At 34.9% G+C, this 144179-nt stretch overlaps 4 protein-coding genes across 9 annotated transcripts; all 4 read right to left on the reverse strand.

The window, feature by feature from the left end:
• Window positions 1–13004: 13004 nt before the first annotated feature.
• LOC131157469 (putative clathrin assembly protein At5g35200) lies at window positions 13005–21874 on the reverse strand. Of its 5 annotated transcripts, none has more exons than XM_058111654.1 (16): window positions 21490–21874; window positions 20687–20798; window positions 20535–20604; window positions 20209–20306; window positions 17887–18028; window positions 17680–17780; window positions 16592–16675; window positions 16375–16425; window positions 16209–16274; window positions 16065–16130; window positions 15873–15953; window positions 15695–15772; window positions 14773–14922; window positions 14573–14648; window positions 14031–14143; window positions 13005–13774 (listed from the first exon to the last, which is right to left on the reverse strand). In XM_058111654.1, the coding sequence occupies exons 2-16, from the start codon at window positions 20774–20776 to the stop codon at window positions 13409–13411; spliced, it is 1632 nt and encodes a 543-aa protein (XP_057967637.1). In that variant the 5' UTR covers window positions 20777–20798; window positions 21490–21874; the 3' UTR covers window positions 13005–13408. The 5 variants fall into 5 exon arrangements, with proteins under 5 accessions (XP_057967637.1, XP_057967638.1, XP_057967636.1 ...); XM_058111655.1 differs by having other exon boundaries at window positions 21439–21874; XM_058111653.1 differs by having other exon boundaries at window positions 21588–21829.
• Window positions 21875–31084: 9210 nt separating this feature from the next.
• On the reverse strand, window positions 31085–77580 carry LOC131158213 (uncharacterized). 2 transcript variants are annotated; one of them, XM_058112917.1, is made up of 16 exons: window positions 77231–77580; window positions 74533–74600; window positions 73203–73358; window positions 72956–73123; window positions 72241–72391; window positions 69387–69466; window positions 41902–42174; window positions 41680–41823; window positions 40602–40736; window positions 40184–40282; window positions 35075–35131; window positions 32639–32837; window positions 32345–32463; window positions 32159–32227; window positions 31684–31782; window positions 31085–31602 (listed from the first exon to the last, which is right to left on the reverse strand). In XM_058112917.1, the coding sequence occupies exons 1-16, from the start codon at window positions 77352–77354 to the stop codon at window positions 31363–31365; spliced, it is 2181 nt and encodes a 726-aa protein (XP_057968900.1). In that variant the 5' UTR covers window positions 77355–77580; the 3' UTR covers window positions 31085–31362. The 2 variants fall into 2 exon arrangements, with proteins under 2 accessions (XP_057968900.1, XP_057968901.1); XM_058112918.1 differs by lacking the exon at window positions 40184–40282 and having other exon boundaries at window positions 77231–77528.
• Window positions 77581–102529: 24949 nt separating this feature from the next.
• LOC131157858 (probable glycosyltransferase At5g20260) lies at window positions 102530–105473 on the reverse strand. The gene is made up of 4 exons (XM_058112269.1): window positions 105451–105473; window positions 104768–104917; window positions 103308–103662; window positions 102530–103192 (listed from the first exon to the last, which is right to left on the reverse strand). The coding sequence occupies exons 2-4, from the start codon at window positions 104845–104847 to the stop codon at window positions 102530–102532; spliced, it is 1098 nt and encodes a 365-aa protein (XP_057968252.1). The 5' UTR covers window positions 104848–104917; window positions 105451–105473.
• Window positions 105474–125311: 19838 nt separating this feature from the next.
• LOC131158318 (heptahelical transmembrane protein 1) lies at window positions 125312–131469 on the reverse strand. Its single transcript, XM_058113097.1, has 4 exons — window positions 130941–131469; window positions 130720–130809; window positions 127318–127375; window positions 125312–126383 (listed from the first exon to the last, which is right to left on the reverse strand). Exons 1-4 carry the CDS (start codon window positions 131255–131257, stop codon window positions 125691–125693), a joined length of 1158 nt encoding a protein of 385 aa, XP_057969080.1. The 5' UTR covers window positions 131258–131469; the 3' UTR covers window positions 125312–125690.
• Between the last annotated feature and the right edge of the window lie 12710 nt (window positions 131470–144179).

Below are 144179 nucleotides of genomic sequence, written 5' to 3' on the forward strand. Positions count from 1 at the left end.
ACTCGAAACGAATTACAAAGTTATTATGAGAGTTTTGAAGTGCCTTTTATACATTTGATCTGACAGTCTGGTCTGAGATGTCCCAGCAGGTATGGTCCTTGATGAGTATGAGTTAGCATTGCAAGTTCCCTGTTTAAAGATGAGGCTAACCATTGGTGGTTGTCTATTTATCATATACCTAGTTGATTGTTTTCAAAAGAAAGTAGTACTCCTAGATCCAAATGAAGTGATGATTTCCTTCCAACTAACAAGCTCTCATATTTGACATCTTGAGAGCTTGTGAAAAGATAGAATTTGGGCACATGTCTGGGGTTGTAACAATAATGAAAGGAATATACAAGTTAACGAATTCCAAAATTCTTTACTCATAGGTGATGAATTTTTAGATATTCTTCCCAGATGATTTATCGGGGTTACCTTCAAAAGGAGATTGAATTTAATATTGATTTGGTGCTAGAAATGGAGCTTACGTCAACTGCTTCATATAGAATGACATTAACTAGACTAAGGCAACATAGGGTGCAACTAGAAGATTTTCTCAACAAAGAATTTGTTTGACTTAGTATATTATCATAGGTTGCACTTGTGTTATTTACTAAGAAACATAATGGGGCCTTGAGGTTATGCATTAATCATTGGAAGTTGAATCACATTACATTGAGAATTGGTATCGACTTCCAAGGATTGGTGGATTATTTGATTAATTGGTAAAATCTCAAAATTTTTTAAGATTGATTTGTAATTAAATTATCACTAATTAAGATTTGGGAATTACATATCCCAAAGACAGAATTGAGTACATAGTAAGATCGCTCTAAGTTTTTGGTGTTACCAATTGGGGTTACCAATGCTCCTTGCATTTTCATGGATATGATGAATCAAATTATTCAACCATACTTGGATCTATTTAATATAATTTTTATAAGTGATCATGAAAGGATAGTGATCTATTGATTCTTTTAAGGTTATGTTGGTGTTAGATCTTTGGAAGATTGGAGATGAAAATTGGAGTTGTTGTGTGTTGGTGCTGAAGCAAGGTGTATTAGGACAAGGTGTATAATCCATTGATTTATGTTAGTTACCAATTCTAATAGAATGGTTTAAAAGATTAACTCAAAACTTGTTAGATTAACGATAGATTTTACTTGGGGTGGTATTTAAAAAATTTCAAGGATCAAATTCTTATAAGGATGGGAGAATGAAACACCCCAAAAAACTAATATGCATGGAAGTGTAAATATATATATATATATATATTAATAATTATTAATTAATTAATTAAATTATAATTATTATTAAATAAATACTATAATATAATATATTAATATAATATAATATAATATAATATTATAATATTATATATATATATAATATATGTTAAGTTATCTGAAGGATCAAAAGGATCCTTGAGATGGAAGCAATTGATCCTTCAGATGGAAGCAATCCAAAGAGTTCTCTCTCGCATGCCCTCTCTCTCCTCTGTCCCTCCTTCTCTCTCTCCTTGATTTCCTCGACCCAACGAACATCGATTGAAAAATAGAAAATACCACTGGGTTCCATTCTCCACCACCGACATTTTAATCAAAGTAGATTTGTCGTAGGAGTGACATGGGTACCATTTCTGGGGTAAGATAACCTCTGTCTCTCTCTCCTCAATTTCTTCTTAAATCTCTAGTCAAATTGACGATCGGACACCACCACAGGATCCTAGGTTCAATCCTCGTCATGTTAGCCAGAGCAGATTTTTAATTTGGGTTTCCAAGGCACCACTCCAAGGTTAGGGTAGGATAATGGGATTATATCGGTTAATTATTTTTAAAGTTTAATTAGCTATTGGGAGTGTGTAGACTTAGGAAATGTTAAAATAATTGTAATTCTGAGATGTAGTTGATTGAATTGAGGAAATGTGAATTTCATGGTTTTGAACTTTGAACGCCATGGGCATGGGATTGGGTATTTTAGCTGGTCTCTCAGTAAGCCAAGTAAGGGTAATAAACAATTATTTTTGAAAATTTCTGGTTGAGTAAATAATTGAAAATGAGAATATGATATTTTGCCTGAGATTATTATTATATGAATATAAAATAGAATTGCATGGCATATGATTTATACTGAAAATGTGTTGAAACTGGGTTATGTGATTTGCATTGAAAATAAAGAGACTGTGATAGATTTATATTGAAACTTTTTATGCAAAAATGATGATAATGGAAACCGGTTATGTTTATATACTGAATTGTGATTATATGAGATTTGAAATATGAAAAATGTTGAAAAGTGGAATACAGAATTATTTTATTGAGAACGATAAAGTGAGATATACCAATGTGTATATATATATGAATATAAATGTTTTCTTATGATAAACGAGGAAATAAGAAATTTCGATATGCTTTATTAAGAAATGTTGAAATACGTGAAATGAAATACATACTGAAATGTGAATACCACAATGTGAATATTGCAATGTGAATACTGAGTTGTGAACTGAAATATGAACACTGAAATGTGAATATTGCAACGTGAATACTACAATGTGAATAATGGAATGTGATTACTGAATTGTGAAAATGGAAATATGGAAATGAGAACCTTGATGGACTAAAGTATTTCTGAAAGCACGGTAGTGTTATTAGTGGGATGATAAGTGCAACCACACGGTCTCATGGAGAGTGTGGCACGAGAGTCGATTAAGCCAGTGAGAAGGGTAGTTTTGCCCCTAGGTCCGGACCAAGGATAGGCAAGTCAATCGTACTACAGACGAAATGATGAATTTCTGATTTTGATCTAACTGGGTAGGGCAACCGTGGTTTGGATCCAGCCTTCAGGGCGGACAACCCTGACCATGGGAGGAAACATGGCGTGGAGAATATCCTCAGGGCAGCTATGAATTACAGACGACACATGGATGGGTTACAGTGGACACTCATGAGCTAGATTGTGAAATGAAAATGAGAAATGAAAGAGTGTGAGTTTAATTACATAAATAATTAGGCCAAAGTAAAACACTTCGCCTAAGGGCTTACTGAGTAAGGTGAGTGTCCTAATAAGTATTAGTTGTAGTCATACCCGAACTATTCGGGCAAGATTACAAACGATATCAGAGCAGAGGGGAGCTACATGTATGAGCGTGTAATCTCCCCTATCCTCTGGAACTTTCGCTAATAAATATGGGTTGCATGTGCATGAATTTGAGAAATGGAATAAAGCTTATGAAAGATTGTGTTTTATATCTATATGATTATGAATACGAATTTGTATATTTTCTTAGATGGTATTATCACCGAAATGAGTATATTGTGATATAACAAAACTTATACTACCACACACTGTAAATAATTTATTTTGTCTTACTGAGATGTGTCTTACCCAAATATCTAATATTTTAGGAAATCATGAAAGACTAAGTGATAGAGCTTCGTGATAGAGGGGAGCTAGTACCCTGGTAGACAGGGTAAGAGTTTTGTGTTGGGGATGTGTTTGTGTAATCCCCTAGAGTATATTATGGTTTTGTTTGGGATGTTTATGGTGTATAACACTCTAGTTGTTTGTATTCTGGATAGTATGTAAATATTGAATTCCATTGTTAGGAATGTGTGTATATGATGAACTGATTACCCGGTACCCTATTTCGGGTTGGGTTATGTTGATATGGTATCAGAGGTTTTGACATAACAGGTGTTTGATTAATATTTATTATTTATTGAAGGGAGAAAATAGTATGAAAATCAGGGCATCACATGGAAGCTCTGTTCGCATTCATCTGTCCACTCATATTTTATATTCTTCCTAGTCAACCTTGTCAAAGGGTCTGACAACTTGGAGAAACCCTCAACGAATTGGTGGTAATACCCTGCCAACCCCAAGAAACTCCTGACCTCGTGGACACTCTTCGGTCTTGCCCAGTTCACCACTACCTCATTCTTGCTCAGGTCTATAGAAATACCACCCCTGGATATCACATGCCCGAGGACACAACTTGCTCTAACCAGAACTCACACTTTTGGAATTTAGCTTACAACCTCTTTTCCCTTAATACTTGAAGCACTATCCTCAAATGCTCTTCGTGTTCTTCGAGACTCTTAGAATAAAACAGTTTGTCATAAATAAACACCACCACGAACTGGTCTAAGTACTAGCGGAAGACCCTATTTATTAAATCCATGAATGCAGCAGGTGCATTTATCAATCCAAAGGGCATAACCAAAAATTCATAATGGCCATATCGGATTCGGAGCACAGTCTTAGGTACATCCACTGCCTTAACTCTCACTTGATGGTACCCAAATCTGATATCGATCTTCGAGAAAATATGTGAATCTTGAAGCTGGTCAAATGGGTCATTAATACGTGGTAGCGGGTACTTTTTCTTTATCGTCACTTTATTCTATTCCCGGTAGTCAATGCACATTCTCATCAACCCGTCTTTCTTTTTAACGAACAATATCAATGCACCCCACGGTGATATGCTTGGCCGGATGAATCCCTTGTCCAAAAGCTCCTGTAATTGTTCTTTTAATTATTTCAACTCTATTGGAGCCACTCTGTATGGAGCCTTATCGATCGGCGCTATCCCTAGAGATAGATCGATAGCAAACTCTACCTCACGCTTAAGAGGTAATCCCAGCAAATCCTCCAGAAACACGTCAGGAAAATCCCTTACTATTGGGATATCCTCTAGTTTAACTCCCCCCTCTAGTGCTTCCTTCACCCAAGCTAGGTTCCCTTGGAACCCATCCAAAATTAACCTTCTAGCTTGCATAGCTGATAGAATCGGTGGCAAGGTGCGCATGCACGACCCCACGAATTTGTTCTCTTGCTCCTTGGGAGGCCTGAACACCACTTCCTTCTTATAACAATCAATAATGGCACAGCTAGATGCTAGCCAGTCCATTCCCAGAATGATGTCAAAACCGTGTATGTAAAAAACCACTAAATCTGTCGACAGTGTTCTCCCCTGTATACTGATTGGGTAGCCTTTAAGAATTCTTCTACACACTATCACGGTCCCTGTCGGTGTAGCCACCGATAAATCAACATCCAGAAGTTGAGTTTCCTTCCCACAAACTCTAATAAACTCCCGTGCTATAAAGGAATGTGTCGCTCCTGAATCAAAAAAAACAACATCTTTGTTTGAAAAAAATGAAACATTAACTGTCACCATGTCATTTGCCTTTTCTGCCTCTCCCAGCATCAGAGAATAGACTCGTGCCGGGGCGGTGTTCCTCTATTGTCTACCTCGGGGTGCCTGACCATCTCCTTAATACTAGCTAATAGGGGTAGCATTGAGCGGCGGTGCCCGACATTCCCACGCAAGGTGACCAGGTCTGCCGCACTGAAAGCAAGTCCTCATATCCCCATGACATCTCCCTTTATGCGTCCTATTACACCTGAGGCATAGAGGTCGTGACAGATCACCTGATCCCACTCGATTCCCCGATGCTAATCTCTGGCCTTTACTGTTGTGGTTCTTCCCCCATGGACCCTGACTCGGACCAGCCTGAAAACTTGGAGGCATAGGCCTCTTCCTCTAATTTGCTATCCCCACACTCCTTTGCAAACTGGTCTCCACAATTGTGGTTTTATCCACCAGTTCGGAGAAAACCTGAACCTGGAATGCAGCGACCTGCTCGTAAATTCCCAGCCTCAGACCCTTCTCGAACCTCCAAGCCTTCTTTGGCTCATCCGGGACTATCTAGGGGCCAAAGTGAGACAATTCTATGAACTTGGCCGCGTACTGCTGTACAGTCAAGTGCTGTTATGTCAGATGCAAGAACTCCTCCACCTTAGCTTCCCTAGTGGAAGTCGGAAAGTACCTGCCAAAGAAAATCTCCCTAAAACGACTCCATGGTCATCGCTGCAGGCCCTGGCCTTTGCTCTTCAATCAGCTTTGCGGCTCACCACCAACGCTTAGCCTCTCCGACTAGCTTAAAAGTGGCGTATTGCACCCTATGTTCCTCTATGCAGCGCAAGACACCCAGTGTCTTCTCCATCTCCTGCACCCAGTCCTCTGCAACAATCGAGTCGGCTCCGCCTGCAAACGTCGAGGGATTCATCTAGATAAATAGCTTAATTGAGTAGCTCTATTTTGCAGGTGGCCCATCCTGACCTCTAAAGTCCCATCTCATCTCTGCCCTAACTTGACGAGTTATACCCCATGACAACGTAGAGGTATCAATGTCATCATCGCTGGAAGCCCCAAAGTCATTATCCCTTCTAACATCCATGTTCTTATCTCAGTGATCCATTCCCTGAAAAATAGAACAATAATTACTCTTCTTAGAACCCAACTGCCGAAACACAACCCATACCATTAATTCACTAAAATCATAAAAATCACTACACTCTCATACTAAAATATATAGACCCCCTTCTCTCTAGAAACTAGTAACCCTCCAAATTCCTATTCTCAGGTTTCAATCTTACAGCACTGAAACATAATCGTTAATGGTATGCCATAATTTTCCTAAAACTGTCGCCTCAAGAAAAGTACAGAAAAATGTCACAAAATTCATGCCCCTAGGCGGTAAGACAAAACCCCAATACCCTTTTTCATATCCTTCCCTTAACTCATACCTATACTCTGGTAGTATACTCTACTATAGTCTACAGAACCTAGCAATCTAGGCTCTGATACCACAATTGTTGCGCCTTGAACCCAGTGGGGCTCGGAGTGTTAATATACCATAAATAACCCTATAATGCTCTGATACCTTACACATAAAATGCATAAAATTTCCATATTAAATCCACATTATTCATTATCATGTGCCCTGATACCACATTTGTAAATTTTCAAGAACCCAGTGGGATCCGAAACACTACTGTCCATCCTAGGCATACACAAATCCCAAAATGGCCATAACTACCCTATCTTCTAGAGTACTAACCCATCCTGGGCATATACAAATCCCAAAATGACCAAAAATCTAACATAAACCAAAATGACATCCTACCCACACTCACCCTCTCGTCTAAGTCCTGCCCTGGAGCTCCTAGGCTTGACTCCCTCAAGGCCCTGAAAAGTTAATATGTTTGATGGGGTGAGACATTTCTCAGTAAAAAGGAATACATTATTATCAGTGTGTGGCAGATGAGTTTTATTATACAATGGTTATATACATTTCTTATAATAATCCTAAATAAACACGACATATATATAAAGGTCACGTTCATGGAATTTCTAACACATATATCTTGCAGTTTATTAAAAACCTACTAACGCGCATTTTACGGCATGCCACGGATAATGTAATGCAGTTCAAGTAATATCGCAAGTAATATAAAGCAGTTCAGAATAAAGTGTTGACCTGATAGGTCACACTCAATTTTGATCATGACAAATACTTTTAGTATTGATGGTTGTACTAAGGTTTGCATGCAGGTTCACCTTGCGCACATACTCGAACTGAAAGACATATCATAATGGCGTGCAGTGTTCGTGTCGATGAATGAAGAAGTTTTGTGTTATATTTGTATTTTCTATTCATCTTCTTCATTCTGGGATGTAATACTATTATGGACTGTACACTCCTATGGTTTGTAATAATTTATATCATGCATGATAGGTAGGTATGCTCAAATCAACCCTAGTTGGACTTTAGGTACCTACATAGACCTTAGAAAGACCTTAGGGATGGTCGACCGACATCGAATTTTTCTGGTAGGATAGAAAGTCCTTAGGTCCCTAAAAAAATGCACAAAAAGTCCCCAACATCACTTATTATATCAAGGGAATCAATTCATGCAAAAATGGACTTAAATTGAAAATATTAAGAAGGTTCAGGCAACCAAACCCAAGCCGTGTAAAACGGCTCGAGCGACCGAACAAATCAACATGTTGACTTCATCTTTCAGGCACTCGAACCTATATTGAGCGTATCTTCCTCGGGCATCCGAACCTATGTTAGGTTCCTTTTCAACTACTTGGGCGCCCGAACGATCACGTTCAAAATGGGCTTGGGCGATCGAATTGATCAGTTCGGTTAAACGAACTTGGAACCGGGCACCCGAACCTACGAACATTTTGCTACTGACTTTAGTTCAACTAACCGGTCCTCAATTCGGGCACCCGAACCATTAAAAAATGGTTTTGTGACTAAGTCTATTCGGGCACCTGAACCTCAAGCCGAGCACCTGAACCTTTTGGGTTAAAATATTTTTTACTGATTTTTTTAAAGGGGTAAATAGGGTTAATTTTTGTAAACTTGTTTTAAACTTTTCTAATTATTCCCATTTAGTCCCCAATGGTCAAAAAATCCTTCTTGCCTATAAATATCTGTTCATTTTTCATAATTAGCAAGGATTAGCATTTTGGTTAAAGGCAAAATTCTCTCAATTTCAAAAGTCTCCTTTTAGCCTATACTACTCCCAAACACTCATACACTCCATTCTTCTTAATCCTTCAAGTGTTGTGAGTATTTCTAAAGTGCTTGTGTCTAATCTAGCCTACTCATACTCTCATTAGATTATATTGATTGTTTGATTATATTGAGAGTAAAAGCATCAATTTCTTCCACTGATTTAACTTGATAAATCTTGTGTGGGAAAACTTGGAAGGTTGTAATTCTTGCATTGTCATTGCAAGACACCTAAACTTATATTTTTTGTATGCAAAATCATTTTCAAAAACTTGTATTCAAACATTCCTTGTGCTTAGTTCATTGATAATATCTTGTTGAGTTTGTTTGAATCAACTAGCTAGCATATTTGAAACTTTGATATGATATTGTGATATTCAAATATAGTGTTTCAAATCTTGCTTAGATATACACTCTAGATCTTGATTGATTATCATACTTGATTGAGTATTTAGCACACATTAGAGCACTGAGCATATTTACATATCATACGTGCTTGCATTATTGCTTAAGCTATACTGGTCTACATATTTGCTTGTGAAGACGCGCATTTCCGTGTGCAAAAATTTTATACCATTTGTTGTATTCCAGGTATGGGCCTGAAGAGGGAGACTAGCCCTATTGAATAGTCCCGGACTGGCTTAGACCCGGTTAGGAAAGTTAGGTGTGCCATCCTGGTAAAGCGTGCTGGTTGAGGTCAACCCCGTGAATTGACCTGGTTGTAACCAGTGCCGCTCCACCCTTTAAGTGAGCATTGGTGGAATCCTTGTGCTGGTGTAGCCAAGGCAGGGACGTAGGTAGTATTGGCCGAACCCCAATAACATATTGTGTGCCTATTTATATTTTCACACTTTATATTTACCGCACGTGTATATTATATTGTGAATGCTGCACATGACTTAGTTTCTGCATATCATTATCTACGCAATTGGTGAATGATTAAAAAAACCCTAGGTTGTGTTATACAACTATCTTGTTTAACCTAGGAGATAAATTTTAAAATTCCAATTCACCCCCACTCTTGGGAATACACCAAAGCTAACATAAATTTTACTAACGTAGGTTTTACAATAGATTAGAGATAAACTAATTCACACTTTTATAGCACTTCAAATTTTTCCTATACTAAGCATACCACCCCCATCGACATCAGTACAGGCGCCACACAAGACATTTGCCTCAATTTATATGCCACACGGACTATTTATATGTCATACAGGCTATGCCACACAAGCTAGTTATATACCATACAGGCTATGCCACACAGGTTAGTTATGCACCACACAAGCTAGTTATACGCCACACAGGCCTTCTACGTAGTTATATAATCAATTACTCCATACTACCCCAGTTCATACAACAGAATTAACATTGTCATGCCCACATAATCATATCAGACCTGTCATTTATGATTTCACAGAAATCCCACTATATATACATATTTCCATAAATCAGCCTAGCCACACATGCTTGCAATACCATACCATAAAAATTTAAATAGAATCATTTAAAGCATTTTATTAAGTTATCCTTATGCCACACTATTTTTAATTATAAATTTGAAATACGACCAATTACCTAGGAAAATCCGTTTTTTGCCAAAAACCATATTTGATCGTTATTACTGTTTTATTTAACCAAAAATATATTTTTAGCAAACAAAGATGATCAACCTACATACCATAGGTTTTTCCCAAATATGTATAATATTAAAAAACTACGGTATTACATGCCTGAATCGTTTAGAAATTCATATACGGTGTATACATAACATATTCTCGAGTTTAATCGGTTCAAAATCTAGAAAATAGTTGACATAACCTATTCCCTTTACCTTTCTATGAATAAAATGCCTATCACGCTCCCTAGAACGAACCCTAGGTTTTTAACATGGTGATGAGAGAGCCGCCGGTAAGCCAAGGAAGACGAAAGGGACGCTCGGAGAGCTTGCCAAAGTCCTGTGAGGCCGTGGGAGCTAAAGGGACGCGCGGGAGAGCGAGAGTTGGCCGAGGGAGTGAAACCCTAGAGAGAGACGGAGAGAGAGATGAGAGGAGAGAAAATTTTAAAACAAAAAAAAATGACTTACATCTATTTATAGGCGTCTCATTCCCGGACGAAACCGTCGACAGTTTGGCTTAAATCAAGCCAAAAATCTTTGCGTCTCATCTCAGTGGCCTTTCGGTAGTTCTAACCGTCGATGGTTTTCTGAGACCGCTCAAAACCGTTGATGGTTTGGTGATTTACCAAACTGGGTTCTTACAGTTAGAGTGTATATTCCTTGTCTTTGAATAAAAGAAAAGGTTGTGAGGTGTCGCTCATGTAAATATTATTGCTATACACTCTCATGATTTAATTAACGAATTTTTGTGTGTGTGTGTGTGTGTGTGTGTGTGTGTGTGATCTCAGTATCGAGTTGTGTGTTGTGAACTTAGACCCTATAACACTATAATGAACAATGCAAGCTAATATATTCCTAAAATGATACTTGACAACCATACAAACCTGCAAAAAAACTAACAAATCAATGAACTTGAGTTCTCATGAAGACAAACATGATGCTTGAAAAGTCCATAACTTGATGAATATGAATTGCTCATAACACATGGTCATAAAAAAACAAATTAGGACAAAAATGAATTGATGAAGCTAACCTACTACACCTACATAGATTTGCCTTTAAAGGCTTCACACATGGAGATTAAAGCCACTCAGTGCCCTAGATAATTTGAGATACGCAAACATATAATGTTAGAAAGGTCAATTACTTATCAAACAAATATGACTCCAAGTAAATTGAAAAGGAGCTCTATTTGTATCTTGTCCTAAACTAACCCAAAAAAATGGATAATTTAGATTGAAAGACAACTTTTAAAGGCCCAAGACACAAAGCTTAACAAGAAGGAAAGATCACCCCTAGCCCCCATTGGATATAAATGAATCTTGGGTGTTTCAATGGCCATTACAACCTAACTCCAAGTTCACGAAAGGAAATATCAAACTCTTATCCAACAAAAGAAGTCGTCATCGAAGCAAGTGGTGTTCAATTTGAAGACGATATATAGATATATACTTGGTCAAGCATATGTTGAAGATGTGAAAGAAAGCTTTAGTCTATGCATTAAAACCCAAACTACATACCGGCTAAATTGAGCATTTTGGCTTGTTAAAATTAGACTGGTGTATGTTCAAAGAGATTTTTGGATTTGAATTTATATTAAATTTGGATTAGATATAATATAAAATTATATTAAATTTTATTTAAAATTCAAGGTCCAAAATTCATACTCTGAAACGCTCGGTGAATGGATAATTAATCTCTCAATTTACAATTCAATAAAAGTGAGGAGAGAAGGAAGAAAAAGCTACTTCCTTTATCCAAAGCAAAAGGTTTATCTTAGCCCTGCAAGTGGAAGGGCTCCTATCGCCAGTAATTATATCCCTTCTATTACATTATGACACTTGGCACACAATTAGAGGACTTCCATGCAGGGGATTCTAAAATCTCATACATACTCACCTCCCTAAGGGACACTCTTCTGCAATACAAAACCTCAAAAGCATTGAAGAGAGCTCCTTTTAGAGACCACAAGCCTACTAAGTGCTTTCTTCTTCTTGATTGCAACTAATGATCATCTTTTGACATCAATAATTCTCACTCTGTTTATTTCCAAGCATTATTATTATTATTATTATTTTATATAGTGTGTAAAATAAGAATCAAGAATGAGTCACCGACTGTCCTTTTCCTGCAAATTGTAAATTTTGAGACATGATTTGCTTACCATGGCATGATTCGTATACTTCACCCAAAAATCCTTAAAATTCAAACCAGATGAGTGGCTCCTATTATAGCGGAACTTGATGAATGGAACAATAATATATGTATATATATATATATAAACCATGCCCATTTTACTTTGTTTCAGATGCAACTCATACAATAAATTAATTGATCATGCAATCTTAAGCATTCTTTGGACGCTGGTGGCCTTAGCTATGACAACTACTTCACACGGATTCACAATGTCGAGCGAGGGAGGTATAGAAAATTGTTGGCAAGTAGCTCGCTCTTGATACCTGTGTGCGCGGGTATATGTGTTCACGCCACTAGTTTCATATGAAGCGGAGAAACATGTATTCCACAGATAGAAGCAGACCTTGATGGGAGTCTTGCAAATTGACAATAATCTTCATCTTGTTCCAAAGATGACATTTCCAAATATGCCTAATATGTTGTAGTTCCCAATCAATGTATGATTTTATTGATGATAAGTGGTGGATTGGGTGTGCAAGAGCCCCTCTGTGTGTGTGTGTCTGTGTGTGTGTGTGTCTCTGTGTGTGTGTGTGTGTGAGAGAGAGAGAGAGAGAGAGAGAGAGAAAGTGGAGATGTTGAGTTGTGACAATTGAAAACATGGTCTCTCCAATTAATAGACCAAAACCATGAAACAAATAGTGTCTCAACCACAACTAAAATAACAATCAAGAGTTTACATATTTTTCCTATCATTCAGATGCAACTCTTGACTAGGACACGATACTTCTGCTTAAACATCAAGTGTTTTAAGTAGGTTAAATTATTTCAGTCACAAAACTATTATTGAGAGAGAGAGAGAGAGAGAGAGAGAGAGATGTCGACAACGACAATTGAAACCATGGTCTCTTGAGGCCACTTATATAGACAAGAATCATTAATCAAACAGTGTCTCCACACAATTAACCAAAAAACAATCAAGAGATTACAAATCATTGCTATCATTTAAATCCAACTCTTGACTAAGGTATGACTACCCTGCTTAAACACTGAGCCTCAAGCAGGTTAAAAAATTTCCCAGTCACAAAAATATTATTTCCACCATTCATCAACATAAATAATCAATAATACAAAGCCCTTCCCTGACTAATTATTGGTAAACAAATCTCTTTCTACTACTGCACAGACACAACATATGGTACATGCACTACCTATACTTCCTTTCATGACTCCTCACTCCCGAAAGCCAAAACTGACAACTCTACCATGGTGTTTCCATTGTGCAGACTCTGAGGGTCTAAATAAAGCCCCTGTAAGGATTGTAGGATGGTACAGGCATACCTGAGCCATAAGGATGGGCAGTGGCTCCATATGAGTTGCCAAAAGGATTTAGAGGCTGCTGTTGTTGTGGGCCAATCACCATCATCTGCTGCTGCTGTTGCCACATGAAGGCCTGCTGCTGGTTTGCCATTGCCGCCATCTGCACAGACGGTGGAGCAGCCACTGTGTTGGAGGGAAAGAACGGGTCGTGTGCTGTTTGTTGCATCACGGGACCAGCCACTGAGACTGCTGGTTCCCAAGGGTTGTAGCTCGTGTTTTGGTTGTTTCTTCTAATTGCATCATCGTATAGGCTATCTAGTGTAAGCTTGTCCAAGCCTCCCCCCTTGTTATTTCGCATGAGATTAAAACCATCAGCATACACATACAATTAAATTTCCTAAACAGAAAGAAAAGGTGCGTGGGTGAGGGATATTTTGCACCAAGTGCGGTGACTGTGCAAGTGAGGAGAGGGAGATCCCTTCTGATTGTGATTCCTAATGTGTTGGGTAATATTCTGGTCAGCAGGTGACATCCCTAACTTTCAATGTAATGGATGGATGATGGAAAAGATTAAAATCAAGAACATCTAGAGGAATCACCAGTTTACTAACAGCAGTGGAATTCTCATTTGAGCTTGGAGCAGTAACAAGTGCCAATTCCCAACCTGTAGCTCCATTCGCTGGAGTTGGAGCAGTCGAAGTTGGTTGGTCAGCTGCAACATCAGCAATTATAAACATTACAGCAGTTTCCACACAGTAAAAACAACTCCTGAATTCACGTAAGAGCTTAGTTTGTGTTTGGAAGCAAAGCTTTCGGGACCCAAAATTTGAATTAGTGCAGACTTCATTCACAACAACTTTGTACATGAACATTTCATTCATATGTAGATAAATGCATATCTAAGGTCTGAACTCCAACTTTACAAACACATGGGTTAGTGCATTTGGGCAAAACCACATTCCGCACAAATTCCTGAAGTTGAGAAGTTCATTCATTAGGAGGATAAAGCTTTGCGCTTAAGACTTAGAAGTTATAGGCAGATTTTATTAGGCTGCCGCTTTTTAAAATTAAAATGAGTTCTCAACCTTTTGAATCATGGTTAAAAGCTTTATATATCTTCAGGTTCTCAAATAAAACTTACCAACAGGAACAATGGCCAAAGCCAGGGCATTCTTCGCATCCAAGTCTGAAGCTTCTGGAATAGGATCGTTCAGTCCCTGGCAACAAACAAAGAAGGATGCCTTAGGAAGGGTCAAGATGAATCAGGTGTGGTTTGAAGATTGCAAAATGAATATGCTCAATAATCGACGCAAAGAGCAAAGAAAGAGCTTGAAAATTTACCAATAAATCAGGTGGTTCAGCAACAGGTGTTTCAACTTTAACTGGTTCAGGGGGAGGAGGGGATGGTGGACTGGCCTCCTTTCTCTCCGGGGTCTTTTGGTACTCTATGGCTAATATTACTTTGGGACCAGCAATTTTATCATCAACCACCTGTTTGGTTGATGATAAATGATTAGTAACTGTGACCAGACTCCATTAAATTTAAACAAAATTTAAACAAACCTAAGCAATGGAAAAAGTCATGAATATTACACCAATAGAAGACACAGAAAGTTACAAATACAACCAAAAAAAAATTCGGTGGAAATGGCCAGAAAATTTGATCGACATCAAAATGGCAAATATTTAAAAAAACAAAAAACCACAAAATATTGTTTACTTATATATGTGACCCAAACAAAAAACCACAAGGAAAATATTGTTTACTTTTATATGTTATCCTATTTCTTTCTTTCTTTATTTTTTCTAGGAAACCACCAGGAAGAAATATCACTTCAGATTTCACAAATATTATTCCATTTGTGCAAGTGGATGCATCAACTATCTTTCAAATAAACATTAGAAAGAAAATGCCACTCTTACTCCATTTCTTTTCTATGCGAGAGCACGATGGTCAATTTTTTAGTGAAATGATGAGCGATAAAATAAATGAATACGCAAGAGAAGAAAAGAACTGATAGAAGATTACATTATCCAAATTCCAAATCATGGTGCGAGAAAATGGAGTTAAAATAATCCAGTTTGTTTAATATTACTTTTCAGAATGCCAACTGATTTTCCTAGGGTGCCAACTGCTCAGTATGTTTGAGTGTTGTGAATTCAAGCGAAATATCTTGAACATGAGTTATTCATGTCTCTGGGAAGAGCTAAGAAAAACACCAAAAAAGGGGGGGTGTAGAGGGGAGGGAAGGAACTCTCATACCTGATCCTTGCGTGCTGTTGAAGATCGAGGAGCATCTCTTACATACTCTTCCATAGCTTGTATAAAAGATGCAGGTGGCTTCATCATTAACAAATGTCTCAATAAAAAATATAAGTAACCTTGAATAGAAAAGAAGATCAAATCCATTCCAGAAGGCATCCAAAGAGAAATCTCAAACCTGCTCAATCTTTAAAAACCTTTCTCCGCGGCCAACATCGAGGCTTTTGCATATTTCGTAAAATTCTGACAGTCTCTCTGCCTGAAAAAGAAAATAAATTAAAAAATATAGCGATATGGAAAAAATCCTCTCCTCACAGAGTTTATAACTGTCTAAATGTTTATTAGAATAGTAATTTCCAGATGACAGCACCTGCTGGCCTGCTCTCCTGTATATATCCAGCGCCCTTAGAGCATCATGACGTTGCATCTCAAAGAACTGCCATAAAAATACATGTAATGCACTGATTCCCTGATAGAAAAGATCTCATTTAAGAAGCTAAAAAATATAGGATACCTTGTCGACCATATTAACTGTACCATCACTTATGGCATTATGAATTTTAATGCTTTCTGAAGCAACCTGTTTAAAATGACATAAGACCATCAGGGCATAGAATTCTTCTTCAATTCACTTTAGTGAAGGCTATTAAATAAAATATATGCTTACACACTTGACTCACCATTGAAAGTGCTAACTGAATCACAAAATTATGAACTGCTGCTCCTTGTGGCTGCATAAAATTTCATGAATATTGACCATGAAAAATCAAGAGCTGTTAAAAACATTTGTCATGTATAAATTGGCGATGTGATAGGCATAACAATATGTAATTAAACCAAAGTGAATTATATCCAATACTACCCACTGATAATGAACCAAGTAAACCACACAATTACCTGGCAACCAAGAACACGATGAAGAAGCTGTTGCAAAGCTGGTAAGTGCTCAAGCAATTCACCTGTATCAAGATCTTTGGTTCTCTGCACCACAATTTGAATCATGAGTTGCATAAATCATCATGCATTAAACCAAACTAGACAGTTAGACTTTGAATTTGTGAATAACAGCTTAAGCATTTCAATTGACAAGGCAAGGCAATATTGTTCAGGTATAGACTATGGTTAATCTGGAATCAAGTTACAGACAGACAAACTGCAAGGAGCAAAAGTCCATAACAACCAGGAGAGAAGGATTTAATAAGCCAAGAAGAAGGCATAAATTAATTCCCAAGATCCTCCAGATAAACTTAATCTGGAATCAAGTTTTTGCATCCAGCTAAACAAAAAATGTCTATGGAGATGCACTTTGTGTAAAAAAATTGGGCAAATGCTGGGACATAAAGTTTTGATACATCAAGAAGCTGGTGGGCCTTCAAAACCCTTCGTCACTATACCTTTTAGCTATGACTAGACCTAAATCCATAGCATGAAACCGGTTCATACCACCAGTGTTCCAAATAACCAACCTGTTAAGGCTTGTATGCATCACTGGCCCACAACCAAACAGCTTAAGCTTTTAGATAAAGTGATAGTCCGACATGGTATCAGGGCAATGGTTGCCAGGAGGTCCAGGGTTCTAGTCTTATTGCCCATGTTTATTGCAAGTTCGTTAAAAAATTATCTTGTTCCCAACAATAGATGTCATTCATTGTTCGTTTATCTCTCCATATGCAATTGGGCTGCACGTATGGGGGAGTATTGAGGCTTGATATACATTGTTGGTTCACAACTTTAAGGTAAAGTGATAATCTAACACAACCACCCAAATAATTCTCTAACCAAACCCTATTGGACATCAAGCATGACTCTTGACAATAAAGTACAGACATTTATGCTTTCTTTTGTTTGGACTGCAGCATAAAAAAATTGTACTGCTACTTGAACTCAGCATTGTCATAGAATTTGTATTTAATACAAAGTAGCAACTGACTCTTTGAATAGAAAAAATGGCATGAATAAAATGTGAAAATGAGTAAGTTTCTTACAGGGCGATCTGTCTCAATGTCATACTTCAACACACGGAAACATTCCAGTCTCTCTTCCAAAAATAAAGCATATGAGCGAACCCAGGCAGAATAATCCCATGCTGCGCAATAATGAAAATTTTCAGGAATAATAAACTTGTGTTGTAAAGTTAACTGGTTCCACATTTGAAATACACACACACACACACACACATATATATAGCATACCATTTGTACTGGAATCATCTTTGAAATGAGCCAAGTTTAGAATATGGCTTCTGCTCCTGCCATAATTAATGAGTTCTTCATGGAATGTGGGATCAACTTCCCTCAAAGCACGATGAATAACAATTAATGTTTTCAATGCAACCTAATCACCAACCAATGGTCAGTCACCTGATCCAAACTACAAAATTTACCCAATCAAAATGTTCAAGCTGTCTAAACTAAAACATAAAAATGTGCAAGTAAATAAAGTTAAATAAAATATAAAATTTTCAATAACAATTACAAATTTCCCCACAACAATACATGAGAAACTATAAACCAACAGAAATGACTAATGCAAACCTTGATCCAATGAAAAAGGTTTTGTCAACAAGTGCATGTAAAGTTAAAATATTGCTCATAATCTCATCTAGGAATTTGTCGTAGTTCTGTAGAGGCATCTCAGCTGAGTCAGCCCATCAAAATCACGTCCAAAATTCTGCTCATGTAGTTTTAACAGCAGATGTGACTAAGTTTTAAGAATTAGAGTAGTTCTTGTCATGCTAACAATGAAAAAAAAAAAAAAGCATGCATTTAAGGCCATGCATCCACGCAGCAACTACATGATTCAGTTTTGTGAACAAGGCTTACACTAGGTGACAAAAGCATACTTCGAATTTATATTTTCCTAATGCCTATAAACACTCACAAAAACTATTGAGGACTTTAAAGTACAAAAGTTAGTGAGCATTAATATAACATACATTAATGATAATTATGATGCATCTCAATCTCATATACATACAAAATAATAGGACATAAAAGTATATTGTATAAAAGACATAATAAAGAATTGAATACTTAACAAACAGTTCAGAAAACTCCAAGAGAACTTCAAACTTCACCATTAATTATGATCACACAGATTCCAAAAATAAACAAGTTAAACCCACCCACCTAGGACTTAATTCAACTACGTACGCAACAATTGATGCAGCTAAGTAAACCCCAAGAAAAACTGAGATGTTGTGGCGATACAGTAAAAAGGTTGAGTGGAGTACTCTTGAGGCATTAGATGCAGTATTATTATAGTCATTTGACCCTACAAACATACAATAAGCTAAGATTGCTATCTTCAATAGGAAAAGGGGAGGAAAATTTTTACATAAGAATCGCCTACTAAAAGGATGGCACTACAACTAGCCTACTAAAATTAGTAGCCTTAAGAAAATGAAAATTAGTAAACATCATGAATAAGTATAGGAAAACTACAGAACAGTAAAAATAATAAGAAAATATGCAACACATGTACTTAATCCCATAGAAATTGGGAGACGAGCACTAGGAAAAGTTCAATCCTAAATATTGCACTTTGGTTGAACAACAATCAGCAATCCACAATACAGTAACAACAACAACAGCAAAATTTGAAGTTCCACTGTGGGAGAATCCTTCTTCTGCCAGTCTGATCAATCTATCAAAAAATCTTCTAAAAGTTGGAAGACCATCAAATTCTTCCTTACTACCTCAATCCAAGTTTTTCTAGGTCTACGGTCTTCCATCTCCTAGTCCCTCTAATGTCAATTGAATTACTCTCTCTCTCACTTGTGTGCAACTCAATTTCTGCAGCAAGACTGTAAAATAAAGAACAATTACTAACACATGCTTCATGGTGGTCCTGGTTAACAATTAGATGTGTGCTATAAAAATAAAAAGAAGCATACAACAAAACCAAGCCTTAAGTCCCACTAGGTGGGATCGGTTATATGAATCATTTTCCACCAACTTATGCGATTATGGACCATTTCTTTTGAAAGATTCAAGGATATTAAATCCCTATTCAATATCTCTTTTCAAAAAATGGTGTCTCTGTATAACTTTTAGCCATATCATTACCTACAAAAATTTGTTGAATATGCTGCAGACTCCAATGGCAGCAGTAACTAGTAAAAATTTTTAAAGTATTAGCCAAAAAGGCCTCATGAAGTCATCAATCCAGTGTACCATGACTCCCTCATACACCTTACTTCAAAAGATGGCTCGTCATTCAATGGAATCTACTTTAGCTGCACTCATACTCTAAAGGGGGTAAACTGAAGATATGTATGGCATCAACATCTCTATACTTTATGTAACTTTTTCGTACATTTCAAATGAAGGCAGAAATGCTGATAAATAATACAATACGCCAAATAATCTCATCAACAACATCTACTTCACTACTTAAAACAGAAAATTCTTGTGAATCATGCAGCAACAGCAGCTTTAGTTTGCAGTATATCATTTTGTACCCCATATGCTCCATTGCATCATTAAAAACCTAAATTTTGCAGATATACGTACTGCCCAATTATGTGTTTTTGATAACCGTCTAGCAAGAGCATGTATGCAGTATGCAACATCAGCCCGGGGCCTTGTAGCTGAAATGGCAGCAAAAATAGCTGAACAGGAAAAAAAAATACATCAGGTTACCATCAATCATTTCCTTCTTCTAGAGGTCAAAAGGGGAAAATGGAATGAAGGAGATCATTCCCATGATACAGCATATCATGTCCCAAATTCCAATCTTGGAACATTTTGACCTCTCAAAAAAGGCTGTAAGGATGTATGTTTGCAAACTTGTGTATAGAGGAGAGCAGCAAGGGGAGAGGGAGAGAGGGAGTACCCACCTCTTATATGTTTTTCCTTTGCTGGGCGTTCAACATGATTTGTGGTCTTCACAATAGCAATATCCAATTCCTGCAAAACTCAATACCCAACTAAATCAGAAACTTCCCTGATTGCAAGAATCTTCATGAAACGTACCAACCATTTGTTATACCTTATAATCACTATTTACTTTAGCCAATCCAACAGTTGTTGTGTCCTTAATGGCTCCGAGTGCTTTCCTCAAGCTCTTCCCTCCCGACATTCTCCCACTCAATCACAAAATTCTACACAAACAAACCAAATAAATGATTTTGGATCTTCATCACCACAAACAAAAATCACTCATCAAAGTCAAACTAAACTATTCTGCAAACACAAATACGTCAATGTTCCTATTGAACCAGCAAAACCATGAAATTCAGACATATAATTCCAGTTTATATTGCCCTGTTTCAGATCCAACCACTACATACACGTTCAACACCACGAAATCAAGAAATCTAGATTTCAGACGCTGAACCAGAATCACAACATCGATCACCAGTTCAACAGCTAATATGAAACTACCATTAAAAATTTTCTCGGAAAACTCCTAAGATATTAATAATCAACCCAATATTTCCAAATTCGAACAATATCACTCGTCCGTACAACAATCTAGCTGAACGCAAGCAGACGTAATAATTGCAGAACAGAAGCATTCATTCAGGGCGAATTAAATGACAAACAAAAAAAAAAAATCTGCCAAAACAAGAACAGTGACCACACAGCCACCTACCTCAGCCTCAAAAATAAGCTAAACATCGAGGCTGAAACAAACAACAAGCACCATCCACTCATTACACAAGATCTAAACAACACCACAACAATAAGCAAAACAAGCACACTCACGCGCAAACACAAATTCGCGAATCCAATACATACAGAACACAGAGACACAGAAAATCGAAGCGAGATCAGAGAATCACAAATCACCAGGACCGAGCCCTAAATCGCGAATATAGAAGTAAAGCCGCAGGAAAGATTGAGTTGCGGAGGAGGAGAGAAGAGCAGGAGCTATGGTAGAGACTGGCCTGTGACCACGAAAAGTCGCCGAAGATGAATTCGGTTTGGTTGGGTCGTCGGCGTCTCGAACATTATTAATTTTATACATAAAATGATAAAAACACACCCTTCCACTTTCTCTCTCTTCGGCTCTTGGGGTGTCAGAATACGGATTGTAAGATTATGTACTGACCACGTACGTCGAATGGGGACCGTCGGATCGGGGGGCGGCGAGGACTGGGACGAATCGGAGGGCTAAGGGAGAGAGGTGCCTGTGGGTGCGCCGCATATTATGAAAACTCCGATTTTAAATAATGACTTTAAAAGCACTCCAGGGATAAACCTTGTCTGGGGATGACAAGCGGTAGCATGGAAACACCGTGCACCGGCACCAGCTTGGCGTTCGAGGACGCCTTTTTCGAATTTCATGAGAAAAATGACCCTAGATTTTTAGTCTATTACGAGAATGGGACTGGGTAAATTGTAATTTATGGGATTTATGGGGATAAAAGTATTGGGTCCGACCTTTATCCTCATTTCATGATTGTTGCCAACCAGCTAAAATTTGAAATTTGACCCAACTTTGCTTTGGGATTAAATCTCGTGGGTCCCACCCGCCAAATAAATAAATAAATAAAATAAGATTTTCAAGATTTTATTTTTTTTATTTGATTGCAAAATAAGTGTGGGGAGGAGAGTTTTTTTTTAAACAAAAAAAAAAAAGACAAATTCTTTTTTATTAATTGGGAGTTTTATTAGGCCAAATTGTCTCGATATAATCTAATATTAATATCAAGAATTAAAATGTAAAATGATTTGGGAGAATCGAACTGGTATTATAGATTTTATAATTTTTAAATTTAATCTTTTCACCTTGAAATTAAAAGTTTACATAAAATAAATTATTTAAAATTTGAGTACTATTAGGATCTATGATATTTTTTCTTTTCCGTAAATTTAATTTTTAAACACTCACTCTTTACTTTTTTATATTTAATTTTATAACTTAATCATTTTGTCTCCATTTTAGCTATGTTTCTAAAATAAACACTGAAATAATTATAACTAACTATGAATCAATTTTGAGATAGTTATATATGGATATTTAAGTTTCATATAACTTTATCACAAATAATGTTTTTTTTACATTATTATTATTAACTAAGGGTGTAAGTAAGTCAAGCTTACTCGCGAGCTGTTCAAACTCAATTCGTCCCCTAACTCGCCTCTACTCGAGTTCAAGTTGAGTTCAAATTATTCGAGTATTTTAACGAGTCGTGTTCCAACTCAATAATAATACTAGAATCGAATTTCAAGCAAAAACTATTTTTTTAATTTTATTTTTTTTGTCACATAAAATAAAATAAATAAATGCAGCTCGGTGCACAAAACTCCCTCGTATGTGAGGTCTAGGGAAGGGACAGATTACAATGGGTGTATAGTATATATCCTTATCTTATATTTTTGTAAGAGACTGTTTCCACATCTCGAATATATATTTTATAAATATATTTAATATTATATGTACATTATATATATTTTTATATATGTATTTAATATATTAATTTATAATTGAGTCTAGTTCAAATTTTATAAACTTATCTCTGAGTTAAGCAATTATGAAATCGATCGACTTTGAATCGAGTTTCAAATTTAAAATTTTTGAGTCGAATTGAGTTTAAGTATTTTACTGTATTAAGTCGATTCAACTCGAATACACACCTATTACTAATGTCAGATCACATACTTGTGTCTTTGTGACTTCCCTTCCCCTAAAAAAGTGAAATTTATGTAAATAGATTGACCATAATAGAATAGTCATAAAAAATCAACTTTTAAAATTTAAAAAAAAAAAAAAAAAAGACTTCTGAATTACTTATATTGCTAAAATTAAATCTTAATATTTTCTATTTTAAACTAGCTAGGTCTTATGCCTTTTGCAAAAAAATTCTGAAGTTTATTTGGGGAATACTTTCGAAAAATGGTGAATAAAGGATTCAATTTAACAAAATTATTTTTATTATTTAAATAAAATAAATAATAAAAAAAAATTTTCTATACGAAGTATGAATAATTTAATTATTTTGTGGCCAAAAGTATCTTTATCTTTTAAAAGCAATAATAAACACCCCTAAAGAAATAAATTTTATAACTTATATAGAAATATAAATTGCAAAAATTATTGTGTAGACAAAAATATTCTTATTGTTTCAAAGTCAAACTAAGTAATCATAAAATAAAGTAATTAATTCAACCAAAATTTAAGAAAAAATATTTAATTTTTTTTTATAAATTGTTGCTTGAACATAAAAAAAAATTATTTGATTTAAAAATAAAATAAACAAATAGTATATATACATATCAATATGATGGAATCTCGATATTACTAGATAATAAAAGTAGGAATAAAATAAATTATTTTAAAAAAAAATATCCCTATATTTTAAGGGTAAGATAAAATATTTCTAAAAGAAAATAAACTCAGTTAAAATTAAATAAAAATAAATTTATGAAATATATTTTCCGTAAATTAAATGTTTGGGCTTGAAAGAGAAACATTATTGGGTTAAAAAGTAAAAGACATCGGCAAAATTTTTAAATATCATATATAAAATTTGATGGGGATCAAGATGTCGTATGTATCCCTTTTACTAATATGATGACATAGGATGACCTCCCGATGTCCACTCTTTTGCTGATGTGGTGACATATGAACAACCTCCAGATGTCCACTATTGTTTATATATGTTTTAGAAGAACACATGAGATCAACTAAAGATCTTCTATTTCTTTGATAGAAGACTTTTTTTTATGTGAAGACTTTATTATCATATTGACTTTATATTTTGCTTAGATATGTTATTTCAAGATTATTAAGTATTTGAAGACCATATTTGAAGACTCAAATGAAGTGTTGAATCAAAGTCAAACTCAACACCCATGTGGGCCCCAAATGGCTTATGAGCCCGACATGGCTCTAATGGGCCCCACACGATTTTGACCTTCTTTCTGAAATATGTTTAAATTTCAAATTCGAATTATAATAATACAAGATAATTAAACTTGACTTGTGTGCTTATGAGTTGAAGTTTCTTATTTTTTAGTAAGTATTAATTGTGTTAGGTTAATAGTTGTTAAAAGTTGTTGAGTGTTTAATGCTTTGTCTCCCAAACTATGTTTATAAATAGTCTTCTTATTGTAAGAATAAGAGATGAAGTTGAAGTTGAATATTAAAGAAATATTTTTTTTGCTTGAACTTATAAAGCTTGTTCATCTCCTTTGTGAGTGAGTAGTGTGAGGTTATGACGTTTTCTCCGGAGATCAAGTGGTGAGAGACCACTAAACTATCCAACGAGTCCTTCAACCCCTCCTCCATCTGATACTCTAATGACTCTCATCAACACTACATAGCCAGCACCTCCATACATCCGCACGACGATCATCATCTACACTTTATTGCTGCGTTCATCTTGTGATTCAAAACTTGTATGAAGGACCTATGGTGTGACCTAACTATGTGTGGAACAACGTCAAATCATCCAAATCAATCCCTTGATAACTTCAGTACTTGTGTTTGAATCTTTTGTTATATCTTTGAATAACTCATTTGATCCATAGATTGCAATATTGGTACTTACTAGTTAAAATCAATTGTATGAATATTAGTTTGTTAACATAGAACTTTTATTCTTGAATCTTTGAAATAACAACTTTTCAGCGTATAACTTGATTCTTTTGTAAAAGAACCAATTGAAACTTAATTGCTGAACAAGTCATACACCTTTTCAAAATTCTTGAATATGTGAAATAAAGCATGATTTATTGTGTATATATTCGAATAATTTAATTCTTAAGTTAAAGTGTTTAAGTGTATGTGCTTGTGTGAGGGTTGAATCATAGGACATAGGTCGACCATTCCCGTCCTACATCAAAATTACAAATAAAATAAATTATTTTGTAGACAAAAAATCTTTTAAAAGAAAAACAAAGTATTACTAAAAAAAAATTAAATTCAATAAAATTAGATTAATGTACATTTAAAATTTTTATTTTAAATAAATTAATATTTGATATCTGAAAATAAAATTATTAAAGAGAAAATGAATATAATAGTATTTATAATACTAAACAATAGGTATGTCTCAAAATAAAATAGGTAAATTTCTCTAACATCTTCTAAACATGTGGAGAATGGTTTTGCATTACTTAGATGAGTAATAATATAACTTTTAAAAAAGAAATTTCAGAATTAAAATTATTGACCTATAATTATTCCAAACAAAAAAATTTAGAATAGGGTTGATGTCTTGAGGAGTTAATTTTACGATACTTAATTTAGTTATAATTTTATTATCTTATTTTATTTTTAAATTTTACGAGCTAGTTAAACTTGAAAGCTCCGTTTGGATCAAGGATTTTTTTTTTTTATGAAATGAAAGGAAAGAAAATTAAGAAAGAAATATATTTTTCATTATATTTTCTCCCTACATCAATTAGTATTAAAAATAATGACGTATTCTAATACAATTAAGAATTGTGAGAAATTAAATACTAATCAAGTGTAAAATCAAAATTTTATTTATTTTTTATTAATATTTTATTTGTCAAACTCACTTTCTTCAATAACTAAGCATAAAAAAAGTAAATTCTTTTATAAATGTATCTAAAAGTCTAGTAAAAAGTCTCGTAAGAACATTGATCATTCGTACAACTTTATTTCGTTTTTATTTACTAAAAAGAGTTTATTTTCCTTTTATTTCTATTTGTTTGAACCTTAAAATTCATCAAGGATAGAATTAAGCGACGTTGATAGTTTAAATACTATGCGTATATGTGTGTTAATCGACGTTGGTAGCTTAGACTCAGTGTGAACGCAATTACAAAAAAGAGGGAGAAAAAAAATCGAAGAGAGAAATTAGCATGTATGATTAGTGTTAAATCAAACATTAAAAGGGGGTGCCAGTTGGTAGTCTTCCACTCTCTCTTCATTGAATTTTCTCCTCTCTCTCTCTCTAGAAATTTCATATCTCGGTCAACTCAAAAGTTTCCTGCTTTGGAAAGTTCTTGGCTGTCATTATGGAAGAAGAAAGCTGTAGGTCAAAATTTGAGAGGGCTACACAGCCGACTTTCTAGAAGAATACTTGCAAAGTTACAAACCCACTTCTGCGCATCCATCTGTAAAAACTTTATAGATTATTTTTTTTTTTATTACATAGAAACTTCAGCTATTAATGAGTCATTTTGGGCCACCTGTGCAGTACCAAACTTATGAATTAGCGTCCTCCACTCTCAAGTCTCGCTGATTAGGATAAAGTTCAGAACACAGACACAACTTCTGTGCATTAGTTGGATGTTCAGCCAACCCGACTCTCAAGACATATCTTCATTATCATCCACGGTCCTTACTGACTCACTGAATGAACTCTCAACTTTATAGATTAATTTGAACTAGGATGTGATAAATGAATATTATTCCTCATAATATGATATAAATTAAGATTAATTTGTTATATGTTTGATATTTAAATAACAGGTATAGAGACATATGGAGAGGTGAATTTTTATATAATTTTTCGTTGGGGCGTGCAAACAATCTATAGACACCAAATTTAATTGTGCATATAGTGAATATTTGATGAGTTTGAAATTCAAATGTTAAAATTTTAAATTTTGCGTGGATTTGAATAAGATTTACCGTATAATTATACTAAATTTTATTTAGATTTATGCAAATTTAAATTTAAGACCTTAAATTTGTGCTTCCAAACATAACCCAAAAGTAGATAAGGATATAAAATTTTAACTCACCTTTAGTTTGTGGGATGGAATGTGAGAGGAATGGACCGTAATGAAAATTTGAATGGTTAGACAATGTTAACAAAAGAAATCAAATGATGACTTTCATTTCATTTCATTGAAATTCTTTTTACATTCATATGTATCAAACGTATGGTTAGGGTTTACGTTAGAATTTGCTATAAATAGTAATTACGAGTGTTTTGGTGTAAAATGTTTACTTTGATTCCTTTTGCCTTATAAAAAGAATTTTTTTTTTTTCAAAAAGAACATATTAAGAGGACCTAAGTAATTTGGGTCGTTGTCAAAATATTATTTAGTCTTCCTTCTAAAGAAGACGATGTTATAACTTAGAAAAAAAAGATGGTTCTCGGCTAAAATAGTTAGAAATGTATTTAAAACTGTTTAAAATAATAAAAGTAGGTGTCTTTTCAGAAAATGTAATAATAATTTTGTAATTTTCAGAAAAAAAAAAATCCTTAATGCATCATAGAATATAATAGTTTGTCGCTAACTTTTAGGTTTTAAAAATAAATAGCTATTTTTTTTTTTTAAAGTTAATCTAAAAAGGAATGCCAATAGTCCAAGTTGGCTAGGTACAATTTGCAGAGTGACACAAGAAACATTGTTGTGTTTTAAAAGCGAGCCTAGAGTTAATATGTGTGAAAAAGAAAATTTAAAAGGAGCGGAGGCAATGGCTTATCAAGGCGATGATCAGTAGTTGGTCCGAGAGGATGATCACCCCACGTTGGGACTAAGACACGGCCTAGACTCTTACAGGGGGCAGCAGTGGGAAATTTTTTGCAATGGGCAAAAGTTTGACGGACCAATGCCGCATGGAGGTTGAAGGCCCACGGGTAGTGAACTTCTTTTCCCGGAGAAGAATCAGTGACGGTATTTGGGGAATAAGCATTGGCTAACTTCCGTTGTGAAAATAAATTTCATTTTGTAATTTTAGCTTGTAAATAATTACAAAAAAAAGTACCTTATTTTGTGATTCTTCAATATCTATACAAAGATTTTAGAAAACAATAAAAAGTCATTTTTCATTTATAATTAATTAATAATTGACAATTCTATATTAATTGAATTTATACAAAATATATAATATATAAAGACAGTGGGATCCACAGATGGTTCACAGAAAGACATCTCAGCACAGCATGCCAGCATGGCATGGTGTGCCACTTGGAAGAGATGGTTGAGAGGGATAATCCAACTAATAAATCATTATTGAGGAGGCCACATGCACCATTCATTTCAAGCTGTTCTGTGCCCAAAACACAACTAGACTTCTTTATATTAAAGTATGATGATAATTAAATGCACACCCAAATCCCCATTGGTGGTGGTTGTCATTTATTTTATTTATATATAGGTGCTTGTCTTTTCCAAGGTTTTTACTTCTGAACATGTTATGGTGCAGATGATGAATGGCTCCCCCTTGGTGTGGTCACCCAAGATGGAGACAGGGAATTAAGAATGGTACAAAATTACAAATGCATATTATGGATGCTTTCCGAAAATTGGTTGGGAATCCACCGGCATTATGGCAGAAGGCTATGCTAGAAGCAGATATTGTGCTTAAATATCCCGATACAATTATCAAGAGTAAAGAGATTAGTTATCCAAATTCAATAATTCTGAAATTTATCTCACTCATAGGCCAATGGTTCCTTTTTTAAAAAAAATAAATAAATTATTATGCATACTTTTTTGTTAATGTTTGTTTGTGCTCTTGTTGGTTATTATTTTATTCATTCTTCATAAAGTTTAGTGAGTTTAAATTATGCAAAACAGTGAAAACTAGGATGAGTTAAATTGACGATTATGTTGGCATATCATGTTTTGGGGTACTTTTGATCTTAGGTTTAAAAAAATAATTTGATATTTGTTGGTGTGAACAATAGTTTAGATATATCTACAATCAATCTAAAGGGTAATAAGTTTTAAGGTTAATACGAGGCACCTTTCTTAATAGTTTGGTACGTGCACATAGTAAAACACATGGTAAATGAAACAGCTGTTCGAGAAAACCCTAACACTTTTTAAGTTATAGAAAAAAGCAGAGAGCATTGATATTTGAGTCTCGGTGTTATTGCTTTATTGTATTAGAGGGAGTAAATTTGTCTCTTTCTTGGAAAGCTCATAACTCACGCTCGCATAATAGAGTGAAGTGTTATTATGCTTATTCCTCAAATTCGTGCAATCCCCATCTTGGTAACTCGGGGTTGTTGCCTAACATAGATTTTTATTCTAATTAAAGGATATACGACCATCGAAAGTGTAAGTTGTAAGTGGGATATGTGTACCTAAGATTTTATTTATTCACCATAAAATTTTTAATTTAAAATATTGTGAAAATTAACATTACTAAAATTAAGAATTGTATTGGCAGGCATATCACGTACTAGAGTGATTGGACAACTAACTAGTACTTCTAATCCTAGGGCAAAAATGTTTGGTGCAACCTCGAACTTCTTCTGTTTGATGGATATGTGAAATAAAAACAAGGTTTCAAAAAAAATTTAAAATTTTCTTTATTTCTAATTTTTAAATCATGCAAAAAATGCTACATTCTTTTTCAATTTTTCAATATCTGTAAAAAAAAAAAAATCTCGAAAAAAATTAAAATACATTTCTTTAATTTTTTTTTTACAAATAACAAAAAAAATATATACAAAAGTAACATTTTATTAATCATTTAAAATGAAATATTAAAAAAATAATAATAATGGATAGAAGCTGTTGTCATTTAGGTGGAGCCTCGTCATTTTCCTCAGGCAGGAGCAGCACTTGCACTGTGTTTAATCAGGAAATGTGAAATGACCACTCCTCCCGGTACTGTTTTTAGGCCAACTGTGTCCACCGTCCAGCTTTCTGCTTTCCCAAACTCAGCTCTGCCCCAAAGTTAGGTTACCTCCACGCTGAATTCTCATCTTAGGAATCAAACAAGGTGAGTACCAAAAAAAATGCTTGCAGCAAACACTCCGCTTGCATATTAATGAAAATTATTACTGTAAAATAAAATTGGTACGTTGTAAATTTTATGTCGACCAGTAATTTCCTGTTTCACACAAGTTTCTCTATGTGGCCCCATTTCCTCAAATTATGTAATAACCATTTCTATACCCTCGTTCGGGCGAGTAACACCTCATCGTGTGAGTTTCTATTGGTGTGGCATCAGCTCGGTTGTACTATAAAATTAACAATTTAATTTATGCTACTAAGAAAAAGGAAGATTTTTTCGAATAATATGTGTGGCATGTGATGTGCACCACTTGTTAGCATAATAGAGGATGTGAACTCTGATTCTCAACAGCCACTGGTTGGTCGGGGGAGGGTGAGGCCACCAACCATCCATGCAAAGCCAACCACAACAGAAGGGTTGAGACATCAACATCTCAAGCCCAACCCAAATTAGAAAAATAGGCATTCTGCCTCAGACGGTTCCATCAAGATCTATTCCTTCTGAGCTACCCTAAAAGAGTTAACAATACATTCCAATCTGTGACCCTAGGGCTCTTCTAAGAGATACTTTCAAAGTCAGGTTATGCTTAGGTTACGGGGTCCTTCAGAATTCCCACTTTTATGTTCTATTGGGCCAAAATAACATGGTGATATCACACTGAGAATTTTATCACGCAAACCAAACAACAGTAGCTTCTAAACATCTTTTCTCCAAAACAAGATTTTAGTGTATGTCATTGCAGGGGGATGTGAGATTCTGTAAACCAAACAAAATTTTTTGCAACATTTCCATTAATTGTCTTGCGCATTCTGTATAATACATGCCCAACAAGAATACTGATTACATTATAAAAACAATGTTATGTTTATTAGTTTATTCATTTTCTCACAGCAAGCTACATATTCATTCAATAATGAAATAAAAAAATAAACAAACAAAAATTTACATGTTACAAGTGCTATGCTGAATGACTGAAAATGGTTCAGAAACTTAGAGTGCCCCAAAATTGGTGGAGGTGATCACTCAAAAGAATGCCTTCAAGATCTCTTAACTACAGCAATAGCAAAGTAGGGATGGTAACTGAACTCAAACGTAACCTTGAGTGATGGGTCTAGGGCTCCTACCCGGCCAATGACATTAAGGGCAATGCCGTTGTGCTCTGCAACCTGCTCTATCTGACGAAGTTCAGCCATTCGGTCCGGGTCATTGGAAAAGCTACTTCTGAGCTCCTTTGCAATCCTCTGAGCATCTTTGAAGTAATTGTACACAAGCAACGTCTGGGCACAGTAAATGGAGAAGTTGGTTAACATTCAGTGACAAAGTGAACCATGAAAACAAATTTTAAAAAATGTACTCACCGAAAAGCGAGCATGGGAAGTAGACTCCTTGAATGGGATGTATGAAACGTGCTCAGGGATGCAAGCTTTTTGAAGAAGCTCAAAATGCTGAATGAATGTCTAGGAATACAGAAAGAGGGTAATAAACTGATTAGGAACGCTGAAGATAAGTGGTTATAGAAGCACATGACAAGCAAGTTCCCATGGTTGCATAAGTAAAGCAAGTAAAACAATTGATTTTCTGCTTGGATTAGAAAAAAATAATAGCCAACTCTTTAGATTGGCATTGACTAATGTCAGCAAAAGAATTCTCAAGTACCACAACTCTAAGATAAATCATGCAAGAAACCAGACTGTTTTCCAGTTTTAGCGGAAGTCAATAACAAGTGGCCAGGAAAAATAAAAGGAAATAAACTGGCAACAGCCAGCAGAAATTAATCTGACTGCCATGTTTCCTAAAGCTAAAGCTAACAAGTACAAAATTTTCTAGTCCTACCTCATGCTCAGTATTAAAAGGGCTTGGATTTTGGAAAAGCTTATTTTCATTCCTCAGGGCAGCAAGCATCTGCAAGGGATACAATTTATCAAGTATTGAAACAGATTGATAATGGTGAAGGAACAGTCATACCAAATTAACAAGACCTGTTCTAAACTCCTCCAAAGCTAAAACAAGCAAATTTACCAGGGTGAGACCTTCAGCGAGGCATATGTGGCACTGAAGAAACAGGACCGCAGGTGGGATGTGATAATCCCTAGCTACATCCTTCGGAGAATCCCTTTTCTTCTTCCCCCTTCGTTTAGCTGACCAGTAGAGGCACATGGAGACGTCATTACAAGGGTGCATATTGCCAACAGAGAGAAAAACACCAAAGGTGGACAAACCCATTTGCATCTCCACACACTCAAAACTTTAAACTGGTAGATCCTCTATGTTTATCCACAAACCAACATAAAATAAGTACAAGAGTTAACATACCAGCATCATTGCTTGTCACTGTCTTAATATGTGTCTTCTCAGCAAGCTTAATAAGAGCAGCATAAATATACCAGTATACCATGCAATATTCACTGGGAGAGTACAGCTCCAGCTCAAAACCCAAAAAAAGAAAACGAGAAGCAATCCAGTATGTTTGCTCCTCCACCCAAATAAGAATGCGTTTGGATATATATGCATTCTGCAAAACCAGACAACTCAAATGAAACATCATCATGGAGAAAGAAATATAATGATTTAGTAAATTTAACACTAAAACAACTGCCCGCCACTCTCCTAAAAAGCCTCCTGCCACTCAAATTGGGAAACTGTCAATTCCAATAATATGCAACTAGATCTAGTATGAGTTGGCATTCAGTAGATGGATGGAAGTTAAAAAAAGGTTCTCAAAATATAAGTAATTTCAGCTAAACATTTATCCTTTTATTGACTTATTTATTTGAAAGCTAATGAAGATTCTTATTCATTCACAATCCTGGGTAATTCCATATCTTTATTTTCATATCAGCAAATAGTTTTTTCCCACAAGAAATAATAATTTCTTTCTATGGGTTTGCAAGTCTCTTTATTCATTCCTATTTTGGGTGCACATTGTCATGGAATGTAGAGAGTGGTCAAGGTCAACTTAAGTCAGGATTTCCTGGAAAAAATCACTGCATCTTCTTCTGGTTCCTAACAAAAGACATTCAGTCCATTAGAATAGAAGCTAAAGAGTGCATCTATGCTCACTTTCCTTTATACATGAGTGTAAGCCCCAAGGCCTCCTACCGATTTTGGCGACAACAAAACATCATAGGGGTACTAAAGTTTGTCCTTTAGTGTGGTAATTAGGGGTGATATTGCCAACACACAGACAACTAGATGTTGATCCTTCTCTTACACATTTGAGTTCTTCTAATTTGACAAAGTATTGAACACGGTTAGAGTTGAGAAAGGCCATTGATATTGCATCCTCAAAGAGCTGCTTTAGAGAGAAATGTAGGCACCGAGTTTTAGCCGAACAACTACAATTGACTCTCTCATCCCTAATTCTTTATTTTTTAAAGCATTATTCAAATAGTGCCCAATAGTTTTTCCATCTGAGATTTAACTGATTTAATCTGGATTTTGAATCATTTTAAGCATCTACCCAATTCACCCCTTCTTGGGTTGCTAAATGGGGCAACAATATGGAAATCAGATGCTCTATTTGTTTATTTATTTATTTTGAGTGCCACTCCCCCCCCCCCCCCAGGTGGGGTGTGAGAATTTGACTCCTCATTAAATTAAACCAGAAAATGTTGAATTGGTTAATTACCTTTCTGTATATCAATTGAATTGAGATTTAGAGAAACATATAAACTTCAATGGAAAAGCCCAGAGCCAGTTGGGATGAGTAACATTCATGGCTTCCTCTTTTACCAAGAACTTCAACAGAAAATGGATAATACATTTGTTAAAAACTCATTATCAAAAGATATTGGTTTTTTTTTTTTAATCTTAATAAGTGAATTTGCAGAAAAGTCAATGCCAGAGTTCCATTTTGAAAGAAATTATCATCCAGGTTTCAATTTGGGCAGATAGCATTTTACACCTACCACTTTTATCTAATTACAATAATGCCTTTTGCAATTGTTTCAATGTGCCTGGATCATTCAATGTTGTTGAAAACAATAACTTAGCCAGAATATATAAAATTGAAGGATTATGATTGAAGCATAATGCACAGATTTTTTCAGGGAAAATTGAATGGGCAGCTGGTTTCCAAAAAGATTCATTACTTGGCGTCTTTATGGTGCATTGGCTTTGGATGCTTTATGGGAGCTAGCTTTTTGGAAATTCAGTGAGAATGGAGGAATTTTTTGCACTGATATTTCATAGTATTTATTTGCTTTTTTAGTTTCAATATTTTTCTGGATTTTTCCCAGAATTTTGATAGGAGATGTCTGATTCTCCTCTTTGTAAATTCTTCTCTTATCAAAATCTCTTATTTTGCTATCACAAAAAAAAAAAAAAAAAAAAAAGGTTAGCATTGTTGTTTATTTTTCAATGTTAATGGGGTGGATTGATAGGAGCACACTGAAAGTAGTCTGAAACTATAGGGGTGTGTCAAGTGACAACACGCAAAACCACAGACTATGGAGAGCAAGTGTAATTCAGCCTAATAAAAATAATAATAAAAAATGCAGAACTTCTTGCTAAACTGGGCTGCAGAAAGGGAAGCATGCGCAAAGACCAACTAGCATTAAATAATAACAAACAAGAATTTATCAAACTGTAGTACACTTCTGACACATGTAAGAGATAATACCAACTCTAATTGCTTATAGATCTGGACCAAGTTTGATAATACCACTGAACATAAAATGATCTGTCAAAATGGGAATTTTTTTTCAAAAAAATATTGAATAAACCAAATTACTGACATGAGCAGCATACCTCGTCATTTGCTAGGCTTGACATTTCTCCAAAGTCTTTATTAAAAGCCAGTTCTAGCTGTGAACAACACAAATTACAAGAATAAACAAACATAATTAGTTCCGCTTCTGTTCACTGAGAACATGTTTTTCATCCATCAGTTGTCATTAATGTTGTAAAAGCAGATAAGTAGTGTCAATGTGGCGAAGTATAGCATCCCATATACAGAAAATTAGAAAATTCAGTTCATGTAAAAAAAAAAAATTCCAAGATGAATCATTTTATGGCACCAAATAAATACAGGTGTCCGTGTGTTGCTAGATCAGAATTTTGATGGATGAAATAAGATTGGAACATTGAAAATAAGTTTTGAGGGTTAGATGCAAAATTAATCATCTTAAACTTTAGGTCTTTGATAACTTACAACATAAGTTTTGTCGAAGTTCAACAATTACATATTTCATTGTTGTAGAACAAATGCAATAAGACCTCTGCCTGCACAAGTGCACCCACAGAAATGGCTTTTTCATTTTTAGCAAATTTCTATTAATATTTAGATAGGCTAAAAACAATCAAAACAACAACAGTCGTAACCAAGGGCAGAAATACACTCATGCTTAAGTCTTTTCACCCTTTTCTTGGTTTTATAGGTGGATGGGGGCCTTCTTGGAGAAATATAAACAGCACCTTTGTAATTTATTGAAATTTGTAAAAATATTTTATAGTGCGGACACCCAAACTATCAACAATACATCTCTGCCCCTATAATTTATTACAATTTGAAAACGGTTTATATTTTGCTCCCCCAACTATCCCCATATTCTTTGATCACCAGTAAACCAATACCTAATTACTTTGAACTTTTCCAGTTTAGTTCCCCCACTATTAAATTCCTAAATCCAACCCAAACAGCCACAAGAATCAATTAATGCATTTGTTTTACATTCAACCTTTTTATCCATTTGGTGTTTTTCTAAAATTTTTTAAGCTAGATATTTCAGCTATTTCTAAGATTTTGAAACTTGGTGTGGAAGCAATTTCTTTAATAATTATCTTCATATGCCAAGTCAGGCAAGATGTCAGACCTCATAAGAGATTGAACACAGGAGATTAAAAAAAGTGGGGGGGGGGAGGGGGAGGCAGAATCATAAAGTTTTGCCAATTGCTACCTTCAGTGCACATTTCTAAAATGAACCCAAGTCCTTGGAAAAGGGGGAGAAAAAGGGGAGGGGTGTGGCAATATGAATCCAACTCTGCTGGACAAGACCTCTCAACAGAAAACTTGAAACTATTCCCTCCAGATAACCCCAAAACTGCTGGTGGGATCATCAGCTATATAACTCAAGACCTTCTAGGAGCCAAGGCAAGAAACTGGACCTCTTCAGAGGGAAAGATCTGATCATCCACTTGATACACAATCCAACGAAACCACACACATACACGCGCGCGCGCGCACACACACAAAAACACTGAAGAAGAAAGAGGCAAAGGAACACTGGACCAAGAGATAATTGATAATTTCTTCACATGGTATGCCAACTGGTAAGCAATGAAACATCCAGCCTCACAAATATTAACTTGAACAGAGAATTATTTTTTTCCCAGGTTAACATCCAAAACAAAAACAAGCCCCCTAAGCAAGGACAGAGAAGAGGCAGATTATGTGAGTCCTGAAGCTACTCTTTACCAATTAAAGTAATGTAACTGCAAGAACTTTATAATCGAGCTCTGCAACTATAGGTGTGCTAAAGCAGCCAGTCTTGGATAATATAGGAAACAGCAACCCTTGAACAGTCTGCACTATAAGCCCAAAGAGAAGCTACGTACCTAATCCTATCCCAAAGAATCTCACTCATAATATCTTGCCAGAAAAAAATTCCAGCTTTTCTTTCCAGCCAAATTCTGTATGACACAACACAAAGAGCACACTTCCACAACCTTTTAACATCCTTGCGTTTTGCAAAATCAGCAAAAGAAATAGTTAAAAGATCATCCACCAACTTTGTACACACCCGTATTTCTCCAGACTCCCAGCATCCCATAAGAGTATTCCACAAGTTCCTTGCAAAAGAACAATGAATAAACAAATGAGATCCATTGAACAATTTCCACACATGATACATATATCCGGTGACAAAGTTTTAGAAGCCCCCCCTACTATACAGCAGATTGTTGGTGTAAACTCTATTAAGGGCCACAAGCAAAACAAACACCTTTATCTTTGTAAGAATTTTAGCCTCCCAAAAACCCCAACAAATAGGAAAAACCTCATCAATCTTAGTAAGATAAGAGACAGGATTACACAAATAATCTTCCGAACAATCCAAAGATAAACTGAACCACCACTTCTACTGGTTATAATGGCAACTCTTCAGCCCTCCACTTCTCTATCATTCAAAACCCTCCTAAAATGAAAATCTCAGGAAAAGGAATACCTTTCAAGAATAAGAAGTGAAGAAATCACAGCGTTATAAAAGGAAGGAAGAAGATACAAATGAGCAAAGGACGAAGATAATGCTCCCCCCACCCCCGCAAAAAAACCAAAACATCTTCCCAAAACCTAATAAGATTACATATATCCAAATTAAGTTTTGTATGAGTAAGAAAAGAAGGATAAACCTGGGAAATGAATCTCAAATGACTCTCAGAAGAGCTTTTAACCCCCAAATTAGCATCCCACCTATTATTTTGTAAGCCATATTTACTTTATATTACTACGTGCAAGAGAGAAGTCACCTCCCAAGGGAAACTGCCACAACCATTTAGCCAACAAGGCTGTGTTTTTAGACACCAAATTACTAAGACCCAACCCACTTCCTTCCTCCAACCTACACACCACCTCCCAGCTAGCCACATGTTCTCCCCTCTCTCCCACATCTGACCAAAGAAAATCCCTCATAGTCCTCTCAAGTTTTTGAACTATCCCTCCTAGAATGCTAAAAAGAGATTTTATATATATAGTGGAATAGTAGAAAGGGTAGTCTGAATAAGAGTTATTCTACCACCTAAAGAAAACAAAAAATCTTTCCAACCATCCAACCAAGCTAACTTAGACACCATCAGATACAAAAAGGCTAATGAATGAGGCTTATCCACTCAAAGGAACTCTTATATAGATCAAATGCCAATCTAGAACACTATAGACAGCTAGGGAGGTCAGCTCCAAAACCATCTGAAGACTAACATTAACTGGTCAAGTGCACTCTTTCACAAATTAATTCCAAGGCTAGAGATCCTCTCAAAAATTTGCAAAATAGAGAGAATGTTAACAAAAAAGTCAACATGGTCATCTATGAAAATAATGGTGTCATATATGACCAAGAGAAGCTTGGGAATTACTTGAGTCGTCTGGCTACTAATTCAACACTATCATGGCAAATCCAAGGTAGAGAAACTAAAGATGAAGTGCAGTGGTTCATGAATATTCTGCCAGGACCGCCAACCAACCGTCAAAATAGATCTTAATCCTCTAAAATAAAGGAAGAGAGAGTTTGACGAGCTAACCGACAGCAAGCAAGAAATTCTTAAGGAGATAACTTCAATTCCATTCCTTTGGATTCTTCCAGAAAAAATTTTTTGTTTTGTTTTTCTTTCCATATTTAGGTCTGTTCAGTCTCCAAAGAATCTGAAGCATGTTCAGAATCAAAGCATGTGTTCACACATTTCAAACTGAATGTGTTGCTGAATGTATTCTGTGTGACCAATTTCCAAGTAGAAAAAGAAACAGAACAGCATATTTCCACATAAGGCTTTGAGTGAAAGGAATCAAAATTTCAAAGAACATAAAACTGGTCCATATGCAAGAGTTAATTTCAGTAGCCGCCCATGCAGATTCAATGCTACATACTTTGCCTCAAGAACTGAACAATCCCCATACCCATGCAAATCATATCCATAACACAGTTCTCAGGCATTCTACAACATTTTGACACCTACTGATTCAGCTTCAGCTATTACCAGCTGGTAACACTTGGCCCAACATTGGAATTCAGAACATTTGTTTTTAATCAAAAAAAGAGATTTCATTAAGGAGAACAGTACAATGAGCAGCAAAAGAGATCTTCTTAGAAAAAGGAAATGTTAGAACATTTTATCCTAGGAGAATATTACAATCGCTACACACTTAAAAATAACTGTGCCCTACAGCCAAATAGTTGCTAAAATAATAAATTTCCAAAGCACTCCCATCTAATCATGCCAATGCTTTTATTTTGGTTTGTGATTGGTAAAAAAAAATACAGAGCAGTTGAGGATAAAAGGAATCTTCAGAAAGGGATCATTTTTGAAAGGGAAAGGAAGCACGACTTGAGGGAAAATTTACCATTAATAATTAAATTCCAGCACCAAAAAACCTAAATATGAAGTGGGTAATCCAGCTTCATAGAACGACTGAATGAGAGATGATAATCTAATAACAAGCAATTCACTAAGACAGGACAAAAAGTAGGAATTCAAACAAATACGACTGAGTGAAGGACTGCATTATTCAGAAATGAATGCAATCCCCAGACTCAACAGGACAGGCAAGCAAGGGAAGAATAATGAACAGGTATAACAGGTGGTAAGAATTAAGGAGCATGCACTACCATTATGAAGGGCAACAATGACTCTTTTAAGTAAAAATCGTACACTCCCCACATTTATAAAAAGACTATGAGATGCAACAGTGATTTCTAATATTTAAACGCATTTTATTTTTTAATTCCGTGGTCAGCAAACTCCTAGATTCTTCAAAACTTACTATGGACATATTATCCTTAAAATAAATCCAATATTTTAGGACTATAAGCCTAAATCCTAAGTTTTGGACTCTCCCATAGGTTAAATGGAAGTGTGAAACTCTGTTTATCCTCTTATTTTTCTAGCCAAATTGGATGACCAGCCTGCAAGCTTGAGCTCATGGGACTGATATAAGGTGGTAAGAAGAATGTTCCATTGATCAATCAATTTGATGAGAAAAATTAAATCGATTCACTTATAGTCAGAAAAGGAAAGCATTCCATGTCATTGATCCACTGACAGAAGGAAATATGCCTCAGCAAAACCAAAGAGGTTAAAAGCATGAGACAGTTAAATGTGAATCAGTGAAGTCAATTAAATAACTCACATTTCATAATATGTAGGACAAACCTGCATATATATGACACGCCAATCTTGCAGAATTTTCCCAAGCTTACGCCGTTGCCATGCAGCATTTGTACAAAGAATTTTAAGTAAATTGATCACTAACTGCGATAATATAACCACATTGCAAAATATTAGTTTTGAATGACTACTGCAAGAAACTAAGCATGCAAAGCTGTCCAGGCCTGACATAAGATGCATTTTAAAGTTGAAACTTATCAGGGCTAACAGCTAACTAAGCTTCATAAAAATAAAAAACTGATAAAAAAGAGTTTATCTGTACCATCCCACAGACTTTAAAATCAATATGCAGCATACAATATTCAAAAGTTGAAAAGATCTAGATTCATGCCACGACAAAGAGTCTAGAAATGGAGAAATTAAGGAACATAATCAAATTATAGGAGAAGATGAAGGTCATCACCTGCCCTAGTTGTACAACAGATTCATTATTTTGAATATTATAGTTCTTTACGACTTCAGGTAATGATGCAGCTCTAGAAATTACAGCAAACATTGGATCCCAACCATAGAGTTTCCCATCTTGAACAAGTAGAAGCTGTGCATAAGTTGCAGGGAAGAAGATAATCCAAAATTTTGATCATGAGAAAGTACTAATTAATCACTGGTAAAAGATAGCAAATAAAATGGATCAAAAAAATTAACATGAGTAAACTTCAAAACACCAAACATTAGCAACATAGACAATTATCGTAAAAATGGATAATGCATCAATTGCGAGAGAATTGCCAGCACTAAGTACTTTTCACCAACAGTTTATTAATGAATTTATAATATTAAGAGGAAAAAGCAATGATAAAGAGCTATTTGGTGAAGAAATTTAATTTTTATCAGCTACAATACACAGAAGATTAGCATGTACAAATATTCCTATAGCCAACCCTGACCCTCACCTTAGATCAAGTAAATGCTTCTTACCAAAAAACTCCTATACTGGCTGTGCTATTCAACAATTCAAAGAAACATGATCCAACTTTTTTCAGAAGACTTACAGCAGGATTGGCTGGCTCTGCTTCACTGAATTGATTTCTGTTTTTCTGTGATCTTTTAGCTGGTTTCTTGCAAAAGGAGGATTTTTTATTCTACTTGTTTTATTTTTTCCATTTCTCTTTTTGTTGTATTCTGATTTCTCTCCTCTTCTAATACAATTCTTTGTTTATCAAAAAAGAAAAGAGCTTTTGAAGTTACATACTGTGATATCCACCATAAAATAACCATGTCTCGATATCACAAAGTTAAAAGCATAAATATGATATGAATAAAAATTACACAAAGAATCAGAGCCAATTTTTACAGTATAACTAGAATGGAAATCCTAAAGTCTAACTAAAGAAATCGAAACACTGTTAAAAAAGGCAGTGACAAGTCAAGTAAAAATAAGCAACAGAAAGGGAAAATAGAAGAAATAAAATATGAAAACCGTAAAAAAAAAAAAGAGGAGGGGAAAGGGTGGGACCGCAACAGCAATGGTAGAAACGAACCTGGAGATGAGCTCTTGCAACCAAATCAGGTTGAGACTTCTGAAATTGGACCACAAAGCCCAAAACACCTTCTAACAATGTATCCATAGAATGGGAACATACAATGTCTAGATCATGGAGAAGTTTCTTAAAATATTCAACAGCCTGGCAGATAAGAAGCAAAAAATGTTTTCTTAACAAAGCATTAAGTGATAAATTAAAATTAATTCTATGAAATCTCACCCTTTTCCAACTGAGGATTTGAATTGCGCGGGGCGGAGTTGGGGCAGATAATCTACAATTTAAACTAGCATCAAAACCAACGGGTTCACTGCAAGAAGCCGTCGTTCTATAATCAACACCATCTTCACGAGTTCCACATGAACTAGATCTAAGGAATTCTGCCGATTTAACAATGCATTCTAGCTCTGCTAAACAGAAGGCTATATGTTTTCTCGCCAAATCCAAACCTCTTCCTTGAGGCCGTCTCATACACACAAGAACATGGTAAAAATGCTGAACAGAAAAAGAGTAAAAGTTACTATGAAAACAAAATAGATAAAAACAAAATATTGCTCAAGTCATTGTTGCACACTTGTACCAAATAATCTGAAACTTCATAAAAATGCAAAAAACCCAAACTTCCAAAGCACACAAAAAATGCACAAGATAGTACCAATTGTTAGCAGCAGCAAGCAAATTTAAAAAAAAAAAAAAAACAAGAGGAGTGTCTCAATGTGTAACTAAGACAAAAATTTAGAAAATTTATAAGAATAAACAGGAAACAAATACAGAATAAATAGTTAGACTTGCCACAGTACAAGCTGTTGGTTTGACTTCTTGTCAACATCTATATGCATGGGTCATGCCTTTTTTTTTTTTTTTTTGGGATAAGAAAACAAGGTACAACAAAAGGAATGCAAGACACCCTCCAAAGAGAAAAGAGAAAAAAAAAAAACGAAAAAGTACAAGGGCTGTCCTCCTTAGAAGAACGAGCAGCAAAACAAGAGAATACTGTCTTTTAAGTTTGCTCCAAGAGGGAGATAGACCTAGGTAATTAATGGAGAATGTTCCCATCTACAACCCACAAAGCCAGGAAGGGAAGGCCCCCCTTTGCTTTCACCAACTGGAATAAGCTCACTTTTTCCAAGATTCACTTTCAAGACTGAGACAGCCTCAAACCCTACCAAAATGCATTGAAGATTGAGGATGTGGAGGTGGTCACTTTTGCAAAAAATGATGGTATCACTCATGAAGAGAAGATGTGACACTTTCATGGACCTCTCATTCTTGCCCACTCTTAAGACCTTTAAGAAGCCCTCTTTTGGTAGCTTTCTTCACCATAAGGCTCGGCACCTCCATCACCAAGACAAACAAAACGAAGAGGCAGGATTCCCTTGTCTCAAGCCTCTAAGAGTAGTGAAAGAAATCAGATGGACAGCCATTTATGAGCACTAAGAAGCTTGGAGTATCGATGCATTGAGTAATCCAGCTACACCAAAGCTGAATGGACAAAAATCCTTGATATTTGCAGCCCCAACTTTCTAAGAATCATGGTTACAAAAGAGACATTAGTACTGCTCACAAATCTAACTGATCGCAAGAACTCCTCAAAGGTGTTGAGAATATCCTGCTTGAAAGTGCCCAAGTTTGTTTGAAAGAATGCTGTAGAGAAACCAACCAGGCCAGGTGCTTTGTCCCCACTGCAATCTCTAATGGCTTGAAGGATTTCGGCTTCTTCAAATAGTCTCTCTTGCCATTCCACAGTGGAAGAGCTAAGAGATCGGAAATTGATTTCATCCACCACTAATCCCCACACTTAAGATTCAAAATAGAGAACTTCATAAAAATCAGAAATGCCCTTTCAAATTTCCTCTCTCCTGTCAAAGCGTTCTCCCCAACGGATAAGGTGTTCAGTTTGCAGTGAGTATGCACAGCCCAGTGAAAGAATCTAGAGTTCTGATCACCCTCCTCGAGCCATAAGGCTCTAGATTTCTATCTCCAGAAAATCTCTTCAAGGCAGATAACCTCTGTAAATTCCTTCTTGAGTGACACTCTTAAGGCCCTCCGAACAGCACTAAGGGACATTTGGAACCACTTATGGAGAAGCACTTTTTTTAAAGTGTTGAATTGGAAAAGTGCTGATGATAATAAGTGCTGAAAGTAAAAAGTTTTGTTTAGTTGTATGTAAAATAAGTGCTAATTATAAGTGTTGATAAATAAGTGGTGTTTGGATACTCATTTTGTTACAAGTGCTGTACGAATTTTAATGATATGTCAGATCAATAATTAATATGTTTATAACACATAATAAAATAATTTATTATTACTTTGTAAATAATATTTTTAATTTAAATTATTAATATTTTCTAATCAAATTTTAATTAATATTTTTAATTAACATTTAAATATTCTCTATTAAGTAAAACAACATAAGATTATTATTTAACTTACACTAATCTTGTTATTGATGTGTATTTATAACATATGACTATCATATTAATTTATATTAAATTATTCATTATTATAAATTTCATACAACATAAATTTCAGATGTTCTGCCTCTAACTTCATAACATTCGATCATTCCCCACCCCCCCCCCCCCCCGGGCGCTGCCCCCCTCCTCCTCCCCCTCCCAAAAAAAAAAGAAGTTTGTTTCCCAATTAAAACAAAGGGCAGCCCAGTGCACAAAGCTCCGACGTATACAGAGTCCAGGGAAGGGGCTGACCCAATGGGTCTATAGTACACAGCCTTACCTTGCATTTTTGCAAGAGGCTATTTCCACTCCTCGAACCCGTGATCTCAAAGTCACACGGCAATAACCTTACCATTGCGCCTAAGCTCCCCTTCCCTATTTAGAAATTTAACCCCTAAGAAAAAAGTTCACAGAGGAAGGACTTCTCCACAATCTCACCGGCACTGAGAGCAGCAAGTTGGGAATCATAAGCTTGATGGCCTCTTGTGTTTCTCCAAATCGGCCATTGTCTCCTGCAGGTCTGTCTCCACCTCTGGCCTCCCCTCCACCTTTTGATGGAGCTCCACTTGCGTCTCTGCATTAGCACCGCCATATCTCTGTCCCCACTTTCCGCATCACTGTCACAGCCTACTCCAGCTGCTTCACCTCGTTTGAAATGTCCACACTATTCAGATTCACTTTGCTCACAAAGGAGGAGAGAGTGGCAGTGGCAGTGCTGGCAGCATTCAATAAGATTTGGAAACCACCAGTCCACAGCTGGTGCAAACCAGTCCCAATGATGTTGGTCGCTGCGATCTAGGTAGGGCACAAGGAAGGTGGGAGGAAGGGAGGGAGAGAGGGAAAGAGACAACTAAAGGGCAGAGGCAAGCTGTACAAAGAGAGGGAGAAAGAGAGTGGAAAGGAAAACTTTTATATATTACAAATTTGCCACTGAATTCATTTATAATTACAAAATGCCACCACCTCCGTATAGTGCCCACTTTTAAGTGGGCAAAAAGAAATATGGGATAGCTTCCCCAAATTCACTTAAAAACTACTTTAAAAGTGGTTGTACAATACCATTTTTTTTGCAATAAGCACTTCTTGCAATGCAAGCCAAACACCATTTTTTTGTTTAAGTACTTATTTTAAGTGATAAGTGTAACAAGCACTTTTCCAAGTGCTCCCAAACAGGGGCTAAGCCCTTGACCTAGCTCCTGCTCAACAAACTCCTCAATGCAATTAAGAACAGCGCTTTCTTTTTTTTTGTGTGTGAATATTTCAAAAGGAGCTTCTATTCCACATTTTTTTAGCTTTTCTTCTGACCCCATCACTTTCAAGGCTAGCACAAAGCTACCTTTCCCCTCAATGTGAAGCATAGACCACCAAAGTTTAACTAGGTCCTCAAAACCATCGTACTTGAGCCGCATGTTTTCAGAGTGAAGAAAAGATGGCCTTCATTTAACTCTTCCTGTGTCAATGAGAATCGGAAAGTGATCCAAGATGAACCAAGTGATCTAAGGATCTGAGTAACTTTGAGGAAGCTAGTTTCCCAATCTACCAAAATTAAGAACTTGTTAATCCTCGAGAAAGAAGGCGGCCCTTTAGAGTTGGGCCAATTGAAAGTGCCACAAAATAGCAGAAGATCGATGACGACATTCTCATTGATAAAGTCCAGAAACTCCCTAATGCAACTATTTTCTGCGCTACTCCCACTTCTTTTAGGAGGATAAACCACTATATTGAAATCTCTTAAAATGATCCAAGGAGCAACCACTGGCTTCTAATCTTCAAGAGCTCATTTCAGATGTCTAAAGGGCCCTTCAACTGGGCCATAAATAAAAAGTAATTGTCCAGATTCTTAAACAAACAAGAAATGGAGTAGGAATTAAAGGAGTGATCCAGCAACTCCACTACAATAAGATTCCACAAGACCAGAATACCCCCTGCACTACCCTTAGCTCCAAGGGAAACCCAACTGCATGCCTCCTAGCCCTAAATATCTTTGACTAGGAACTGGTCCATCATCTCCACTTCAGTTTCCTGCAAGCAAACAATATCGCCTCTTCAATACTTGAGAAAGGACTTGATTAGACTCCTTTTAAATCTGTCCTTGAGCCCCTCATGTTCCAAGATATGAGTTTCCTTAGCATGATTTAACAATATGAACCCAGCTGCTGCTCGACTCCACCATATCTGAGAATCTTTCTAATTTTTTTTTCGTAATTTAAAGAACATTCCGAACTTTTTAAGTCCCTGTGAGTGTCCAACTTTCTGTAACTGCCCAAAGGTTTTTTATTACTAGTTCACACCTCTTAAATCCTCTTTTTCCCAATCTCTTTGAATATAAGGAACCCAGCAGGGTCTTCTGAGCTGCAACAAACAATGAGTCAATCTCTTCAGATATCTCAGTGGTCTTGGAAGGGATATAAATGATCTAAGAGGTTATGGAGGTGTGCAGCCTTCTCTGTGATGTGGTGTTGATAGTTATAGGGATGCTTGGATTTGTAAGGAATTAGGATCAATTTTTTTCACTCTGAATTTACCTAGGGGGAGGAATGGCTTTCTTGCTTTCTCACGGACTCATGCCTCCACTGTTTTTGGGAGTTTTGTTTAACAGATCTTTAGCATGATTGGAAAGCTTAAGAGTGATGCCCTTTTTATCTTTTTCTTACTTCAGCTTTCATCTTGGTTTCTAGTTATTCTGCTTCTTAGTAATAGTACGATGTCTTATCCTCCTTCCTAGGATCCTTTTTCTCTCTTTGATGTAACTCTCTTTCTATCAAAACAATGTGCAAATCACAGCAGATACTTGCAATGTTACAGCTTCCCAGTTAAATTGAGTGTTCCAAAAATAAAAAACTAGAATAAATTCACACTGCATCAGAACAATTTTGTGGATGGTTAGAACACTGAGCATAACAAAAAAAGAACAAAAAAATTGGCTAGCACCTAAGCGAAATAATCAATTCCAATGGATAAAATCTACAAAATTCATGACTCTCAAAATGCTCCAATTATTTTGGAGGGAATTTGGTAGAAGGGGGGATTGAAAACAGAATGATTTGAAATCATCATATCATTGTAATAGTAAGCATAGACGAGCTCCCATATCTTCAGAGGCCAACTGATCATGTCCTTTTTTTATAAAATAGAATTTTTTTACCAAAACAGAAGAAAAGTACAACAAATGAGAACAGTGTGCCCTCTTACGATAAGAAAAGAGAAAACTAGAGTCAAATGCTAGTGTAACAAAGCCCTTCAATCTCTTTGTGCTTCAACCAGCCACCATCCTTTAAACAAACAATTGCAAAGCACCAAAAGCAAGCCAAAAAGGAGAATTCTACTACAAACCAAATCAAAACACTTCACCTGCCCTGTTGAAGATTCTAGAGTTCTGCTCCAACAAAAAACACCACCTGGAAAAAAAAATAGCACATCTGCAAGTATTTTTCCCTCCTCTCCACTATCTAAATCCTTAAAACTTCCAAAGAAAAAAACTTTCCACTTAAGTACGCACCCAATGCTCCCCAAAGCACCAAAAAGCCCTTCTCCAAATGTGCAAGGAAAAAAAAACAACACAAAAATAAATGTGCATTCGACTCGCCACTCTAGAATCCAAAGCCCAGACCCTGCTATCTTGTTTGTGCACCCCTAGCAACTGGCTGGAAAAGATCGGTAGTTTTTCTCCTTAGTCCCTTCAAGGCTTCAACAATAGTAGTTACAATTAAAAAGTTCCAAGAGACCATTACCCCACCCCCGACACAAAATATCCTTTGAAAAAAAAACAAAGTTAGTCTATAAATATGAGCATTATGACAGATCAAAAGGTGATAGAACTGAGGGTAAGCAAAATAGAACAGAGAATCCCAAGTCCACTGCTCCTCCACAGGAACAAACTCTCTCCCCATTACTAATGCAAAATCTCAACCAAAGAAGAGCAAGATGGGAAATGTGAGAACTAAATTCCCATTGCACTAAATATTGATTTTAATGATTCCATATATTCTCTCAAGAACTATAGAGACCAGTTAGTTATGAAAAATTTTTCATTTTCTGTTTTTAGTTTTCAAAATAATTATAAAAATGCCAGTTTATTTTTAAGTTTTCCTAGATTTGTATTGAAAAATAGAGAATAAAGGATTAGTTTACTTGCAGAAAACAGTTTTCATTTTCCATTTCTAGATTTCCAAATAATTAGAAAATCAAACCTTGTTTTCCAATTTTCCAAAACTTATATAAGACATCAAAAATCTAGAAAGCAATAAAAAGATATTTTCCAACTTTCCTATACAAATTTAGAAAATGGGAAAACAAGGTGCCTTTTTGGTAATTACTGAAAATTTGAAATTGTAAACTATTATCCACAAGCCAATAGTGGCCAAACTTTTTATTGTTTTCCAGTTTGTATATAAACGTTGCAGAACTGAAACTTAAGGCTGGATTCTTTGTAATTCTTTGGAAAACTAACAATGGAATTTTCCATGACTAAACAGCCCCATAGATTTTCTGACAATATTTCACCATGTTTAAAGGCTCATTATCAGTGAGGCAATTATCTATTGTTGATGACAAAACTATGTGTTATTGCCATTTTCATATAACTATTTTGCCTGACTCTAGACCATAGTATACCATTGTATGAAACTTATGCAGTTGTAGCATTGCACTTTTGTCTAATACGCAGCAAAGTACCAATGCTGATAAAATTAGTCTTGGAAAATTAACTTCCAAGAGAAAAACCAAAGAAGTGGGCCCGAAACAAGGCCAAGTACGCAGCCCTATCCCACAACGAAAGGAGAGAGTTCAATCCTTGAAAATGTTCATATTCCTCTCTAGCAATGGGGCCCACGTCATGGTTTTAAAACTCAGACCAGTGACCGAGCCGAGAAAGCCACCAAGTTGGTTAAACCGATAGGTCAAGCCGATGATGTCCACATGATATTACAATATTTTATTTATTTATATGTATTTAACTATTTACATAATCTTTATTAGAAAAGTAATATCACACCAATCCCATATATTAAATTATAAGAACATCAATTAAAGTTACCACTTAGCTAATTAAAACAAAAAGCAATTGAAAACAACCATCCAAATAAGGTTCATATATACTTTTTTCTTATTTTTCTGAGATATTCTTAGAACTTTTATTATTTATTATAATTGCTATTATATAACTATAATATTTTTATTATTACATATTTATGTTTGAATGATGTTTTTGTGTATATATTTTTAGTTTTGTATATAATTATATATATTATTAACCCATTAATAGACAAAACATTTCAATCAGCATGGTGGCAAGGGACGAACATATTCAGGGAGGAAGTCCTCGGTTCAAGTCTAGTTGAACCAACCGCTCCACTCTGGGTCCGAAAACCATGGTCCACATAATAGCAAAAATTGGTTGCACCAAAGAACTTGACCCTTCCTACTTGTGCCTAATCCCAATATCTAACCAAAAGGAAATCGTCCACCACCCCCAATGAAATCCAAGCTTCACAAAACTTTAAAACAAAGCACTCAAAAGATGTGAAGCCACCTTGCAATCGAGGAAGAGGTAAGCATCACTAGATTCAAGACACATCACACACATGTCAGTGTTAAGGGCCTTGAAGGACCTTCTTGTCTGTAACAAATTGTATATCTTAATCATGTTTAGCACCACCATCCAGATGAAAGTCCGGACCTTGAAAGGAACCTTGGGCAGCCAAATGATTTAACTAAAACAAACGATGCTTGGGGAATGAGACTGAAGGAGATGAAGGAAAAGGATTTAGCAAAAAAGAGACTTCAAGAATCACCCTCCAAAACCCTCTGATCTTAAATATTGTTCAAAACAGAGCCTAGCACTAGTAGGTGCATTGTGAAGGGTGGAAAGTCAACACAAGTGAGGTACCTTTAGCTCTAAAAGATTCTTGCCTACCCACACATTCTCCTAGAATTCAAACCTTGTTACCAATCCCAACTCCAGAACAAGTAAGGGGAAAGAAAAGACAAGCAACCCAAAACACAAACTTCTATGGCCTTGCAGCCACTTCGTATAGAGTCTGACCCACTCTGATGAGCCCTATTATTCCCATTATTTAGAACTTGGGTTGTAAGTGCCCTTCTCTTAATTGGGCCCTAATTTCTACCCCACAATCGTCCTTGTCTAAACCTAGGCACCCATATCTTTGGAAGCCCTCCTCTTCCACAATTCCTATAACCACCACCACCCCCCAACACACACCAAAACTGAAATTTCCCCACATTCTCCGCAAGATTTCTGAAATTCAAAATCTTCCCTTCTCTGCTCATCAAAATCGGAGCTCCTCCTCCTCTAGCTAGACTAAGCTCCACTTGACACCAAGGCTGGTTGCATGCACTATCTTACATTCGAAGAGCTGCAATCAACGCACTGCTTGAACAACTTGTCCACCTTCCTATCCTCAATCGTCCAAGACGACTCCAAGTTCCTCCCTCCTTCCCTTTCGAAGTGCAAATGGATTGTATGGCGCCACTATTTGGAATCTTCTCCAGAGATAAGAACCTCACAAGTAGTTTGCCCTCATTCTAAACAAAAGGAAGTTTTTGGGAAGGCCTTGAACCAAGGGTTGTTAGTCTTTCAAAAGAGGAAGTCCCTAAGTTCTTTAAGGATCCATCTTCTTTTCTACGAAGATGAACACAATCGAAAAACACATCTTGTGCTCTTCTCGATAATCTTGAAAGAAAATGCATCATCAATGAGAAAAAATCCTACTACCAATGACCAAAGAAGACTCCCCATGATCAAAACAAATCTAAGGTTTCAAACGGAAGGAATGAAAGACCCTATTATGGATTAAAAATTTTAAGAAAAAAAATTAGAGGTGATGGGAAAAAGTGAAGAATGAGGTTTTGGGTTTTGACAGGAAGAAACAAAAGGAGCTCTGTATGGATTTGGATTTTAGGTTTACTATGATTAAACAAAAAGGCAATGGGAAAAAAACAGAATACAATTTTGCTCATAAAGATTTAGATTAGGAAACAACATGGTCATCACGAGGCCGGTAACAAGTGATGAGAGAAAAATTCATTAGGATATAGAAATTTAAATTACCAACACTGTGAAGCCAAGAAAAGGACTTTGGCAAGAAAAGAAAATCAAGATTGAGGGAACTGGCAGAAGTTAACTATTTTTCTATTTAGAGCAGTAAAAATCCAAAAAAAAAAAAAATATTGAGAACTAGAAAATACAAAAGAGATTTTTTAGGTTTGTTCTTAGAATTATTATTGTTATTAGTATAATTATCATTATAATATTATCAATATTTTCATTCAAATCATTTATTATTAGTGGTAGGTTATATTAAGTTTTCATTTCTATTTAAAGTATTGGAAAGTACCCAAAGAAAAAAGAGTAAAATTGAAAGCATAAAAATGGAGTTTTTTGTAGTCGTAGGGTGTTATTATAGTTAGCATTATTAATATTATTATTTGTAATTTACCATTAAAAATCTAAAAAATTTTAAAAAGGTGAATTAGTTGGCTCTAGGGTTTATTTCTCTAGCTTTGCTTTTTTGGGTTTATAATTGTTAAAGAACATCAAGAGATGAAAAATTGGGAAAATGAAGATAGTTTCTTTTTGTACATGATTTTTTTTTTTTTTTTTTGAGAGTTGGAGTTCTTTTGTCTTTATATTTTTCATTTAACAGTTTTTAGGGTCTAGGGTTTTGGTAATTAAATGAAGTTTCCAATTTTGAAATAAGAAAATTAGAATGAAAATATTTGATTGCTCTTGTGCATTTCATCCTTGACTTAGCTGCCTTATTTTGAGTTCGTTATTGCACTTAACTTGTTGAATATGATCCTTTTTCAACAAATGATGCTGAATCTATCCAACAAGAGACACCAAGGGTATACTAGTGCTCCCCTAGGGTTTCTTGAGATGAAAAATCCTTACATCATTGACCGAGCTACAGCAACGACCGCAAAAAAGTGACTCAATAAAAGAAAAATAATGAGTGCTAATGTAAGGGCAATTGTTTTGATTTGGTGATCATACATGATTAAGTATGTATTGTCCATGAAACTAAGTTAAGGAAACTAACACCTTCTCCGAGAATAATCGTACTCCCAAACTCAATGCTAGCTAGCACACCAAACCCTACTAATTTTGTGATTTAATTTTGGCTTTGGGTATTTAAATCTATAGTTAATTAGGTTACGTAACTACACCCATGATCAGTGTTCTAAAAGGCGTTTTTGAGGCACGTCTTGATGCGTTTTGGGCCTAAAACGCCCTAAGGCGTTAGTTAAAATGTGCAAGTCCTAAAAGGCGTATGCCTTAGGGGAGAAGGCGTACGCCTCAGGTGAAAAATCTTGCCTTTTACGCCTCAAATTCCAAGCGTACGCCTTTCGGGATTCTTGATTTATAACATAAATTAACAAGGTAGAACCCAGAATGCATCGAAAGCCCTATCCTACCTCTCTCGCACGAAGCTTCCTCTATTCTGCTCCCTGACGAAGCCTCGACGAAGCCTCCAGTGAATCTTCTCCTTGACGAAGCCTCCAGTGAGTCTTCTCCTCGACGATAGCCTCTGCTCTCTCTCCGACGATTCCTCCAGTACCTCCTCTATCTCCAAAGACTTGACGGATGCTTCCAACAATTCCTCCAAGCTTCTCGCCTCTCTCCGATGAGTCGACGTTCCCTTCCAAAGTATGAACTGCCTCCGACGACTCCTTCTAACATAGTTTTTCCCTTCGACGAACCCTTCGGAGCTGTCGTCTCTCTGCAGCAACACTCTGCAGTCCCTCGCCTCTCTCCGCGACCCTCTCACCCTCTCGTACTCTTTGCTAGTGTGTTGGCTACAGCTGGCTTTGAAATTAGTATCTTGACATTTTTAATTTGGCTTGGTTTATTTTTTAATATATTGAGAAATTCTTAATTTGGCTTGGCTCATGCTTATTCTTTTAATATATATTATTTATGTTTGTTAGTTAATACTTAAAATTGACTATATGATATTTAAAAATTATGTTTTTATATTTTTTTTATTATTTTAAATTTTTTTATATTTGTTTACTATATATAAATTGATTTTATTTATTAATTATTTAAAAAAATATAATCCCAAAAGGCTTACGCCTCACCTCGCGGAGGGTAAAACGCCTCGCTTTACGCCTTCGCCTTTTAAAACACTGCCCATGATAAATGAAAAGTTAGTGATGACCCCATTGAATTTAAAGGGATATGTAAATCCTATTCCACACTTATTTGTGGCACCATCTATTGGGCAAAGTATTTTTGAACCCGCATGGTTATTTCGAATTAACTCTATAATGTCCCCATTACAATAACCAAGTTGTTAACAGATGTAGAGCTGAAGATCTAATGATTGACAGATAATGAGATAATGAAATAAAATAAGTGTGAACATAGAGTTTACTAATCTTTTTAAGTTCAATTGAGTCACCACTAACCTTTTATTTGACCTACGTGTGTCTAGGTCATCAAATTAACTATTCATTTACGAAACCCTAAGCCAAATATAGGTCATTAAACTGTATTATTTAGACTGCGAGCTAGCATTGAGTTCAGGGGTACGGTAATTAGAAAAGAAGGTATTAGCGCCTCCAGCAGAGCAGTTCCACAAGCAATACCTACTTAACCAGTTACAACCACCAAATCAAATCAATTGCCCTTCATGGTTTTAAATAACAGCGGTTACGTAGCGTAAGAGCCATTACATAACAGGATTTTGAGCTACCAAAACTGTTAAGACTGATGCTGCAGTGAGGACAAAATTCATAGTTGTTACGCATCCGCAACAGTTCATAAAAGCCGTCACAATCCCATTACGGGCCATAACGTTCCGTTACGCCCCTCCACGCTGCCAAGAGTGGGTCTTGGATCATATATGTCCAATTCCCGCATGTTTCTCATGGTTCCCTTCCTTATGCCTCTCCCAACCACTCGTCTATGTTAGATCTACCAGTCCAAAACTTCAAAACAAAGAACTTTACCTTTGATTTGCTGTTTGAAGAGGAAGATACGAACTGACGAAGAACCCTTCGGTATCCAGACTTCCCCCCTCTGGTTTCCCCAATTTCCCCCCGCAAATCTCCAGCCATCACTTCTAATTTTGGGAAGAAATTGAGTTACAAGGCTTCGATCTTGCAAGTCACACACTGAAGCCCTCATTCAAACATACTTGGCTGTGTAGCAGTGCAGCAAGCAGCAGCTCCCTAGCCCCTATGGTTTGGTTACGTAAGTATGTTTCTTTCCTTTTGACGAGACGAGTCCTTGGCTCCTTCCTCCTTCAGTTATGTAAGTATTTTTCTTTCCTTTTTTTTCTTTTTATTGTTTAGTGTTTATTTATAATATTTTAGGAACTTAGGCTGAACACTGATTGCTGAACTGCTGAACTTGAAATACATAAATAAATAATTAACATTTTGTTTTATGACTTATTTTTATTAATAGATGAAAGATCTAATATTTTAATTTTTAATTATTCAATGATTTTGAATCTTTTCTTTTATTTAAGCAAGTTAAAAATATTAAATATTCAAATACGATGACCAAGTAGTATTCTAGTTGTAAATTATTTATTCTCTTAACCAAAATTTATATAACAATATTTTATATATTATGTCTAGTTGTAAATTATTTATTCTCTTTAAAAAAAAATTATATAATTATATTTTATATCTTATTCAAAAATTATTTAAAATTACAAGGTATTTAAAAATTTTATCTATTTTTTTATTTAGTTATTAAGTTGCTTTATTTTATCTAAGCAAGTTAAAAAATACTAGTAATTGAGTACTATTCTATTTAAGTTACAAATATTAAAAATTTAAATACCAATTAGTATTGTTGTTCTAACTTCTAACTATTTCTTCTCTCTTTAACCAAAGATTATATTTTATATCTTCTTTAAAAAATATTTAAAATAATAAGGTATTTAATTTTATCTATTTATTTAGTTAGTAAGATGCTTTATTTTATTTAATCAAGTTGAAATATACTATGAGTAATTGAGTACTATTAGACTATTATTATTTTTAACCATAGATTATATTTATTTATGTTAAAAAAGAATTAAATTATAATGACTATTTAGTAATTACTAATTATGTTATATCTTCGTTTTGCCACAAGGAGCATAACTTGGTATTTTTTTTATGTGTTTTGTGTAGAGATTATCAAATCAAGTCTATCAAGATGCCACATTAGAAGAGAGGAATTGAGGAGGTACTTAAGTGAGGGCATTGGTTGCCATTTTGCTACTCCAGTAGAGGGTAATAGACATGTAAATACACGTGTATGCTGTGTGGGAAGACAATTAAAGGAGGTATTACATGCTTTAAACAGCACTTGGCACCAAGGTCTTAAATTTCGATTTCGACTCAAATTTCGAAGCTCCAAAAGTATGGAAATTTCGATTTCGGTGTCGATTTCGATTTTGATTTGAAAAAATAACGGAAACTAGTAGTAAAGCATGAAATTCTTTGTGAAACTTTAGAAATGGTTAACAAACATAAAAATATAAGTTTTAAGACTAATATATTACAAATTAAATACATCTATGTTTTGTATGAGGTGGAAAAGTTGTAAAATAGTAAAATAGTATGTGTATCAACCATGTTTGTAAGATAATGTACATTAAACATATTCAGTTAATGCAAATGAAATTCATAAATCATTTAAATATTATTTATTATACAAATATTGATAATCTAGACATGAATGGTTAAATAAAATATTACTATAAGTTTATTTTTTTCATATAATTTCAAAAGCACTTGTGATAATCTTTTGTTTCAATAAAATAAATTAAAAGAGAAATTTCACTTCACTCTCAAGGTTTCGATAAATTTCGCTAAAATTTCGAGGTATCGATAAATTTCGGATGATTCATTGAGATTTCGACGAAAATTATGCAAGACGGAAATTGACTACCATTTCAATTTCGAAGGTGACGGAAATTGGAAATTTCAAAGGAAATTTCGACAGCTTCGTGGAAATTTAAGACCATGCTTGACACATAAAAAGGGTCAAGTAGTTGGATGTCCAAATGTAACCACACAAGTAAGAAAACAGATGACGAAACACCTGAAACAAAATGCTGAGAAGAAGATAGACAAAAAAGGCAAGAAGAAGCGGAAATTCAAATTTGAGGAGACTTTGAGAATTTGAGCAATGAAGAAGACTTGAAAAAGAAAGAATGACATTTGTCCGACAAATAAGCATAGAGTCACAACAACCAAAAAAAAATAAAGACTGATTTCAAGCAACAACTACTGGATCAAGTAATATTTATGAAGAGGGGATGGCTCTAACAGTGGTGGTGCCAGTGGTTTCAATAGGGTTTGGTCATATAATGTCTAAGAAGCTAGAGGTAGTGGACAATAATGGATCAATCTCGATGCCCCTGAAGCTAGACTAAAGGCAATGGATCCTATTTTAGAAAGAAGCAAGAGTGCAAAGCAACCACAAATAAACAGTAAACTATTGAAAGGTTTAAGTAAATTAGGAAAAGCAGTTGAAAAATTCCTAATTTATAACAACATTCCAGAAAATTTAGCTAACTCTCCATTTATGCAGCTTATGATTGATGTTACTGTAGAAGTTGGAAAGGGAGTGAAGGGCCCATCACCCTATGAGGTCTCTAAAGTTTATTTGGAGCAAGAGTATAGGGAAAAGAAAGACTACATATCTTCTTTTGTTGGCATTTGGAAGGAGAGAAAAGTAACCATTATGTGTGATGGTTGGTCAGGACCAACAACAAAATACATAATAAACTTTTTAGTTTACTAGAATAGAGGCCCCGAGTTCCATAAGTCAATTGATGCCTATACTATGTCAAGTCGAACAATTGAATATTGATTCTCTATGTAAATAGTTTTATAGATTTTTATATTTTTAATTAGGTAGTAGTAACAATAATTATTACATTTATAATTTCAGTTTCAAATTAATGGGCAAGGTTGTTGAAGAGATTGAAGAGGAAAATTGTTGTCCAAGTAGTGGTTGATAATGAGGTTGCAATGAAAGTAGGAGGGAAATTATTAATGCAAAAAAGGCCTAACCTCTATTGGACAGCATATGCAGCTCATTGTATAGACCTTATTCTTGAAAACATTAGTAAGAAAAGTAATGTGACATGTCTTAAAAGATACAAAAACAATAACCTCGTTTATTTACAATCACACATGGATAGTGAATTTCATTAAGAAATTCAAAAATAATAGAGAATTGCTTCGTCCCACCATTACTCCATTTGCCACCAACTTTATTGCCTTGGAGACCATTTAGGGATAAACAAGCATTGAGGGAAATGTTCACATATGATGCATGGAAAAAGTCAAGGTTTGGACAGACAAAATAAAGCTCCACTTATGATGCAAAGAAGATTATCTTAGGGAAAGAGTTTTGGAAATTGGCCTCCAAGATAATTAAAGTGTAGGAACCCGTGGTGAAAGTTTGTAAATTGATTAATGGCAATGAAAAACCAACCATAGGTTTCATATATGAGACAATTGATAGGGTGAAGTTGGTCATTCAGAAAGATAGACGATTCTACAAAGATTGTTGGAAAATAATTAATCACTGGTGAAGTTTTCAATTGCGTCAAGACTTGCATGCAACTAGTAAGTGTAAATAAAATGCACTTTCTTATCATTTTAACTTTTAAATTATACAAAATAATATATTGTTACGTTCTTGCATTAAAACACTATTATTGATCAATATGTTTATGAATTTCATTTTAGGATTTTTTATGAACCCCGATTTCTTTATGGTGCCCCACCCTCTCCTGAAGTTGTTAGAGAAGCCATGGATGGGGTTAAAAAAGTAATAACCAAGTTAAAACCCGATACAGATACTTAAATTCAAGCTATTATTCAAGTTAAGTATTGGTTCCATTGAATAACAAATTATTTGAATATTTCATAATAATATCTATAGTATATATCTAATTAATTAATTATACTTCACAATCATCCCTTTCTAGTTATTGCTATATCAGGATAGGTCGGAGACATTTGGAACCCTATTGGCTCAAAGGGCAGTCAAAAAAACAAATCCTAGTAAATGTAGCTAAAAAGTGGATGATGGATCTATTCTATCATTTTTATGTTTAATTTTGACTTTTGGTGTATTGACATATGTTTTTCTCCAATTATTCATTCTAGCCAACTGGTGGATATACTATGACATGTGTGCTCCAAAACTCCAAAGAATAGCAATCAAAGTTCTTAGCCAAACTACATCAGTTTTGAAACTATGTGCGTAATTGGAACACCTTTAGCCTCATCCACACGAAAACAAGGAATAGATTGAAGTGCATGAGACTACAAAAAACTTGTTTTCATTAATTACAACATCAGGCTAAAGTTAAGAGACACAATGAGAAAAAGCCAAAAAAAATATTGAAAATAGCTTCAACCCCATCAATTTGGACTATATTTTCAAAGAAGAGGATCCTTTGATTTATGGTTATAGGAGAGAGAGGCACCATTATTCGATAGTAGGACAATTCAAATTGGTTAGATGAAGAGGTTAGTGGTATTGTAGAAGGAGGTGATCAGCCACTAATAAATGTGCACGATTCAAGTTTAAGTCCTAAACATACACACATTGATGATAACCTTGGTTTGACCCCACCAAGTGCTGATGGGGGCGATGGTGGTGGTGGCATAAATACTAGGGGTGATACTGGTGATGGTGGAGGTGCAAAATATGATTATGAGTATAACATGGGGACTTTTAGGGGCCACATCCTTCTGGTAGTTATAGATTACATGATATTCCTGAAAATTATAATATGGGTATTCCTTATGCTTCTTATTTATTCTTCTCCTCTTCCTCCTTAGTTTCTCTTCTCTCGTCCCTTTTTCAATTCTCTTTATTTTTTGTAATTGCCCTTTAAATATGCCTGTAATGTTCTCCCACATAACCATACAGAAACCAGTGCACTTATTGCAAATTTGCAACTCCTCAAAAAATTACAGTCGTGCCCCTTGAAATTCTTTCTCTCCCTCTCTATTGCTTCTTCCTCCTCCTCCTCCTCCCATATTCTTTCTTCTTCTTGCCTTCTTCCTTCTCTATTTCTCTTCATTTTCTCTCTCTGGCTCTTCTCTATGCAGAAATTTTAGTGAAAAAAGAAAATCAGTTCTGAACAATTATCAGTTCTCTGCTATTTCCAATTTTTTCCCCTAAAGTTGTGATCAAGAAAATTCTTCAGATTTTTCACACTTCCAAGATCTTCACGTGATTGTCAAGGTGGGGAGTTTCAACATGCATGCATGCATGCATGCAGCACTAGGAATAGATTCCCAAATTTCATCCCTCCTACAATTTCTGTGACTTTGTGAGGGCCCATGCGCCACCTGAAGATTTCCAGCTGTCGACCCCTGTAGTTTCCCACCTTGCTGGAGTTGTTTTGACACACTGCCACCAATAGACTCACCAGCAGGAATACCATCCCCGGAGGCCCCTCGCAGGCAGTGCATGCAACCCACATGTCGACCATGTGCCTGTGAAGAACATCCAGAATCTCCTGCAGCTTCCAGGTTTTATAATTTTCATTTCTGAGATTTTGAATTTTGAAAGTCATTCAAAAATAAATAAATTCCTCACCGACCAAATTCCTCTTCTTTTTCTTTCTTCTACTTCTATTTCTAGGAGTTTCTTTTCTTTTTCTTTTCTTTCATTTTCCTTTATTCTATTCTCTCTTTTTGGTTTTGTTTCTCATTAACCAAACAGATACCCTCTTTGAACTACTTTTCTTCCCTTTTTTTTTCCTTTCTTTTCTCCAAAAGACCCAAACAAATCCAAGGATTCTTGTTTCCTCAGTCCTAAAATCATGAAGTAGCAAAAAAGATTTCATGAGTTGAAGAATCTTGTTTCTTTAATATTCATGGATTTTGAATCTTGAATTTAGATTTGAAGAATTCTTGCAAACCCTTGTTGCTTAAATATCCTTCGATTGATTTTTTGTTAGCAAGATCAAATTTCTTGGGTCAAAGGTACTTAGGGTAGTATTTATCAAGCAGCTGTTGTTATCTTTTCAGTTTCAATCACCATGAGATTTTTACCTCCCTTGTTATTTCATTTCTTATTATTATTATTAATAATTTTTCCAATAGTTGGCTAGTGATGGAGATTTTGTGTTTATGATTTGTAGGCTTCGTATATTCATTTTTGTGTTTTTCATTTGCAAGTTTTAGAACATACAAAAATTTTCAATAAGTACTATTGCATGGTTTTTTGTTTTAATTTTAGCCTAGCTTGGATTCACACCCAAAATTGCATGCTTTAAAATTTTTTCTAAATGCATTGTATTGTGTGTGTGGTTTCTACTAGTTGTAGGGTGTGACTTAGAACATTGTCTTTGTGAAATAAGTTTTCTAAAAAAAAAAAAATCAAACGTGTACTTCGCCTGTGTAACACAAATTCTTTGTACACACAGCCGGTCCCAAGTGCGGATAAAGGAGCATGGTTGTGTTAGGTAGGTAACAGCCAACATAAAACTTTGTCAAATCTTATTATCATGAATTCTTACCAAAATCACAAAGATCAAGGGAATAGATAGAGTCAGTATAAAAGGGAGAGGGTTAATAAGTCAACACAGGAAACTAAGATAAGATTAGCAACTTGGAATATAGGGACCCTTACGGGAAAAAATTATGGAAATAGTGGAAATAATGCTTAGAAGGAAAATCAACATAATTTGCCTTCAAGAGACGAAATGGGTAGGAGAGAAAGCTAGAGAAATTGAAAAATCAGGATTTAAACTTGGGTACACTAATAAAGAGAAACATAAAAACGGAGTGGGTATTGTTGTAGATAAAGACATCAAAGATAATGTAGTAGATGCTAAAAAATAGGGGATAGAGCCATTAAAATTAGGATAGCTTTAGGCCTGAAGATAGTGAACGTCATTAGTGTGTACACTACCCAAATAGGCTTAGCAGAAAAGTGGAAAATCTATAAGACCAGATAAAATAGCAATTGAAGTTTGGAAATGTTTAGGGGGTAAAGGAATTATTTGGTTAACTAATCTATTCAACACTATTATAAAAATCAATAAAATGCCAAAAGAATGGAGGAAAAGTATGTTAGTACCTTTGTACATAAACAAAGGCAATATTCAAAATTGTAATAACTATCGTGGAATTAAGATTATGAGTCATACGATGAAATTATGGGAAAGGGTAATTGAACATAGAATAAGATTAGAAACGAAGATTTCAGAAAATTAATTTGGTTTTATGCCTGAGAGATCAACAACAGAAGCTATTTATCTTTTATGAAGTTTAATGGAAAAGTTTAGGGAAAAGAAAAAGGGCTTGCATATGGTTTTTATTGACCTAGAGAAAGATTATGATAGAGTACCAAGGGAAGTTCTTGGGTGGGTATTAGAAAACAAGGGAGTTTGCAGTAGATATATAGAGGTCATTAAGGATATGTATGATAGAGCAGTGACTAGCGTTAGGACTATAAGAGGAGATTCTAGAGAGTTTTTAATCACAATAGGTGTACATCAAGGGTCTACTTTGAGCCCTTATCATTTTACTTTAGTAATTGATGAATTAACTAGGAATATCCAAAATGAGATCCCTTGGTATATGTTGTTTGCAGATGATGGAGTGTTGATTGATGATAGTAGAAGCGGAGTGGAATCTAAGCTAGAACTTTGGAGAACCACATTAGAGTCTAAAGGGTTTATGATAAGTACAAATAAGATAGAATATATGAAATGTAATTTCAGTAATGTAAAGAGTAGCAACAGAGAGAAGATTAAACTGGATAATCAAGAGATTAATAGAATTGAAGATGTAGTACATAGAATTAAAATAGGTTGTATAAAATGGAGGAGTGCGTCAAGTTTGGTGTGTGATCGTAGAATACCCTTAAATTTAAAAGAAAAGTTTTAAAAGATGGCTAAGGCCAGTTATGCTTTATGGTTCAGAATATTGGGCAATTAAGAAACAACATGTACAAATAATGAAAATTGTTGAAATGTGTAAGTTAAGGTGGACGAGTGGTTTAACATTAAAAGATAAAGTAAGAAATGAGCATATCTGCAATAATTTAGGCACAACACCAATTGAAAAAAAGATAAGGGAGAGGCAGCTTAGATGGTTAGGACATTTGAAACGCAGGTCTAGTAGAACACCTATGAGCAGGAGTGAGTTATTTATTGTTTCTGGCATGAAAAGGGGTAAAGATGGGCCTAAAATAACTTGGAATGAGGTAGTGAGGAAGGATGTAATAGCCCTTAATCTAATAAAGGAAAACACTCTGGATTGGATGAATTGGTGGAAAAGGATTCATGCAGCCGACCCCACCTAGTGGGGCTTAAGGCTTGTTGTTGTTATTGTTATTGTATTCCTCTTGAGCATCAATCTTCAAACCCAAGGGTAAGAATGCGACTAATGATGGCCCTAGTAAGAGTCATGGAGCAGATACCAAAAGAAGTCACATGCACCAAGATCATGACTCTGCTGGAAATTCATATGGTGTGGTTCGTAATTTTGGAGACTTTGGTTTAAATGATTCACCATCTGTTCAAATGAATCTTGTGATAGTAGTTATCATCCAGTGATTCCACCACCTCAGCACTATGATCCATATCACGGGTATCATCCTTATCCTTGTGAGTCAGGGTCTAGTGAGTCTTCTTCCTACTGATTACCTAGCCCCAGCCCTAGCCCCAGCCCCAGCACCAGCTCCAGCCCCAGCCCAACTTATGAATATGAATATGGATATGATTGAAGATCAGAATATGGTAAAGGCAGAGATTAAGCACCTCTTATATCAATTGGATTTTCGTCACTAGTAAAATTTCAGGAATAACAAAATGATCTAAACATGGGTTTATTCAGCTATGTATTTCCAAAAGGGTAAGGAGATGATTCCCAATCTCAAAATAGAGATGGAGACTATGAAGAACCTCCACGTCATTCTTGTCAATGGTGACATGTGGCATTGTGGTTGTGTTGTAATTTTGTATCCATGTATTAAACTACTGATACTAATCATTTTTCAAATTCATGTATATGTAATATTGACCCATTTAGTCATTTTATGTTTCTAATTAAATGATTCTCAATTTCAATTACTTTTCTAAATTTTTCACCCACTAAAGCAGAGCAAACTATAAATATATATATATATATATATGACTTTTTCCATAAACAGCACACTAAAATTAATATAAAAAACATGTTGCCTACTAAGAAGTATTTGTATGTTGAATAAAAGCAGTCAAAATTAATTTAAAATCATGTATTTAAGGATTCTATGTTTATTCTTCAATTTTGGCATAGTTGTGCATGCATGAAAAAAATTCAGTCATTGCGCCCAATTCCCATAACACCTGCATTTCCCATGTCCCACGGCACCCGCAACCGCAATTTAAAACCATGTTGCCCTAAATTAGCATTCATTACCTTTTCTTCAAATATTGAGTCGCCTTGCATTTTTCAAGGCACTCTTTTTTAGAGATGCAAGCACTCTCTCACCCCCAAGAAACCCTAGAAGAATGCTAGCCATAGGGTGTGTGTCATCAAATTAGTTTGGCATCGTTTGTTAAAAAACGATCATATTCAATAAGACAAGTGCAATAACTAACTCAAAATAAGGCAGTTAAATCAAGAAACAATTGTTATTCTACAAAAGAGCAAAATGAATCATTCACATTCTAATTTTCCAATCAAAATTGGAAACGTGATTAAATGCTATTAGAAGAAAAACTCAGCATAAAATAAGTCCAATTTTCAAATTAAAAAATATGTGTGTGTGTGTGTGTGTGTTCATATATATATATATATATATATGATGAAGGAGTGAGCGCTTTAGACAAACTAAGGGTTTCTTTTTTTTTTTCTTTTTTTTTTTTTTAGAAAGGAGAGAATCATGCTTCATTTGAGGGAAGAGAGCACTCACGCTTGACTCTCTTACCCTCTTCCTCCATCACAAGGTGCCAAACCTTCACCCTCTTTCCTCAAATTTTGATCTAGAATTTTTTTTGTATGAGGTAACAATCAAGCTTCTTCAGATTTTGTTTGTGTTGGAACATTGATCCTGCATCTTGATATTTTGTACATATGTTAAAACTTTGATCATACGATCTTTGATTTTTGTTTATGGGTTAAAACTTTCTTCATGGATCTTGAGATATATTTTGTTCAAAACTTCATCTTTTCTTTTCTTTTTTTTTTTATAATCCAGGAATGTGCATGCTAGAGTTTTTTTTTTCTCTAGGTCAAAGACATGGCCAAACCTTACCTTGCTATTTTTTTATTTTTATTTTTTTATTTCTTTATTCTAGTTGATTGACGAGGGGTTTGCACGATGCTCCCAAACGAGAAAACCGAGTAAAAAGGAAGATCAACTAAAACAAACACAAAAACTTAAAAACAGGGTCGTCATCTTTTTAAAAAAAAAATAGAGGGAAAATGAAGAAAACCATAAAGATCTATGACACAAAGAATGGGTTCAGGAGTGCAATTGTGCATAGAGAAGGTAGTTGACCTACCACCCTAAGGGAAATCACTCAACCAAAACCCTTATTCGCACCCGTTCCGAGAATGGTTGCTGCTGTGTACTGTGTTTGTGCACCTTAAACAAGAAGAATGAAAGATTGAAACAAGGTCCCGTTCGATCATCTGATGGCATCATCACCATCAAAGAGTTTGCAAGATTTATCAAGAAACTCAAGAAATATTCAAAAAAGAGTGACTTCTAAAAACCCTAATTTTTGACATTGGAAAAGAGATGTACTGTATGATTTGTTTGAAATCAACAAGTTAGAAGAAAATTGGATTCGATAACCGATATGGATAAAGACACGTTTGTAATGACATGTTTGGGAAAGGTGAATGTTGAAAGGAAATGTTGGATTTGCATGTAGACTTGAAATCGATTGAAAAAGATAGGGATTTGAATGGAAGTGTTTAAAAGAAGGAAGGTTTTTGAGAAGATCTAAGGTATCATCACTGGACAAATAAAGCAAGAAAATCCTAAAATTATTTGTCTTGAAAGATTTTCAAAAATCAATTTTGAAAAACTTGAGGATTTTATGCTAACCCCTCATAGCTCATTCTCATTGATGAGAATACTTACTTCCTTCAAGCATCCGGTCTTAAAGAAAAGACATCCTCATTGTGCTTGGAGAGAAGTGAGAGGAAGCACCATCCAATTTTATTCTCTCAACGGTCCCATCATCAGCCGAGATGAAACCACAAAGAGCAACCATGGAGTAACACTTAAATTACAAAGATACCACGAAGAAGGGATGCTCAAATTTCTAAAATAAAACAAAGTCAACTAAGAATGAGAAGTAAAACACAACTATGCTATGTAACTAAACATGCATATAATCAAAAGCTAAATGAGGCTTCAATAGGATTTTCTTTCAACTCAAAGTTATTCCTATTATTTTTTTAACTTTCAAGGATTTTCTTTTTTTTTTTTTTATTTGGATTTTTTTAGGGAATTCCTGATTTTACTTAGATTTTAATGTATTTATTTGAATATTTGGAAATTTTATACCATAATAAAAATTGAATAATAAAAACCTAACTTACTAAACTATACTATGAACAATATATAAAAGATACTAGCAAAAATAATCATAAAAATAATAAGAAGAATGGTAGGAGAACAATTATATAGACATAAATACTAATAAATTATCTTTTCCAAAAAATGGAATTTTTATTGCCTTTTTTTATTTCGAATTATTTGGATTTTAAAAAAAAATTATTGATTTTTTTTATTATTCATAGTTTAGTTAAATAAGTTAGATTTTCTTTTTTCTTTCTTCTTTTTTTTCTTTTATAATATTGTAGAAATTGCCAAAAGAAAATTCAAAAAACATTGAATAAATACATAAAAATTTAAAGAATTTCCAAAAAATGAGAAAACCCGAGAAAAGTGAAAAATTGCTAGAAAAGGCTTTGAATTTTTTTATTAAAAAAAATATCCCTATTCAAGCCTCTTTTAGCCTTGATTATATCCATGTATGGACATTGCCTAGTTGTGTTTCACTTCTCATTCTTTATGGGCTTTCTTTGTTTTATTTTAGAAATTTGTGTGTCCCTTGTTCATGTTATCTTAGTAATTTAAGTGTCTCTCCGTGATTGCTCTTCATGGTTTAATCTTGGCTAATGATGGGAAGATTGAAAGAATCCTAACAGATGATGCTTCCTCTTAACTCTACCTAGGCACAATTAGGATACCTCTTCTCTAAGACCAGATGCTCGAGGGAAGCAAGTATTCTTATCAATGAGAATTAGCCTTGAGGGGTTAGCATGAAATCCTCCTTTGTCCTCCAAACTTGAAAAATCTTTCAAAATAAATGATTGCAAGATTTTTTTCAATTTATTTGACCGATCATCATACATTAGATCTTCTCAAAAAGCTTCAATATTTTAAACAATTCCATTAAAATTCCTATACTCTTTAATTGATTTCAAATTTACATTCAAATCCAACATTCCTTTTTAGTATTCACCTTGTCCATGTCTTCATTCACATCTGTTTCAAATCTGATTTTCTTCAAACTACTCGATTTCAAACAAATCATACATTTTTCCACTAATTCAATTTTAAAAAATACGGTTTTCTAAGGTCACCCCTTTTTAAATAGTAGTAATTTGGTTTCTTGGGAACCCTATCTTGCAAACTCTTGACAATAACGGAGAATCGAAAGGGGCTTGTTTCTATCTTTTATTCTTCCTGTTTAAAGCACCCACACTTAATATACAGTGGTAACCGATCCTGGAAAAGAGTGTCAAAAGGGGTGTTGGTTGACTAATTCCCCTTCAGATGGCCAATCAAGTGATCAACAACCTTCTCTAGGCACAACTGTACTCCGGAACCCATTCTTTGCTTCGTAGATCTTAGGGTTTTTCTTTGCTTTCCCTTCCTTTTAAAAGGGGTTGGGGCTGCTGTGATGGGGATGTGATGCTTAAGTATACTGCATAGTATCATGATCAGGCTATGTACTTAAGAAGAAAAATAAGAGAGACTATCTTTTGGGTTCTATGGCCATTGAGGTTTATAGGTGCATGTATATTGTAGGGATCTTGTGCGTGTTTGGGAGCAAGAGATGATGATAATCTCGAGTATCCCATGATGGTCAGATGGTGTTGTATTATAATGGCAAAGATCCAGGGAGGGAAAGAGGATATCTGCTAGATGATCATGAACTCCAAAGAAAACCTATACATGTTTCATGGGGAAAAAAGCCCTTACCTCCTATTAGGCCTCTTGCTCCTCCCAAGACAGTTTTTCTTCTTTATCTACAGAACCTAACGTGGGTTTTTCTCAAAGGTGAACCACCTCCTCTCAAGCTCCCCCTAGCCGCTTTATAAAGAGCAAGTGTTAGGACCTTGTGCCCTAACACTCCTTTTTTCCCCAAAGCAACCCCTCAAGATCTAGAATTTGGAGTTCAAAGTTAGGCTAGATAAAACTATGTCCTCAAAATTTCTCTATTGCATTATTTAGTTCAATTATTTTATTTTTGAGAAACTATTATTTGTTTACCAACCGAACTCAAGCACCCAGCCTAGCATCACAAGCACTCTATAGAGTCCAACATTTACTATAAATCATCTTATCGTAAAGGAACTCAAGGTCCTGAAGGAAATTGCCATGGCCATTTATCCTTTAAAGCAATGCTCTTAGACATTGATTTTTTCTAGGCACTAACCACGCTCACTTTTAAGATTACAAACCTTACCCCAACTGATCCCTCTTAATCTTCACCTAGCCGAGACCACATATCTCATCTTCTTCTTCAATTGATGAGCAATATCTGCAATATTTTTATAAGAGAGGCCAAAGAAAGCAAGGGGTGGGAGAGGATAAACAAGCCTGAATCCAAATAATATGCCCCATAGAGCTAAAACAGCCCCCTCAATGCATCCAATATCATGGCTACTTTCTCAAAAACCAAATTTCAAGAGGGAAAAAAAAAGAGACAATGAGACTCTGGGCTCCTATACAAGCAGTATCCAAAATCAGATGGAACCCATGAAAGAACTCCAAGAATAACCTACTAAGAAAAATTATAACATTTTCACCAAGTTTGTAGGCCAAAATCCCACACCTTAATAATCTATCCTTCTTAGGCACCAAAAACTAGTCACCAACCTAAAGGTCATGTCCCCTTTCATGGAACTATGCCACATTGCCATGCGTGAAATTGAGCAAAGCAAGTCCCGGATTGCCGTTCTAAGGCTCAGTGAGAGCAAGATTTACAATTTAAAATTGTTAAAACTTGGGTTCGTAGTTAACACAAGCTTTGTTCAGCATAAATATAAAATTTAATGCAAGTGCAAAACAAATGAATAAATTTGAATTGTATGAGACAAGAGGTTATAAAGTTCTCTGCTGGTTCATTCTGAAAGCTGAATTAAGGGTCATTTCCTCATTCAACTTAAAAGTAGTTAAATCCTTCCTCCCAACCTCATTCCTCGTTATTTTAGGTCTAACCCTACCTCTTATAGTACCATTAATAATAACTAGCTCGATCCTCTTCAATGGTCCACCATTTGGCCTTCATTTTAAATGTTCAAACCATCTAAGCTGCCCCTGCCTTGTATTATCTTCACCAATTTTATTCTTAACTTGTAGCGAATATGTTCATTCTTTAATTTATCCTTCTATTTTTTACCACTCACCCTACTTAGCATTCTCATGTCAGCCACTTCTACTTTTTGAATATGTTATTTCTTAGTTGCCCAACATTCTCATCCATATAACATGGTCAGCATGTGAATATTATATTATAGAGGCATTATTGTCCAAAAGTCAAAATAGTTACTACAATTTGGTCAAAGTAAAATTCCCATGAAACTTATCCATAGAGAAGGTAGGAACAGGATGCACATGTTTCATGGGAATCCTTTCATCCCAGGAAAGTGAACATTCCAGCCACATCAGATTCCCAAGCTCAAACAAATGTGGAATTGAGATGCCAATCATGCCATTCCAGGAATCTTGAAAGATGCTACGAACCAAACGCCCCCTAAGAAGCATAATAATAGAAATACAGCAACAACAGCAGCAAAACAACAAACGCACACACACACACACAAACATGCATATGTATATATAATTATGGGTGTCTATGTACATGCTTGTGCATATTTATTAACATAAAAGTTCACACACTACAATGCATGCATTTTTTTGCTTGCAGTAAAGTGCAATAAGAGCAAATAATATCTACATTTCACAATATTAAGAATAAAGTAAACACAGGCTAAGACCTTACGAAAACGTAGGCGGCATAGCAAAGCTTTGCAATAGCCTTCTTCCAAATCAGGATTACATTGTAATGGCTCTATATCTGCACTACAATAGTTTGTACAACTGTCAGGAAATATATTCTGAAACATCTTAGCTTCCACGCATCCAAAAGATAGCACTAGCATTTAGCAATATAAGCCAAAAGAATTAAGAAATATTAAAATATAGCATTCATTCTTAGAGAGTATACCAAAGAAGCACTTTATCTCTTACATTCTGGAGATTGTTCACCAAGTTAAGAATATGCATACCGTTGACAATCAAGAAGGATAATATTGCAAGTCAATTAAATTGACAGAAGAGTTCAGCCCTGTAGATTATTCCGTAACCAAACAACATCAGAAAATTCATAACCTTTATCCCCTAGGTTCTTGATTTGGCTGGAGAAATGTGGAGATAAGAGAAAAGAAACGTATAGTTGAGAAAAGGAGAATAGAAACGAAATTAGCTTCTCCACACTGTTTTAATAAGGGGTGAGAGTAGAGAGGAACGTGGGAAAAGAAAAGAAAAGTCAATTGTCATTTACAACAGTACCCCATGTCATGCTACTTTTTAAAGTATGCCTTAAAAACGTTTGCCTATTTGCACGGGTTCTCTCTTTTTCTCTATGGGGGGATTACTCTACTTCTCTCTACTTATTTTCACTTCTCTTCATCTTTTCTTTAGATAGAAAAGAAGAGTTATTAAAGAAGAAAGAATATACAAACAGAAGGAAGGAATCCTCCTAGGAAGATGAAATGTCAAAAAAGAAAAGATTGCACCCAGCCAACACAGCCAACCAATCATGCTGTAAATCTGCAAAGCACATCCCTTTGAAACAGCCTGCTGCAAAAGCACAAAAAGGAGCCATAATTAAATCTTATCCCATAGCAAATACCATGGAATCTTCTCCCCCTTAAAATGTGAGCATTCCATTCCAACCAAATACCCCAAAAAACAACAAATAACCCACACCTCCACAAGGATGACCAATCATTTCTCCAACTAAACGCCATAAATAAAAATAGCCAGCAGATCCCCCACCTAGTTCAGCAAACCCAATTTTCTTCCAAAAATATCTGACAACTTGCCCTGTATCCTCCATGAGAAATAACAATGAAAGATCAAACGAAAGGCAAATTTAGAACTAACAAAGCAAAGAATACACGTATCCAAAATAAAGCCTTAGGATGCCTCTCATTCTCCAACAGAAATTGTTGTTAACTCTATTAAAGACAGCCAACTACATAAAAGCCTTAATTTTAGAGGGACCTTTAGCCTTCCAAGTTCCAAATACCATGATGAAATAAAAAAGCCATGTCCTTACAAATCAAATACTTAAAGAAAGATACGCATAAATAATACCACAAAGAATCCAGAACCAACATCTGAACATCCTTAATATTGGAAGGACAGCAGCCCTCTAACAAACAGAACAACAACGAGTTCCTCCACCTCCCTATTATTAAGGGACCTATATAACTAGACATCCGAAGCCATTCAAGAATAAGAAAGAAGAAATAACCCCATCATGCAACAAGGAAGGACAACATGAGGAAAAGAAATGAGAAGTGCAGAGTCACACCAAAATGTCTTCCTATAAGAGAAAGCAAAAGCCCATTACCCACAACAAATTTGGTACAACGGATAAAAAGTAAATAGAGCTGCGTATACACCTCCAAGGACTCTCAAAAGAACATCTCATCCCACATTTGCATTCCAGCCAGCAAAAACTCATTACCCACAACAAATTTGATACAAGGGAATCAAGGGATAAAAAGTGAATAGAGCTGCATATACACCTTCAAGGACTCTCAAAAGAACATATTATCCCACATCTGCAATCCAGCCATTCACCTACATGCCAAATTTTATTTTAATCACTTTGTACCAGAGGGAATCCTCCTCTAAGGGTTTCTCCTCTCTTCAACTTAAATGAACCAAACAAGAGAAGTTGAGAGAAACCGATTTCTTTTCTCCTTCTCTCCATTCCTCTCCAAATGACCCTAGTGAAAAACCAATTAACTGCATAATCTATCTATACACACACGCATGCACACACATATATATATGCAGAACAAAGAGCCTTCCTTGGCCTCCACAGTACCAATCCAAATCTTTGGTCATTCGAATTTTAAAAATTAGAAAATTTTTTATAAAAAAAAAATATGAAAATTACAACCATTCAAAACTCTTTTGTAGAATTAAAAATATATATAATAAAAAATATATTTATTATTATGTGCACACAATCTAAGATACACATTTATTGGGCTCATTTCCTGTGCATCACATGGGTCTCCACCAGGTGCTCTAAATTTCAAGCATTAAGTAGAGACATAAGAGAATTTTTTTTAAAACAAACAAGAAGAATTGTGTTAATAAAGAACGTATAAAGAAGGAGAACAACTAACCCTTAAAAAGAAAATAACATCCCCATTTCCTTCATTTAGTATGTTTGATGAAAAGTGAGCTAGCTACATTAGCTGAAAAACACTTTCACCTTGGGCGCTTTTACTTTTGCTTTTCCACTTCATCAACACACAAAATTGGCAAAAATAACTAAGCCCACCCTCAAGTTTCTATATGATTCTTCTTTTTCTTTTCTTTTTCACTTCTCTTCTTTCTTCAAGGGATGAAACAAAATACTGGTGAAGGTTAATTGAACTTTTATACATCTCATATAATAAATCTAAACCAAACTCCACCCTTCAACAGCATCTCTATGAATTCACTAGAATCCCATTTAATCTCTATATATGATGTTTTAGTACCAACCAACAATAAATATAATTGAAATTGAACAAAAAAAAAAAAAAGGTGGCTGCAAATCACCTTCTAATACTCTTTTTTTATATGATGGAGCCTTGCAAGCACGAAGTTGGCGAGAAATTGTTTCTTCTACAGCATTTAGCATTGACAAGCATTTTTCATCTCGATCTAATTTCAAGGGTAGACCATGTGCCATTGTAAAAAGATCCTCTTCCTACCAAAGAAAAGAATGTGATCATAAGTGAATCAAACAACATCTAAATCATTATTGCAAGCAATCAATAAACAAATTAAACTTGAAAGGAAAAAACAATGTAGCGCGTAGACTGCGCACACACAAAACTCTTTTTGTCATGACAATGCAAAAGGATATTTCATATGTAACACACAGTGCACTAGGCCCCCAAGCCACATCAGAGTCTGGAAATGCTCCCATCAGGCCCACCCAGTGCCCAAAATGATGTCAGATCAAGAATAAAAATAATGTTAAAGTACCCAAAGTAAACCTTCTTTTGCCATGTTTCTATCGTCCCTTTCCCTATTAAACCATTGACGAAGCCACAGAAAAATATGATAATAATAAATTGCTTTTATTTCAGAAAGCTGCCTCCATAATGTCTGAACTAGAAAATTCTTTGCTCAATAGAATTCAAATGACCTAATTTACATATCTGTTCATCTTCAAAGAAAAAGTACGCACAAAAATGGGAAAAACCATAAAATGATAATTTTCTGATAAAGTTAATTAAAGCCAGGAGAGCTGTAAAAAATACTTTACTTCATGCGTACGTGCATCTGAAACAACAGATATAACTGCATTGCAGGTTGCACGTATGATTCTGCAATAAGAATCCAATAAGGCATGTGATGATGTTCGCTCAGGCCTCAGAAGATAGATGCAAGAATAGACAGTTTGTGCCAGCGAATGACCCTTATGCCATGTTGCCTGCCACATATATTAAAATTTAGATTGAAAGGCCTAAGTGCCACTGAAGAATAATCATGAAACATAATATTAGTAGTACCTCGCATGCTAGAAGATGATCCATGAGGTCAATTGTGCATTGAACGTCAATAGTTTTATTGAAGCTAAATGGAACTGGAGCAGCACCATTCTCAATGGCTTCATCAACAGAGTAATATCTACAAACAATACCTGAATCCATCTTTGGGTCCATTATCTAATAAAAATAACGGACACAACTTATAAGTCTATGTCCAGCTGATGTTAACTTTGAATTCGAGAATCAAATTATACATTAATGCACACAAGTTCATTGTGAAGTGTACTGATTATGCAAATAGCTACCTCAAGATCCTATGCATGAACAAAACCCAGCAGCAACTCGAGAAAAGACAAACAAAAAGAATCCTAAACATATTTTAAGAATACATTTAAAAATTGTACAATTAAGACTTACAGGATCAATATAATGCAGGTCAAATCTACTCAACAGGAAGCATCAGGCATTTCTTTAGCATAGCATCACACCATGCACATATAGGTTTGCACCGCACAAGAGAATAAAGGAGCCATAAATCTATTGACCCCTTTCCTGAGATGCCAAAAACCAGCTTCCAAGACATTTTTTTTGGGATGAAATGATTGCATGGGATTACAGAACTTAATCCACCCTTGGAACTGGAAACATACTTGGATGAAAAAAAAAATCTGCAGCGACCACCGTCTGCAATATTGTAATAAATTTATATTTTGCATTTTGTTTCAATTTCATGAAGATTGATCAAGGTATATTAACTTGATTTTCTAAGAGAAAGCCCGTTTCTTTTCACTTGTAAACAGATATAGGTATGTTGCAGTCCACTAATTCATTAAACTATTCAGGAGTACAATCAATTCAAAATCCCTTCCATTCTCAAATACTTTCGGATATTCAACTTTCTAACAGACATAATTTCATTCCACAGACAACACAGATTCAAATAATTATTGGTTCCGGACCTTATTTATTTAATAATATAAGCAGTTACAAAGTGCCAAGCCAACTTTAGCCAAGACATCCGTACTACAGTGAAAAAACTATTTTCCACAGCTTGCAACATAGTCCAGCATTACTGAACATCTAACTCCTATCACCTATGGATTGCTGATGTTCCTGATCTAAAATATCTCAAGCCATGGACATTTAAAAGTTCATACAAGATCACTTATTCGAAAAACATGTAATTTTTTGGTGGTAACAACTAACAAGCATCCTCCACCTAGTCCTTGGGACTCCCCATTCTACTCAATCTCATTACTATGGCTCTATCATCAGTTACAATGACAGTAACACAGTGTGTAGTGGAAGAACATCATATATAACGCTAAGAAAAAGCAAGATGTTGTAATACCTCCAAAGCAGACATGGCTGCAAAAAGATTAAAATTATCACCATGAATGAGCTCACCATCTTGAAGATCTGTAGCCAAACAATAAAAAAGAAAGTAAATCAGGCCAATGTGAGCAAGGAACTAGAAGGTATTTACCTATTAGTTTTCTATGTATAAACGCGAATGAGTAATGTACATATCAGTGTGTCAAATCAGTAAACAAGAAATACAATTGAAGCAAAAATTAGAAGTTAGAAACAATAAAACATCACCCCAGACCAAGGGTGTACAGATATTACCAAACAACCAAAAAACAGAACCAGAAATAAAATTTTAACCTCACTTTATCTCCCTCTCTCTTCCCATAACCTGAGATAGACACTACCAAAAACCCTTCACTTTATTTCTTGAGGTTCCAATTTTTAATTCAGCAATGGGATCCACTGTCCTCCCCAGAGAAACACAGCCAAAGGAGTACAAAATAATGGGTCAGCTTCCCTTTCCCAACCCCCAACCCGCCTTCTATCTCCACAAGCGCCTTCTTCTGCCCTTCCTCCTTAGAATCTTTGCCTACATGGCAGCTCGTATCTTCAGCGATACTCCACCATCTCCAACCCGCAAGAACTCCACCATCCAAAACATCTTTACACACTTCCAAACCAATCGCCACTGATTTCTTCTCATCTTTAGATTCTAGGAAGTAAGAAGACTCGCCTTCATCAATCAAGAGAATTTGGTTGCCCATCATCTATGACCTCCATGTCACTCACTTCCATGTCTCTCTCCAAGTCCATTGACTCTTTGACAAGCTCTTCCCACTCTCATTTGTAGCTGTGTCCCAAATGGAATTATTGGGCCAATTTGATTTCATTACAAGTCTCAGCTATAATTAGGCTGTGATTTCTCCTTGAGACTTGGGCTTAGCGAAGCCCTCCAACTTCCCTGTCCAAAGGAGTGAAACAATTTGGGTGTTGAACTCCCTCTTTAGAACAATCCAGGCTCCACCAAGCCCATAAATTCTTGAGCTTAATGCCCTTCTTAGTCTTGTCACCTCTGAATTTGAGGTTCAATTTTCAACTTGAAAAAATGCTCCCATTCTAGTTGTGTTTTTGGCCTCCTCCTTTACCCAATCCACACAAAACTCCACCGTCACCTCTTGTTCCTCTACAACTCCAAATCATGTATGGTTTGTAAAATGGAGTAAGAATAGAATGGAATGAAAATTTGAAACATGAGCATGGTGAAATCAAGTGATGAATTTGATTATGTTCCACTTCATTCCATTTCATTCCTATGTATTAAACATGTAGCAATAGTTGGTGTTGTTTCCATCCAAACCGCATTCTCTACCACCCAAGAGCCTACTCGGACAGCCGACAGGCACACGATAAGATGGTATCTCACAAGAATCCTGGCCCAATAATATGAACTCCATTCTTTGCATCTCCATGATCCCCAAGGTAGCAACTACAATAGTGGCGAAATTTCCAATCCCCAGCCCACCCTGTATGTCAAGTCGCAGGCACATAGAGAGGGGGAGAGGGAGAGAGAAGATGAAGACGAGGTCACGTGAATAGGATTACCATAATAAGGGTTAAAATGTCAAAAAATATTTAGTATGTTCCACTCTTAATGCACTCAGCGAATGTCACTGGATTTTCAAATGTGTGAGGAGATTCCTCTAATAATAACAAAACTAAGGTACATCGGTGTAATTTGTTACAAAAAGGAACACTGCAGAGCAAAAGCACATAACTTCAAGCAGATAGGAGGAAACCACTTTCCAGACTGTTTTATTAATAATACAACTCAAAACACTTTTGCTTGAGTTACTTAAAAAGTTATAGATGATAAATTCAATACTGCGCCGTAAATATCTAAGAAATATTACAAAATAGCAAAATATTAAATAATACTACCACAATGTTTTCAACTTCTGCATCAATAAGAACTTGATTGATGTCTTCAACTAAAACCAAACCACGTTACACTAAAAATGGAAAATATATGATCAGCTTATTTAGAAATCTGTGGTTGACATAAAATTTAATAGGGTATCAATTGGTAACATATTGAAGAAACAATTTTTTAAAAAATAAAAATAAAAAGTCCGTCTAATTATTAACATAATATAGACATAATTTGCACCTCAAGATACAGGAAGATTACTCATCCCAATGAAGAAATGTCATCTGGTATAAAATCTTCCAATCATGGAAAATCATGTGTGTGTAATCTGCGCTATATATATGTGTGTGTGTGTGTGCGTGTGTGTGTGTGTTCGATTTGCGCCCTGCGCAAGCACAAGAGGGGAGAGAAATTAAAGAGACAGAAACTAAAAACACGTTCCTCTTCACCTTGAGCTAAATGAACGGCAGCTACCAATAAATTAAACGCAGAAAGAAGAGCGTCCAGAATCTGACCAATTAAAATGTTGACATGTGGAGAACTAAAATGCGGAAAACCGCACATTCTAAACTTCGACCATTCTGTAAACGCAAAACGAAATCTTCCCGTTTCATCCAAGCAGTATCACAACACATGCACTTGCGGACTTACAGTCCGCTTGGTTACTTACGAAGGTAAAGGGATGCATGAAATCAAAATCTCAAATGTTCAATTTTTTTAACTTTTAACTTCCTTGATTTTCAACGGCGCGATAACACCAGAAAAAAAGGAAAGAAGCATAGAGAAGTAAGTTAGGGCAAGTAGGATCAACCTTTCGTTGCGGCCTCGAGGAGAGGGGAAGCGTCGGCCCAAACCGTGTGGTCGCCTGAAGGAATGGAAGCAGTGGGAACCGCGCGAGCATCTCTAGCTCCATCTTCTGCAACCTTCTCTGCCATTTATGAAGCCTGCTTTTCCTCTCCGGCCGGCGCCTCGCCTGGCTCTTGCTTTGTGGAGAAGGGTCTCCGCCTACTGCTGGAGACTGGAGTATCTGCTTCCGTGAGAAGACTCCTCCACTGTCTTGTTTCCTTTTGGCCCGTGCAGCAGATAGAGAGAGAGAGAGAGAGAGAGAGAGTGGGTCAAATGGCGAACAAGAAAGCAATGGGTTGGTGAGCCCATCAAGAAGAACTAGGTTGGGCCCAGGTTTAGGCCTTTAACAAAATTCATTTTTATGATAATTCATTTTATATATATTTTTCAATTTGTAAATTTGGATTAATGGGATCCAATTTTGGAGAGTTGGCTTGTTCTTTTCATTTTTTGGGCTCGCATGATTTAGAGTGACTTTGATCTTTTTCGTGCAACAATTTTTTTTTCTTTTTAAAAGTAAAAATTAAGTGCCAATTGATTAATTTTTTCAACATTTAAAAATTAGTTTAATATTTTTTAGGAACTTTTAAAAGTAACAAATCTAAAACTTTTAAAATTTTAATTTTAATTTTTTTATAAAATATTTTATTTTATTCTTATTTTTACAACGTTGCATTTGAGAGTGCAGATTTTAGACCTTAAATTTGGATTTTAATTGATTTAAACAAATTTTAATAAAATTTTGTATCATATTTTATCCAAATTCAATACAAATTCAAATCTAAGGTCTATCTAAATATAGGGTAATTGCATTTTCTACATATATATATTTATTTTAATCATTTCAAATAAATTTAAACACCTTTCAACTTTTTTACCAAAGGCTTAAAGTAAACTTTTCTTTCTAATGGCTCTTTTTTTTTTATGAGGTTAAACTATTTTTACAACAATCTCAATCAACTTCTTTTTATTAGCTCCTTTTTCGAAAGTCACATAGGTAGCAAACTAAGTTTTAATTATACAACATTTTGTTATCCGTGGCCCCTTTGGGGAATTCGATACCTCAAATTTTGGAGTTCTAAAAGATGTTGGGCATAAATGGGTTTCAAATACAGGTGATGGATTGAAAATGGAGGCACATAGATGTTGTTTTGCATTTGTTTTGTTCAGATATCACTATTCTTTTAAAGTTTTGGAGGTTTAATTGATGATGGAAAGGAGGAGTCCGGTTTGCTCAATTGCAATGAAAACGAGTTCTATGGCTAGTTTGGGGGAGCAAAATATGGGTCGATTCCATATTATTGAAATTGAGTAATGAGTGTGAATAGAAGTGTTCGGTATTGCTTAGTTTATTGTCATTGTGAGTAGAACTCTTTCAATGGATTTATCTATAATTTGGTAACATTGCGAGTTGACATGTGCATCTTCTTCTTCTACCTTTCCCTCTCTCTTTTGCATGCCTAATTGTGTGCACTAGAAGGAGGACCTAGTCTACATTTTTTTTTGCTCCCTTCGTTTTTATTTTTATTTTTATTTTTGGTTTTTAAATTTCAGTTCTTAACTATGCTGCTTTGTACCTTTTCGAACAAGTTCATTTTTATTTTTTCTTTTTTCTTTTTTGCCACTAGTCGCTTCTTACCTCTTAGACCTCTTAAGCCCTCCAATGTCTTCATGTGGTTTCTGTCTTCTCTCTCTCTCTCTCTCTCTCTCTCTCTCTCTCTCTCTAGCCTCAATCTCTCTATTTTTCTTTTTATTTTCCTTATTTTTAGAGATGGAAGCAAGGTGAAGAGACGATGATGGTTGGATGACAATGGTGGCCAAACGGCGACGGTGGAAGTGATGATTTCAAGCAGCATGGCAATGCAAGGGAATCACAATCTTTTTTTTGTTGTTAGTGAGTGATGATGCTTCTTTCTAAGTGTAAAAACTCATAATTTTCACATTAGGATTTTTTTGTGTGTCCGCGTGTGTACGTGCATGTCTTGGTGTAGATTTTAAGATATCTTTTTCTTTGTTTTAGATTTATGAATTGTGATATAATTTTTGTTTGATATATTTTATCTATGCATCTATGAATATGAAATTTTGACTCAAATTCAAATATGTGTGAATTTGAATAAAGCATAATATAAATTTTAATTGAATTTATTTAAATTCATATAAATTTAAGTACGAAACTGCAAATCTATGTTTAGCATGAGAAAGAGAATAAAATAATTAAATTGAAGTTCTTCAAGTAGAGGATCATATTCAACAACACATACATCTCATCATGATCTTCGCTAGAAATTGGAGATTTGTATGAAAAAAAGCATTAGGTGTTTGAAGATTTGTGTCTATTAGAAGTTGGTTTGGTTTGGTGACTAAAGATCTCTCATAATTTAGCTTTTGAGATTTGATGTTCTTCAACTACAGGTCATTGTTCAACACGCACCCTTCTCGTAAATTATGCTTGAAAATTGAAAGTTAAACCAAAAATGAGCATTAGGTGCCTAAAAGATTTGTGTTTATTAGAAGTATATTTTAGTATGGAGGCTAAAGATTTACCTTAGAGGATAACTAGGGACTGGCATGCTTAATCATGTGTTGGAACTAGAAAGTTTAGGTCAGTTGCTATAAGTACTATGATACCATTTATCATCATAATCCATAATTAATTAACAATGCAAATGGGTTGCATTTCGGGTTGTTTACGTTAATAAGTATCAAAGAAGACAATTACATCTTTGTCAAGAAATTGAGATGCTTGTAACTTCATTAAATGGAATTAATACACTCAGGTAAAATGTCAAAATATCTCATCTATTGCAACACTCAAAATTAGAATTTATCAAAGTTAATCAAGTTGTTACTAAATGTCATAGTCAAACTTTTATACTTACATATTAGGAATGTCATCATATTGTATCCAATCAAGCTTAGTGTGTTTACTATATAGTACATACTCTTCATCTTTCCACATATTATTTAGCTATTATACTTCTTAATTATCCCAACCAAATATATACTTGATTTTTTTTAATTATTATACATTTTAAGTACATCGCTAGTGTAACGCAGGCATTCTAAAGGGAGGGGGACTACAAACATCCATCCCATGAAGCGCAAGGGAACCATTCATTCCTCCCTGGTTTATATGCATGCCTAGGTAAGTCGAGGTCTTTAAGCAATAGGGCTTATTTTCCCATAAAAAAAAAAAAAAAATCCAAATTCTCACCCACTTTGTCTATTTTATGAAATAAAGAGAAAATGGGTCACTTTAAGCCTTCTAGGGGCCTATGCCAATGTGACCCTCTTTGTCACTATCATTTTGTTCTTTACATGGAAATATTATCTTTTTGTGTCATGAAAAAACTCAACTCCAAAGAATGGAACCATATTAAGATCTCCCACAGAGGTCCTATTATTTATCACCTCTAATTTGTAGATGATGTTATCCTTTTTTACGAGACTTATATCACTCGAGCTCAACAATTAGTGCCACTATGCTTGAATTTTGTATTTTTTTTTGGCATTTTAGTTAATACAAATAAGTATAAAACCTATGTTCCCCTTAGAAAGTTTATAAGAAATCAAGATTAACTCTATTTGTCTTGGATATAAGCATGGCAATAACCTAGGAAGTATAATAGCATTAACCTAATCACTGGAAGAAGTTAAAAGAAAAGTGTAAGCACAATATTAAGAAGATCAAAAGCAAGATGTTGACCTAGAAGGCTAAACTTCTTAATTTTGTAGGTGTTTGACTCTCATTCAATATATTGTCACTACCATTCCTTTATATTTGATGTGAACAACATAACCACATTAACAAACTTGTGAAAGACTTTATTTGGGGATGTAGTCTGAACAGCGAGGGCATTCATTTAATTGGTTGGGATTAAGTTACACAACCTAAAAGGGTTGGTGGTTTAAGGATAAGAATAATTTATGAAAATATTACTGCAATGGTTAAGAAGTTAAGTTGGAAAATTATAACTAGTTGAAATTAGACATGGGTTCATCTTTTAAGATCTAAATATCTCCATTATGGTAATCTCTTTAACCATGATGTGCCTAGGTTTCAATCATATCAAGAATGGTTTTAGATAGACTATAGGTAGTGATAGGGAAATCTGGATGAATAGATGGCTTGAAAAGGAAACACTCGATGATATTATTGTCGATATTCACCATGTAGATATGAAACTCAAAATATCATATGTTCTTAAAGAGAATGATTCTTGGAATTTTGACAAATTTCATACCCATATTCTTGGATGAGAATAGATTGCCGTGATTTTCTGAACCCTCGATTGATCTAGCAAAACACAGAAGCTTGTCAAAGAATTTCTGTCTCCAGGTATACAAAGCTAACTCGAAGATCTTATTCTCATCCTATACTTTGGTAAAGTCTAGTCTACAGAACCTAACAACCTAAGCTCTGAATATTTCCATAACCCGGCAGTGTGAATCACATCACACTTCCGACTGGTTAAGGCTCTGATACCAACTCATAACGCCCCGGCCCTTTATACAGCCCCAGAGTGCTACTACACCTGTATAATACACCTATCTCTGATAAATATACATACACAATCCACCCTTAAAGGGGCATATGGGTGTTTTATACTAATCTATATTCTCATGCACAATGGAAAACATGAACATTCATACGGAATCTAATAGACAAACCAGAGTTTCTAATTGTATCCTTACATACATACAATCGTACTTAAAACATAACTTGTTCTTAAAATCCCCAAAAGGACATTATGAACTAAGTCTATTACATATACAAAACACTTACGTAAACTACACAAAATCCTATGCTCCAAGTCCCTCTAGCAACTAAGACATGTGCCCTGCAGGACCTGAAACAAAGGTTATATGTTGGGGTGAGACACTTCTTAGTAAGGTGGAAGATATTACATCAGTGTGTGACAACATGTGTTTAAACCAGTAGAAAGCAGTTATATACTTATAGCATTCTCAATCCTATAATATAGGAGATATATAGACATAATTCCTACAATAGATAGTTTAGCATCATTACAAGCGAGAGTTCCTGAGGTTAGGGTAGGATACAGGCCCACACACTGTACAATCCCTCCGCCCGATACTCAAACCTGAGACTCTGCCATTTTAGTTTTCAAATCATGTATATGCATATTTAGAACATCGTCCAGTTTAGAAACAATCATAACTAATGCCAATATTGTAACGACCCGAAAAATAATGGCATTTAAATAATAAAGAGAGAGGGAAATGGAAACAGTATCAGAAAGAGGCAGTCGACTTCGTCGACGAACGCGAACCTGAAAGATTTTCCATAGGGCCTCGTCGACGAATCCCGCAGTATAAATGGTGCTTAAACTCAGTTTTACGTAGAAAATCAACACCGCTCTCTTCTCTCTCTCTCTCTCTCTCTCTCTCTCTGTCTCCTACGGCCTCTCCCTTCTCTTGTTTCAATTTCGGCCCCATCAGTTGCCGGATCGATGATCTGATGCCACCACGACGCTCCTGACAGAGTTCTCTACAAGTCTGCCAGAGCGGATCGTCGGTGGGACGAAGTTGGAATTCATCCCAAATCTAGGGTAAGGTATTTTATTTAGTTTTTGACCTTCTAGCAGTTGTAGGAAATGATGTAGGCCAAGAAATATAGATATTCTATTATGAGATTTATGATTTTCGGGGTGTTTAGTGGAGAACCCTGCGGGTGTAGGACCCGTCTCAATAGGGGAATTTTAGTAGGAATCAGGTAAAGGAAATATGTTATGCTAGGCAACTTTACTATGTTTCAACATAAACTATACGTTTTTATCAGATGATTATTCACGATAAAAATTTATACAATTTATCATTCATGTATAATATGTTTAAAATTAATGTGTGACTTGAGAATATGGGTATAGTAAAAAAACATGCTTTACAGTATTTTCAGGATATAATTTACAGAATATACAGCCAGTGGTTATGTTTTATAGTAATTATATAATACCATGATTATACAATTTTCAGTACCATGATTATACAGTTTACAGTACCATGATTATACAGTTTTCAGTATCATAACTTACAAATTACAGTTCAGTTTAGAAATACAGATGATACAGTTACAATTTATTACAGTGTCATGGTTAATACAGTTATTACAGAATCATGGTAAAACAGTTAGTTGTATATAGAAATATATTATATAGTATCAAACCCTGTTGGACCATACAGCAGAGCATGGTACCGTAACTGCATACAATTTACAAAGTGTAACCACCTATTCAGATAATATGTGATAGTAGGTCGATCGTATAGTACCCTGATGTAGAAAGGCTCCCCATCAGATATGGGTTGAGGAGGGTAGATCAAACCGAGGGAGTATAGTGGTTTACCCTGGTCAGCCAGTTAGGGTAGATCCCGCCTATGGGCCGCACAACCCTGTCATGAGGGGTTAAATCATGACACACAGTTATCCACAGGGAAAGTTTTCAGTTACTATTACGTATATACAAATTTACAAAGACAGAGAATATACTTATGTACATTAGAAGTATTTTGAGTAGAAACCTAAAATACAGATATGTTAAGCAATATGGAAATGGTGGAGGTTTTTATTGCTTGTACTGTATTTACAGATCCAATTATACATGATTATATAGAAACATATTTTCATAGTATTGTAACTCATTTGCCACACACTAGTAATAGCATATTTCGTCTTACTGAGCGTTGGCTCATTCCAATTACTTTAACATTTTTCAGGTGATCCAGATAGGTGAGCAGATCAAGCTCGCAGATAGAGGAGCCTCAGTATTGCCCTGATATTAGAGTGAGTATTTTAGGGAGTACTTTTGTATAGCCCTAGCCAGTTGAGGATATTTCTGGGGAACAGTTATGTATGTATATTTTGGGAAACAATTTAGCACTCTGGTATTGTATATAGTTACATATGGTTATGTTTATTTGATTTATGCTTCTCGCTGCTTAGGTTGATGTTTAACCCAGTGTGGTATCAGAACATTTTAAATGTTATATATAAACTCAATTAAATATCAGGTTGTTATAGTTTGGTATCAGAGCCTAGGTTGCTAGGTTCTGTAGACTATAGAGTGCAGTAGAAGCAATACCAGAGTATAGGAAAAGGATTTTAGGTTTGTTCTGTGTTTGGGAACAGGATTACCATGGTGGTTTTTGTTTTTTTCCTAGGGTGACGATTTCAAGAAAACCATAGTAAACTATTGTCGGGTTGTGTGTCTAGGTGACAGAACTGGATATTAAGTTAAAGTTAGGGAAGGTAATTAATTTTGAGTTGGTACAGGATAGGTCCGTATAGGAGATAAAGTGCTTAAGTGTGTTCTTGTTTTCAGGATGGATCCAGGAAGTAGTGGCACGAATGCTGGGGAGGATAAGCCAAGACCTTCTAGTATAGGTGGAGGAGATACAGATGTTGTACTGCGTAGTGTCACTCAGCAGGTGATAGTTGAGATGGCCAGGAGTTCTGGGGAGCGTGGCTGTTCGATTAAGCAGTTTATACGGATGAAGCCCCCATCCTTCGCTGGAGGAGATAATCTGATTGTAGCTGAGAATTGGGTCCAGGACATTGAAGATGTAATGACCTGCTCCTTTTTAGCATATATTTTTTTTTATATATAAATAAATTATCATCACATCATACATTCCAGCTCAGCAGGTCACAATCCACCTGGGCCCGTGGGCACTAGGGATATAACAAAACATACAGCAGAAGCCTACGCAGCAGAAAGTACAAAATCATATACATCTCGTCATAATGTGCATAACACATACCAGAGTCACTACAATTACTATCTCACAGTATATACATCTCAAAAATGAAATCTAGGGACAATCCCCACAAAACCTAACTGTCCCTACCAAAAACTTACCCTTCCAAAGAGGGCAAACAACTGATCTAGATCAGCGGGGCTTTTCCCGCTCTCCTATTAGGGGCTCCTGAAAAATGTATAAGATTTAGGGATGAGACACCTCTCAGTAAGGGAAATAAACTAATACCAATGTGTGGCAACATGAGTATTATGTGTTCTACATATACCATACATAACATATTTAATACTGTTTATCAAATATGGGAAAATATATGCATATCAACACATAGCAGAATATACTGCATTTTCATAAATATATCTCATCTCATACACTAATAATAACATAAAACAATCCTGGTAGGTTAGCTGGCTGTTGTCATGTATTACCCCCACATGACTGGGTTGTGTGACCCGAAGGCGGGACCTGACAATGGTTGGCCGACCACTGCTAAGTCAAACAGTAGTCTGTAGGTCCGATGGGTCTACCCAGACTGGTCCGTACACCAGGGGCGATAACAGCACACTTCTTGAAAATAACCACATCGACCATCCAATCTCACACCACTCCGTACAGCGGCGTTAACACAGATATCATGATCACGAGGACCATGGACACATAGCAACGGTACCGTGCAAGTGCTAGCCTAGACCAAGCCAACCAGGTTCTGATATCATATACATATACTAAAACCGTGATACATAAATATCTCATATCATTTATTTTCACATCAATCATATCATTTCACATATATACGTGTATCATGAAAATCATCGGCTCGTACGCCGGTATTACACATTTTAACATAGCACGGCCCGTACGCCGGCAAATCACATAGCACAGCCCATACGCTGGCAAACCACATAGCACGGCCCGTACGCTGGCAAATCACATAGCACAGCCCGTATGCTGGCAAATCACATAGCACGGCCCATACGCGGGCAAATCTCATCCACATGGCACGGCCCATACGCCAGAAAATCACATATACATATAAAAATATCTCGACCCGTACGCCGGTTTTCCATCATAGAAATCCATATCGTCCTCATTCCCAAAAAAAACAGTATTTCACAACATTTTTATACTCATGCCACACTAAACAAATTTTCTACATATTCAACATATCATCATTTAAACAGTATTTTCCAAATATAAATCATATATATAAATATATTTATTTTTCCTGAAACCAGATGCTATATATATATACATACATTTTCTCAAAACAAAACTAGCTTAGTTTATCCCCTTACCTGATTCCTGAAAAGCCCCTAAGAAAATCTTTCCCGTACCCACAAGGTTCTCAATTCAATACCCTGAAAATGAAAACTCGCAGAATTAAAGTTTAGTATTTTCGTACGTACAATATTTTCTATAACTACCACTAAGTCAAATTCGACTTAAAAAGTCTTACCTCAACTTAAGGATGATTCCCAACGTTCCCAATCAATACCCTGGAACTGAAAATTTCCAGTATTAAAGTTCAGTATTTTTACAAGTATATTACTTTCTTCAACTTTCAAAAATCCAAATATTGAATATAAAGCCTTACCTTGGATTTGGGATGAAATCCAACTTTGTTTTCGTGATGATCCGTTTCGGCAGACTTGTAGAGAACTTCGCCAGGAGCGTCGTGGTGGTTTCGGTTTGTCGATCCGGCGTAAAACTAGCCCGGAATCGAAGAGAGAGAGTTGTAGGAGAGAGAGAGAGTAGGAGAGAGAGAGAGAGAGAGAGAGAGAGAGAGAGAGAGAGAGAGAATGAACTCACATCCACCAAAAATCCAATTAAATTTGGATTTTACCTTCAAAGCTTCTTAAAGAAGCTTGTGTTAATTTAATAATATATATATAATAAACCTTAAGTAAAGTAAAGTAAAGTAAAGCTTCTTTAAGAAGCTTTCATACCTTATACACACACACACACACACACACACACACACACACACACACACACACACATATATATATATATATATACATGCTTTAATATTTATATATATATATATTTGTTCCTTATCATACTGTTCATTTTACTTATTAATTTAATTAATTAATTTTATTTTATTATTTTATTATTATTATTATTATTATAATTATATTTTTTTTTTTCCGGTTACTACAGAAGAGACGTTGGTTGTGCTTCCTTGTACAGATGAGTTGAAGGTAGTATTTGCAGCATTTAAGTGGATAGAGGAGGCGAAGCGCTAGTGGAGATCAACGCGTCTGATAGAGGAGCAGAGGCCGGTTCCAGTTCCGGTGACATGGGACCGATTCAAGGAACTGTTCTTCAAGCGGTATTTCCCTGCTATCATTCGGAGCGCAAAAGCAGCAGATTTTATGCATCTGGTACAGGGGCAGATGACTATATCCCAGTACGTGGCTCGGTTTATCGAGTTGTCGCATTTTGCTCCACATCTGGCACCTGATGAAGAGAAGAAGGCAAAGAAGTTTGAATAGGGACTGAGGCAGAACTTGTTTGAGCAGGTGATTGGTTTCAGGGTTTAAACATTCACAGAGGTTGTAGATAGAGCTGCGATCATTGAGAGTGGTATTTAAAGGGGTTTAGCAGCTCAAAATCAGAGGAAGAGGCCGACACCTCAGAATTTTCAGGTAGGCTCCAGTAGAGGTCCATGGAGAGGAGGTCGCGATAGGGGAGATCAGCGGTTGACAATAGGACCCCATGGGAATCAGGGTACGCCAACTTACCTGGTGTGTCAGACGTGCGAGAGACATCATTTGGGGGAGTGTCGGGTAGGCAGAGGTGTATGTTATCGTTGTGGGAGACCCGGCCACATGGTACGTGAATGCCCAGGTCAGCCAGATCAACTCCCAGCTCCCAGGCCTTATCAGGGAGGACTTCAGGCAGCTCAGGGAGGATACCAGGTGCCTCGTGGTGGCCAGCAAAGGAATGTGGCCCCGGCGCGAGTATACGCTTTAACGCCGGGTGATGCAGAGGCTGCTACGGACGTGGTGATAGGTACATTTACTGTTTTATCATATCCAGTTATTGTTCTTTTTGACTCAGGTGCTACTCATTCTTTCATTTCTACATCTTATGTTAAATTATCTGAGAGTGAGACCCAGTCATTAGATGTAACGCTGTCAGTAGCTACACCATCAGGATCAGTGATTAGATGTCAAAGGGTACTTAGGGGCTATCAGATAGAAATTTAGGGAAAAGTGTTACCAGCTGACTAGATTGTGTTTGATATGTGTGGGTTTGATATAATACTTGGTATGGATTGGTTGGCTTCTAATCATGCCGGCATTGATTGTCGTCAGAAAGAAGTAATTTTCAGCCCCCTGGAGAGCAGGAATTCATATTCGTTGGTTCGTGGGTGCGTGCTCCGTCGCAACTGGTGTCAGCCGTGCAGGCGAGTGGATTACTCTTGGACGAAGGTCAGGGATTTATAGCATTTGTGAAAGAAGTATCTAAAAATGGATTGAAGATTGATAGCACTCCAGTAGTATGAGAATTTCTATATATTTTTCTAGAGGAGTTACCTGGATTGCCTCCTGTGCGTGAGGTGAATTTTTTTTATAGATTTACCTCTAGGGACTGCGCCAATTTCTAAGATTCCCTATCATATGACTCTAGCTGAATTGGGAGAATTAAAGGAGCAGTTGCAGGATTTGTTGAATAAGGGATTTATACGACCCAGTGTATCGTCATGGGGAGCTTTAGTGTTATTTGTAAGAAAGATGGGTCCATGAGGATGTGTATTGATTATAGAGAAATCAACAAGGTTACTATTAAGAATAAATATCCTCTACCCTGTATAGACGATTTGTTTGATCAACTCCAGGGTACATGGGTATATTCCAAAATCGACCTCGGATCTGGTTATCACCAAGTGAGAGTAAAAGCAAAGGACGTCGCAAAGACAGCCTTCAGGACCAGGTATGGGCACTACGAGTTCCTCGTTATGCCGTTTGGTCTGATGAATGCCCCAGCCGTGTTCATGGACTTGATGAATAAAGTTTTCCATCAGTATCTTGATCAGTTTGTAGTAGTTTTCATTGATGATATACTGGTGTACTCGAGGAGTTTTGAGTATCATGAGGTGCATTTGAGGCAGGTTTTGCAGATACTTAGGGAGAAGAAACTCTATGCCAAGTTTAGCAAGTGTGAGTTCTGGCTTAAGAATGTAGCATTTTTAGGCCACATGATCTCAGGTGATGGTATTTCAATAGATCCTAGTAAGATTAATGCGGTAATGAATTGGGTCAGGCTAAAGAATGTGCAGGAAGTCATAAGTTTCTTGGGGCTGGCAGGTTATTACCGCCGATTCGTTAAGTGGTTTTCAACTTTATCAAAACCTCTCACGCGTTTGACCAGGAAGAATGCCAGATTTGTGTCGGATGAAGAGTGCGAGCAGAGCTTCCAGGAATTGAAGCAGCGACTCGTCACTCTACCAGTTCTGACGATTACATCAGGAGGTGACGGGTATGTGATTTACAGTGACGCGTCTTTGAAAGGGCTTGGTTGTGTACTGATGCAGCATGGTAGGGTGGTAGCATATGCATCTATGCTATTGAAAGAATATGAAAAGAACTATCCTACTCACGATTTGGAATTGGCTGCGGTTGTACACGCATTGAAGATCTGGAGGCATTACCTTTATAGTGAGAGGTGTGAGATATTTTCGGATCACAAGAGCCTAAAGTACTTCTATCCACAAAAAGAGTTGAATATGCGGCAGAGAAGGTGGTTGGAAATCATCAAGGATTATGACTGCACCATCAGTTATCACCTAGGTAAAGCAAATGTGGGAGCTGATGCGCTGAACCGTAAATCAGGAGACACAGCATAGCTACCAGCGGTAGTTCATCATCCAATTCAAATGGACTTGGAAAAACTCGGTGTGGAGTTAGTGGAAGATGATCCTCAGGCGCTTATGACTAGTTTAGTAATACAACCTGCACTGTATGAAAGAATTAAAGCTGCTCAGAGAGATGATCTAGAGTTAGTGAAGGTGCTTGCTAGAATACAGGATGGTCAGGGAGAGGAATTCAGTATTTCTGATGATGGACTTTGAGATTTCGCACCAGATTGTGTGTGCCTGTATATGACAGTATCAGGAGGACGATTCTAGAAAAGGCACACAGATCTCTATACACTATTCATCCAGGCAGTACGAAAATGTATAGGGATCTGCGGGAGTATTTTTTGTGGAGTGGTATGAAGAGGGAGATAGCAGAGTTTGTGTAGCAGTGTTTGATGTGCCAGTAGATTAAGGCTGAGCACTAAAGGCCGGCTAGTCAATTGAAGCCACTTTTCATCCTTGAATGGAAGTGGGACCACGTATCCAATGATTTTGTTACGAGACTACAGCCGGTGCCACATAGTCAAAATGCCATCTGGGTAATAGTTGATAGGTTGATGAAGACAACGCACTTTCTGCCCATTAAGATTAGCTACCCTATGAACCAGTTAGCAGAGATATATATATATAGGAGATTATTCGACCCCATGGAATGCCGGTATCCATAGTCTCAGACCGGGATTCACGTTTTACATCACGGTTCTAGAGAAGCTTACAGGAGGCATTGGGGACTCAGCTAGCATTCAACACCGCTTTCCATCCTCAGACTGACGGTCAGACAGAGAGGACCATTTAGGTACTCGAGGATATGTTGCGAGCGCGTGTTTTGGATTTTGAGGGTAGCTGAACACAGTATATACCATTGGTGGAATTTGCTTACAATAATAGCTATCAGGAAAGCATAGGTATGGTTCCTTATGAGGCACTTTATGGTAGGAAGTGTCGTTCCCCTTTATACTGGAGTGAGCTGGGTGAGAGGTGAGTTGTGGGACCAAAAATAGTACAACAGGCGTACGATAAAGTCTGACTTATTCGAGACAGGATCAGTGCAGCGCAGAGTCGGCAGAAAAGTTATGTGGATACTCGCCGCCGAGAACTGAAATTTGAAGTGGGTGATCATGTATTTCTGAGAATAATTCCATTGAAAGGGATCTTGAGATTTGGGAAAAATGGTAAGTTAAGCCTTAGGTTTATTGACCAATTTGAGATACTTGAGCAGATTGGATCAGTAGCTTACCGGCTAGCTTTACCGCCATCTCTATTTCGAGTTCATGACGAATTTCATGTTTCTACGCTAAGGAAATACGTCCCAGATCCTTCCCATATCATCAGCCATGCGGAATTGGAAGTCAGTGAGACTTTAGCATATGAAGAAGTTTCAGTGCAGATCCTAGATAGGAAAGAACAGGAATTGCACAATAAGAAGATACAATTGGTAAAAGTCCTGTGGAGGAATCACGCAATTGAAGAAACTTTGTGGGAGCTTGAAAGCGAGATTAGACATAAATATCCCCACTTGTTCAGTGAATACAGTAGTGATGTATGATTAAAGTAATAGTAATTTTATTTTGTTTATCATAGTGGAACTGTAATGTAGTGCATAGAATAGGTAGTATTTTGGTGTTGGGGGAATTTTCTTTTATACTTGTAATCTCCTAGAACAACCCATGTAACCACGGTATTCCTCCACCATAAGTGAGGGCAGGTAATAAAATAAGTAGACCCTTTTCCTTTACTAGATAATGGAGTGTATTGATAGAGATACAAATAGTAAATTTTAAGGACGAAATTTTATAAAGGGGGGAGAATATAACAACCTGAAAAATAATGGTATTTAAATAATAAAGAGAGAGAGGGAAATGGAAACAGTATCAGAAGGAGGCAGTCGACAACATTGCATTTTTTATGGAATAACCTGAAAGATTTTCCACAGGGTCTCCTCAACAAACATAGGGAGTTTGTCGATGAGTGCATAAGGGGACCTCGTCGACAAAGTTACGACTCGTCGACGAGAAGATACCGAGAGAAGAATTTGGGCTGCTCTGAATTTCATCAACGAAGGGTAAGGTTCGTTGACGAAATTACTTAAGGACTCGTCGACGAGATGACGTGGCTCGTCGACGAATCCCGCAGTATAAATAGTGCTTAAACTCAGTTTTATATAGAAAAGCAGCGCCGCTCTTTTCTCTCTCTCTCTCTCTCTCCTAAGGCCTCTCCCTCCTCTTCCTTCAATTTCGGCCCCATCAGTTGCCGAATCAACAATCTGAGGTTACCACGACACTCCTGACAGAGTTCTCTGCAAGTCTGCCGGAGCGGATCGTCGGTGGGACGAAGTTGGAATTCATCCCAAATCCAGGGTAAGGTCTTTTATTCAGTTTTTGGCCTTCTAGTAGTTGTAGGAAATGATATAGGCCAATAAATATTGATATTCTGTTATAGGATTTATGATTTTTAGGGTGTTAAGTGGAGAACCCTGCGGGTGTAGGACCCATCTCAGTAGGGGGATTTTAGTAGGAATCAGGTAAGGGAAATATGCTATGCTAGGCAATTTTACTATGTTTCAATATAAACTATACGTTTTTATCAGATGATTATTCACAATAGAAATTTATACAGTTTATCATTTATGTATAATATGTTTAAAATTAATGTGTGGCTTGAGAATATGGGTATAGTAAAGAAACATGTTTTATAGTATTTTCAGGATATGATTTACAGAATATACAGTCAGTGGTTATGTTTTATTGTAATTATAGAATACCATGATTATACAGTTTTCAGTACCATGATTATACAGTTTATAGTACCATGACTTATAGATTACAGTTCAGTTTAGAAATACAGATGATACAGTTACAGTTTATTATAGTGTCATGGTTAATACAGTTATTACAGAATCATGGTAAAACAATTAGTTGTATATAGAAATATATAATATAGTATCAGACCCTGTTGGACCATACAGCAGAGCACGGTACCGTAACTACATACAGTTTACAGAGTGCAACCACCTATTTAGATAATATGTGGTAGTAGGTCGATCGTATAGTGCCCTGATGTGGACAGGCTCCCCATCAGATATGGGTTGAGGAGGGCAAATCAGACCGAGGGAGTATAGTGGTTTACCCTGGTCTGCCAGCTAGGGTAGATCCTGCCTACGGGCCGCATAGCCCTATCACGAGGGGTTAAATCATGACACACAGTTATCCACAGGGAAAGTTTTCAATTACTATTACGTATATACATATTTATAGAGACAGAGAATATACTCATGTACATTAGAAGTATTTTGAGTAGAAATCTAAAATACAAATATGTTAAGCAATATGGAAATGGTAGAGGTTTTTATTACTTGTACTGTATTTACAGATCCAGTTATACATGATTATATAGAAACAAATTTTCATAGTATTGTAACTCATTTGCCACACGCTAGTAATAGCATATTTCGTCTTACTGAGCGTTGGCTCATCCCAATTAATTTAACATTTTTCAGGTGATCTAGATAGGCGAGTAGATCAGGCTCACAGATAGAGGGGCCTCAATATTGCCCTAATATTAGAGTGAGTATTTTTGGGAGTATTTTTGTATAGCCCTAACTAGTTGAGGATATTTCTGAGGAATAGTTATGTATGTATATTTTGGAAAACAATTTAGCACTCTAGTATTGTATATAATTACATATGGTTATATTTATTTGATTCATGCTTTTTGTTGCTTAGGTTGATGATTGGGTTTAACCCAGTGTGGTATCAGAGCATTTTAAAAGTTATATATATATATATATATATATAACCCAATTAAATATCAGGTTGTTACAAGTACTACCTTGTGGCGTGGGTTGTGCGATCATAAAGAGCTGAGCCAGCCCTACCTTGCGCAGGCACTATTAGGCATTATACATATTATAGTCAGACTGAATCTAATCCACCTGGTCCATTAATCCACCAGTGGCCACACCTATCCAGCCGACTATCTCGATACTCACACTGAAAAACAGATGTGTGGTTGCACTGTACCCAAATTATAGCAGTTTAGTTTTCTAAAATGATTGATGTAAACAAATCCCCTTACCTTTCCTCAAACACTGAAACACGAACTATACGGCTCCAAAATAGCAAGCTGAGTTCTCAAAACCTAAAAACCAAAGAACAATGCTTCGACACATTCCTATTTACTATAGATCTACTGAACCCAAAATGAACTTAGACCCTTACCTCGATTTCGGGATAAAACTCGAAAATCCTCAAGATGAAGACCCGATCTGCTACAATCGTAGAGGTTTTCCCCCTGATCTACATAGTAACGTTAGATCGTTGATTCGGGTAACAAACTACCCGAGATCATAGAGAGAAAAAGAGAGAATCTCCTTCGAGTTCTAAAAAGAGAGTTTTGAGTTTCTTAACCATGAAGCAATGAATAAGATATTTATAATTTAGTTGACCCAGCCAGACTCGTCGACGAAGTGGAGCACTCGTCGATGAGTAGATGAAGGGCGTTTGTTGACGATGGAGTTGGCCTCATCGACGAGCCTGAGATTCCAAAATTCCAAAAATCACTCGGTATCCTCTCGTCGCCAAAATTCCAAAAATCGTCGACGAGCCCTGCTATTTTCACTTTTTAAAATTCCTTTCCCTTTTCTTATTTGTTTAATCCACATTTCTCGGGTTGGGTTCTTACACATCTACTAGATGATCACATGTTTCTCTTCTTTCTACACGTAATATTACATTTGCTAGACTTTTTTATCAACTGATTAGATTACGAGCTCATTTTCCAATTATTCAATTAAATCAATTCGTTTGGATAATGTTGGTGAATTCTCATCCCAAACTCTTGATAACCATTGCATGTCACTTGGAATAGATGTTGAACATCTCATATTGCTTATATCCATACGCAAAATGGTTTAATTGAATCTTTTATTAAGAGACTTCAACTCATTGCTAGACCTATGATTATGTGAACCAAATTACCTTTATCTATTTAGGGACATGCTATTCTTCATACTGCATGTTTAGTTCATATAAGGTCAACTGCTTACAATAATCTTTCACCTATGCAATGAGTTTATAGGCAACAACATGATATTTCTTAATTAAGAACTTTTAGTTGTGCAGTATATGTTCCTATTGCCCCTCCTCAAAGAACTAAATTTGTCGGTCCTCAACGTAAGCTTGGTATCTATATTGGTTTTGATTCCCCTTCTATTATTAGATATCTTAAACCTTTAAGAGGTGATTTGTTTAAAGCACGGTTTCAAGATTGTCATTTTGATGACTAAGGGGAGCAAAATTAGTGCCTAAAGCACAACATGATTTTCACATGGAATGCCATGAGTTTATCTCATTTAGATTCTCGCACAAATCAAAGTGAACTTGAAGTTCCGAAGATTATACATTTGCAAGAGGTTGCAAATCAATTGCCAAATTCTTTTGCAGATACCAAGGTTATATTAAAATCTTATATACGTGATGAAAATATTCCAACATGTATTGATGTCCCTGAAGGACAATAGCCGGCTAATGAACCTAAATCACAAGTTAAATGTAAAAGGCCTATTGGTGCAAAAGATAAAACTCCCAAAAGGAGAAAATTGAAATCTGTAAACAATCTAAAAGAGGTTATAGAGGTGGATAATCCATTCGATATTCACAAACTCGTTTCTCCTGAAAATGAAATCTCTATTATGGAACCTCTTGAAGAGAAAAGTCTTGAAAGACATCCCTTGAAAAGGGGCAGGTATCTGGAAATAATAATAAGATCTCAATTCATTACACACAAAAAATTTGGGATAGAAATAAAGTTGTTGTCAACAACACATTTGCATGTGCGGTAGCTACTGACATTACTAGAAGTAATGAAGATCTTGAACCTAAATTTGCTAATAAATGTCGATATAGAAGTGATTGACCAAAATGGAAAGAGGCTATCACATCAAAATTAAACTCTCTTTCAAAAAGAGAAGTTTTTGGACTTGTAGTCCATACACTAGAAGATGTCCAACCCGTTGGATACAAATGGGTATTTGTGCACAAGAAAAATGAAAATAATGAAATTACTCAATATAAAGCAAGGCTTGCGGCACAAGATTTTTCGTAGAAACTCCGAATTGATTATGAGGAGACATATTCTCTCGTAATGGATGAAATCACTTTAAGATTCTTAATTGGGCTAGCAGTCGCTGAACGACTGAGCATGCATCTTATGGACGTAGTAACATAATACTTATATGGATCGTTGGATAATGAAATTTATATGAAAATCCCTGAAGGATTTAAATTGCCTGAAGCAAAACCAAAAAGTTTATATTCAATTAAACTCCAACATTCTTTATATGGATTAAAGCAATCTAAACATAGGTGGTACAATCGATTAAGTGAGTACCTTGTGAAATAAGGATTCATAAATGATCCAATTTGTCCATGCATTTTTATTAAAAGATCACAATTTATATTTGCTATACTTGCTGTTTATATTGATGATTTGAATTTAGTTGGAACTCATGAAGAGCTCACTAAAGCTGCTAATTATTTAATAGCAGAATTTGAGATGAAAGATTTAGAAAAGATAAAATATTGTCTTGGCCTACAAATTGAACATGTAAATAGCAAAATTCTTATTCATCAATCTAAATATACCAAAAAGATATTAAGACAATTCTATATGAACAAAGTTCATCATTTGAGATTTCCAATGATGGTGCGATCACTTAATGTTAAAAAAGATCAATTTCGACCTCATGATAAGGGGGAGGATTTACTTGGTCCTGAAGTACCATATTTAAGAACTATCGGATCTCTAATGTATCTAACCAATTGTACAAGATTCGACATTACATTTGTTATAAATCTACTAGCAAGATATAACTCTGCTCCTACTCGTCGACACTGAAATGAAATTAAGTACATTCTACGTTATTTGAGAGGTATATCTGATTTGGGTCTATAATACTCATTTGATTTCAAATTTCAACCCGTAGGATATGCACATGCTAGATATTTATCTGATCCTCACAATGCTAAATCTCAAACTAGATATATATATTTATTCACGAAACAAATTGTATATCTTGAAAATCAGTAAAGCAGACGATTACAGCAACATCCTTCAATCATTTTGAAATACTAGTTATCCATAAAACTAGTTGAGAATGCATATGCTCAGATAAATGATTTCTCATATCCAAGCAAATTGCAGTCTTCAATCAATCAAGGAGATTCCAACTGTTTTATATGAAGACAACTGTGATGACCCAAAAAAATATATATACGATTAAAGCATAATAATAATAAAATAATAAAAATGGTCATTAAGTTAATATCAATACAGAAGTATTTTTTTCTGTAGGATCATTGATTTCATGTTTGATGCCTAAGAAAGACCTTGTCTAAGCGAGTGCTCAGAGACCATTGCGGCTCAGTCGCTCCCTGGAGGTCGGCCTGGTCAAAATGGAATTTCATAGGATAAATAGGGTAGACACTGTTTATGTACGTAAATAAGTACATAAAATAATGTTTTGAATGACATAATTTGTAGAAATATATGATAAAATAATAATAATATAAGTATCCTATGCGGGGCCCACGAGACTGTGTGGGGCCCACATGAGTCCCGAAGCCGTGTGGAGGTTTACACGAGTCTCGAAACTGTGTAGGGCTTATAAAATCGTATGAGGATTATTAGAGTTATGTAGGATCCGTTTGGGTCTCGAAGTGGTGTGGGGCCCACAAGACCATGTGGGGCCCACATGAGTTTTCAAAATTTAAATTTAATTATTATTCAAAAATAAATAATAAAATAAATAAATACTAAAAATGGTTTAAAATTAATAACAATGATAATAATGATTAAGAAAAATAATAAAATAATTAATTAATTAATTGATTAATTAATTAGATAAGTAATTAATTAAAAATTTATTTAGTGGGAATGGTGGCACGTACTCCCACATGGCCTCCATCCCTACCCCATACCTTGCCCATCCCTTACCCATTCTTTAATTTAAAAAAAAAAATTATAATTTCACCTATCTCCCCATACTTTTATAAATTCCATTTCTTCCCCAAAATTTTCTTATAAATAGGAAGCTCTCAACCTTCATTTTTCACAACAATTTTTCCAAAGAAAAGAAGGATTAGTGAGTGAAAGATTTTGTGGTGGAGAAAGAATTTTTAAGTAAGTTCTCACTCACCCACTCTTTCCGATCTCATTTCTTAGAGATAGTTATTATGTTCGTAGTACAAGGTAAAAGAAGAAGTAAGTAAATTTTGATTATGTTAGTTTTTTTTTTTTATTTAAACTTCATACCCGAGTTTATTTTATAAGTAAATTTCAATTATGTTAATTAGTTCCACAAAATTTTTATGAGTTTATTTTTACGCATATTTAATTATACTAGTTCTATCTTTAATATACTTGCATCTATTTTTGGGTTAAGAAATGTTCTAATCTTTCCGAGTAAATTTTCAGCATTTCTTTCTATTCAAAAATAAAATTATAAATATTTTTAATGCAAAAATTGTGTGGCATGAGTTTATTTCTACGTTGTATTTTTATGAAAATATGAGTAAATATGAGATTTCCACGATATTATTTTAAATTGCATAAACTATAATAAAATGATTTTAAAACCCCTTATGGCAACGAAAGTTCAAAATTACAGATGCTCGGTACCACAGCTTAAAGTTTATACGGATCAGAGTGCACCCACACTATTTACAGAGTGGTTATCTATGTTAGTGGATTTCTCCTGAGTGCACACCTGATTCCGGACCAAGACTTAATAAGGAAAATCTCACTTAAAGTTTACGTAAGTTGATTTAGTTTGGTCGGCCAGCCAGCTAAGTCCAGTCTTCGGACCGCACAACCCAGTCATGGGGGTAAACATGACTTACGGCAAATAGGCCTAAGGGTGGTTTTTACAATATATGTTTATACATATTTAATTATGTGTACAAAGTTACTGATGATTTGAAAGAAAAGTGTAAGTTTACATGAAAATGATCATTCTGGTACTTAAATGACGATCTAAGGAAAACGTATAAGGAAAAGTATATGTATGTTTATCATTAAATATTTTTACAGTTTTAAAGTTAAAAGTTTAATTTAACAGTTATAGTATATGATTATAAAATTTTACTGCTATAATTGATGGTAAAAGTTTTATGTTGTAAATTTTAAATTTATATTTATTCTAAAAGTAGTTTTGAAGTTATAGTATTAAATATTATTTTACAAAATTTTTTAAAAGTTCATTTTGGCCACACACTAATAATAATCTTATTTACTTACTGAGCGTCGTCTCACTCCAATCATATTTTTATTTCAGATGACTCTAAAGAGCATATCGGAAATCAGGCTTAGCAAGCACGCGGGTGGGGATAGAAAAATAAAGATTGATTAGAAATATTAGTATGATGCCAGATATTTATGTTGTGAAATTTTTGTTTTTTTGAAATAAATGATTGTAATATGGATAATTAGCACTCTGATTTAATAACAATTGAGTTTATTTGCTTCCGCTGTAAATCAATAGTAAAAAGTTAATATCCCAGACCTTTCGGGGTCAGGATGTTATAACAACGCTACATGTATAGTTCAACTAAGAGGAGGATAAATAAAGGGTGACAGAACAAATCATGTCTTTTCAAAATTCTTCTATACACATGAACTCTAGAAAAATGGTGATATAGATGTTCAGCAAACCTGATCAAGTGATAATTTAGTATATTTATTCACCAAAACTTTGCATACTAGAACATTCAAGAAATTGGTTCATCCCATCGGAATGAGACGTCTTAAAGATTTTAGTAAAAGAGGTTAATATATGGGTGACATCCATGGGGAATGTTATGAAAAATATGTGTAACGACTCGAAAAATACTGATATTTAAATATTAAAGAGAGAGGAAAATGGAAACAAGAACAGAAGGAAGCAGTAGACTTCATCGACGACATCGCATTTTGAAAATAAAAATAATTTCAAGGAATTGCCTGGACTCGTCGACGAATACAGGGGTTCGTCGAAGAGTAAATAAGGAAATTCGTCGACGAATACAGGGTTTCATCGACGAGAAAATACCAAGAGACGATATGGGCTACTCTGAATTTCGTCAACGAATACAAGGCTTCGTCGATGAATTTAATAAAGGACTCGTCAACGAGGTGACGTGTCTCGTCGACGAATATGGTAGTATAAATAGTGGAAAACTGAGATTTTTTTATCACTTTCAGCGCCCCTCTCTCTCTCTCTCTCTACGTCCCTCTCTCACTTCTCTCTTCGTTTTCGGGCCCGTTTCTCACCGGATCGAAGATCTGAGGCTACCACGACGCTCCTGGCGAAATTCTTTGCAAGTCTGCCAGAGCTAATCGTTGGAAAAGTTGGTTTAAATTTCGTCCAAATCTTAGGGTAAGACATTTTATTCAATATTTGCCTTTTCTTTAGTTATAAGAAATGTTGTAGGTAAGAAAATACTAATATTTTGTTTTGAGGATTGTGTTTTCAGGATGTTGAGTTAGGAACCCTGCGGGTATAGAGCCAAAATTTTATAGGAGTTTTTCAAAGTTAAGGTAAGGGAAATATGCTATGCTATGAGCTTTCATAATGCTATTGGAGATTTCATGGACACATATTTATACCTGTTTATTATATAGTATTTACATAATAGGAATTTAAATGCTTGTGTGGCCTGAGTAGATTTTCACGTGATGAAGAATTTATACAGATTTTATAATGTATCATACTATACTGAATGCACAGAGATTATACAGAGAAATCTACATGCATATACAACTTTTATACGAATAGTTTTATGATACAGATATATATATATATATATATACATATACATGTGTACAGTTTTACTCAGATCAGTATATATATTACAGTTTTATACAGAACAATATGTACAATGTTATAGCATGCCATGTTTTTCCTATTACCATAACATACAGAGTATATAGACAGAATATACATATAGATATACAGAGGTAGCATCAAGATGCTACAGATACAGTATACAGGGATTACAGTATTATAAAGATAACGTTATGGTAATTTTTGGGAACATGATGAAAATAGTAAAAAAGTATATATGTGTATATATATATATAGTATCAGATCCCTGTGGAAAGATTACAGACAGATACAGTTACAGAGCACGGTACCGTTGCTATATACAGATAGAGTGTAACCCTATATTTCAGATAATGTGTGGGTACCGTCTAACCGTGCTCGGAGTGGATACAGCTTCCCAGTACGCTGGGTAAAGGGGGCCGGTTAGACGAGGTAGCAGCCAGTCCCGGGCTTAGGAGTGAATATAGTTTGGCCGGGCTGAGGTAGTGTAGAGTATGATGACTTACCTAGAGGGCCAACCAGGTTAAGTTCCGCCTAAGCACAACTCTGTCATGAGGGGTCAAATCATGAAGTACAGAGTCCCAGTGATAAAGCACAGTTATGTATATGTATACAGTTTTACAGTATATGATAAGTATAGTATGGTATTATCAGTATGAAAAGTAGAAAATACAGACGATACAGTATATTTTAAATTATGAAAGAAAGATATGCTCTACAGATTATCTATTTCATTACAGTTCAGTTACTACTTAAAAGTACTTTTAACTTAGTTGTCACACACTAGTAATAGCATATTTCCACTTCCTGAACGTCGACTCACCCCATTACTTTAACATTTTTCAAGTGAGCTAGTTAAGCGAGCAGATCAGGTGAGCGGATAGAGATTAGTTTGGTTACCTTGGTTATAGGGTGAGTTTTTGACAGAGTTGTGTATATTTTTGAGTAGATGATGCTGGAGGGGTATTTTTGTATGGCTATGGTCTGTATATATTAGATTTTGGTATTGTATAGCGTATATGTAAATGGTTGTTTAATTTGTGTTTCTGCTGCTTAGTTATGGATGTAGATATATATATATATATATATATATATATATATATATATATATATATATATATATAAATGAACATAATTTTGAGGATGTTACAATATGAATGTCACCTCTTATCTTCCACTCCTTTGTTTTTTCACCCTTATAAATACTTTGCTATTCTTATTGCCCAAGGCACCCTCTTCCTCTAATTTGGAACACACATTGCATGTTTGTATATATAATTGTATGTTTGAAGTAAGTACTAAATAGACATATAGAAAGAAGATGAGAGATAAAGAGATAAGATGAATTACGTAAATTTCTGACTCATCTCTGTTTATTTTTATACATATTTTATAACAAACTATGAATTCTCCCAAAAGAGAATCTATATAATTGTCACATTTTAATAGAATAGGTATCCAACGTCATATGGAGGGTGTGGGCATACTAATTAAACTGTGAAAAGTATACTATGAAAAGTGTATATGTTGCTGACATAACTCGTAAAAGCTTTAAAACTACCTCGTCTCTCATATTATATTATATTATTAAACACAAAATTTCTTTTATAATGTACGAGGACTCAAAAACTATACAGACAATTAACGAAAGGTACGAAATGTATCGGACCTGAAATCTAATGGGTCGTGATTCCAAATCTCTATATTCTTGTACGTTCAAAAACAAATTTTTTTTTTTATTATTATTGAAAGAAAATATTTCAGTATGGTAGCTTAATATTAAGCCTCCGTAGCCACACCGAGTGAAGAATCATGTGAAATACATCGAACGGTTTGGCCGGTCGGTTCACCTCAAAATGCCTCTGCACTCTGATCACCATCTCCTGCATTCTCAAGTACTCCTCATACGACACCGTTTTCAGAATCGTCTTGATCTCCGGTATCTTTCTCACCGGAATCTGAATGGAGAACTTGCTCCAGTCGAGAACGTCAGCGAACGGCAAGGCATAGTGATCGGAAATTAGCACGGGCACGCAGCCCGCGTAAATTGCTTCCGCTACTCTTGGACTCGCCACCTCGAAGCCGCTAGGGCACAGACAAAACTTGGCCTGAGCCATTAGCTCAGTGTAATTCTGGCCCTTAGGGAGATACTCGTGCACTTGGACCTCCTCGTCCTTGTCCTTCCAATGGTGGAGCAAGATCTTTCGTATGTCTCCATGGGCCCCGCCGGCGAAGAAGGCGAAGATGGGCCTGTTGTCTGGGCCGTGGGCCAGACGCGGCGGGCCGAGCTTTCCCGGCGGCAAGTTGATCTCCGGCATGGAGACGTCCCTTTTGGGCTCAAACTTTTCTGAGGTGTTTGCATTGCAAAGAACTCTGATGAAATTGTTGAAGATCTCTGGCTTTTCATGTGAAACTTGTGGTGCCTGAAATTATTAACAAAAACAAGGTTATTTATCACCCACTTTTCTATGAGAGAGAGAGGGAGAGAAGGCAGTAGTAGTGGCCAGTGAGAGACAGTAGAGGGTGGGGGGGGTGTACCCAGTCATGGCAGGAGACCATGAAGTGATCGGAGCCGGAGCTGGAGTTCCAGTAGGGATGCTTGTGGGACAAGAGGGTGATGTAGTCGACGACGATGCGCTGGAGGCGTTCGCGGGAGTAGGTGGTGATGGGGAGGTAGATGTACTCCACGATGTAGGCGACGCTGACGGGGAGGAAGAAGGAGTGGGCGTCGTCGGGATGGGCCGCCGCGAAATGGCTCTTCCTGCTCTCCAGCTCGTCCATGAACTGCCCTTCTATGGCGTATATGTGCTTCATCGGCCCGTCGTGGAACAGCGGCTGCTCCCCTTCCCTGTACGCCCACACCTTAAATCTCTTCACCATCTCTATGTGACTCCTGCCATCCACATTCCATCCATCATCATCATCAACTTTTTACTATTCACTCCATTTGTCTTTTCGGATTCGTGTCTCCTATAATAAAAAATACTCAAAAAAACTAATATTTTTTTTTATATCTTATATATGTTCAATTAATCAAATAAAATTTTAAAAATTACATCTAGGTCTTTCTTTTAGATGCGTGTAAGTGTTGATTTGTAAAAATTATTAGGTACCCACTATAAACAAAATGTATAGATAGAATCTAATATAATTTTATCATATTTAATCATATAATTAATTAAATTAGATAATTATATTTGATGAAATCATACTCAAAAAATTAATAAAATCCCTTAATTAGGAAAAAGGTTTTCACTTGTATGATGTTTTGAGAATTTTTTTTTTGACATTCAAGTGTACGATAACTCGCTCAAATTTAAATATTAGAACACAGCTAATTTGAAAATAAATAAATTTCAAAGAAAATTACACATTTAACCAGTGTTTGTTTTTGTACTCATAAAATATTTTAAAATATCAAATAGTGTTAGGATGATATTTTATACTTAGTGAATTTTAAATTTTAAATAAATAAAATTTTCAAATAGAAAAAGAAAGTTTTTTGAGAGACAATTTTGGACATGACAAAAGTATTCTAAAAATAATTCAAAAATAAAAAACATATATTTAATTAACTGGTGTGCTCACATTTTAAATCATAATTATAAAATTTAAAACATTAAAATTTAAATATCAAGTATTATGATTTTTTTCCCGAATAAAAAGTGAATTTTTTATTTTTTCCGAGAGACAATTTTGGAAAAGGAATAATATTTAATGACATGACAAAAATATTAATGGCAAAATAAGGAAATATTGCAACTATGCTTCCAATTTTAAAGATACATTTTCTTAAAACACATGCTTTGTGATTAAATTCTTAGTGTTGGAACAAACACGCGTATCCAACTTATGCAAATTAATTAAGGTGCAAAAACAATTGCCTTAAACCCATTGTTAATACCTCAAAAGTCAAAGATAATCAAATAATTTTTTTTTCAAGAAAAGAAAAATCCTTAAACCCCAACAAGAAGAAATTTAATTTGGTAGAACTCAACTGATGAAATGCATGAGGATTTCTGTAAACTGCTCCTCTTGGGATGAAACTCTCTTCCCTGTCCGACGTATAGTTTTGCATTCGAACCGCTCTGCGTATCGCCGCCCTTGCTCTTCCCAAATCTTCTTCAATCCTCTCCAACCTGCTCTTCCTCTGTCGTCATCGCATAATTCACAGAAGCAAAACCCAAAACCAAGATAAAAAACAAAAACAAAACAAGTTAATTCCAAACTGCCCAAAAAACAAAATTAAGTTTCAAATCAAGCAGGCTGATTACTACACGCAAGAATAGAATGGAATCTTGACCATCCTCCGTAAATCGAACATGTGGTTAATGCATCTAAGTATGCGTGTTTATATAGATATATACCTTGGCGGGGGTTGAAGTTCTTTCTGTGGTGATGGAAACAGGGGGGCTGGATGAATATGAGAAGTTTTCCGGTGGTATGGGGTTGGACGGCGCCGGCGCCGGCGTTGGTGGGGTGGTGGAGGCGTGGTGGAAGAGGGAGTAAGAGAGAAGAATGTTAGCGTTGATGGTGTGGTTGATGGGAGAGAAGTAGAGGAAGAGAATGAGGAGGAGTGAGCAAATTAAGCATGGTATGGTGTAGCTCATGCCTGCAGCCATGGCTTGGCAGCTCCCCTGCTTTGCCTTTTCCCTGGCAGCTGCTGCCGCAGCTTGCTTACTTTGTTTCAGGGATTTTTTCCTTTTCCTTTTTCCTGTTTAGATGGAGAGAAAGTTTATATATGGAGATCGAAGGGCTTGTTGAAGTTGTACGCGTCCATCATAAATATTTTGCTGCCGATCTTAATTAGTGATTTGGAAAGTATTGGCTAATTGTGGGTAGTGTTATTTTTAAAATGAAATTAATGCTAGGTTAAGAGTTCAAAATTGTGCATTAAATGGGTTATTATGCATTTTTTCGTTTTTCAATGTCTTAATTAAATAATCTAATCATTAATAGGGTTATAAATTTTAATGGCTAATTGAGCATTATTATAGTGGAAATTAGTGGATATATTTAGATCATAATTAGTAGAATAGCAATGCAAGGAAAAAAATATAATTGGCTTAACTTGGTAAATAATTTAAGAGCTTAAATAATTGGGTTTTTCAATGATTCATAAAACTTAGAATGATACTAAAAATTATATTCAAATCAAATAGTGATAGGTTAATAGCTTATTGAGAAATTAAGGTGTGTTGCATTTTTTCGGGCATAGTTTTGAAATTGTAAGTAAGATAAAATGTCATTTTTTTTTTTTTTATGCTATTGAACACTTTCAATGGGGCACAATTTTAGGGTCCCATCGTTCCTAAATATTATAGGGGTGAATTGGGAAGATTTGAGAAACAAAATTTTTACACCCTTATATTGCCGAAAATCTTTTATCATTAAATAAAGTATATTGAAAGCATTAGTCTTTAATCAATCATCGAATAAATCATTAGGACTACGAAGAAAATCAAATTAGCACGAGTCTCTAGTTAGACTATGAGATTTTCATGTGAAAGTTTTTAGGTTTTAAATTTTGAAGGAGTAGAAAGAGGCATGGTGAGACTCAACAAGAGGTTACTTTTCGCTTTGTAACCTAAACTAGATTAGTTCCTACTTGGGAGCACTTAAAATGAGTATTTGTGTGAAAAAATAATGATAACTATTTGACTTGAACAAAAATAAGTATTTACCTTTTTTTAAAGTATTTTTTGTATAAACTTTTTAAAGAATCTTTTATTGACCTCTTTTGACAAGAGGCGATGGCACAACTATAAATTTCAATAACTTATGGGTATGATGGCAATTACACTTGTTTTTTTTATCTCTCTCTCTCTCTCTTTTGTGTTACATGCACAACTACAACTCCTCTACCATAGTCTATGCTTATTGCCATAGAACAGTCTTGTCGATCCTTTCTACTTTAATAGCACCACTATCAACATAAATGTGAAGAACATTGAGTAGCTGGACGCGAACTTGACCTTCTTATCCTTCACCACATAAAAAAAAAAAAAAGTACTTATTTGAAAAGTTACTTTTTTGAATTAACTTTTTAGAGAGCCTTTTAATAGATTTTTTAAATAAGAGCGTGTGGCATAATTATAGATTTCAACAAGTTATGGACATTATAATAATTTATTCTAGTTTTTCTCTCTTTCTCTAGCTCTTTGCCTCTGTCGTTCTCGGTCACATGCATGACAACACCCCCTCCATCGTGTATTCTTACTTCAATAGAATTGTCATGTCCGTTTTTCCTACTTTGATGACATCTCCTTTGACATGAATACAAATAACACCTCGTAGCTAAGTATTAACTTTGACTCCCTATCCTTCATCACATGTTCAAAGCGCGCGCAGGCACACACACACGCACATATATATATATATATATATATATATATATATATATATATGGTAAATTCAATAAAAAAAAATAGATAAAATTACATTTGGAATGTTAAAAATTGATGTTTGACTCAAAAAACTTCCTTTTTGCTAATAAACAAAATAAAATAAAGTAAATTCCTCTAATGTCTTTTAAAATTATTATAAAGTATTTAACATCAATAACATATATAAAAATTATTTTAAGTATCCATCAAATAATATATTTTAATTTTATCTAAAAGTTTAAATAAAACTAATTAATTGTTTGTTAAGAAAAATAAAAATAATTAAAATTTTAGGTTGCAAATCAAAATTTGAAGATTGTAATAATATTTCTAATATTTTCATGGGAAGAAGTCATATTTTGAGATTTTAATAAAATAAAATGTGATGAAAAATCACTTATTATTATTGTTTTTTTTATCTGTAATGTTTTATAAATATTAAAATTCAATATTTCTCATAATTTTAATTAGAGTATTTGTTCATATCATATCTCAATATTTTTAAAGATTTTTCATGTTCATGTATTTACATGGTGCCATAAGAGTATCTCTTATCGATATCTATATTTTATAACTTTTAAAGAAAATATTAATTTTTATAAATAATACTGAATATTTGTAAATTAAATTATTATAAAATATTATTAATTTATTTGAAATATATATTAAATTTTTTTAAAAAAAATTTACACAATATTATTCACATATAATCACGTGCAACGGGCACGAGACATATTGACTAGTAATATAAATTCATATACTCTATATCAATGCTTATAATCAACACTTAATTTTTAGATACACCAAACAACGCTCTTATGATTTTCTACGTCTTTTCATTTTAGTAATTATCCTCGACATTTATTTTAGTTCAAAAAAGCACTTATTTAAAGGTGAATACAAACAACTCCAAAGTCTCTAACACACTTGGAGAAAAAAAAAACACTATATTTGCTACCAAATGTCTTTTAAGTAATTTCATATGCCTAAAAAAGGAACATTGTCTTTTTTCTTTTTTTTCTTTTTTTCTTTTTTTAATTTAGATAAGGAGACTCAATTTATTAAGGTGAGGCTAGCCATATATTAAATGAAAACGTTACAAAAAAATATAGGACTCTATATTGATCGAATGATTACATGTCTTATTTGGTAAGTGCTTAAATCTTCATTGTGTAAATTTTCAAATCAAGAGTAAAGATGTTAGTACTCGAAAAATATCATGGCTACTTCTAAACCCTTGTTTTCATTAAGGGTATTTTGGTTTTTTGAACGATTACCATTTTGTCCTTTATGGATGAAAATTCAAATATGAATCAAGATAAATATAGAGATCTATCCATTTTAATTAGTACAATTTAGTATAATTCAATCATATAAGCCTTAACCAGCGAATCGAATGCATATAAAAGATAACTTATTTTATTGAGAATTTAGGTGAGGAACTCGGATAAATTTGTATTTAAAGAAAAAAAAATTGTTTTTAAAGGGAAGAAGTGAGAAATGATGATTTTACTTTAATTGATCGAGTAATAGAGGGTTGCCATTTTCACATTCAAAAGATTCGAAATGAAGCAAGAAATATAAATTACAAATTAAACATTAACACTGCTCCCACGGACATGATGCGGTGGAAAGGTATCGGCAAGTAAGAAAGAGTATCGGGGGTTCAATTTCAAGTAAATACACTCACGGAGCCTGCGGTACTTGTGGATGGTGAGAGTTTATTCTGTGAACCAGCAGGAACCGTGGATGGTGAGAGTTCACTCTGTGAGCTAGTGATGACTGTGGATGGTAAGAATTCACTCTATAAGCCAGCAGGAACCGTGGATGATGAGAGTTCTCTGTGAGCCAGCGGGAACCGTGGGTGGTAATGGAGATGTGTCCTGGGGGTTGGGTTGGCCGAACGCCCAACTAATGTACAGAAGCTGTGTTCGCATTCTGTACTTTACCCTGATCAGCAAGACCTAGGGGGGGAGGATGCTGATCTGTAGGTTTGGTGTCTCGCGAGGGGGTCTAAAGGGTTCGTTGATGGCTGGAGTTCCTATGTAATCAAAAAAATAAAAATAAATAAACATTAACACTATGTTTGACTACATTTAAAATTAATTGAGAATAACAACTAATTATCACACTGTCCATATGAGTCATGTTTAAAAATTTTCGTCCTCAACTCCTCATAGATTTAACGACATCGTTATCAATTCTCCTAAATCCGACATTTATGAATAGGTTCAAAATCTTGGGTCAAATTTAAATGTCTAAAAATGAAAAGTATATGAGAATACAACTCAAAGTAAATTATAATGAATAAAAGTATAGAAAATCAAATAAAATAAATTAACACAAGTATTTAAATACAAACATCCCTAGTTTTTAAAGTTGAAAAATAATAAAAAAATTATTAGTCAATTATTATTTTATTGCAATAAGATTAACTAATTAATGGTACTATCAACTGCTCAACATTCAATAACAAATTAAATATATTTTTAGAGTGGGGAAGGATGATACAATAATAATTAATTATTATTATTTTAGCAAAACAAAATCAACATGTATTTAAAAAAGCTTTTAGTTTATTTAATTTTTGAAATATATTACTCAATAGACAGTCGATAAGCTTTCAACAATTTTTAATATTCGTAATTATAGTTTTTTATTTTTAATTTCAGTCATAATTATTATAAGTTTACCAATTATATCAAGTTGCCCATAAAATAATACCAAAGCTTAGGAAAAAAGCATATGAGTTGTGTTTGCATAAGTTTAATTAATTAATTAATTAATTTTGGTTTTCCAAAGTCATTATTCATCGATGAGCATTGATTCTCCCCCTCAAGCCACGCTTCTAAAGAGATTTCAAAGAATATAAAATTGAACTTTGAATTTTCAGTCAACTCTCATATCGAAGTTTCTTTTTCTTTATATTGTTTTGTAGTTTTTAATTATGAAACAAAAATATAAATTATTTTTAAAAAAATTCCCTTATACAAAATTATTTAATTTTCAAAATTTTTAAATATGTGGCTTCAATTCAATGATATTTTTATTAAATTTATTTTTTTGTAGTTTTTATTTGCATTTTAAAAATAGTAATATGAATAATAGTTTTTGTTATCTTTTGAAAAAAATATTTTTCATTTACATAAGTGAGTTGTGCGAATTTACTTTTAAAAATTATTAGATATCGAATTAGATCACATTTTATATAACCAATAAAATCCATAGTTTTTGAGTGATATCTTTAATTGATAATTATCTATTTTAGTCATTTTTTTTCCAAAATCATTCAAAAATGCAAAGATTTAGCTCCCAAGTTTTAATTATAAGAATGGACAAAAATAAAATTTAGTTAACTTTTATAAATAAATTAATTAGTACACATTATATGCCGTGACGAATATGCTTAATAGTATTTATTGATATTAGAATTTGTCAAATTTTGATTGAAACATTAGCACACTCACCAACACACAAGAGAATGTGTATTCTAACTAGGGTTGACCAATATTCAATGAAAATCAAATTCAACAATTGAATCAAAAAAGCTTGATTAAATCAATTCAGTTAAAATTTTAATTTTGATCGATTTAGATTAATTTTTAAAAAAATTTGGCGTTCAGTGATTAGTTTTGTTTAAGAGAATTATTTTTTCAGTTAGTTGAATTAAAGGGATAAACAATAACACATATAAGTTAGAGAAATATATATGCATATTCACCCGTCAATATTGAGGTACCACAAGAGGTACTTCCTAATACTGTATTTGAAGCAGTTGTTCGAATTCCTTATGATATGCAACTAAAACAAGTTCTTGCTTTTATATATATATAAGAGAAAGGCATCATAATCTTGGTTAATTGAATTAATCGAAATAAAATTCAATCGGGTAAGTCCGATTAATTCACTGAATTTACTGTACGGATCTATTGTACAACCCTAATTTTAGCAAATGGAATAAAAATACCTAGTATTTTTTAGGCTAAAAAAAAACATAGATCGCATTTGCAAAATGATGCATATACTATTGAGATTACAAATTTTTCACAGTTCTCTCTAAAATTTTAGCAAAGGATATTGACTCCTTTAAATTTTTAAAGACAAGATATATGAATCCAAAAAATTCAGATGTCCATTGAAATCGAACTAGCTTATTTTCACAAACTTTTAAAGGAATTAATACTTTTTTTTAATTTTTGTAATATGCCAAAGGCAACAAGACTTTGTTAACTACTTCCTAATTAATTAATAATTTTTTTTGAACCAATGCAATTTCACCAAAGATTGCTTCAAAGTGAGATTTTTTTTTTTTGGGTAGCTTCAAAAGGCTTGATCCCACGTGATGTGTCTCTCACGTGTTATGGTGCAACTTGATTAATTACTATATTATACATTTATACCTAGCAAAAAAAATATTATGAATTTATAAGCTACCTTGTGATTGGGATTTTGACTATCGAAAAAATAAAAATAAAGTATTAATGCTCAAACCCCAAAGCCCAAAGTTGCAGACTGGTTGACTAGTTCTCTCTTGGATCCCAAAACTCATCGACACTGCTTATTCCCTGCCAATGAAATGAAATGAACTGCACAAAGTCATCCATGACTTGGGTAAGGGGTCCCCCGAGTTATGAATTGTGATGCATTTGGATGATCCCAAACATGGCTTTGAAGATTTTAGATTAAGAAACACTTGGGCTGGTTTAGTATTTGAAAAAAATTATTTTGTATGTTTTATAATACTTTAAAAATAAGAAATTTAAATAAAATATACATAATATTGCTACCAAGAGTCGAGTAACTTTTTTTTTATTACACAAAAACTCCAGCCATCAACAAGCCCTTTTGAACCCATGGTGAGGTACCAAACCTATGGATCAATGTTCTCCTCCTATGTTTCACTGATTAGGTAAAGTTCGGAATGCGGACACGGCTTCCATGGATCAGTTTGACGTTCGGCCAATTCGACCTTCGGGACACATTTCCATTACCATTCACGGTCTCTACTGGCTCACAGAGAACTCTCACCATCCACAGTCCCCGCTGGCTCACAAAGTGAACTCTCACCATCCATGATCCCTGCTGGCTCACAAAGTAAATTCTCACCATCCACAGGTACCGCTGGTTCCGTGAGTGTATCTATTTGGAATTGAACCCCCAATACTCCTTCTTACGTGCTGATGCCTTTCCACCGCATCATGCCCGTGGGGGTAGAGTTGAGTGGCTTTTGTTAAACCATCCTTCGACTACAACCACATGAAAGGAATCAAACAAGAATGACTTTAAGGACCCAAAGTGTATGTACTCTGGGAATCACTCTGATGCCTAAGTTAGACAATAAGAGGTTCAGATTGTAACAGAAGGTGAAGAGTTTGAATGAGATGGTTATGAACTGCTGGGATCCCCTTTTTATAGTGGTGGAAGAAGACCCTCCTTCAACTTCTTATTTACAAGCGTGTTATTATGTTTAGGGGGATTATAAATAACTTAATTAAGGACGGTTATGTATGATATCAATAGTAGTTTTGTGGATGGTGTTCCTGGGCTAAGTTGTTGATTATTTGGGAATCTTTCTACTATTCATCGTCTTATGACTTGCTGTTGGAGGGTGCTACACTTTGATTCATTCTGGAGTGGATATCCATCATCTCATGACACTTTTTCTTGTGATGGCTTAAGTTCTAAGGTATCTTATTTCCCTTTTTGATTGAATCATGGTATTTAGTAAATTTGTGGTTTTGGTTTGATGACTTATTGCCCCTGGGAATGCTCAGGTTTGATGTAGTAGTGATAAACTTTTGATGGAAGTCTTATTTGGCTTCCTTCCTCTCAGGTATGCCTAGAGTTTTTATACATATCTATTTGATCAATATAATTTATCATTTACTGATAAAAAAAAAAAATAGTAGTTTTGTAACCATATCAAAGTGTTACGAATAATTCAGGTACTATGATTATGTAAGGTATCAATGGTGGTTTGGTAACCGTATCTCCTCATGAGTATGTTTACTAATTTTAGGTGTATTACATAAGAACATGATAAATAAAATTTAAATTTTACATATTGTTAAACTTTTTATCTATTTTTAAGTTGTTAAATGTATTCGAACTAATTCAATAATTCTTAATATTGTTCGATATAAAAGAATATTTGAGGAAAAATATATTTTCAATTTTTTATTTTTTTCTATTCTTTGAGAAAATCTTGATTCATATGGAGAAATAAGGGATGGAGATTTTTTTTTACATAAAATTTAAAATGTATTAATTATATGATACTCTATTAGCATTTAAATCCTAATGAGTATATGCTTAATTGGTGTATTTTAAATCTAACATTGATTAATCGTTTCTCTTATAGAACCCTTATTTTAGCCGGATCTTATATAGCAAAACAGGTTTAATGGGTATTGAATGTAATTGACTGAAACTATTGATGATGGTTGTGGGTTGTTTGACTTAATTTTGGGCCCAAAGTATGATTGATCCTGGGGAGTGTGAATGTATAGGTCATTGGATTTTAGATTCGTTTTGTTTTCTGGACCATCCAAGTTCAGATCCACTTGAGGATCCGGATTGCTCTAATTGGACAAAATTCAAATTAGGCCCATGTAAACCAGGTTAACTCGAGACACAAAATTATTATTTATAATTGGGTAAACCCGAGACTCCACCCCATTTTTTAAATCAAGTTGACCTAAAAACCGAACCATTTTACAATTGGATCGACTCAAGGCCTGAAACCTTTTTTAGACCTTTTTTAGCCAGGTTCACTCAAAATCTAAACCCATTTTTAAATCGGTCAATCAGTGATCAAGATTGAACTCAAGTCCAATGTCCAAATCTCAAAATCTGTTTGTTTGGTAAGAAAAGAAAAGAAAAGAAGGAAAAATTGAGAGGCCCGGTTCTTGTTTCATTGGGAGAAAATAATGAGAAATAGAAGAACGAGAGAGATTAAAGGAAAGAAAATACCTGAGGGAGAGAGGAGTTCATTGTTGGTCTTGGCAGTTAGAGCATCGTGGTCCTTGGCGGAGCACCATGGAAGAGAGATGGAGAGAACAATGTTATGGAGAATTTGAAAGAAAAGAAAGGCAGAAGAGAGGAGTGAGTTGGAAAAGAAAAAATAAATAAAAAGAAGAGAGAGAGAAAGAGATTAAAAAATTCGTATGGTGCCATGTGTCACTCGCTAATGGGTGATATGTGTGACATGTGGCTTAATCACAACCACTTCCCTCTTATTGGGCGACATTATCTTGCCGCCATCAAAACACGAGGTGTCCCTAAGACGAGTTCCACCTGAAAATATCATGTAGTGGATCATGTGTCACAATTTGGGATGTCCATGTTATGTTTTTGCAGACAACTAGCACGTTACCCATTTATGTGGGAATGTGCACTGCCCAATGAGGTAGCACCACGGGGTGCTAGCAGTTTTGGTCACATCAACGTGACGTGACTCCGTCATCTGTTATCATCTAAATTTTCAAAAAAATAATTAATAAATAAAAATTTTGATTGTTTGAATCCAACCACGTGTCATCACTTATGGTGACATGTGGCACGATCATAGCCGAGAGATGTGTGCTTTTTCTAAGCAGTGTCATGTTAATGATCCATGTAAGGGGAAGTGCGTCAATGAGATGGTGCAACATGGCGCTGTTAAGTAGGTTTGGCGATGTTATCATGACGTCAACTGCCACGTGTCAACATCTATTTTATTTTTTTAAGGGGTTGACAAGATGGGCCACATGCCACCTAATAATTGCAACAGGTGACATAATCCTAGTTGTCAATTTTGTGTTTTTTTCTAAATGGTTGGATTGCTGCCACATTAGTGATCCAGATACGATTGGGTGCACTAATGAGTAGCGCCATGTAGTGCTGGTTTCTATTTTTTTTCTTTTTTCTTGTCTCTCTCTCCTTTGATCAGCTTGACCTGGTTTGAATTTGTTATTGATTTTGATCCAATTTGATCGGTTTGAATTGAATTTTGTCCTCTCTCTCTCCCCTTTGATTAGCTTGACCTGGGTTGAATTTGTTATCAATTTTGACCTGACCATTTTGAATTGAATTTTGTTTTTTATTTCCTTATTTTATTTTATTTTTAAAAATAATTCACAATAAATCATTAAAAATTCATTAAAATGGTAAAAATTATAGAAAAATCTTTAGGAAGCATTTTAGGACTTTTTTAACGTCAAGAAATATAAAAGAATCAAAAATTTAAAAATCAATAAAAGAAAAAAAATTTAAGAAAATTCTTAAAAATCTTTAAAAATTATAGAAAATTACCAAAAATATTGGGAAATTTAGGCAAAATTTTAGGACATCCCTTGCATTTTTTTTCTTTTTGCGCACTTCTGAGCATGTTTTGACTTGTGCGGTGATATAGAAAAATTTTAAGAGGAGGATGTTCATGTGGTGAGAGTGGCAGGAGAAAACATGGCATTTGCAGCTCGAGAGGAGGCAAAACATGGCGCCGCATAGGTAGACGAAGAATGGCCACCGCACTGCGGCAGCGGTCGACAGCGGCCCTGTCACCTGCTCGTACGGCAGTGGCTGTTTCAGATCAACGAGCTTAGTCGTGTCCTGCAACTCTTTCGGCGTTGCATTTTTGGGGGGAAATTATGATTAAATTGATAGAAAATAGAGAAAATTATTCTAATTAATAATCATTTTATTTTATTTATTGTCCTCATTTTTTTTTGGTAAATTAAAGGGTGTCCACTTATTTAAAAAATTATTTTTTGAAAAAAAGTACTTATTTAAAAAGTACTTATCTAAAAACTGATTATACTTTTTGGAATAAGTAATTTTTATAATTTTTTTATAAAAAAAAACGTTTAATGATAATAGCAATTCGAGCTCACAAACTCAGTTGACTAGGGATTATTGAGGGGTACAGTGTGGGATGTGATAGATGAACTTGTGTCATCACAAACTCGTGTTAAATTGGTTATTTATAAAAAATAAAATTAAAAAAAATAAATAATAATAAAAACTTAGTTTCTTAAAATCTTGTTTGAAACTCAAAAAATATTAAGAAAAAAAAAATATATATATATATATACCAAATCTATAAACAAAAATTTGATTTTATACATTATTAATATTTAGTTTTTTTCTAACTATTAATCATATTAAAATAAACTTTTATTTTTGATAGTATTTAATAGAGAAGGAAAATATAAGGGGAAATGAATTTCCTTCTTATTTTCCTTTACTTTCCTTTTAACGTTTATTTTAGGTCCTGATTTTGTATTAAAGGTTACTCATGTTCACATGGGTATAACTTTTAAGTTATGGGGACTTGTTATCAGATGCTTGGGGACCTAAGGTCAGTCTATGGTCTTTGAGCTTATTTATCCTATCATGCATAAAATGTTGTTGCATCCGAAAATTGAACGGCCTTCACAATCCTTGATCATGACCACCTGAAAAGAGATAAATAAGTAAGGCTTGGAGGACTCAGGTTGTACTTTGAGGGATCTCTCCGATGCCTAAGTTAGGGGTTGACTTGAGAGATTTTTTATGCAACAGTAAAGTGTGTTTGGATGAGATACCTTAACCTCTTATCCAAATCCCTATTTATAGCGACGGAGGTTGACCCAACGGTGTAATGTCATTTATTGGCGAGTTAAGGTGCAGAAGTGAATCGCTTCGGTTCTTACTTCATTGGCGTGAATCGCTCTGCTTATTATAAGGTGGGCGTTAATTGCTCTAGTTAAGTGATTGATTTGGGCGATAACTGCGCTCATAATGCTGCGCACTGGTCTCTTCTAGGTAGGTGATATATTTGGGGTATATTAGTTGCCCCCCTTTAGGTTCGAATTTTTGAAGTTGGCTTCCAAAGTTCAAAAGTTGTTGTTATTGTAGTTTTTTTTTTTTTTTTTTGTCAAGCAACTCTTTTTATAGCATTTTGGGCTGCTTGTGGCTTAATGAATCGTGCTCTTATTTTTTACCGTTTTTAGCATAATGAGTCGTGCTCATATTTTGGGTCGTTTCTAGGCCTCACGAGGGTTACTCGTTAGTTTGGCCGATTCTTCTTTACCTAATGAGCTGTGCTCATTTTTTGGATAGTCTTCTGACCTCATGAACATTGCTTGTCAGTTGGGCCGATTCTTCCTTGTCTAATGAGTTGTGCTCATTTTTTAGGCAATCTTCTAGCCTCACGAGCATTGCTTATCAGTTGAGCCGATTCTTCTTTACCTAATGAGTTGTGCTCATCTTTTGGGCTACATCTTTAGTAACATTTTGGTAATTTATGATGCCGGGATGATTGTTCAATTCGACACGTTCTTGCAGTTTTGATTTCATTGGGGTTAAAAATGTGAATTTTGGTATTTTCAACATCAATTAGGATTCGAAATCAGTTCGGGATGGATTTGTTTCAAAGGGTTTGAACGTGTATGCACCGAGTGTTCAATCATTTGCGACAAAGGGAATTGTAGGTGAGCGTGCAGTGTTATAGATTTAGCAGACTATTTTCTTGTTGTCTGTGTCATCTGTGGGGTCCATAACATAAACTCAGATTATTCAATTGTATTCCAGTTGACTCGTGAGTCCCATATTGGATTTTTTGAACATGGGGTTGTGAGTGCAGTGACAGATTGAAGTTTGAGATTGAGATCTACGAGATATCAACCATTGACGATGACGATTTTGTTATTATTTGTTTTTATTATGGTATGGATTATTCAGCTGATTGGGCTCCAGGTACTTGACAGAATGTCACTAAGGAGCTCGGTTTTGATGTTTGGGGTTTTGTCGATTGCAATTGCTACAATTGTGCAATTTTATTGTGCGTTGCAATTTCAACTCAAATTTCCAATTGCAATTTCAAATTCTTATTCAGAGCACTGTTCAGCGCACATGAATGTGCAATAGTCATTATTGCCGACCCCATGGTGCATTCGACCAATCCATTGGAATTTCAAAGCTTGGTTTTGTTTATTTGACTGATAGTGCAGTTGTCATGACTTCACTATGCATTTGGTGCATGCATCATTGTTCAATCAATTAAATAACTTGAACATCCTATTAATTATTATTAGTTATTAAGGCGGAGCTCTTAAAGCATTGAAACTGTGGCATCTATTTTTCTTTTTTGTAAATAATTATTATTGTATGATGGAGAAAAAAATCATACCTTGATAATAGGCATGTTGGCTATATAACTCTTGCGCATAGAAACATCAATTGTAGTCAGATTCTCATTAGATCCAGAATTTCCCAATATCGCTAGTTGGCCCACAGTTATTTGTCCGTCAATTTTCTTACTTGGCTTCTTCAATGTGAGCAAAATGCCATTGATGTGCTTGAACGTAATAAACCTGTACCCTTTACTTTTCCTGGTGACCTTGCCAAGGATCGCGACGGCTTCTTCGAGGTCACCGTAGGTGGAGAAGAGATTGCGGAGGTTCTTGATGGTAGTGTCCCATCCAAGGCTACGAATGAAGAGTTTGCGCTGGGTAGGGTCCCGATCAACGATGGATTGAACGGCATCGAGTATGTCTAGATGTCGGATGGCAGCATTTCGGACGATCTCAATCAAGCCAATGCATCAACCTTCAATTATTTGATATAGTTATGATCAAGGATTGAAAGAGAAAACCTCTCAATAAGTTCCTACAAATGGCGCCAACTGTTGCATCCGAAAATTGAATGACCTTCTCTATCCTTGATCACGACCACCTGAAAAGATATAAATAAGCAAGGCTTAGAGGACCCGGGGTGTACTCCGAGGGATCTCTCCAATGCCTAAGTTAGGGATTGGCTTAAGAGGTTTTTTATAAAACAGTAAAGTAGAGTTTAGAATGAGATACCTTAGTTTCTTCTCCAAATCCCTATTTATAGTGACGGAGGTTGACCCACGGGTGTAATGCCATTTATTGGCCAGTTATGGTGCGGGCGTAAATCGCTCCGATTCTTACCTCATTGGCATGAATCGCTCTGCTTATTATAAGGCGGGCGTCAATTGCTCCAGTCAGGCGGTTGACTTGGGCGGTAACTACCTTCATAATGTTGTGCTTTGGTCTTTTCTAAGTAGGTGATATATTTGGGGTATATCAACTGTTGCAGCCAAAAATTAAACAACTTTCTCAATCCCTAATCACAACCACCAGAAAAGAGATAAATAAGCAAAGCTTAGAGGACCCGGGGTGTAATCTGGGGGATCTCTCTGATGCCTAAGTCAGGGATTGGCTTGAGAGATTTTTTATGCAACAGTAAAGTAAAGTTTAGAATGAGATACCTTTACATTTTCTCTGAATCCCCATTTATAGTGATTGAGTTTGACCCAAGGGTGATGTGTCATTTATTAGCGAATTATGGTGCGAGCATGAATCGCTCCGGTTATTACAGCGTTGGCGTAGATTACTCTGGTTATCATGGCACTAGGGTCAATTCTTCTGGCTGAGCAGTTGACTTGGGTGGTAATTGCACTCATCAATGTTGGGCTATAGTCTCCTTTGAACTTATGGCAGGTGATATATTTGGGGTATATTAATTGTTCCCCCTTCAATTTTGAATTTTTGAAGCTTGTTTCCAAAGTTCGAAAGTAGTAGTTGTTGTTGTTGTTTTTTTTGTTGAACAGCTCTTCTCGAGTCATTTTGGGCTGCTTGTGGCTGAATGAGTCGTGCTATTCTTTTTTTTCCCGTTATTGGCCTAATGAGTTGTGCTTATATTTTGGGCCGTTTCTTGGCCTCATGAGCGTTGCTCGTCAGTTGGGCCGATTCTTCTTTTCCTAATGAGTTGTATTTATTCTTTGGGCAGTCTTCTGGTCTCAAGAGCGTTGCTCGTCAATTGGGCCGATTCTTCTTTACCTAATGAGCTGTGCTCATTTTTTAGGCAGCTTTCTAGCCTCACGAGTGTTGCTCGTCAATTGGGTCGATTTTTCTTTTCCTAATGAGTTGTGCTCATTTTTTGGATAGTCTTTTGGCCTCGCGAGTATTGCTCCTTAATTGGGCCAATTCTTCTTTACCTAATGAGTTGTGCTCATTTTTTGGACAATCTTCTGGCCTCACGAACGTTGCTCGTCAGTTGGGCTAATTCTTCCTTGCCCAAGGAGCTGTGCTTATTTCTTGGGCTATATCTTCAGTAACATTTTAGTAATTTATGATGTCGGGATGATTGTTCAATTCAACAAGTTCTTGCAGTTTTAATTTCATTGGGCTTAAAGATGTGAGTTGTGGTATTTTTAATATTAGTTAGGATTCGAAATTGGTTCGGGATGGATTTGTTACAAAGGGTTTGGACGTGTATGCACCAAGTGTTCGATCATTTGACACAAAGGGAAGTGCAAGTGAGTGTGCAGTGTTACAGTTTTCGCAGACTATTTTCATGTCGTCTGTGTCATCTATAAACTTAGATTATTCGATTGTATCCCAGTTAATCCGTGAGTCCCATGTTAGATTTTTTAGACATGGGGTTGTGAGCGTAGTGACAAATTGAAGTTTGAGATTGAGATCTACGAGATGTCTACCATTAACGACGATGATTTTGTTATTATTTGTTTTAATTTTGGTGTGGATTGTTTAGCTGATTGGGTTCCAGGTGCTCGATAAAATGTCACTAAGAAGCTTGGTTTTGCTGTTTGGGATTTTGTTAATTGCAGTTGTTACAATTGTGCAATTTCAGTATGCGTTGCAATTTTAACTCAAATTTTCAATTGCAATTTCAAATTCATTGTTTAGAGCACTATTCAGCGCACATGAATATGCAAGATTCATTATTGCTGACCCCATGGTGCATTAGGTCAACCCATTGGAATTTTAAAACTTGGCTTTGTTTATTTGGCTGGTAGTGTAGTTGTCACGACTCCACTATGCATTTGGTGCATAGGTCATTGTTCAATCAATTAAATAACTTTAACATCCTATAAATTATTATTAGTCATTAAGGCGAAGCTTTTCAAGCGTTGAAATTGTGACATCTTTTTGTTTTTTTGTTTTAGAATTATTATTGTATGATGGAGAAAAAAATCATACCTTGAGAATAGGCACATTGGCTACATAAATCTTGGGCATAGAAATATCAATTGTAGTCAGATTCGCATTAGATCTAGAATTTCCCAATATCGTAAGCTTGGTCCCGATTATTCGTCCGTCAATTTTCTTACTTGGCTTCTTCAATGCTAGCAAAACACCATTGACGTGCTTGAACGTAATAAACTCATACCCTTTACTTTTCCTAGTGACCTTGCCAAGGATCGCGATGACTTCTTCGAGGTCATCATAGGTGGAGAAGAGATTGCGGAGGTTCTTAATGGTAGTGTCCCATCCAAGGTTCTTGATTATGCACACAAACTCATTAAGTATTAAACACCAAAGTATTTGTCATAATCAAAACAGGATATGACCTATAAGGTCAACAGTGTGTTTTTTCTAAGCAGTGTCACGTTAATGATCTATGTAAGGGGAAGTGCGCCAATGAGAAGACACGGCATGTCACTGTTAAGTAGGTTTGGTGATGTCATTTGCCACGTGTCAACATCTGTTTTTTTTTAAAGGGGTCGACAAGATGGGCCACATGTCACTTGATAACTACAACACGTGGTGTAATTCTGATTGTTAATTTTGTGTTTTTTCTGAACGGGTGGATCGTTGCCACATTAGTGATCCAGATACAGTTAGACGCACTAATGAAGTAGCGCCACATTAGTGATCCAGGTTTATGTTTTTTTCTTGTTTCCTGTCTCTCCCCTTTGACCAACTTGTCCTGGGTTGATTTTTTTATCGATTTTTACCCAATTCGACCAATTTGAATTGAATTTTGTTTTTTATTTTTTTTAAAAAATAATTCACAATAAATCATTAAAAATTCATTAAAATGGTAAAAATTATAGAAAAATCTTTGGGAAGCATTTTAGGACTTTTTTAACGTCAAGAAATATAAGAGAATCAAAAATTTAAAAATCAAAAAAAGAAGAAAATTTAAGAAAATTCATTAAAATCCTTTAAAAATTGTTGAAAATTACCAAAAAAAATAGAGAAATTTAGGCAAAATTTTAGGACATCCCTTGCAATTTTTTTTTTATTTTTATTTTTGTGCACTTTTGAGTATGTTTTGACTTGTGATGTGATATTTGATTGCAAGCTTTTACCAAATGCTCGATTGCATGACTATTTATTTTCTGCATGCTATACTTGTGCTTCATCTCTAATAGAAGGAATTCAATAAAAGAGATTAAATAGCCCTTAATTATCTCTCGAGGGATGGATCGCCCTTTTTGAAATTGGTGGATGTGATTCATTTGATTTGACTTTTGTGGCTTTCTTTTCTTTTGATGGTGCATGTGTTTATATCCGTGCTATCATATTTATAAAATTAATTTTTTTCTTAATTTACTTTATATATTTTTTTATTTTTATTTTTATTTTTTATTTTTTACAACTAAACCTAATAAAAGTGATTTCCTTCAAAATTTTGTTTTCATTCTGGATATTTTTTAAATTCCAAACAGAACATTAGTTAACTTACTTCAAGAAAAAACAAAGCCAATCTTTCATTTTCCTTCCTACAGTTCTTCCAAATTCAATAGGGGAGACCAAAATTTACTGGTAAAAAAAAAATAAAAAATAGTCAATTGCACTAAGTGTCGGGATAGTAGTATTAAACAACTTAAACTTCGATTAATTTAACATCAAAACTTATTAAATTCAAAATCTAAAAGCAAAAGAGTATCTATGTAATGCTATTAGAATAGTGTTGTGTGTTTATTTTATTTAACTATAATTTGATACACATGAGATTTAACAATAACTGTTTATTTATTTTGCATATTTTTTTGTTAGGCATTCCTAATTTGGGTTTGAAACACAAATTATATAGGCTCACCTAGAGATAAACAGATTCATAGGAAATCAAACAATAATCATTAATTTGTTTGCATGATTTGATCCATATATAATTTAACTATAATTGTTTATTTGTTTGGCATAATTTATGGTTCTTCATAATTTCTCCTAACACATTCATTTACAGTTGAATTTCTTGGTCACCATTAACTACAATTTTCTCAAGTAGATATTAGTTTTTTTTAGGATGTTCCTGTTTAAAATAATACTGTTGGGCGCAATTTTATGGCAATCGAAGTTTGATTTTCAATTCCACATGGTGTTGGGAATAGTGTTAAATAAAATAAATTTATAAATAAATTTAAATAAAGACAATTGTTTGTTTTCGGACATTTTCATGCAATTGAAATTATTTGGTGTTAAGATTTGTCGAATGACAGTTTCTTACATTATGATTTAAGAATCCTTATTTTTGTTGGATGTCATTATGTGAAGCCTCATACAAATAGAATTTCGTAATATTGTTGCAATATAGACATTAGATTTGAATTTGTATCAATTTGAGGAAATTAGTATAGTTTTGTCTAGAGATATATAAATTCAAAATACCAATCATGAAATTCATAATCCCAAATGCAACCTTAGGTTTGAATTTGTATCAATTTGAAGTCAAAATTGTATTTAGTTTTGTCTAGAAATATATAAATTCAAATACGAATCATGAAATTCATAATCCCTAATGCAACCTCAGGTTACATTTACTTCGTGAAATATGTATTTCTAAGAATAAAAGGATTAATTTATAATATAGAGGTCTGATATATTTGAAAAAAATATATTACCTTTTTTTTTATTAATGAAAACCCCAATTTTGTTGATAGTACTTATACTAGTATTTAAAAAAAAAAAAAAAACAACAACAACTTATCCATGGGACCTTCCCACCAGATGTGGCCCGTGGGCCCGAGCCCAAACAAGCACCGAATCCTTGCCCTTTTTGCCAGAGTGGCCCATGGATCCCTTTTGAAAGCCTTTTAAAGCGTTGGAAAGCCCAAGATCATGAGATAGGTGTCCGCCTGGACCTCCCCAAGGCCCAAAACTATGCCACTTTAATGGGCCCAAGCAAGTTTTGTTCGTGCCCAAGTGGGTCTGAAATCCGAAGTGGCAGGCACACGGGGCCAGGGAGGCTGTTCATGTTGGGTGTGTCCCGGTGGTATTTTCAATAACTATTTTCGGAGGAAAAGGTAAGAGTTACAGGCTCGTGATATTACGGTCTGATGTGATAAGAGGAGATTGGCTGAATCAAATGGGGTATACTCGGGTTTCTACGTTTTTCTTCTTTCTTTTTTCCCCCCTACCATGTGATGGCCACAAACTTGTGTATGATAACATACTCTTTATTTCCTTGCTATTCAATTATGCCCTTATTTAAGGGAAATATTTTATGTAGAGTCTTGTGGAGAAAATACCGAAATGAAGATGTCGAAGAGGGTGACGAAAGATCAGAGGCATTTTGTTTTGAATCGACTAACTCGGCCATTCAATGTTATTCATATGGTGCTTTCACTTGACTTGGTTGAGGTGGCTTACTATTAGGCTATTGATCACATGATTGAGAAAGAGGTATGAGTAGTAGTTCTAACTTGCATGTAAAATTTTGCATCCATCAATTAAATATTAGCACTTGAAATTTACATAATTGAGAGATATGTTTTGGTGCGAGGTTTTAACTACCACCACTTGTCTAAAATTTCAAATATTAATACATACTAACCTTGGATACGCAAATAGTGCATGACTACATGCTCCATGACACAATTTTTTTTTTTTTTTTAAATCTATAACGAAACTAGAAAAAATAGGAATTAAAAGATATTTTAATTTGATTAGGTGCATAGTTATGGAACATGTACAAGGGTGTTTTGACATTCAAACAATCGGACAAACTTAGGAAAAAACCATTTCTTTTTATTATTGTAGTTATAAATTTTAAAAAGTAACGGCACGAGTGAATACTTGTTTAGTTTAATTAGAAGATCAATTATGGTATAGTTATTGAAGTGTTTTAGACATAAAAAATTCAGTAGTATTATGTCATAGATAACATCTCGTAGTTTGTTTCAAAAATTTATATCAAGGAATTATTTTTTATAAGCATTTCTCCGATGAACTAATTTGTCTGCACAAACTTGCACATCCTTCTCTTGAATTTGAAGTATTATACTATGATTAAGGGCTTGAGTTTCGATTTTAAATTTGAATAAAATGCTTGTAAAAGTATATTGAAATTTGTATGAAAATCTAGACAAATGTAAAAATAAAAAATAAAAATAAAAAATTCACAACTGTTATTCATCAATTGGAAAAAAAAAACGGTCATATTTAATTATTTACATCACAAGTTGATAAGACATTTTATTACAAAAAATAAAAGTGAAAAATGTATATTTATCACACTATTACATATTCAACCGATAAAGTTATCTTTTATCATTTTTATTTGGATCGAAATTTTTATTTCAATTCACACATTGCCACGTGCCAAGCCGAATGATTTAAATCACCATTGGTGGAGGATCTTAGATCACTACTCATGCGGCTAACGTGAACCAAGGCCTACAAAACCAACAGTCAACAAACCAATAATCTCCTGCCAAAACGAAACAAGCACCCCCCAACTTCTAAGGGCATAAGCGACAATTCGGCATATTAAATAAATCAATTATTTACTTATTTATTTATTTTGCGGCAAGGCCGCCGCACCCCACGGCGTCGCGCCACTCAACAAACGTGAGCACGGCGGCGTAATGCGCCAACGCTCCCGCGATCACAAAAACGTGAAAGATCTGGTGGCTATGACCCGTCAAATCGAACCGACCGGGGCTGAACCGCTCCGGGACCCTGCTCACGTAGAAAACCGTTCCCGCCACGTACGACAGAGCCATGGCTCCCTCCAATCCCAGCGTCGGCAGGCACTGTGGCTCGCGCCAGTTGACGGCGACGGCGTGGATCGCTGGAATGACGGCGGACGCCCCCATCGCGAGGAAGAGCAGCGCCCGGAACGAGCGGTGCTCTGCCGTGGAGCGCGCTGGCGAGAAGAGGGTCGCGACGGCGAAGATCCCGAATCCGGTGACGGCGGCAAGGTAGAGGAGCTGCCAGTGCGGCTCGCATTGGAAGATGTAGAAGATCGGCGGGAAGAAGGAGGTGACGATCATGACGGCGATGCCGACGTAGTCGATTCGGAGGAGGAGGATGTTCATGTGGTGAGAGTGGCAGGAGAAAACGTGGCATATGCAGCTCGAGAGGAGGCAAAACATGGCGCCGCATAGGTAGACGAAGAACGGCCACCGCGCCGCGGCGGGGGTCGACGGCGGCCCTGTCACCTGCTCGTACGGCGGTGGCTGTTTCAGATCGACGAGCTTAGTCGTGTCCTGCAGCTCTTCCGGTGTTACATTTTTGGGGGGAAATTAAGATTAAATTGATAGAAAATAGAGAAAATTATTCTAATTAATAATCATTTTATTTTATTTATTGTCCTCATTTTTTTTTTGTTAAATTAAAGGGTGTCCACTGATAAAAAAAATATTTTTTGAAAAAAAGACTTATCTAAAAGCCGATTATACATTTTGGAATAAGTAATTTTTATAAAAATATATTTTTTAAAAAGACGCTTAGCAATCTGAGAGCTCTCGTGATCACACAAACTCAGTTGACGGGAATCATTGAGGGAAACAGTGTGGGATGTGATAGATGAACTTGCGTCATCACAAACTCATGTTATATTGGTTATTTATAAAATAATTAAAAAATATATCGTTTAAAACTCAAAAAATATTAAGAAAAAATTTTAAAAATATATAAAAGAATCCTCACAAGAAAAATAAGAAAAAAAAAATATCAAATCTATAAACAAAAATTTAATTTTATACATTATTAATATTTAGTTTTTTCTAACTATTAATCATATTAAAATAAAGTTTTATTTTTGATAGTATTTAATAGAGAAGGAAAATATAAGGGGAAATGGTTTTTCTTCTTATTTTCCTTTTCTTTCCTTTCATTTTTTCACATATAATCCTTGATCCAAATTGAACCTCAAAGAAAAAGTACTTTTTTTTATTCAAATATAAACTAAATATTATTTATTGATATTATTTATAAAGAGTACTTATTTTTTAAGACGTTTTGGAGGGCTAAAGAAAAAAAGATTAAATAATAATTTTCCTGTTTTCTTAATTCCTTACTTTTTTTTTTTTTTACATTTCAATACTAAGTATAAGATAAATGGGATGTAAAAAAATGTTTTTAGTGCATTAATTAAATAAAAATAAATTCAATTCATTAAATTGATAGCTAGTGACTTACTGAAAAGAAATTCTTCGACTTATTGGAAACATTTTTGTCAGTATCTATCGAAAATGACCTGCAATAATACATCTTATATATGTAAGTACAAATTTAAGATAGATTTCTTAAGCATATATATGATAACTAAAAAAAAAAGAAAAAAACTAGCAATTTTATCTTAGAACCAAGATCAGCCATTGATGCCACAAATTTCATGCTTTGGTTGTTGTAGGGAGTCTAGTCTTTATCAAGTATTAGGTTTTTGATCATATGGTTGTGTATTTCTAACCAATTTTATAAAACTTAGACTTCAGACTTGATCAAGTTAAAATCTTTAAACACCTTAGGTATAAAATTTTTTATCAATTAAAATTCTATATAAAAAATCAAAACATAAGTCAATGTAACTCTAAGACAAGAATTTTGAGACATGATATAAGAATAAGAAATATATACATAAAAATGAGCAACCATCCTCGCCCATACTTGCATAAACAATAACTTAAGTTCAAAATTTGCATAAATTCTTAGGTACGATCTTTCATTTAGACATGGTAAGAATAGAAAGTCAAAATAAATTTTTTTTATAAAAAAAACATCATGAAAATGATATCCATTCACCTAAATGTAAGAGATTGTATGTACTACATGTTCGGTACATAAACAACAATAATAAAAAAACCATGTCTTAAGTCTCATTAGGTGGCGTTGCTATATAAATCATTTTTTACCAATTTATACGATCATGAATAATTTCTTTTGATAAATTCAGAACTATTAAATATTTACTCACTATTTCATTCAAAGTTATTTTAAATCTACCTCTACCCCTTTTGCTGTCTCCCACAATAACTAACTCACTCTTCCTCACTAGCGCACCATGTGGCTTACGTTACAAGTGTCCAAACCATATGAGTCGTCCCCCCTTATCTTATTTTCTATATGAGTTACACCTAACTTACTGCGAATATGTTCATTCCTTAATTTATCTTTTAGTGTTATACTACTCAATCATCTAAGCATTCTCATGTCGACAACTTTTATTTTTTAGATATTTTGTTTCTTCATCGCCTAACATCTTGATCCATATAGCATTACTGATCTTATAGTCGTCTTAGAAAACTTACTTTTTAGTTGTAAGTGTATTCTATGATCACAAAGTACACTTGAAACACTTCTCCATTTTACCCAATCTGCTTTAACTCTATGCATTACATCATCTTCAAATTTTCCTTCAACTTGCATAATAGATCCAAGGTATCAAAATTTACAAATGTTATTTATTTCTTCAATACCAAGTTTAACTTTGTCTCCAATATTCCTTCTCCCATTACTGAAATTACATTTCATATATTGTCTTATTTATACTTATCCTAAAGCCTTTGGATTCCAAAGCTTCACTTCATAATTCTAACTTAATCTCTACTCTGCCCCTAGTTTCATCAATCAATACAATATCATCTGCAAATAACATGTACCATGAAACCTCATTTTGAATGCTCTTATTTAATTGGTCTATCACTAAAGCAAAAAGATAAGGGCTTAAAGTAAATCCTTGATATACACCTATAGTGATAGGAAATTCTCTATTTTTTTCTATTTATAACCTTTACACTAGTCATTACTCCATCGTACATATCCTTAATGACATCAGTATACTAATTATATAGATCTTTTTTTTTTCTTTCTAAAATCCACCATAAAACTTCTCTAGGTACCTTATCATATGTTTTTTCTAAGTCAATAAATGTCATATACAAGTCTCTCTTCTTTTCCCTAAACTTCTCTATTAATTTTCTTAAAAGATATGTAACTTATGTGGTAAATCTCTCAGATGTAAAACCAAATTGATTTTTTGAAACCTTCGTTTCTAGCCTTAATATTTGTCTAACTATCCTTTCCCACATAACCTTAATGGAACAAGCAAGCAAGCACTCGATGATTAACTATACGAACCTAACAATCACTCAACAATGAGAATCAATGAAAGCAACAATCAGAACACAAGAATTTACGTGGTTTGCTAATTTTCCTACGTTCACGAGAGCAGCGACTGTTTTTTACTATCAATGAAGCTTACACCAAGCTTAGTCTATCTAGGGTTATATAATGATGATAATATATCAATCTAATGCATACAAAATACCTAAAGTTTATCTAAAACACTTCTGTAGCAATCTTTCGAAAGAAATTCTTCCAAAAATTCCCAATTTACTGATCTCCGATTTGAAAATCCATGACATCCGTGAGCGTAACTGTTGACAGTTTGAAACCGAGAAGAATACCTCTACAGCATTGCCTGCAACCGTTGATGGTTTGCCCTCAAGGCTGCACCCTACATCTCTCTCTTAGCCTCTCACTTCGCGGTGTTTTCCCCGGTACATGCGTTCCACTCGGAATATGAGTCACATCTCCAATACATTACATGACTTAAAAGTGTAATTCCATGATACTTATTATAGTTTTGAATATTTCATTTATTTTTTAATATAGGTATTAAAGTGTTTTTTCTTAATTCATTTGACATTTTTTTAATTTTTATAATTGTGTTCAATAAATTAGTTAACCATATAATTCTGTTAACACCTAAGCATTTACAAACTTAAAATGAGATGTTTCCGATCCTATAGCTTTTCTATTTTTGTCTTTTTTTTTTAAATACAAACTTAACTTCATCAACTCTAATTTTACAAATAAATCTTATACTTTTAGTCTTTTCCTCATTTGTCAATTTTAAATTTAAGTATTTTATTTGATTTTCATTAAACAATTTACTAAAGTAAATTTGCCATCTACCATTTACAACCAAGACAATATTATCCTTACTTTTTATACATTTTACATTTACTATATCCCTACATTTTCTTTCTTCCACTTTATCAAGTTTAAATATATCTCCTTCCCCTTCTTTTTATCTAATACATCATACAAATCCATATTTCTCTTTCAAACTGAATGATGTAATAATTTTGAGTCATGGGATCATATAGTCAGCGTTGTACATTCAATTAAAAATTAGAACTCATGGAATAGGCCCCATCAACAACTGTCAGATTGCATATTCTTTTATTGCAATGGCATATTCACTTTCATTTTTTATTTTTTATTTTTAAAATAATCATAAAATATCATATTTTTATATTTTAAAATTAAATGAAAAAATTTAAATAAATTTGTATTATTTTCTGAAACTCTAAAAATTAAATAAAGAGTGATATAATTACTTAAAATTTTAAAATAAAAATAATAAATTTTATTTTAAAATAAAAATTAAATAAAGAGTGAATTTATACAAACTTATATAAAGTTTGAAATTATATTATTTTAATTTATTTATATACTAAATTTTGTACAAACAAACATGAATTTAAATTGTTATCCAATCTCCGAAAACGCTGGGTAATAGAATTTTCAGCTTACCAGGAGAAAATGCTGAAGATATCCACAACCGGCACTTGCTTCAAATTTGCAATAGTTAATCCCACAAATAGAACGAACCCGATCAAATGCCTGCACATATTTAAAAAATCAAATAATTAGAACTTTCATCCTGGATTAATATAGGCGTCGGCTTCGATTTCTGAGAAAAATTAGAAAGAAAAATTTCAAAATCAAAGAAGAATTGCAGCGTGGTGCAGTACGTCCAAATGTTGAGCGTCTCGTTGTGCCAGCGGAAGATGCTGAAGAAGGCATCCCTGAGTGGCCAATCGGCTCGGTAGTGACTCAGAATGAACTCGTTGTCCTTCAAGTACTCCGGCAGCTCTGCGAACGTCAGCAGCGCCCACCGCTTCTCTTTCTCCTTCTGCTTCAGCGCTCGCGGCTGCGTTTCCGTCTTTCTGCTGGCGTCGGTTCCGGCGCCGGCGCCTGGAGAGTGCGTTTGGCGGTCCTCCATCTTCCTCCGCCTTTCGATGTTCCTCTTCCAAATGCCGCCTCCGCTCCCGGAACTCACCACCGCCATAGGATCGATGAATGAATATGGCGATCGCCAAATGCGAAAAGTAGTGATCGAATTGACTGTTGGCTTGATAAAGAAATAAAGAGTATATGCTCTGGTGCTCCTTGTGTTAATTGGGGACAGTTTGGGAGATGCACCAACTGCTGCATTTAAAGAGAGAGATGGAGAGAGTATGGTTGTTGGGGTTTGTGAATTCCGTACTCTCACAGCATGGACGTTATATATATATATATATATATATATATATATATATATATCTGGTCCTGCTATAGTAATCGCTTGACAATAATGAGATGGGACTAAGTGGTTGCGATGAGCGGTTAAAATTAAATTAATTGGATAAATTCACTTAATTTAGTTTGATTAAAAATTTATTTGTTTGATTTAATTTTTATTTTCATTAACCGAATTAACCGAATAGCATAAATTAAGAATAAATAATTATATTTTATATATATAAATTTTATTAATTTTTTTGTATATTATATATTTTAAAATTATATATATTATATTATATTAAAAATTTATATTATATATAAATATATATTAAAATATTAAATGGGTTAAAATCAGGATAACCGATTTAATCAAAATTCAGTTCGTTAGGTTTTGAGTTTGATTAAATATAGAATTTTAGTCGGTTTGATTAATAAGATTTTTTAATCAAAATTTTTTAATTAATTCAGTAAATTAACCGAATTCACCAAACCGTCGGAATGCTCACCCCTAGCCTAGCAAGGCAATAGCGAGTGCAAACATGTGTCATGTAAGCTCGTATTTATATTTGCACTTATTGATGTCGTGTCATATAGACGTATGTCTTCATGGGTCTGGGACGTATAAATTTTTTGTGTAATACACACATATATAAAATAATAGTTATCTTTTATTTTTGGTAAAATGATTTTTTTTTGTTAAGTTTCAAAATCTTTGACTTTTTTCTTGTTTGAAAAATCTCGTATATCTTTATTGACATTTAATTTTTAAAACATTTATATCTCTTAAAAAATTTATCTTTTTGACAAACATTAGGGAAGATATGTGCCTATTTAACAAGTTAGACGTTGTTTATAAAATTTTTAAAAATTTAGGAGAGATTTTGAGATTTTTGAAACTTCAGGGAAGATCGTTATATTTTTTGTATATATGTACGTAGTTTTTATGATGATTAGAAATTAATTTGATTTGAGTGTTTACTTTTTATTATGTTTTTCCAATTAATTAGATAATTAATTAGTCCAAGTTAAAAAATATTAAAATTATTGAAATTAAAAATGGATTAAAAATACAGAAAAGGGTAATGAAACAAGAAAAGCACCTTCAATACATAACCGTTTTACCTCCTTAGTTGAAAAGAATGAGAGCTTTTATTTAATTGATATGTAATAGAGATAAATCAAACATTTAAAAGTATTTTTGAAAATTACTTACGAATAAAATGAATGTTTTGACTTGTATGTAGGCTTGGCGTAAGCTTAGGGATAGGATTAAGTGTTTGTATCTTAGAAGACACTCTAATGGTTAAAGCATAAACTTTCACCTCGAGCGTTGGGTTCGAATCTTAAGGAGGGGTGAAGTCGGAAGAGGTGCGGGATAAAAAATATACTACCGTATCATTCATCGTATAATTCAGACTCAATGTAAACTTTCAATTGACTGAAAAAAGGACAAGATTAGGCGACAAATATTAGCACCCACACTATCACATCATAAATGAGTTTATGTCATATTTAATTTGAAGAATGGAAAGGGGTAGGAATATAATAAAATGAAAATTCAAATGATGAACATGGGCTAAATTTGATTTTATTTTGCTAATTACATTCTATTTTTTTCATTAATCTTCAATTGTTTTTGAAAAAAATTAAAAGTAAGATTTTATATTTTTTAATTGTGTCGGTAACCTTTTACCATAATACTGTAATATTTAGAATTAATTTTTTCATATTAAATCTTTCATTTCATATGCAATTATTAGTTAAAATTACAATGAAAGGGCAGTGTAAATTTAAAATATAATAAAAATAAAAATATATTTATAATTTTTTTTAAAAAAATAATTCAAATCTATTTAACAATATTTTTTTTCTATATTTCTACTATCATGTACAATAAAGTGAATTTTCAAAATATAACAGTTGAATAAAGTAATTACAATAATTGTATTTTATTAGTTTGCATTCCTTTTGTATTTTTATTATGAATCATGTTTTTCATAGTTATTTGATTTAAAAACAAAAATGAACATTTATTCAATTAAGTTTTTTAGTTATTTTAATTTAAAAAAACTAATCAAATAGATTGCCGATTCTTCATTTTTAGTTTTTATTTTTATTTTTAACTTTTTTTTTCTAATTTTTGCTTTTATTATTATTGGTACTGATACCAAATGGTTCTAATATAATTGGCATTCGGTACGAATTAGAATAAAATGAAAAATTACGATAACAATGTTAGATTATAAAATTAAATTCAATTCTATTCTTTCCTATCAAATAAATCATACCCATGAACTTATTTTACAGCATTGGTGCAGCACACAAGTGTTGAAAAAATAAAAGTAATGTATTTTAAAATTAATATAAATAAAATTATTTCTCTAAAAATTGTCAAGCTTATTGTTGTAGCTAGTTTAACAACTAAGTATACAATCTTGTAATTCTAGGAAACATCTTCAATTTGGTCAACTAGATTAATATATGGCAACTAAGTGTTGCAAATAATAATAATAATAATAATAATAATAATCCAGTTGGGTTTGCTTAAATGGTAAATGCGAAGTTGAATTTTGATGAACCCGAGGTCCTAAAGTTTAATTTTTTACTTATGATTTAATTTGTCTAGTGAATTATCAGGAATACGTTAATAGGTGGGCGACAATATTTTTATTCTCTCATTTTGATGTTGTATGAGTGGATCCGAAAGGGTTTATCAAAGTTTGAGTTCTGGGTCATAATAATAATAATAATAATAGTTTAGTTGGGTTTACTTAAGTGATAAAGGCGAAGTTGAATTTTGTTGATCTCAAGGTCCTAAGTTCAATTTTTTACTTATGGTTTAATTTGTTTGATGAATTATCAAGAATATGTTAATGGGGGGGCGACAATATTTTCATTCTTTCAATTTGATATGGTCTAAGTGGATACGAAGGGTTTATTCAAGTTAGAGTTTTGGGTAATAATAATAATAATAGTTTAGTTGGGTTCACTTAAGTGGTAAAGGCGAAGTTGAATTTTGATGATCCCAAGGTTCTAAGTTCAATTTTTTACTTATGGTTTAATTTGTCCGGTGAATTATTAGGAATACGTTAATGGGTGGGAGGCAATATTTTCATTCTTCCGGTTTGATATTGTCTGAGTGGATACGAAGGGTTTATTCAAGTTAGAGTTTTGGGTAATAATAATAATAATAATAAATAAATAATGATAAGTAGTTGTATTGTTGTTGAAAAAAAAAAAAAAAAACCTAGCGTATGAAGCGTTGAGAGTCATCATTATTAAGAGAGATCATAGATATTATCCTTAAAAAATGCCAAAATTAAGATGGGTTGGATAATAAAATTAATTTTATTTTCTTTGCTGAATTCACTAATGACTAATTTTTTTCATAAAAAAAAAATCCCAAAGACTTGTTTAGAATTTTAAAAATATTAGAGAAATGAACGTAAAAATTTTTAGTGACTTGCTAAAGTCATACGGTTCAAAACGATTAACCAAAATTAAGTTAACATTTTTAGACAAATCTTTAATAATTAACCAAGTTGAATCATTAAATATACTTTAAAATTAAAGTCATTATAGATAATATTTTTTCTTTCATAACATTAACATGTAAATCTAAAATATCTATCATTAAAATTTAAACACCAATTTTATTGCAATACGCAGGACTTTTTAAAATTTAAATTATTAAAATGTTATATAATACTATATATTATATGTATTAATGTCTTGGTCCGTTTCAATTAATTGTGATTATTGAATAAGTAATCAAATTGATAACTTAAAAAATTAAAATTTTCGAACTAAAAAAATAATTTACCAAAACTTTGGTCCAACTTTATTTAAGTTTATAATTTATTTTAATTTTAAAATTTTTCTTACCCATTTCCATGGTGCACCAAAATAAAATATAAGGTAGTAGAGGGAAAGCCTTAGGCTAGGGTTGAGTGGGAGAGTCATTTATGGTAGATAGGGTTAGGGGACCAGACGAGCGGTTTCCAGCTGGTAGTATATATTATATTATATTATTTATTATGAATAAGAAGTTTGGGGTGGGGGTTGGTGAGATTAATGGGCATCGCCGTTCACTTGGGCATCCTTCCCCCGCCGCCGGAGCCGCCGGGCCATGTACATGTATACCTACTCGGTCCAAACCCCCACGCATCATCTCTCCTAATTTAATATGTTTGCCCCTCTCATTCATTACTTTTGCCGTTGAGACACTTCTTAAGAAATGGGTTGAGTCACTCCATATGATAGGGTCAATTAGGCAACACGTACAATATGGAAATAATATATTTATTCAATTGATTCCTACCACGTGAGCGAGTCGATGTCATCATAAGCCGTCATGCTTAGTATCATAATCCCATATTGAATATGTATTACAGAGATCTTAGGTTTATAGAGAAGATTTAGACTATTAAGAGAGACACATTTTATAAGATAAGTGTTAACATCGAAGGAATCCATGAACAGGTTTGATACACATGAGTGAGCATCAACTTGATCCAAAAGTTTAAACTTATTAGGTATTGAGTCCAACCATATATACAAGCACCTATCATCCACTCAATTTTTTCAATGTGAGATAAACTCACAAATAGAATTCTCAATAATAAACTAATGAGGACAATGGGTCAAAGCGGACAATACCTCATCGAAATTGGGGCTAAGAACCATTACATTTGGTATTGAAGCCACACGATGCGCCCTAACTAGGAGTATTATCATGTGAGTGGATCCATCTTGAGGGTACTATTATGTACATGTGAGTGGATCCGTCTTAGGGTTACTATCATGTGAGTGGATTCCACACAAATGTGTAAGCCACTTTGATAAAGACATTAAAGATTGAAAGCTAGAGAGTTCATCACTAACTCACATCAGATGTGAATTAAGGAGATCACGTTGATGAGAACGTCAGAAATCGGACGGTAGAGCCTGTCACAGTCTCAGATCAGACGTGTACTAGGGAAATCATAGTGACGAGGACGTAAGACATTGGATGGAAGAGTTTATCAGGGATCCCACCTTGGATATGTATCAGGGAGATTTTGAACTTATAAGAAGGGTGTGAGCTCCAACTAAGGGAGACACCTATTATAGAATAAACTTGTAAGGTTAGTGGACCAAAGCAAACAATACTTCATCATAGTTGGGTCTAGGACCATTACACATAACACGACACAACTTTTTATAATTCCTATTCCCATCACCCTTCTTATTCTTTTTATATTTTTTGGGTCAAATTGAGATTCGTATTGGTCCAATTATAAGTAAACCATGTGTCCATCTTATATGTGATTCCAATATTTTAATACGATACAAAACTTATAATATAAAGTCCTAAACTTTGACTTGAAATTGTCTTGTCTTTGTTTGTGAACAATAACTTAAAATAAGTATTGCTAATTGTTAATTGTAGTAACAAATTATGTGCATTTTTATATTTTAAGATTTTTGAGTGATGTCATAACTTAGTCACATTATTATACAAATGAAATATATTTTGATATCCATATGCTTTGAGTTAGTATAATTAGGAAGCTTAGATAAACTAATTAAGCATCCTCACAACTCATTTGGTTCGACAAAATAATTGTTCATTAAAATAAGATGAAATATAATTTAAATTTTGAGAGTTAAGGGAATAATTATTCCTTATATATTCCTAAATTTTGTAGTCAACATGTAATAAGAAAAGATTAGACATCTCCATGATGAAATTTAAGAATAGTTATTCCTTATTTATTTCTTTTTATGTCATATAATATTTCACATTGTTATTTACTTTACAATGACAACATAATTTCTTGTATTACTAACTGTAATAAATCAACTAAAAGTAATATATTTTAAGGAATGGATATTTTACAAACCAAACGTAATCTTAATATTTATATGTTGGAACAAAGACATGAGATAGGGTGGACGCTAAGAGCTAGTGAAGGTATTAGTCGATTTATTTGGTATGCTAATTTCAAGAAAAAGATAGTCATTGTCCTTCGGCATGTGTATCGATGTATTAAAAGTAATTTTATTTTCACAAATTTATTAAGAATGTTTACTAAACTACATCTATATTCTAAAAATTGATGGATGGAGGGGACTCACTCAATTGTTGGTTGTGATTAAGACTCAGTAAGGATTGCACTCAAATACAAAACAATTAATTTCAATCTGAAAAAGAAACAGACAGAGACAAATTTAAGATACACAAACTCTCTTCTTCTCACTGGTTATTCACCCTCACTACACCACTCTTCATTACACACACACATCTATTTATAGCAAATTCTAAATCAGAATAATCAACGATGGTGGGCTGGTTGGTGAGGTTGGTGGCCGCCGATCTCCAATGTCAATAGAAGCGGCTGGTTGGAGCGGAAGCCGTTGTCAAATTTTGCTGCCATCGTCAAGTTTACTCTTCAACACCCCCCTTAAACTTGACTCTCCTAGCTTTGTCATTCCGAGCATTGTCTTCAGTCTTGCAAAAATATCATGCTTGAGTGGCTTTGTGAAAATGTCAGCAATCTGATCATACGTTCTGCAAGATATCAACTCCACTTCTTTCTTCTTGACATGCTCTATGATAAAATGATACTGAGTATCAATATATTTGCTTCTTTCATGGTAAACTGGATTTTTCGCAAGTGTAATCGCTGATCAGCTATCGATGTAGACTTCTATGGGGTTATCTTGAAGAAATCTCATATACTTCTATACATTCCTAATCTATATACCATGACAAACAGTTGAGCTAGCAGCAACATACTCAGCTTCACATGATGACAGCATTATGATGGGTTCTCTTCTTGCGCACCCTACTCTCCCAAGGAAACCCTCCTCTTTCCTTTTCATTCCTTCCTTTCCTTTTGTCTTTTCTTTCTTTACTTTTCTTTCCTTTCTTTTTTCTTTCCATTCTTTTGTCTTTCCTTTCTATGTTCCCAGCACCTCACCCATCTGAGATGACCCGGTTGCATGGCCGGGTCACATCTCATTTTTATTTTTTTTATTTTTTTATTTTATTTTTTCTTTTTTTCAAAGGTACACGAACTGCCCTCCTCTTTCAAGCCCAATTTCGACCCTCGTACAGCTCGTAACTCTCAAAGATTAAAACACAAAAGATGTAGAGATCTTTTTCATATTTTCCTAGAATTTTGAATCGTCTCGATCAGAGCTCGGATGAGAAAGTTACGCCAAGATTACAATGAATTGTCGAAATAATCCATAAAACGGCGTATGCTAACTTCACGTCTGATTTAGATCTTGATGCATCCATTATTTCACAAAATGCAAAACATGAAAATTGTAGAACATTTTCTTATCTTTCTATGACTTCCTGAATCATCTGAATCGAAGGTTGGATGAGAGAGTTACGTACAGATTAAAAAGTATCGTCGGTTTTTAGCTTCCGATAATTGCCCTACAAGAAAAAATACCAAAATTTCATAAATTACTTAATAAAACTCAAATATTATAAATAGAACATAATGTTAAAATATTGAGAGTAATTAGGCATTTAAATACAAAATAGGATTCCCAATGCATGAATTAAAGCACCTAATTACGCAATTTATGCGCGTAATCACCATGTAAACGATGTATCTCCCATGAAAAATGTGAATCCCATCGTGCTTTTTCTTTCATCAAGATCTCTTCCCCAATTGCTATTTGAATAGCCGATAAGTTTGCAATAACCTCTTGATGAATAAAACATACCATCAGTGATGGTACCCTTGACATAGTGGAGTATCCTCTTCGTTGCATTCAAGTGGGACTGGTCAGGAGTCTCCATGTACCTGCTGACTAGTCCAACTCTATAGAGTATGTCTAGTATGGTGCATGTCAAATACCTCAAGCTTCCAACTAGACTCTTGAAATATGTGGGGTGAACATCTCCTTGCTCATTCTTTCTCAACCCGAATCTCGTTTCAAATAGAGTTGTCACAGGATTGCATTTGTCCATCCTAAACTTCTTCAGTACTCCTTTTGCGTAGTGGCTCTGGGAGATGAAGATTCCCTTCTCACTTTGCATGACTTTTATGCCAAGAAAATGAGTCATCTGACCAATATCCGTCATTTCGAATTCTTTGACCATGCTCCTCTTGAAAGTGACAAACATTTTTGGATTGTTGCCGGTGAAGATCAGATCATCAACATATAGGCAGGCAATCAGCATGCTTCCGTTTGTCTCCATATTCATGTATAGCGCATGCTCGTAGGGACACTTCTCAAATCCATTCTTCTGGAAGTAGTCATCAATCCACATGTTCCACGCACGTGGTGCCTACTTCAAACCATAGAGTGCTTTGTTCAGTTTGTACACTCTATCTTCTTTTCCCTTCTTCACATATCTAGGCGGTTGATCGATATAGATCTCTTCTTCCAAAAAACCGTTCAGAAATGCTGATTTCACGTCCAACTGGTAAATCTTCCATCCATTTTGTGCTGATAGTGAAATCAGTAATCTGATGGTTTCAAGCATGGCAACCAGGGCAAATATTTCTCCATAATCAATCTCTTCTTTCTGCTTGTAGCCTTTGGCAACAAGTATTGTTTTGTATCTCTGAACTTCTCCTTGAGCATTCTTCTCGGTCTTGTAGACCCATTTCACACCAATAGTTTTGCGGCCCTTTGGGAGATTTGTTAACTCCCAAGTCTTGTTCTTCTCGATAGATTGAATCTTTTCATCCATCGCTTTTCTCCATTTGTCTTCTTCGTTAGCTTCCTCAAAACTAACCGGGTCGCTGGTCAACAATAGACAATATAGTGTAACATACTCTTCTATTGGTTCTATAATTTCATACAGGTTAGCTAGATTATGAGCTCCTCTAGGCCTCATGTCTGAGATTTCATGCTCAATTGGTGATGGAGATTCATTCCTCTGTGGTGAGCCGTGTGGAGGTGTCTGCAGCTCAGGAATTTGTGACTTGATAACCACTTCTATTATCTGTGTGGGTTCTTCCCCTTCAAGTGTCAATTCCGCATCTTTGGAAGATTCAGTCTGGTCCCACTTCTAGGATTCATTTTCTTCAAAAATGACATCCCGGCTTTGAATGACTTTCTTGTTGATGAGATTGTATAGTCGATATCCTATGGTACTGTCACCGTATCCAACAAGGATACACTTCTCTCCTTTATCTTTCAGCTTTGTCTTTCTTGCTTCTGGGATTTTGGCGTAGGCTATGAAGCCAAACACTTTAAGATGACTCACACTGGGCTTGTGAGTACTCCAGGCTTCATATGGTGTCTTTGTATCAAGACTCTTCATAGGAAACTTGTTAAGAAGATAAACTGCACATGATATTGCTTCTTCCTAAAAACTCTTGAGCCCATTCTTATCCTTTAACATGCTCTTGGCCATGTTAAGGATCGTGTGGTTCTTCCTCTAGCTACACCGTTCAACTAGGGAGTGTAGGTCAGTGTGAACTGTTTTTGAATCCCTTGCTACCTAAGGAATTCCAGGAAAGCTTCATCCTTGTATTCTCCTTCTTGGTTTGATCGGAGTGACTTGATGCGATAGCCACTCTGTTTCTCCACAAGAGCTTTGAACTCTTTGAACTTGTCAAATACCTCTGACTTCCTTTTTAGGAAGTAGACCCAAGTCTTCCTACTATAATCGTCAATGAAAGTAGGGAAGTATCGGTTCTATCCATTTGAATACAGCCTCAATGAACCACACGCGTCTTTGTGAACTAGCTGGAGCGGCATGATAGATCTCCAGTCGGCTTGCTTTCCAAAGCTATTTATGTGTTGCTTGCTCAGAACACAACTTTCACATATCATATTTTGGTGGTGAATGTTGGGTAAGCCTTTCACCATCTTCTTGCTTCCCAACTGTTTCAAGCTTTCAAAATTCAGATGTCCATACTTGAGATGCGATAGTTAATCTTTGTCTTTGATGATAGCACTTTAACACCTTGGCATATCATGTAGAATGGCGAGCGAAAACATTTGATTCTTTGCTATTTGTACTCGAGTAACGAGCTTACCTCGAGCATATGTTATCACCATCTGGGCTAATTCAGTAGCCTTTCTCCATAAGTTGTCCAAGACTCAAGATGTTAGTCTTTATGTCTAACACGTAGTACACGTTGGAGATAAAATCATGGTCTCCATCCTTCCTCTTGATTAGGACATTAACTAGGACTTTAGAGAGATCACCAAATGATATCTCTCCCTGAACTTTCTCATTAAGTTCATTAAATAAGTTCTTTATACTAGTCATGTGATCGCAGGCTCCAGAGTCAAGGTACCAAACATTTTTGTCCTGGTGGGCTGAATTGTGTGCCATCAGCATCAACGATTCTCCTTCGGCTTTCTCCTTTTCTGCAAAGTTAGCATTTTCATTTACTTCATGATTTTGGGGATTACCTCTGCATTCATTACTGTAGTGTCCGTACTTGTGGTAGTTGTAGTACTGAACGTTTCTCATGTCTACGTTCGGGCAGTTATTGTATGCCCCTCTTCTTCCTTGTCCTCTTCCTCGTGGGATATAGTTCTGTTGATTGCGTCCTTCTCTAGTGGGACCTCTTCCACCTCTGCCACCTTCTCTAAAATCAAAATTTCCATAATTTCTTCCACGAGATCCTTGGCCTCGTCCTCTTCCTCTTCCTCGCTATGATGTCCCCCCTTTATCATATCTATCTGTAGTGAGGGACAACTTCGTTTGAAGCGCTTATTCCAATGCTTTATCATCACTCATTCTAATGACTTTCTGCTCATGGGCTTGGAGTAAGCCCACAAGTTCTTCTACGGATATGGTTTCCAAATCTTTTGTTTCTTCCCTAATCACAACTATATAATCATATTTTGGATCCAATGATCGCAAATTTTTTTCACAAATTCTCTCGTTGTTGAGAGTCTCTCAATTTCTTCTCAATTGATTTGATACTACCATAACTCGTGTATCAATAATAAATTCAATAGATTTCATTCTTAAAGATTCGAAATCATCTTGCAATGTTTGAAGACGAATCTTCTTCACTTTATCTGCACCTTTGTGTGTTCGATGGAGAGAGTCCCAAACTTCTTTGGATGTCTTGGCGGAGGCGATGTTTTCGAACGTGGCCTCATCAAGGTCTTGGTAGATTATGGACTTCGCCTTGTAATCCTTTTTTTCGATCGACTCTCAAAATCGTTCTTTGAGCGTCAGACATAGTTGTTTAGGCTTCTTTTGATGGACTTTCTCCGTACCCATCTTCAACGATGTCCATGACATCTTGAGCACCTAGAAGGGCTCTCATTTGAATAAACCAGTTGTCATAGTTCTCCCGTGTCAACTTTGGAATGATTGCTTGGGTAGCACAGTTCGCCATTGAATTTAATATATAAAAAATACAGTGATGGGGATTGATTTTGGCAAATCTGATGCCACCAATTTATTCAAAAGGTCAAAAAACCTTAGGAATCGGTTTTAAATTGCAAAGAACTAGTTTAAAAATCACTGAACTGACCAAAAAAAATTCGGAACCGGTTTAACTTAACGGACGTTAACGAAGATAATGGTGTGAGTGGTTACCGTTAGGGCCACGTGGTGGCTTCTGGGCGTGCCACGTGTTGGAGACTGATCGCGGGTCGGGTCGTCCATGCGGGGCTGGAGCCGAGTTACTGGGGCGGGTTGTGGATCGGGTTTCGGGTCGAATCTCTCTAGCCGGGCGAAGAAGATGAGTGCAAGGCGATTGTAGTGCGTGACTTTGCTGGTTAGCAATCTTGCCGGTGCATGTAGCGCGTCTGAATGACATTGTGTCGTCTGTCGGTGCATGTGAGCGCGTGCAAGGGCTCTCGGACTCCGTTTGAAGCACGGTTTTCACCTTTGGAATCGTCTTGACACGTATTTCACAATGATATGCTCAATTTTGGATTTTGAACAACTTCAAATCTAGGAAAAAAAAATTGGATTTCCCTTTATTCGCCTCCATTTGGCAAATTTTGGCGAACTTGGACACTCTGATACCACTGATGGATGGAGGGGACTCAATCACTGGTTGTGATTGAAACTCAGTGAGGATTGCACACAAATACAAAACAATTAATTTTAATCTGAAAAAGAAACAAACAAAGGCAAATTTAAGACACACAAACTCTCTTTTTCTCACTGGTTATTCACCTTCACTACACCACTCTTCATTACATACACACACACACATCTATTTATAGCAAATTCTAAATTAGAATAATCAACGATGGTGGGCTGGTTGGTGAGGTTGGTGGTCGCCGATCTCCAATGTCAACAGAAGCGGCTGGTTGGAGCGGCAGCCGTCGTCAAATTTTGCTGACCGTCAAGTTTACTCTTCAAAAAAAATTTCAACCATTATAAATATAAAAATTCAGCACTTAATAATTTAATTGATAAAAATATTAAGAGACAAAATGGGTTTCAAAATTTTAACAATTATGTCATATTATATAATAATAATAATTCATTTTTATTGATTTTTATTTTTATAATTATAATAATTAATTATTTTAAATATTATAATAACTAAAAATACTACTCGCACTTTGCAGCAGGATAATATAAATGAAAAGAATATATATGAAATAAGTTAAAAAAAAATCATTCTAAATATCAAGATCAATATTAACAATATAAAATTGTAACAATATATAATTATAACATGGAGCTTAAACGTAAACACAATCTTACTATTAGTAATAATGTATAAGAAAAACATATCTATAATAGACAATTTCGA

The sequence above is a fragment of the Malania oleifera genome, chromosome 6 (assembly GCF_029873635.1).
Source record: "Malania oleifera isolate guangnan ecotype guangnan chromosome 6, ASM2987363v1, whole genome shotgun sequence".
In the NCBI taxonomy this organism is placed as follows: domain Eukaryota; kingdom Viridiplantae; phylum Streptophyta; class Magnoliopsida; order Santalales; family Ximeniaceae; genus Malania; species Malania oleifera.

Bases quoted from the DNA above. Each gene is read 5' to 3' on its own strand.
- LOC131157469 (XM_058111654.1), bottom strand. From the start codon at position 20,776: ATGTCGGGAGGGAAGAGCTTGAGGAAAGCACTCGGAGCCATTAAGGAC. The intron at 18,029-20,208 runs GTACGTATATCT...GTTGGTGATTAG, and splicing joins CAAAAACACATAATTGGGCA to GTTGCATTGAAAACATTAAT. The intron at 15,954-16,064 runs GTGCTGTCATCT...TTTCTTTTTCAG, and splicing joins ACAGGAGAGCAGGCCAGCAG to GCAGAGAGACTGTCAGAATT.
- LOC131158213 (XM_058112917.1), bottom strand. From the start codon at position 77,354: ATGGCAGAGAAGGTTGCAGAAGATGGAGCTAGAGATGCTCGCGCGGTT. The intron at 42,175-69,386 runs GTCTTAGCCTGT...TTTTCTGTTCAG, and splicing joins GCCGCCTACGTTTTCGTAAG to CATTTTTACCATGTTCTTGT. The intron at 31,783-32,158 runs GTAGGACTAGAA...CTGTATTCCTAG, and splicing joins CTTTTAATACTGAGCATGAG to ACATTCATTCAGCATTTTGA.
- LOC131157858 (XM_058112269.1), bottom strand. From the start codon at position 104,847: ATGCAAAACTATACGTCGGACAGGGAAGAGAGTTTCATCCCAAGAGGA. The intron at 103,663-104,767 runs GTTGAGTTCTAC...TGTGGATGGCAG, and splicing joins AATCCTCATGCATTTCATCA to GAGTCACATAGAGATGGTGA. The intron at 103,193-103,307 runs GTACACCCCCCC...TAATAATTTCAG, and splicing joins TGGTCTCCTGCCATGACTGG to GCACCACAAGTTTCACATGA.
- LOC131158318 (XM_058113097.1), bottom strand. From the start codon at position 131,257: ATGGCGGTGGTGAGTTCCGGGAGCGGAGGCGGCATTTGGAAGAGGAAC. The intron at 130,810-130,940 runs GTACTGCACCAC...AAATATGTGCAG, and splicing joins GAGACGCTCAACATTTGGAC to GCATTTGATCGGGTTCGTTC. The intron at 127,376-130,719 runs GTAAGCTGAAAA...GTATTATTGCAG, and splicing joins ATCTTCAGCATTTTCTCCTG to GTCATTTTCGATAGATACTG.